This window comes from Sesamum indicum, linkage group LG1 (genome assembly GCF_026168435.1).
Source record: "Sesamum indicum cultivar Baizhima isolate 11 linkage group LG1, ASM2616843v1, whole genome shotgun sequence".
Classification (NCBI taxonomy): Eukaryota; Viridiplantae; Streptophyta; class Magnoliopsida; order Lamiales; family Pedaliaceae; genus Sesamum; species Sesamum indicum.
This window is the reverse complement of record NC_142657.1, coordinates 419,016-558,408: the sequence shown is the minus strand read 5'-3', so window position 1 is coordinate 558,408 and position 139,393 is coordinate 419,016. Positions and strand designations below refer to the sequence as shown.

Sequence of the window (139,393 nt, the reverse complement as noted above, 5' to 3'; positions counted from 1 at the left end):
TATTTTAAAGTTCGAACCAATCATCAAGCCAAAAAATTCAGTGAGTTATGGGTCACTGGTTCAATCATTGATCTAACTGTGGTTGAATTAATGATGTCATATATATGTAATCAATAATTATAAAATAAATAAAAAATAACTTTAATAATTAAATAATAAAATATACTTAAAAATTTTGTCTTTTAAATATTTTTCTCTTTGCAATTAATATTTTTAATGATATATGCTTATAATTAAGTAACATAAAATAGATATGTAATAGCCTAATACAACAAATGTAGCATAAAAATTACAAGAAATTCAAATAATAAAAGTCAAGCTATGTTCAAAATACAAATTCCAAAACATTAGAAAACTAATAAGCGTCCAACACTAATTACTTAACACGTTAATTGTTCTAATTATCCAAATCATAAAAAGAAAGAGAAAGAAAATTAGGATTTAAACATATTTTTAAAACAGGCCAAGACCTGGCCGGTTCGCATGACTCAGGACCGGGTTGGCCGGTTCGGTGGTCGGACCATCGGGTCGGCCGATTCTCTCAAAATAACACGGTTTTTGGCTCTACCCGTTTTTGCCTTTTGCCCAACCCATTTTGTAAAACTGATGAAAATGTTACCTAATTGGGCTAAATTGCAGTTAAAGTCTATCTGAAATTCTTAATCTATACTAATACAGAAGACAGCGAATGTCAGTAAAGTACTTAAAGTCACTTACGAATGATCAATGGAAAAGGCTTGCTCAAAATGAGACTGCTACTATGCATGCATGCATGGAATATTGCTAAGTTAGGAGATATATGATATCATATTCAAATCATTCTGAATAAAATGTGTTAAAAGGGTTTTGGACAAAGTTCGATGAAGACTAGGGTGTCATACTTGAATCTGCCACAGTGGTTTCAAGGAAGCAAGAATTCAACAACAATGTAACAAGAACGGAAGCAGCTATCCAGGGCTTCATCTTTCCTTTTTCTTCTCCAAGAAAATGCATAGAAAACTACTCGAAAAATTGTTCTTGAGAAATTAGTTGATGAGTGAGCTAGCCCAAGGAAGTAAAGACGTCTGATACATAGACTGTCAATTGTTGTCCCTTTTTGTGGTTCTTGATTTGGGCTTGAAAGGAAAGGACCCTTACTTTGCAGTTGTGCAGATCAATTCTTGTTTAGGGTTTTGTTTGCTTTTTTTACTTGTTTCTTTGTTTTCTGTTTCTAGGGTTTGTCCATTGAGATGCATGTTTTTCTTGCAAATATGTGTTTGAAAATGCCAAATGATCATGTAAATCATATATAGCATGTGTAATGTAATTATTTAGGTTCTATTACTCATGTATTTCCCGTTCGACCTTGTAATTGAGCCATTCAGACTTGTGTTTTTTAATACAAACGTAATTTCTTGTATTGTTTAATCCCATTTTCGATATTCATTTTTTAAATTAAATTTCATCGAAGATATATATATATATATATCGACCTTTAATCTAATCGTGATTATTACATACTTAATTGCACATTACATATGTAGAAGATTTGGCCCTTGGAATTAAATACATTTTTCTCTAAAAAAAGATATTAAAAAAATAAACGAATACTTAATTTTAGATACTGACATTACGTCCTTCTCATCTTCTAGTGTTAAATATTTGTTTTTTCATTTAGAAAATGTACTTACTGCATTAATCCTCGAAAAATGCAAATTAATGAATGTTTTTACCAAAAATATTTTAGTAATACCAATTGACTAATTCAAAAAATAATTATCGATAAATGCATTTCTTAATACACAAACACGCACTAAATATGATTATGATTCTTTGTAAGATTCGGATCCAAGAAAAATTTAAATTGAAGTAAACGCGAACACTCTAAAAAAATATTACTATTACCTTTATTTTCACTATAAAAAAAGGCGGGATTTGGTACGGTCAGGGCACCCATTCCAAAATCCATTTCATTTTGGAATGAGTTTTGGAACATTTAAGGAACGAATATTGAAATATGACGTCAATTTTTTCTTCAATAGCATTAAATTTGATAAAGTGGTTCAATCGGGGCTGGTGATAACGTTCATATAGATTTGTACTCACATATATTTTTATATATATATATAATATCAAATATTAGACCGCACACAGTAACACCGTCAACTATTGATCAACAACTCATAATTTATATGAATACAAAAAACCCTATGAACAACATGGAATTTTCAACATTTAATATTTTTTTAAGGGATAATTATATTTACACTTCTTGATTTATAATCTGTTTACACAAACAACTCCTATCTTTTGAATAATTACATACACCCACAAAAACGTCAATGTATATAATTTACATAAACCACCCATATTTTTTGAAAAATTACACGTATACCCTCCAAAAACTTCAACATTATTACACAAACTATCCCCACTTTTTAACTATTAAAAATAACTTTTGCAATTATATAAAAAATATAAATAATTTATACAAAAATATATAATAAATTAAGAGGTATAAATATAATTATCCCTTTTTCTTATTAAACAAGATTTTCAACAATTCTTTAGGTTTTAGAGAGCTCACAACATGGGAAGTTGACCAATAAAAAACTGCCAATTGTCGCTGACTTTAGCGGGAGCACAACGCCATAATTAACTCATCAGATTTTAAAAACAGTTGACCAAATAGGAAAGCACCACGTGTGCATTATCAGTTGTTACATATATATATATATAAATAAAAGATTGACATTAGAAAAAAATTAAAAAAAAAATGCTTTGACTGAATTAGAGTTAGTAGCTGAAGAATGAAAGGCCTACTCCACTTACACTCACTCATCCCTATTAATTGCTATTATCAAATATATTAATTGATTCAATTGCGTACCTACGAATCCAAGGATTTGAAAATTTATATATTTTTTTAAATGATTTCGATATTAAATAAATAATGATATAGACTAGCGTTTCATATTACTTGCAAATGATGAGTTTGAGCGATTTATAAACTATAATGTCTCATTCTCTACCGAGACCTTTTCTTCAAGACAATGTTGTGATGTTCATACAAAGTTAAAACGGACAATACTTTGCGCAATGGAGCACTGATCTGTGGGATGTCCGTCCCAGGCCCCTCATTTGGGGGATTGATGATGTAGGCAAATGCCTCACATTGTTTGCATATGAGAAGTTTGAGATACTTATAAGTCCAAAGACCTCCTCTTCCTAGCGAGACGCATTTTCAACATAAAATCGTGAGGCTCAAACGAAGTTAGAGCGGATAAATATCTCGGGCAACGGTGTACAAATTGAGTCGCAAGCAGGATAAATAAATTTAAAATTTATACAAGTAAATTATATTAATACCCCCTAATATTATGTCTCAATGCACAAATACTCCATTCTTTTATTAAAATTGTAAGTGCGCCCCTTAAAATTGTAGTTGTAATTACAAGTAAACTCTTTTATTTAGTGGTAAAATTTTTGTAAAGGACAGGAATAGTTGTGTGTATTTTAACCTAACCTTAAGAACTGTCGTATAAAATTTTGTAAAATTTTATTTCGAAAAAAAATGAGATGTTGTTTAACTGGTACTATAAATAATTAGAATAGACATAAATACTAATACTAATAATAATAATAATAATAGTAATAATAATACTTATATCATATACGATATTCTCATATATAGTTGGAACATACAAAATAAACACTTTGACACGTTTATACTACATTCAAAAAATTCATACCCGAAAGCACGAAAAAACTAAGAAATAATTCAAAATGCCTATATATATAAACGTAATATATGAATCTTTTATTACAAATTGATATTACACCTCGTATTTTATTTACTATATAAAATTCATACGATACATATATCTACAAAAATGATATATACACATATATATTAAATAAAAAATAATACTAATTTATAATTAACAAAATGAAATTGATAATTGCATGCCACGTACAGGTTTTAAAAAAATAAAAATGGTTAGATTGAAAGGTAATTAAGGGCATGGGATGGATGTTGCATGCGCCCACGGATCTGTCTGACTAGGAAAATGAGACAATTATGAAGGGACTGGCAATTAGTTGTACTGAAAACTCTGCTATGACGTGTTTGGATGCATGCATTTATTTGTCTCATAGCTTAATAATTAATTTTCCATTAATTAATATTATTGTTGGGGAAATTAAATATTTAAAGTGGTTGACTTTTTTGGACATTTCTTTTCTTTAGCCTCACATGTTTGTTGCCTTCTTAAAGAGTATCTATCATTTATTTGCCAGCATTTGACCTGTCTTTTTGTCTGCAAATATGCTGTAAGTTACGCACTAATAAAAATTAAAAGTGTTCGAAAATAAAAAAATAAAAAAAATTAATTGGGTATTCGAAGAAACGGCTTATATTTACAATCTTATCAATAAATTGAAGAAATTATGGGAATTGTTGATAGTTTTTTTGTTTAAATCAGTTTAATTTAAACAGTTCAAGAGCAAAAACTGTAAATAAAAAAAACACTATTTTCAGCTTATTTTTAGTAATAAGCTGATAAGCATTTGCAAACAGACATTTGACCCGCCTTTTGTCTGAGTTCGGTTGCAAATAAGCTGTAAGTTACGCATTAATAAAAATTGAAAGCGTTTGAAAATAAAAATTATAAATAAAAAAAATCAATTGGGTATTCGAAGAAACGGCTTATATTTACAATCTTATCAATAAATTGAAGAAATTATGGGAAATGCGGATAGTTTTTTGTTTAAATCAATTTAATTTAAACAGTTTAAGAGCAAAAACTGTAAATAAAAAAAAAAATACTATTTTCAGCTTATTTTCAATAATAAATATGCTGATAAGCATTTGCAGACATCCCCTGGTATGGTGGTTAAATTATTATTAATTATTATTTTTATATAAACACTATTAATTTAAATTTTTTATTCTAAATACATAAAAATTCATTAGATCTAATTTGATCCGATAAAAATCGGGCTTAGTTTCTATGTGCATACTGGTCGAACTCCGATGATCAAATTAGACAATATTTCAATAGATTTTGATATAACGAGCGTTGTAACGACAACTAAGTTCTTATAAGTGGAGATTTAAATAGATTTAACTCCACCTAATTCTTTTATTAGAAAATAATACAAAAAAAAATCCAATGAATAATAATACAATCTAGAAACTTAGGATTAAACATTAAATTATAGAAAAGTGATTGTTGCATGCCAGCTTTTGTGAGTATTAATTAGAGACATATATGATGACTACTGCAAAAATAATAAATTAAAGTATTGTTTAGTGTTGAGATTGTATTGGTCAACTCTTGATTATGTGGGATTAGTTAGCTAAATAAAATAAATACTTTTCGGACAGGTCTTGATGTTTTTGATTAGTTCTATGGTCAGTGTTTTTCTTTTTTTTTTTTTTTTTTTGGAAAAAATACGATTTATCGCATTGTGATATAAAAAATAAGTAAAAAAGTTCCTGTAAAAAATAAAATAGCAAATTACCCCGTGTCTTTAGGAAATAAAACAAAGTACCCCTATCTAAACCATTGATAGGGGATCATTCCCCTCTTTTTTTTTGAAACACATGGAGTAATTTGCTAATTTTTTATTTTACAGGGTGTATTTACATATTTTACATATCATACAGGGGTAAATTGCATTTAATTTTTTTTTTATATATATAGCAACGGTGATTACAGAATCTCATTGATGGAAAATTCTAATTTAGATCGGCTTTTGATCGGATTTGAATTAATACCAAGTATAATAAACTTTAACGTGGTATCGATTTATAGTTTAGAAAAATCAATCAGTCACATGATAATATATCACACTTGTTTTGAAATTGATTTGGTTCGATTAAATTTGATTTAAGTCATTTTTTTATATCAATATTATTAATTAAAAAATATATCAATTCGATCAATAAACTGATATTTACAATATTTATAAACTAAGAAATATATGGATTCGAGCAGTAGCAATTCGTTTAGGATTTAATAATATGAATCCTTTTTGTTTTGATATACTTTTAATTAGTCTTAAATTGAAATATTTAGTTTGTCCGAATATGGATTTTTAAACGAGAGTTGAAAAAGTGAAAAAGAAATTATAATTTATATGATTTTACATTATTGTCCTAAAAAATTAGTAGTTGAAAATTTATATATTTACAACAATTATTATTATTGTTATTATTATTTATATAAAAAAGTTGTATAGGAAATTTAAGAATATACTCACTTGAAGGAAGTTGCTGCTCGGTTCAACTTATTCTTTTATGAATAAATTACAACGAGTTTCGTTATAATTATGATATTTTTTTATATTGTTTGAAAAATTATAAATACTATTTGATATTTGTAAAGATTATGTAATTCTTGAATAGAAGTTTGAAATTATCAACTTTACTCTTATTGTATTTTTTTATTTTTTTAAAAAAATAAAAAAATTACAAAAAAGAAGTTAGACAAGGCTGATGGAATATTGGAAAAATTGTAAAAAAACAATCCACTTTGTCCGGAAAAAAATAAATAAAATTATAACTTATAGTCTACAACGATATTTTGGTGAATTTATCACAAAAAATAGACGAAAACCTAAATAGAGACAGACAAATTAAGTTAGTTGTTAGACGACCGTTAAAATAAAAAAGACATTTATAATTTCTCAAACAACAAGGAGCACTTGTGATTATACAATTGCTTTTAATAAAAGCAATTTCTTACATTAACAACTGAGTAAATTAAATTATGAAAATAAGACAGACAAAAAATATAATAAATTAATCAGATTAGATTTGATTATAATTAATATAAAATTTAAAAAGAAAACGAGTAATCATAGGACAAGTGTTTATACGCAATTGTAATATAATCATTACATAATTTAAAAAAAAATAATGAATAAAATAACAAGTATTATTAGAGATTAATTGGATGGAGGGACGAATTGGGACATGAGTTCAAAACTCTGATTCATTTCCCATTTCTGAATTTTGTCACTTTCAAATGGATAATTAAAATTTAACTCCAAAATTTGATCACTTTTTCCCTTTCGAACAACAAAAATCTGATTGATTGAAACTAACGATAGTGAGACGACAACCGATGGATCCGTAGCTTTTGCTAATTGAGTTGATTTGTCTGGAATTGACCTTTAATTCAAAATCACATTAATTATTCTAAGTACATCCATCAATCAAACTGTTAATAATGTTATAATTTCTTTTTTTTTTCTTACATATATATTTTTTCACTGTCCGATAGTGGTTATTATAATATTAATATATTAATCAAATTAATATTTTATTTAATTATTTAATTTATTAAAATAATGATGATATTATTACTTATATAAAACAAAAGAAAGTAAAAAATTGTGAAGTTTAAATTCACATTATTAATAATAAGCATATATGAACAAAAGGCGCACATAGCCAAGAGGGTTATTAAATTGACGAAGCTCAGACCCTATGATTTTAAGGTCATGATTCGGACCCCTCAATAATACTCTAATTTAATTGTAGGTGTTGTTCTACTTTAATAATAGGTATTGATTAGATATAATTATTTAATATTAACGATATGGTATGATTGTTTAATAATAGGTACGATTTGGTATAATTATTTAATATTGATGATTAGATATATTTTTTTCAGAGCGATAATGTGCTCATTTTCAATATTACAAGGGAATAAATTGCTATTCATCCTATATACATATATATACACACACACTAAGGGAAGCAAGTATTTATCTAAAAAGTCCTTAATCGGCATTTAAAATACCAGAACACTACGTATTCCGCATATTTTTATGTAGATTTTGGCGGACATGACTCGATTCGGGTTCTGATACTTCTAGCTAATTGAGGAACACGTGTCAACAGATAAATGTGACTCATATCGCGCTCACCAACAAACAAATTTATTAATACCCAATTAAAAAATTCAAACAAGATACATATTATCTTTCTTAATTGTCAAACACGCGATCTGAACTATCATCGGCTCAACACCGACCCGGATCATCATTTAAAAGTGAAAGCGCAGAAGAGCAACCAAAAATAAATGAGAAGGGTGAATGAACGACGGGTGTACTCTAAATCATAAATAGAAGAAGGTCCCAAGTCACCTACTCTGTCAACTTATTGAATTTTGAGAAAAGTCAAATTTAGACAAAAGAAAAAAAAAACAAAAAAAAAAGAGAGATGGAAGTGCTGACGTGGTGATGTTACCACACACAAACACATACCAAACATGCGCAGAGTAGATTATAGAGATAGGGAAAGGAATTGAAGTTTTTAGTTGGTATTAGTTGTAGAGACACAATTAATAAATTATCACAACAAAAATGTGTGTGTGTGTGTGTGAGAGAGAGAGAGAGAGAGAGAGAGAGATGATGTGAATGAAGACTTTGACTTAAATTATTAAAGATACATGGACAAAAGTTAAAAGGGAGACAAATTGGTACTTTTTTTATTTTTTTTATTTAATTTTGAAATTATATTTCATCTTATATGTATATATATTATAGATACCTTTTTTTTATTATTATAAATGTCATTACATACACAAAATGTATATTTAGATATACAAATGGGCTGAATCTTAATTGAAATAAAAGATAAAATATCAATTACGTGTCATATTTTTTTGCTCAAGAACCTAAAAAATGGAGAAACTAAAATGGTTCTTGATATATATATATATATATATATATAATAAAATAATCCAACAATTTATTTGCTATTTAGTTAAAACTTAAAAGATAAGTTTAAGCATTTTATTATACCAAAAGGGGCCAATTACAATTTGTAAACAGGATTTGATATGGTTCGACTAATTAATCATATATCGAAATGCAACAATTGAGAAAGAACAATCACTTTCTATATAATTGATACGGATAAAAATGTGCGACTCACTGAACAAAAGTAGGATTACTTGTTCAGAGTGAATGAGTTTTGCATATAAATAAATGCACTTATGTAAATGACCCAACATAAAATGTACATAATGAGGAATACTTATAGCAGATTCATGCTCGATCGCTCCCTTTTTCACATTCTTTAATGGATATATGGATATGTGATCGGAGTTGAATCCAATGAGCTTGATCTGAGTATCATAGTTAGGTCAGTTGGAGCTCCGCTTTGGAAGATCCAACCCAATTCACCAGCTCTTACATTAAGTGATTGTAAAAAGAGAAAATCAGATTCTAAGAGCGTCGAAAAGTTACTTATAATTTTAAGTGAACGTATATATTTATAGTCGACGTTTAGATTAATCAATCACATCAACATGAAATGTTCATATCACAATATTTTTTCGGAGATGGCATCAAAAGTCGCAAGAGCTTGATAACCAGCTGGGGTGATCCATGATGTGCAATCTTTCCTGGTAAGTGTAATTTTTGTGGGATAAATAGTCAGTTCAACTCCATTCAATCATCTACCCCATGTAACTTTGTGGACAAAATAGTCCATTCTCTCCATGTGAATATTATCAACGAATCTTTCATGTATAGGTCAAGAAGATCATAAATAGTATGCGTAAATAATGTTGATATTTCTGATGGATATATATATATATATGTAATTATTCAAAAAAATATAGGAATATAAATGTAATTATCTCTAATTCTAATAATATTTACGATAGTGCAGTATATAATATAAGAAGTCGGAGATGTATAGGCACGTGGAAGAGATTGTTATTAGTTGCCTTGCGGACTTTGTACAGGTGGAAAAAACAACAAAATTAAGTAGACAAAAAAAAGAAAAAAAGAATTTCACCAACCTATATATACTATTTATTACAGGAGTCCTATTTGTATGTTTCTTGAGTTTCTCATCTTAGTATGCATCAAAAATTCTAACTTCAGATATGCTTCAACGTCCTTTTGCACTCTCATCTAACTGGAAACTCTTTATGTACACTTGGGCTTTTTCCCTTACACCAGAAATCAGTCTTGCGAGTTTGTAAGAAATTTTCTATCTTTTGAGGGAGAGATTGATGGGCAGGCCGTTCTGTGGAAGAGCAAAGGGTGCGTACTGAATACCATTTTGTGGACCCATCACAGACCACCTGCGTGAACAGCAGAAAGAAAGAAAGAAAGAAAGAACTTTAGACAAACTTTGATCAGGAGATGAGAAGTTACAAGAAAACATCATCATTTCGGACAAACCTGTACTTTGTGGTCAGATGGTGTAAAAGAACCAGGATCTCCAGCTTCGCCAACTCATTCCCTGGACATGAATGCGTCCCGTTCCCGAATGGCATGAATGTATTGGGCTTTGGAGCAACCTGTCACAAAATACAAGCGATTTCGTCTTAAATACCATGGAAACGAAACTATAAGATAATTGATATTCCTAGCAGTCGTGTTTTATGTTACAAATTCGCTTCTGATTGATTGTTTTTACGACGTGAGTGTACTATGATTTTGTAGTAACGAAGGATTTTCTTGAATTCTGTCTGAATCTCGGGGAGTGTCGGTGTAATTATTTCTATTATTTACTGAAACGAATCGAACTTGCACGTGTAACAATATTCACCTCAAACCTTGAAGGATCAAACTTCTCAGGGTCAGGGAAATTATCTGGGCTGTGGTGAATGTTTCTGAAAAGAGGCAATACTTTCCATCCTTTTGGAATGAGATACCCTGTTTAACAATTATGAACACAAGCAAAAAGTATAATCTTAGTATTAGAAAAGAAAGATCTACGACAAAGGGACATCATTAATCAATCATCAGATCATGATGAGTTTGAAGTTTCCAACTCACCGTTAAACTCGACATCCTCAACAGCTTCCCTGAATGTAAAAGAAAGAACAGAAGCAACTCTCAGAGTTTCTTGAATAACCCTTGTTGTAATAGGCATTTTCTTGGTGTCTTCCCACTTCAGCCCCTCCTCTACTTTCGACTTCATTATACTCTCCTGTTCTTCCTGCACGTACAGTCCCATGAAACATTCTTAGTCATTGATCAATAAGGTTAACTTTCCTTTCCTGGATGCTAAGGATTTTCACAATCTTAATTACCGTGACGGCTTTGAGGACGGTTGGATTTTCGGCGAGGTACTTGAGAATCCATGTCAGTACACTAGCTGTGGTGTCGCGGGCCGCGAATATGACGCCGATGATGTTGTCTGCGATTTGTTCGTCAGTTAGGCCTTCGACATCCCCCATGAATGACCCGAGCAAGTCGGTTTGGTTCTTCTTCATCTGTCGTCTGAGTGACAGAATTTTAGCTAAGATCTGTGCTAGTTCTTTCCTGGCTTTCATGGCTTTGTTGAAGAGCGTTCCGGGCAGGTTTATTGGCATCGAGTTGTACCCCTTTTCGAGAATGTAATAACACCTCTTGAGATCTTCCCTGTACAATACCTCGTCCTTCCCGAATATAGACAGTAATGCCACATTGAACGCGTACTGCAAGAATCAAATTTGATTGTCAGGATGAGTATGAAAAACAGGGGCGCTCTGCTTTGACACTTCAAGAAGAGTAACCAATCACACAACAATCACTAAAGCAAACACATCGCACCGTTTTCATTTCTTGGAAAGTGGTGATCAATTTTCCCTCCCATGATTCCAGGGAGCCAACAGCCAACGATTCGATGTCGGAAACGATGTTCTTGATGGATTCGGGCATGAAGGCGCGAAGAACAAGCTTCCTGAGCTTGGCATGGTAGTCGCCTTGGTGGAAGAAGATGGCTTGTTTGCCCAACATTCTCTCTTTGCTAGCAGGGAATGTGGGCTTGAAGAGATGAGCTTTGGAGACGAGGACAAGCTTAGCAGCCTCAGGGCTGGAAGTCATGACGCAAGGGCATCCCAATATGTGAGTCTTGAATATGGAACCATACCTGTCCGAAAGAAAGGCCATAAAAACCAGACGTTATAACTAACAAACTATGCAATTTCATTACAACATATGATATCATGAGTAGAAACAAGAAAGGGGGACTCACTTCTTGACTTTGGAGGAGAAGAAAGTGTTTGGGTTTTGGGAGTAGAGTTGGAAGGTTTCACCAATATAAGGCCAGCCCATGGTGCCTGGTGGAAGTGGGAGTTTGGGTTTGGCGAAGGACAGGAATTTAAGGAGGAAGAGTGAGGAAAGTAGTACTAAGGAGGCAGCAAGTGCAAGAAAGAAGAAGATGATGAGTTCCATGATTGTTGCAATGATGGGGAGAATAATGTAATGTTGTACTGCTCCCAATGTTGTCTGTCACAATTAGTAGCTTTTCTCTTTTCTTGTTCAAAGGGACCAAATGATGGTGTTGTGTGTTTGGATCTAAGAGGGTATATATAGGTAACAAGAGGAGGGGGGGGGGGTTGTAAAAGAAGAATGGCCCGTTTCAATTTACAGCTTGAAATTGAATCCCCCACACACGGAATCATCTCTCTCCAGCTCATGTGAAGAGAGAGAGAGAAAGGGGTGTGTACGTATATGTGTATGCATATGACGAGAGAGAGAGGGGAGAAGGACACGTGTCAGTGGAGATGAGCGGGGGAGAGTATTGGTTGACCGTTGACCAAGACCGGTCTAGTTGAGAATGAGGGATGGTGACTCACGGAACAGGTGCGAGGAAACAGCTCCTTTTGGGTACGACAACAGAGATGAAAGTTGGAAAAGGGCAAAGTGGGAATGAATTTTGCGCATCCGCACCCCCCCCCCCCCCCACTACACTGCTTTTTTATTCATTCAAACTTACATACCTCTTTATGGGCATTTGTCACTTCCATGTTTATTTTGTTGTTTTATTTCTTTCTAATGTTGTATTATTGATTTTCTTTATTTCATTTTAATATATGTATTATAGATATAAAATTTATATTAATTGTATATTTTTAAAAATAAAATTTAATTTTAAAATATAGAATTCGAGTGAGAGTTTAGTGGAAGTTCTAAGTAGGTATAATGATCATTACAAAAAAATTAAATTTTTGCTACACTATAAATGACCACGGTTTAAAAATCATGATAAATCAATATTATTAATAACAGTAAAATAACAACTTAAATTTTTACCACGATTAATCAATATTTTCCATAAGTTTTACCCATAGTCAAAACATTTGCGATGGTTTTGGCCACACATGCAGAAGTAACTGCTAATGATATGCGAAGTCATGGTTGATTCATATTTGCTACGATTTTCTTCTTTTGACTAAGTAATTAACTGTGGCGAAAAATTATATTTTTTCTAGTGGATTAATGATAGTAAAAATAATCGGAGGGTAAACATGCTTCTTACATAATTTTTTTTAAAAAAAATAAGTATGTTTTATTACATCATTTGTTACGTTTAAATATTAAAAACTGATCGAATATATTAATAATTTTGAATCAGATACATCAACAATACATGCTTTTTATATGATTAACTACTGTATATTGATAAAGATTAGACGGTTCTAAATATATAAAAGTGATGCGTCCTGTGATCCAATCAGTAAATTATTGCATGAGGTATTATCTGTTCTGATTTCGTATGAATCTTACAGTTTCGAGGTTTTGGGGTTTATAAGTTGCTCAAACTCCTCGTCTGTCATCTATGTAATTAATTCACTTGCTTACATTAAAAAAAATAATAATAATAATAACGCTAGCATTACAAAAACACACGTGGCTGCATAAATATTGATTGAAAATTATATTTTATGAATTTCTTGTATATTTCGTGAAGAACTAGCAATTGTTCCCAGTTGACATTGAGATGGATTGAAATTTGACTCGATTTTTCTTTTTCTAATACTATTACTTTAATTCCGACTCTCCGTTAAGATTTCATTCATTTTTGCAATAAACGGACGGAAATGCCCTTGTGGATTAAGAATTATAATTTTGTTTACTTTTTAAAATATATATATATATATATATACATTTTTATGGACTAAGTAGATAATTTTTTTTATAATTTTTTAAAATTATCCATCCATCTCGTTAGATTTTTTTTATAAATTTTTTATTTTTTTTAAAAATACAGTAACGACAAAGTCGATAATTTCATATCTCCATCCAAAGATTACATAATTCTATCAAACATCAGAGAAAATATTTATAATTTTTCAAACAACTAAAAAATATTTATAATTATATCAAATCTTATCAAAGCAGTCCTAACTTCCCAAATTGTTAAAACTAAAAACAGAAGTAGAAACATTTGCGAGGTAGAGTTTTCAGTGGAGAAGGGACAATAAAGATAACCTTAATGAAATGTAATGCAACAAATGTTTGAACTTTGACACATTCAAATCATGTGAAGAAGGCAAATTTCTCTACACATCAACAACAAAGATATAAATGAATTTTGAGGGAAAATTAATAATTAATTTTTTATATTAAAAAATTCCATCGATGAACAATCATTTTGAAATCACGACTGTCGTTTTAGTTTCTCATGCCAGATCAATACGGCGAGTATTTGTTAGAAAACGTTATCGTCTTAAGTAACATTTTATGCCGCCACATGTAATTTTAAACTGTACACCTCAACTATTAAGACTTTTGAATGTTTTGTACTTGTCGAATTTGTTTACGAAACTCCTGCCGAAAATAAAATATTTTTCAAGTTCAAGAATTCAATAATTGAAGTTTATCACATCTTATATATATTAATTATATAATTGTCACACAACATTTAATCTAATTATATATATATATATCTTAAACCATATGTGCTGGCAATTTCATTAATAAACAACATATATTTGCTCAAGCAAATCATGAAAATCACTCCACCAATTTTTATTTCTCTATTTTTTTTTTACAATTTCCTATTTGAACTATATAATATATATATATATATACATATATATATATATATATATATATATATATATATATTCTGGGGCAACCCTAAATGACTTTCTTGTAGCTACTTTAGAAATTAATTTTAGGTGAAGGGATGAATAAATAATGTTAGGCCAAAAAAATACCCCTAAATTCAAATTTAGGAATAGTCATATGTTGAATTTTATTGTCACGAGTTGAATATTTCAATCATGGTATTAAATTTCCTTTGATATTTATCTCGAGAATTCGACCAAAAATTACGAGTAATTTGAGATTTTCGAGCGAAGTTCAACTTTTATTTTATGTTTTGTAGGATTTTTTTAAATTTAATTTCCTAATATTTCAATTTCTGTTAAGGTATATATTATTTTAATTTTTTTCGTGTATTTTTTTCTCTCGCCAACGTCATATCATTATGTTTTTTCATTAATATTATTATTTTTATTTAATAAAAATTGAATATCTAACCCTACATATTAAGGAAAAGTACTTTATTGGTGTTTCTCTTTTTTTTTTCTTTTGGTATGTTTTTTAAGTATTTGATTTATTTTTTATTTATTCATCTAATTTTTCATTCCCCTGCTATATTTTGATAATTTCTTTTTTAATTTTCATGCATCTTTTTGTCACAAATTTTTCATAAAATTTAATATTAACTTATTATTTTTTATATATATTATTTTGCACACATATAAAATATGACACAGATTACGAGTTTAATTATATCTATATATTCTCGTATAAAATATGAACATCGAACCCATAATCTCGAATTTATTTATAAAATATTTATTTTAATTACTAAATTAAGATATCATTAATAGCTGATGAGATGTCAGTGATCATAATACAAACTAATTAAGCCATAATCACTCAACTTATAAATTAATCCAGCTGTTGCATTCCTTTTTGAGGTCAAAAGTGGTGTTGTGGTGGGAAAAAAAGCCTATTTTTCTTTGGAATCCATTCAAAATAAATGAAGTCAAAGGATACTATACGTAATGCTTGTAATAAAATTAATCTTTAGACTTATGGTGCACAAAAAGGGACACATTATCTCAAATCAAACATATATATATACCATTTCTTTACTATAGAAAAAATATCTGTAGTGAAAGTATTAATACGGTAAATTACAACGACTTCTATTAGAATTTGGGAAAATTATGATTATTTTCTTATTATTTTAAGAATTGCAAATATTTCTTTAATATTTGATGAAATTATGTTATTTTTGGTTGAAGGTTTGGACTTGTTAACTTTGTAATTGTTGTATATTTTTTCTTTTTTAATTTGTTAAAAAAAAATTGGATGATTTACGTAGATGGAAAATTTTGAATAACTAAAAAAATTATCCACTCAGTAAAAAAAAAATTCAAATTTTTTTAAAAATTAAGTAAAAATTATAATTCATAATCCACAAGCATTACAAAAAACTGACTCAATAGCAGCGAAAAATATTAGCATTGAGCTAATTAACAAGTAAAATTCTCGCTGCTAAATTTACATTATCTAATACAAAAAATTTACATGCTAATAAATTTAGCAATGAAAATGTACTTGCTAAAGAATTTAGTAACGGATTGTTTAAAGTATATATTAAATAGTAGTGTAAAATTAGCAACGAATATTCTACTTATCTAATTAGCTCGACGCTGATTTTAATTAGGATTACTTTGTTTGTAGCTATCGAGGCATTTTTTTGTTTGGTTAGTTCAGTATGAAAAATAAATGAAAACGTAACGGACACTAACGAATTGGACTAGTTGTTAGACGATCATTAAATTTAGAAGAGGATTCATAATTTCTCAAATACTTGGGGGATATTTGTAATTTATACTATTTTTAATTAAAAAAACTATTCTATTTTTCAATGTATAATATATATATATATATATTGTTTGTACAGTACTTGGAATTTATCCGGTTTCTAAAGGTGGGTGAAGAATTTAAAAAAGTGAGTATAGAATCAACAACTATTAAAAAAGTTGGGGACATGCTTAATTAAGAGCATCCATTTGTTAGGATTTGTTTGGGTGTACTAATTATATAATTTTTAGTGTAAATTATGTCGTTGTTATGACCTCAAATGTAACTACAAATTAATATTATCTTGTATACGGTACCGTGTGTCGTTGTGATTTGTCCTAATCTTGAAAGGTGGAGGGGTATATGTGTTATTTCCATTTCGTAACGGATGTGTCTATTTGTGCTAAGGGTTTGTTTGGTTGAGTCAAAAAGTAGATGTATAAGAGAAGCGAAAATAAAAATAGATGTATAAAAATAAATTTTCTGTTTGATTAGGGAGAACGTTTAGATGAAAAGTAAAAATAGATGTATATCAAACTCCTCTGGAGAATAATTTTGTTTCTGTCCAAATTAAACAGAAATGTGGAAGTATAAAACTAAAAAGATAAATACATATTTTATTTTTTGTCCCATATTTTAGGATCTTTTTTTCACTTTTAATCCCATTGATTATGGGATTCTCACTTTTAATTCAGTAATTTGGAAAAAAAGTAGCAATTTTGGTCCCATGATACCTTCCCGTCACATGTTTAACTGAAAAGACCATGTGGCCGTTATGTGCGTGGGATCAAAAGTGCTACTTTTTGAAAGTTATGGGACCAAAAATTAAAATTCTGTAACATATTGGATCAAAAGTGCAAAAGCTCTAACTATTACATGCGAAGCACGTGACATTTTCTGTTAAAATATATGATGAAAACGTTTTATGGGACCAAAAGTGCTATTTTTTGGAAGTTTCAGGACCAAAAGTAAGAATTTCGTAACTAATGAGTAAAAATTGAAAAGACCCTGAGTTACGGTACATAAGTGTCATTTCCAGTCAATCGAATTTTGGACACATGAGTACATACTTAATGGGGTTAGAATGGTAGCAGCCTAGGAAAGCAGATTTAACCTTCCAAAAAGCTCGAACTACTTAATAGGATAAAAATTCACTCTTTTTTCATTAGGTTGGGTTGTGACCGACCACTCTGATGACCTGACGATCCATTATTACAATTGTCGGTCATGTCATTTGGCGGCGCTCCAAATCGTCCGCGTGATTCCATATACCTGAATGGAATCCTCTATAAATAGCGTTTTTTATAATAAAATATATGTGATTTAAAGACTATATTGAGATCTAGCTCTACGACCTAGTTCCCCTTATCGTGCATATATATATGCCTAGTTTGACTTATAAAGATTTAGAATGTTATTGTTGAGGGTATCCCAACGAGCTTAACAATTGCTGATCGAGATTAACTAGTCAACATATAAGCCCATAAAATTGTCTTCTTAGGACTAATCAAATATACTATAATGTGTTTTTCTATCTAGAGAAATGCATAAGATGGTGTATATCATCATATATATACATCTTTGAATAAAAAAGATAATGGAAAGAAATTAATCTAAAACTCAAAGAAGTTCAAATACAGAAACCGAAAGGGGAAGCGTCAGCAAAAAAGTGTAGAAATGGTAAGAAAATGTCAAGAAAAGTTGAACGCAGATTCTGAATTCGGACATTAATAAAAGTGTTTTGCAACAACCTTCGAGATCCAAACACAGATGAGAACATCATCACACTCCAAAAACAAACAACTTGTCTACTTTTAGCAGCAACATGCACACCATCAACACATCAGGGTTTTTGGGGAATTGGAATTTCGCAATCTATATATATATATATGTGTGTGTGTGGCTTACTCTCTCTCTCTCTCTCTCTCTCTCTGTCTCTCTCTCATAAATGTAGATGACGTTTTTGTACTGGATATACTCAAAGTTTGGAGGGTTTTTTCCATATTGAATTCAAAGTCTGGTAAGGTTCAATTATGTCTAGTAACGATGAGTGACGAATGATCAGTTCAAAGTTTACGGTGGGATGCATGCATGCTACGTATATATATATATATATATATATATATATATTTGTCTTAATTAATATTGTAAGGAAATTACATTCATGAAGATATATAAGTGATACTTTTTGTAACCAGATACATGAAACTTCTTACTCATTTTTTTGATAAGTTGAATCAGGAATTTTGTCCTATATATATATATATATATATCAAGTAAGCTGTGATTAAACTTTGATATGTGTGATTAATTATGACATAATTATGTGTCGAGCTGTGAGAGAAAATTATAATTTTAATCCTATAAATATGGACGAATGACAATATTATTCTGTAATTTTAAATAATTCGCATAAAGAGGATATATAAAAATGTTGAGAATTTGCTAGAATGATTGAAAAATACTGCACACATGATCAACTTAATAGGGCACACTTTTTTAGTTATTTTTATGTGCGATTTTTTAAAATTATAAGATAAAATATTAAATGACTTTCATACATAAATAAAATACCACTCCACTATATGTATGGGCCTAAAATTGCCATTTTTTCCCAATTCCAATTAACAACAGTTATTATCTTTTTCTGGTTAACTGATTACAAATATCATTATTTTATAAATTTAAATTATTAATGGCTACAATAACTAATAATATATCAATATCAACATTAATTTAATTATAAGGGGTAATTAAATTTTCATTTTCTGTGGTTTGAAAAATTACATTTTTGTCTAACAAATAAATTCCTTTGTTAGTGAAAATTAATCGAATTTGCTGATATTAACAAAAGAAAAACAGAAGAAAAATCTATATTAATCGTCTATTGACTTTCTAATGACTTATTGTAGGTCAAATAAATCTTTTTATAACCAAATTACCTTCGTACGTCTTCATGCATTAATACATGTGAAGAGATATATCTTCATCGTTATAAGGGTAATTTAGTTCGAAAAAATTTGTTTAACATGCAAAAAGTTAGTAATCAGTAAATTAAGGTAAATATCCATTTTTATTCAATTTTTTTGTGTTAATATCAGTAAATTCAGTGAATTTTGACTAACACATGGACTTATGTATTAGACGAAAGCAAATCTTAGGGGTGCTAGATATAATTTCTCAAATCACAGAAGATCTATATGTAAATACACCAAACATCAATGGAGGAAAGTGTAATTATTCTTAATTATAATTTATAATTACTATTTATGTAGTAAAAAATCGATATGCTAGTGGATTTACCCATTAGTTTTTGGTCGTGGGATCTCAACTTTGTTGTTTAAATTGAACATCGTTGATTACAATGGACAACTTATATATATAAGAAGTTAAAATATGTAAATATTAATCAAGAACGATCATATTCATATATAATTAGCATCTTTTCAAGGCTATATTTCTAATTAATCTAGAAAATAATTAAGACTTTAGACCTTATAATTACCTCAAGAGTACCTAGATTTGGGTTTTCGGTTTGTTAATTAATGATCATACATTAATCTTGATACATCTAAATCACGTCAATTAATAAGTAAATTGATGAATTAATTACAATGGGCTCTTCTGATATTTTTTATAATTATAAATATCTCTTCATTTTTAAAAAAACTACAAATTACCCCCTAAAATTAATGATAATCTTATAAAAACCCTTCGTGACAATCAATTACGAGGGTATTTATTAGACCATCGTTATTTTTCGAAAAAATACTTTGTAATTCTTTAAATAATAAAAAATATATTATAAATATGACAAATCTTTGAAAAACTCGCTCTAATTTACCCTAAATTAATTTGAGGTTTGAAGGATGTGAATGGGAATTCCAAAGATACCTCATGAAAAACAAAAAGTACCTGATGATGTAATAATATATATATATATATGCTATTAAATACAAACTACAATTTATTTTATTTTATTTTATTTTATTTTTCATCAATTTTCATCTTTTGCTAAAAGGTGGGAAATGGAGTCCATTTAAGAAATTGTAGATTATAAGATAACTGTGTAAACCACGTAGGTTTTATGTCTTATAAATTATATTTCCTTTTAGATTTAATAAGTATTATTTCATTTATTATATAATTTTGTTATTAATTTATAAATAAATTAATTACGTGATAAATATAATCGAGATAACATATCATGATATATTTGCACTTTCCAATAGCTGTTTTTCCTGCTGATAAGACGGGAATTGACAATTCAGAGGGTCTACCCGCCGCATAATGCCACGGAAATTAGGGTGTCCATCAGTTCGGAGGGGTTTCATTTTTTATTGTAAACTCTATTTTATATTTTATGTCATATAATATATGCATTATGCGTATAAGTTTGATATTATTTATTTGAATTTGATTTTTTTTTATAGACGTGAAAAATATATATATATATATATGTGAATGGAATAAAAAATATAATAAATTTTACTATAAAAAACTCAATTCGAATTACGGATTAAATTTTCTATTGTAAACTCTATTCCATCTTCTACTCCATTCAACGTATACACAACACGTATACAAAAACAACGTTATATAATTTATATTGAGAAAAATTTTATATACGTAACGCGTGTATATACTAAATAGGATTCAATTTACAATACACGTACACTATTCTCATCCATCAAAGTATGTATATATACAATTACACGTGTCGCGTTTGATTGATCTATATACGTATATTCTATGTATTTTATACACAATTCTAAATTACAAAGAATCTAGATGTGTAGGGGAAGGGGCTAGCTTCATGCACCGTATCTGATCAAATATGGCTACTCAATTAATTGTTATATCTATATATATATTGCAACATAATTAATTACGTGTGAGAAGATGTAGGTGAACATATAAAAATAGTGTTATTTTATATTCGTAACATATTAAAGTCAAGATTTCAAATTTTATTATAGATGAGTAGTAGTTCACAACTTATAAAAATCTAGCTTATTATATTATTTCTTTTATTTATTTTTATATTGAGATTGAGTTCTAATAATGCAACGTCCAATTATAATTACCTCTAAGTTAAAGAAGCCACAAATTTTATTAATTTATTAAAAAATATTTAAAACTTATAACTCATATATATATATATATAGATAGAGAATTGGTCTCCTCCAATACATCCTAATTAACTATCAAGAAAAAAATAAGACCTAAATATATATATAAGTTCTTCATAATTTAATTTTGTTTTGATTCGAAATTCGATGGAAATTTATAAGTATAAGGCGAAGAAAATAAAGAGGATATAATATGTAGATAAAATTTAATTTAATTATTGAAAGAGACCATTTTTACTATGATATGTTGGCATCTAAAAAGTATTTTTATTTTTATTCTTATTTGAGGTGTATCTTAAATTATTTTAGTATCATTTTATTTTCTAGTACATAATAAAGATAAATAAGAAATGTACTTCCCTTTTGATTGTATTAAATAATATGAAAAAATACAATTCTTTCTCATTCCTACACACTCGAAGAAATATAATATTTAATAATAGTTAATTATTATGGTTAAAAATAAATAATTATACACTAAAAAATATAATATTTAACCATGACCAATTACTATGGTTAAAAATAAAATAGTCATAGCAAATAGTCATTGATCACAGTCATGCAACAATTATTTGATTGTAATATTTGTAAGGATATATATATATATATATATATATATATATACTTAAATTAAGGTTCATCTTCTTGACAGGTACCTAACTAATACTTCCAAAATTGTTGAAACCACTTGTCACAGCCAGATTCTGTCACCACCCGCTTTTTAATTAATCAATCTTGCTGTCATTTTGTGCCTAAATTTATGATTTCTCCATCCATTAATTCTTCTTTACCTAAGATCAAATGGGACCCATTCCACGTATTCAATTATTTTCTACGCTCAAAATTATAATCACTTGAAAATTATTACCTACCCAAAACTTCTAATTCAAATTTGATTTCATTGAATCCGAATTAATTATATAGCAAGTGTAATATATTTGTCATATGATTAATATACAGTTCACAGAATATATTTAATTATATGGCAAGTATTTTACATTTGTTTTATTGATTGTTTTGGTTCGACTAAATCTGTTTCGAACAAGAATTTTTCATATAAAATTGATACAAAAACTTTAATTTTGACAACTGTTAATCAATATTTTTACCGTAATTTTACTAATGGTCAATAGCTAATGATTTGGGCTCGCTTGCAAAAACAACGATTAATAGCTGTTGTGCGGCGTGGCTGACTAGTGTTCGTCATAATATTTTATTTTTAATTATAGTAATTTCTTCTACTGTTTGAAATTTGTGTTGTAAATCATTAAAAATACCATAATTCTGAATAAAAAAAATTATACAGTTTTCGAGATCACTCAACAATAGATTGGATGCATGTGTTGTTTTCAATCCTCCACAATTTTATTTTATTTTATTTTTTGTACATGGTATTCTCATCTCATATTGAAGATAATGAGATTAATCATGCATAAAAAGAGCGCGAAAGAGCTATATTCCTCCCAACAAGTACGACTCTAAGATTTTGAACCTTCACTCATCGACGAAAACCCGTCTTAAAATTCTCAACACGTTTAGCACTGGACTGATAAACAACGTGTTTTAATGGTCTATTTTTAATTGATAAGGGACGAATTAGTAATTTAACTTTGTGAATATTTGTGAATGACAATTTTGAGTAGGATTCTCCATCCCATACTTGGTTACAGCTATTAGCCGCATGAAACGGACACTGAAAATGGACTTTAGCGACTTTCCGCCATCAATTTGCCGGGATGGGACTTCCCATATATGCGCTTTTAAAACAAAAGGGACAGTTATCAGATACTACTCCCTTTTTCGGCAAAGCGTTATCGGATCCACAAACGCGTAAATCCCCACAGCAACTTTTTCGTGAAACTGACAGTCACACGCTTTTTGTTGCCTCATAAGAAGTGAATTACACCACAAATACATGCATTAATTTATTCTTATAATAGTGTTAATTAAAATTAATTATATTTAATTTTTTTATCGAATTGTAAATCTTGGTAATTATTAAAGAAATCACGCTAATTAGTAAAACACATTATTTTTTGTTTTTTAAATAAAAAAATAAAATAATATGTTTAATTAATTTAACTCGTTAATTCTGTTATATGTACACAGATATACTATCTTTAAAGAGAATCATATTCATGTCGGATTCTTGATATTTTAAAAATATTTTTAAAATAAAAATATCGTATCTAGACTTTCTATATCCATTGATAGGAGAATACAATAAATAGGTTTCAAAGAACGAAATTGTCCTCCAAAAATATGAAAATTCCAAAACACTTGAAGAATCTATATTTGTTTGGGCGGCCCGACCCGTCCGAACCAATGACACGCATTTTCATCCATTGATCCCCAATTCATTTAATACCTATTTGAAGAATACGTGGTCTTCATAGATTCAGACATATAAGCTTCTATAGATACATTGTGGATCTATTTTACAGATATGCATTCATTAATATCAGATTGTACTCTGTGATCCCTATAACCTCGAGCTCAACCTGATTTATTAACTAAAAGCCATATTTGCAAGCCTAACATTTTATGTGCAAACTAACCTCATATTATCTGGATCAAGCTGACCAATAAGCAGAAAGTCGCTTGATTGGTCAATGCCAGATTGTTGAGTACCTCGACTCGAATAATTGATATTGTTGCGAGACAAGTTAACTATTTCATTAATAATGAATAAGCCGTCGGTGGTAACATGGGAATAAGAAGTAGCAAGCAGAGAGGAAATTAAGAGAAAAGGAATCAAAGGCATTTCTGTTTTGAAAAATGAATGATGGCGTTGGCGGCTCTTCGACATTGTACTAAGATGAAATCACTACTTTCCCAGTTTTAGCTTTGGATGTTTGCACATTTATGGGACTCCATCAATTCTATGTGCCCCTCAAAACCACTTCCCGTCGCCAGTTTCACAAAACCACTTCATCACCATTATAACAAGACTTGTTTTTTTTTCTTTTTCCCTAAATATTTTTTTTTGGTGTTTGAATTGCCATTTTTTTTTAAACGATTAAAAAGAAAACGGTTTTACACTTAAAGTTAGAAGCACCTTAGAGAGTGCGTCGAGCTACATACCTTGACTTTGTGGTAAATAAATTTAATTTATTTTTAACTACTTTACCTTTATTATAATAGTCTTAATTCAACTTTTTCGGTAATTTATTTTTAAAATTTTATAATAAAAATTGAAATTGGAGTTTTCAAATAATTTGACGATAATCAGATTTACACTTTCACATATTAAATATTTTTTAGAAATTTTAAATTTGCTATGCCATCTAGTTATATTATTTCATTCAAATATTATTATTTGATTAATTAGCAAAATAATTTTTTTTTCAATCATACAAATTTAATTATTGTGCATGAATTATCAATTGCAATTATATTACATAGTGGGAACATGATAAAGTTATTAAACACGTTTTTTTTAAATATTTTTTGAAGCACTCTCATATTGAATTATTATTCTAATTAAAGTACACTTTTGCAATTTTAATTCTTATTTTCATCATTATTACTGATTTGAGTATCAGTGTGATAACATGTCTTTTTGCAGGTCTCATCTTCTTGCAAAAAGCTAGGTCCAATCACCTCAAATTGGAAAAACCCATACAAACAACTTTTTGATGGTATTAATAATTATGCAGAATATAAAAATCAAATAAATTAATTAATATATTTATAATTTTTTAAATAATTAAATATATTTATAATTTTTTAAATAATAAAAAAATACTTATAATTATACCCAACCTTAAATCTGAATTTTATTTTTTAAATTTTATTATTTAACTTAATTATGGTACATTTACTATTTATTTCTCAACATTTATCATAAACTTATGATTTAGTAACTTAATATTCAGTTCTGATCGCTAAGCCAAAATCCACATCTATTGTTTTTTTTTTCCTTTTGGTGAATTGCTAATAAATTTGAATTTTATTATAAATTTTTATTACCAACATTAATCAACCACTACAAGAAACATAATATTTACTAATGATTAAAAATAAATACCAGCAACAAGTAGTTAATGACCACGGCTATGTAATGGTTGTTGGCCGTGATATTTGTGAGGGTGCTGAAACATTTCGGCCATGTCACATATTTTTACTATGGCTCTTAGCTGTAGCAAATAAAAAAATTAATTTATTTTTATTGATTTTATTTAACCGTGATCAATAATAATTATTTACCATAATTTTTAACCATGCTCATTAATATTGTAGCCAATAGTAACTTTTTCCCCACTAACGGCAGTGACTTATTAATCATTCGATCTGGAGAAGAAAGAATGGAATATCCATACACCAGACAAACACACCCTTGATGCTTGGTGCTTTTAGTATTGGCTTTTAGGTGCTTTTATAGATAAGACGAACAAAAAATGACGCCAACTTTTCCTCCATCGCAGCAAGACTATTTACTCAACCAAGGAAATCGGATTTGACCACTGCCTTTGCCTTTCAAGATCAAAAGTGCTACGTTTTTTCATCTTACAGTACCTATTTTGTTAATTCCATAAAGTATGGGATTAAACTTGCAATATATCGATCCTATGGGACAGTAACTGCAATCCGGCCAACATGGCCGTTTTTCTTCGAGACTGGAACTGCCACACTTTTTAATTTCACGGGCCCTTGTTTGTTAATGCTGTAAAATACGGGACTAAAAGTAAAACTTTGTCAATAAAATATATATGAACCATACAAAAAAAAGACAAATAGAAATATAAATATAAATTCTCATACCCCACAAATTTAAATAAAATAAAATTCCCATACCTCACATATTAATCATAGGAATTATTTTTACCTAATTTGTACAATTTGCTTTACCCCATGTGATATGTGAAAAGATCAAATACCCTCCGATGGAAAAAGAATTAGCAAATTACTTCCCATGTTTCAAAAAATAGAGCAAAATACACCTTATCAGTGGTTTAAATAGGGGATAATTTGCTTTATTTTTTAAATTCAATACGTGTTTGATATATACGGAATCTTTTATTATTTTTCTATATTAAAAGACTTCTGACTATAATCCTAATGGGATTTTTTTTTATAATATGCAATTTATTACATCATTCAATATATTTAAATTTAAAAACTGATTCAATACATCAATAATTCAAAGGGACAATTACATTTACACTCCCGACCTATGATCTGTGTACACAATCCACCCATATCTTTTGCATAATTACATAAACTACCCCTGATAGAAAAAAAATAGGAGTAGTTTGTATAATGATGCTAAAGTTTTAAAGTGCATGTGTGTAATTTTTTAAAAAATTAAAAAATGGTATGTGTAAGTAATATTATTATTTTGACGGGTATATATGTAATTATCTAAAATATAGGGGTGATTTGCATAAACAGACTATACGTCAAGTAATGTAAAAATAACTCTCCCTAATTCAAATCAACAAATTCGTTCAAATAATATAAGTAAACAATAAATTATTATAAAAGTAAACATACATCCAAATTCATGATATCAGAATCGAAAAATACCCATTAAATAATTTTCCTAACATAAACATCGAATAAGCATTGTTAAGACAACAAAACCCAACTACCCCTTAACTGTATGCTACCGACACAGAGTTTTAAATCGTAATTAAACTCAAATACAATCTCAACCTCCCCCCCCCCCCACCCCAAAAAAAAAAAAAAACTTAAAAGACCAAGAAATTTAGGTTAAAGAAAATGAAAGAAGGTGGGAATATTGAAAATTGTGAACATATATGCGTTGAAACCAATCACTTTCATTCCAAGTCATTGTTGGACTTTACAGATAAGGTTGTAAAAGTAGCTGTTATTATGTTACTAAACATCACTACTCTCTCTCTCTCTCTCTCTCTCTCATAAATTTACCTCAAAATCTGTATACTTTTCTTTCTGTGATTAAACAGTCACCCACACACACACACACAGTGCCTCAAAGTTGACGAGAATTTGTGCCTTTTTTATTACATTACAATTAATAATAATTTACCTTAATTATTAGCTCAGCTGTCATCACGTACGTCTTTTCACAAATCTGTGTAATAAAAATATGGAGTTGACATGCATGCTGCAGAATCCCATGCAGACTTCACCCACACGTGCTTCGCTAATTACCTATCATTTCAACGTACGTGTGCATGTCTATTACGTACGTATATACCAACGTCACTTATGCTTAAATATTAATTATTTAATTTTAATTAATTCTGTCTGGTCAAAGTTTATTTATTACTCTTTTATTTTTCTTCTAAAATTGTTCAAGATAAGGTTGAATTGAAATTTCTGTGGTCTAATCTATGCACCGCGACTATGACCTTCATTCAATAAATTATTTCGTGTTGATTTTTATGCATTATTCTTAGATATAATGGTATGGAAATATATGTATATATATATATATATATATATTTGCTTTTTGAAATGTAATTTTGAATTTTGTGAAGAGTACTATGGATAATAGAAATTCCCCCACCTACACCAAGAAATACATAAATAGTTTTATTGGACTCATGAAGGCTCCAAATCAACCACGTGGATTAAGAATTTATAAATATATATTTCAGTCTTATTTATTGATACGTTATTTATTATTCATACCAACATTCTTTATCTCTCATTTTTTTTATCTAATAAACTTATTTAGGCATCGAAAAGTTTTTGCTACCATCCAACAAGTCTTACGTGCTTCTTTCTTTTCAGGTCCTAAACTACCTGATTCGGATGCTCAGAGCGAACTCGATTTGCGCCCCGATCAAGATATTTGTATTATAGGAGTATAAAATTAAAGGGTAGGTGTAGCTAGAAAAAAAAAGAACATTATCATTATAGTTTAATGAATATTAACAACGTAAATAAAAGTCGATTTCTTGGCCATATTAATTCGAGTTACACCATTATATGAGTATTAATTTATTTTAATAATAATTATTGATTAATTATATAGATATGATATGGGTAAAAGTCTAAATTATCACAAAATGATAATTTTGCTCCCAAGAGGGCACAAAATTACAAATTTATCAGCAGGATCCGCGCCTTTTTATCGGATCGGGCCCGAGGACCCGAGCCACGTGGCAAATGCGCATTGGATCAACCAGACCCCCAACTCCACTCTATAAATACCCCTAGTCAGTATATTAATGATACGTTGTCTTGACCATATTTTACTTTTAGGTCGATTCAGCTTGCTAATTTGTTAAGCGACCCACTTTTACGACCTCAAAACCAAACACTAACTTAAGCATCGGAAGGTCTTAGTTGGGGGTCACCCCAATAAGCCTAATGATCTGCTTCTTTTCTCAGGGTCCAATCACTTACCTGGGAGAGGTAGCGATCTCGAACCACTTGGAGGACCAGCTCGTCCGATCAAGAAGGTCTCGTGGATTCGACCCGAATCATATAATTTATTGTACATGAGACACTTTTATTATTATTTTGTAAAGTTCAAGTAATTAGTATTATTATTAGTTACGTGAGGGAAGGGGTCGATGGAAAAGGGCAACAAGAGAAATAAAATGAAAATTGTATATCAAAATCATCAACTAATGGAAGACAGTTGGCTTCATTAATTTGTGACTCGACAAATATTAATACTACTTAATTAAGTCATTAAGTCAAACAATCACTCCTTCTTTATTTAATATATTTTTTTTTCTTTTTTTAATGTTTTCTAGTCTTAAATTTTCTTACATTCATGCTTAGACTTTCATGGTTGATAATGTAGTGGAAAATAACTTCATCATAAAGTCAAAGTACTCAAATTTTCAACTCATTGTATTATGTCAATTTAAATTAACATTATTGTAAAATGATTAGTCGGTCACAGTTGAGATTTTATAAACGAGTTTGAGGGCATGGGCTCGAATCCCATCAGACGTAATTTTATGTGAGTTTATTATAATTTATTTTATTAATTATTCTTAGGTCATGTATTTTTTTTAATGGAAGCGATAATTATATACATTAATGAACATATCAATATGATTAATACATTAATAAATTAATAAAAAATAAAAAATTATATACATACATACTTATTTATTGTAAATAGATCATTTTTTGACACTAAAAGAAAAATGCTCCATGTATGTGTGAAATTATAACCTTTTAAAACTACAGTGTATTTATTGATTTTCAACTGGTATTTAGTTAAATTACAATCAATAAAAAGAAGAAAAATTTAAAATAAAGTGAGATAATATGGCTAGAAAACAAAAAAATCAATTAGGAAAAAAGTATTGGAAATAAACCACAAATGAGGAAACAGATGAGAGAAGGAAGAAAACTTGGGTAAAATGTTATAAAATGATTTTTTTTTTTTTACATAATTTCTTTTCAAACGAAACCAATTTAGCCATAATTTTCATTTAGACAAACAACTAAAGGCAATATCATTTCATAGAAAAACACATCAAAGACAATTATGCTAAAAGTAAATTACAATGGATTTTGCTAATGTTTGCATAATTATATTATACTCCCCTTTTATAAGCTTTGTGTATAACTACACGTAAATTTCTTATAGTTTAGAAAATTAAATCTAGCATCTCGAAAGGTTTGTTTTCGTCTAATAAATAAGTTTTCCTATTAGTTAAAATGTAATGAATTTGCAGATATTAACAAAAAAATTGAATGAAAATTGATATTTATAATAAATTGACTTTTTACTGATTATTGCAGGTCAAACAATTTTTTTCCAACTAACTGCTATTATAATGGTGAAAATATACCTTCACACATGTATTGATGCGTGAAGACGTATGAGAGTAATTTTATCATAAAAAGATTATTTGACCTAACTACAATAACTCAGTAATAAGTCAGTGGGGGGTAAATAAAGATTTTTTTTTGTTAATATCAACAAATTCAGTGAATTTTAACTAATGAAATGACTTATTTGTTAGACAAAAGCATACTCAGCGAAGTTAGATATAATTTTCCAAATTACAAGAGGTATGCGTCTAATTGTACCAAATCTCAGGGGAGGAGAGTATAACTATCTTATAAATACTTTATCGTTGTTTAAAAAATTACAAATATCTTCATAAAATTAACGATTTGTTACACAACTATTAGGCCCATAAAAATATTTATAATTTTTTAAATAATAATAAAATATTTATAAATATAAAAATCTCTAAAAAAAAATCCCCCTCTTATAATTTATCTTTATTCTAAATCACTCAGCTTATGAAAAGGTAAAGGTCAAGTTTTTATAACAATACCCCTTTCAAAAATATGTGGCGATGAGTTCAAACCCAAAAACTTTAGATAAAATTTGGAATAATAGTTTTGAAAACCCCCAAAAGTGCCAACATTAATAAGTGGACAATTGCAGCAACCTCTCTTCAAATTTGGTATACAAAGTTAAGTGGATCAAATCTCAGAAGGTGATAATGTAATTTTTTTTTTTTAAATGATCAAAATTGGCTCTCCAGCTTCCTTTCAGGGCCCTAAACCCATGACCTATTTTTCACGTGGAACAAGATTCAACGACTAGATCACTTGATCATTCCCGAGACAACTAAAATCATTCCTTAAGGGGTCGCTTACTTTTGTAGATGAAAAAAGTGGTGGATTAGGCCCACTTAGATAAAAGTATTGCAAGTGATGTCGCTAAAAAGCGAGATCGATTAGATTTGTATTACAGTAGTACGACTTAACACACATCACACTAGAATTCTTCCCCCTAAACTATGATCTTGGGCTCTGCTTCAGGTCTGACCTATATTAGGATATCAACAATGAGGATACATCGTAGTTGGGGGGGGGGGGGCAGTCTCATTGCTGGATGAGGGTGACGCTGCTGTGAGTCTGGGCATCCCGCCTCGACCTGGGTCTGGTTGAGGTAAGTTGTCACGTCGTATCGCACTTTGTTTTGTTGGGTGTAGGACTGGCCCCTTCAATCCTTTGTTAGGCCTTTTGTTTTTGAACTTTGGTGGAAACTCAATCAATAATGTATCGTTATTTAAACTGCTCCCATCCTATTTGGCTAAAAATTCTGTGACGACCATTGTTTAGATTCTTCTACAAAATATTATTATTAGTAATGGAATATAAATACATAAAAACGTAAAAGCAAGTCAAACCCTCCAATTTAATTGAGTAGTTAAAAATAATAGAATTCAATGCCCATAAACAATCAAAGAAGAGGTTCGTATGTGCATACTTTCGTGTTTAACTACTCAATATAATATATTGACCATCAATCATAAAATGTGATTTCGTTGAATTTTTTTAATATATATATATATATATATGTGTGTGTGTGTGTGTATTTGTTTGAGGCAAAGGAATGCAAATCACATTACCAATATATATTAACTCATCGATCATGAAATGTGATTTGAATTAAAAACTTTTAACCACCTCCGAAAACTAATACATAAAACCATATATAGCTTCATGCGTAAAAGCTTCATCCTATCCTATTTCTCTTACCGCTACATTATAGATGGCCTGTTGGAGATTGCCAGAAGATATAGACATCTATATATACAAAAGAAACTATAATCAGCAAAACCTCAAAGCAGCTTCAAGCTCTGTCTCATCTTTGCAATTATATCCAAGGAGGTAAGCACGCGCTGATACATAAATGCAAGTAAAGATCAACACAAGTACGTAGCAGAACCTTTTTCAATAATGTGACAAGGAGTAGTTCATACCAAAACGGCCGCATCCCATGAAAGGCTCTGCTTCATCTGTACCACCACCTTGATGCTGGTCCTCGATTTTCAACACAGGTAGAATTCAGCAACCAAATGATTCAGATATATATATAAATAAAAAATTTTAAACATTATAATTTAAGTCATATAAGAACAATATGAAACATTATAATGTAATTATGAGTAGACATTATAAAACAGCATGGTCAACTCATTTATTTTATTTTTAAACTCACAATCCTTCCATTTTTATTGATTGGATATATATTTTAATCGATATTCAGAGGAACTCGACAAATATTTTAAATGGCTTTTAATTTAATTCGAAACCAAATTTTTACAAGTATCATAAAGCACGCCGCTAAGTCCGAATTTGAATACCAGCCACCTGAAACCGCAACCCCATTTTCACACCTCATTTTTGCAAATATGGCCTAAAGATTACAAGTCAGGAGGAACAATGTCTTACAGCATCATGTTCCATTTCAGCTGGTGACAGTAATATATCAAAACAGCGTCCTGAGATGGTACAGACCGAGAGTTCATTGGTAGGATCCATAATAACTTCCTTGCATGTATCATCACATACTACACAAAGGAGAGGAAAAACCAACAATCTGTAAGTATCCTGCTCAAGTATTAAAGAATTCTCTTAAATGATTCTATTCAACAAAATCTATCACTGCTCTGCTCAAAACGAGGTTCTTCTTACCATGAACATTTCCAGTCTTCTCACACACAAATACATCCCCAATTTGATAGTATGTGCAACTTTCTCCAGAGCATGCATGATTCGGAACCACTGTGTCAGCCAGGCCTCTGCTAGTCTTCCACATGGAGACTTGATCAGCGAGTGTTTTGTCAAGAATTATACGGTCATCATTCACCTTAACATAGGAAAACCCTGAATCATCTATAGTCAATAGAAATACCTATTCACTAATTGGGTTTGGGGGGCCGACTTAAACGATCAGATACTTTCATAAAAGTCACTGTCTCTGTTATTTGAAACCAAAAAGAGGTAAGGGACAAGGTGTTCCACCATATTGCGGCTCGCCGGCTCCAATGCATAAAAATGGTAAATGGACTATAAAAGATAAAATGGCAAGTACAAGAAAAATAGACAACCATATAGCTAAAATAATCACTTGACCAAGTAGTATTTTGGACATAGCAATCAAAATAAGCTCTAACGTGAAACCAAGAAAATCAAGTGTTTATATATGCTGCTATCTTAACATGATTAATCAAATATATCAACAATTACCATGAATTTTCAATGAAAAATCAAATGTAATTAACAAAATAATACTAGCAGATTACCTGATATAGTTGAACAAAGAAGAAACTGAAATGAAGATAAAAGAATCTGTGTTCTTCTAATTTGTTTTTCCCCCCTTCCCCAAATTCCAGGGCCCATGTTCTACAGATACAACTTGTGTCAACAGGACACTGTCCTTTCACCACACTTGGAGGAAGAGGGATGCAACTGGAGGTGTATATATATGTATGTCAACATGTACCATTCGAGAATAAAGCAATACTTATAACTAGATGTCAATTAATTCTCAATGTTGCCATGAGTCAAGATTATACATTCGTCAGTGAAGCACATTTGCAGACGAAAAACTTATTTGTTCACCTGAGAGGGATTGGGTGCTTGACTTCTCTTGGCCACCTGCATTTGGATATAATATTCTTTGAATTCAGAAGGGCAGCTCCGCACGAACTCAGCCATATCTTCTTCATCACGCTGCAAAGAAAATGTTAAATCTTAAAATGACATCATTTAAAGCACCCAATGGAAGTTGATAAATACTCATAACATGGTGTCAACATTAAGCTAGATCTTCATGGAAAGTAAGAAAGACAGATATACACACGCACAGAGAGGGGAGAGAGAGACAGTTCATTGATGCAAGACATTAATTCAACGACAAGAGTGTGACTTTCAATCCACCCATTACAAATTATTGAAACATTGGTTAACCATAATTCCAAATGTAAATTGCTTCTGCAAAAAATGACAGAAGTTAAAAGTTAAAATCCAAAACTACCTGGATGTAAAGTTTCTTCCAAGCACATTCTCGCAGCTTTTTTGGAGGCAGAAGACCCCAACGCATACAATATCTACAAAAAAGCACCAATCAAACTTCTTTCCTTATAACAGTAAATGAACGAAAATATGCAAGCTGATGATATTTCTGGCAGTAATAGAACGCAGTAAGCTTCTTCTGATCCAGTCATTAAATTTCCATAATCCCATTGGCGCTGAAGTTGCTGAGAGATCCCACTTTCTTTGGTCCAAACAGAACAAAGGAATCCTTTTCAGAAAAACAACAGAAACTTTTCTTATTTTTTGCAGATCTAAAATATGATTAATTATACATGACGAAAAAGCAGAATGTGTGCTTCTAATCAGAGTTTCAATAATATTGAAGTTCTCATCAAGATAAAAGGTCAAAACAACAAATAATTGAAGATAATGATCAGGAATATCAGATGTTACATCACAACAAACTGTGTCCAACCAAATATGAAGTAAAAGTATTAAGTCCCTGTATAGGGACGGCAGCTAGATGGTCACGTTGTTCATGTTGTGAGGGGGGACTGGAGATACGGGAAAGAATACTAACAGGCGGCGCCACAATGACTCATCTGAAGAAGCAAAATTTAGGAATCTACAAACCAATGAGCATGAAACAAGATCCTGCAGTTCAATTATCAGAAAACTAGCTAGTCAATAACAAGGAACTAATAGAAATGCAATTATAGGACAAATCTCCTAACCTCAGAAGAGAGAAATTTGAGGATGTGATACAACAATTCAGCAGGGATCTGACTGAAAATCCCAGTATCAATCCTTCTGGGGATTGGTCTCCTTTCAGTAGTAAGCCTCCCGTCATTGCTATGGTTGCCAAAGACGGTATCACTTTTTTTTAAAGGCGACAATGAAGTTTCAACTTCAGCTTCCGCCTCAACAGATGACAGTGAAGGCAAGGACGATCTCAATACTCTAGACAATCCCTCATCACTAATTACACGATCCTCAATTCTAATTTTCTTTGCTTGTCGTTCCTTCTCTTCCTGCTCGCTTAGTTCACCCTCCTCATCACGTGATCTCTTTGCATCTCTCTCTTCCTCTTCCACTCTCTCCGAATTTTCCTGCACCGCATGTCCAACAGACCCAAGTAATGCTTGCATGGACATAGATAAAATTTTGTATTCAAGAACGTCGCAATTTTCTCACTAGTTTAGGTTGTAGATGATGCTGACAAACACAGATATTCACAAGCACAATTTACTAAGTAGAAGAACAATTTGGAAAGGATATGAATCTTTTCTTGAGAAAATTTAAAACATGGCAACATATTGCATTTTGTGTATAATGTAAAGCTGAAGACTCATGCGCTCTGGCAGAGGGTCATAACTACTTTTGGTACAATACATACATTTTGAGTACATCTATTTCCAATGCGTTCTTTTATCAACCTTAAAATATGATAAAAAAGAAACATTAATCATAAGGACTTAGCAAAAAATACCTCCGACTACCATGAAGAACAAATGCTCATCAAACAATTTTAAATATAAGGGCACATAAATAAGGACACATTTAAATGCTAAAAGAAAATGAAGCATCCATATTTGATGTTTGGCTTTAGTACATCAAAGTTCAAACTGAGGCACATTGAAAACTACAGACGTCTTTTTCCTGAAAAGTTATACAACTTATACTGGAACAGCTAAATCCAACACCATCCAACCGAACTCAAACTATAGCAAACATCTCCATAGTCCCCAAATAGACCACCTTCATATGTGAAATTCAATACAAGGAAAAACAATACAAAAAGAAAATTCAGAAAAGATCACACGACATGTATACCTGATCGGAGAGTTCAGCGAATACTTCAGATTCGAGGAAATAAGCGAGGCTTTCATCTTCGTCATCAGAAGCCATAACAACTACGGAAATTTAATAACTTCCAAAGAGAACAAGGTAAATCAAAGCATATGATACAAGAATTCTGTATTCATAAATGAATTTTGAGTGGTGGCCGGCGATGATCGCCGGCGAATTAAGGTAGGGTGCGTCGGTGAATCAGCACCGTTGATTAGATTGCGGAGAAGATCCGGGAAAGGAGAGAAGGTGCGGGATAGGATTTAAGGATGGGTCGCGTGATAAGTGCTTTCGGGTCGGGTTATCCGTTATGAACTTACTATGCAACTTGTCGGGTTACCCGGAAAAACGGGTCCCGAAAAGTAACTATAAAAATTATTTTATATTACTATTATATAAAAATATTATTTTATCGTATTAATTTTGCATATTTAAATTTATTCTATTGAATGAATTAAAAGAAATTCAAAAATATAACAATAATTTTAATATTTTTAATAAATTTATTGAAAAACCCCACAACCTTACACACCTCAACTTTTGGCACACTTTATGTTTTGAAACCAATATTAATAAAAAAATTAATTTTTAGATATTTTTACACACGAATCGAATGTGTTGTACATCTATAGTACTATTATAAAAGACAACAATGATGTCATATCAATTTTTAAAATATTCAAATTAATCTTTTAATTCAATTTTTCTCTTCAAAAATTTGATCATAATAATAATTTAAATATTCTTTAATAAACTCACATTCACATTTTTTTTCTTTTAATCTCAAATTACAATTTTTCAATATGTTCATAGGGATCACGTGCAATGAAGGCTAGTAACAGCAAAATGATAGTTAAGTTAGTTGTAATTGTCAATTGTGTGACGAGTAGTTGTACAAGAAGGCATTAACAAGGGTTCAATAGTAATTTTCACCTCATCGTTCATTATATTCTATTTGAGAAGAATATTTGTAATATTTCAAACAATAAGAAAGTATTCATAATTATACAAAATCTCAAGAAATGTAATTATAAGTCACGCTTGTATTTACCTAAATAGTTAAAAGGTACATGAAATATCATCGTACAAGAATATCCACCATAGAAATTGAAGAATTGAAGTGATCACACACAATTCCCATCTTCAGTTCATTTCTGGCCAAATGGGGAAAGCAGGGGCTATATCCACTGGAACCTGCATTTCATAGCAATTAGCGTTCTGGATGTAAAATGCTGACGCTAGCAACAATATAAGTGAACTTTCAATTTTGTTCCACACGGGACGGTTGTTATATTTTAATTTTATGTATAGTTAAAAGAGGGATAAATGTAATAAAATAGTATTATTTGTCCTTTTTTAATGATGTTTTAATGACTTAGGAAAAATACATACATGCTTGAGGTTGTTACCTGAAGCATTTCCAGTTTCTTCAGTGCCCCCCTCAGTGGTTGAGAGATGACGCTGTATTTGTCAAGCAGTGACTTGGCTGCTGCTTTGTCTCCTCTTCCCTGTACTGTCAGAATTTCTCGACTCAAGCTCTCGACGCCATTCTCGACCTTGGGATCAGTTAACACAAACTCTGAATTAGTCATCTGAACACAACTACAAGTCCAGACACAGGAGGTATTGGTAATGCAAACCTTGTCGAAATCGACATAGAATGTTTCATCAGGGAGTAAAACAATGCCACCTTTCTCAGACAAATAGTTGAACAGGAGAGCCTGTGCTTGTCTGGTTTATCATTTTTAGCACAACAGAAGTTGTTAGTGAGGTCAACAAATGTGAATTAGAAAGCTTTTGGGTGAACTTATAAGGAAATCAGATCTAAAATGAGCTACAAGATCTTTGAAATAAGTTCAACCAAACACCTTCTTTGTTGATTCGTACGTTAACTAGATAGCTTACATATGAGCCTTCTTTAATCCGAAACGTAGTGAATGGAAGCAGCCCGTGAGGAACGACACGTACATTGGCTTGATTAGTTTCTCGGGAAGCAAATCCTGTTCAATGTAATAGTTGCATCAGACTAGAGAAAGATCAGTTTCCTTAATCCTGTGCTAACAGAATTACTGGACTATTGCACGAGTGTAGCGACATCGCCGTGCAGACAATGCTGGAGGAAGATGGTAATGAAGCTGGCTACTTACCTTGTCAGTCAGAAATCTTATGGCCCAAAGGCCAACAATGCTGGCCTTTGCCTCTTCCAGGGCTGAATGAAGTTCTTGCATCTCCTGTATCACAGAACAGAAGGAAAACTCAATGTTGTCTCAAACAGAAACTGTAGACTCCACATTAGGATAAAGGTAATCAAGTGAGTGGGATAAGCAACTAACCATTCTGACAGAAGATTTCTGCCCGTTGCCGAGGGTTATGGCGTGAGGTCCAAGAGCACGACAGTACTCACGGCAAATTACATGCGTGTATAAGGACTCGAAATCTAGGAGTCCCCTCTGTTCCTCTGAGACACAAACATTGGTTATAGGCTGAAAAAGAAGCTTGAACCTGTTCAGTATAAGCACTTCGTTCAGAGCTCCTGGCAACAATAAGCCGACAAAATAGAACTTGTCTGTTGAAAAAGGAAGCAGGAGAGAAAAAGTGATGGAAAGAGAAGACTCTTACTTTGCCTTGGCAACATTCTTGAGCAACAATGTTAATCGTTGATCGTTTGGGAGATCAAATGAAACAGATGTTGTTCCTTTGAGATCCTGGCAGAAGAGTGAAGTCACATGCTTTTTCGGAGTCTTGACATGGATATGTTCGGTAGGTTCCGACTCCGAAGTTTAGATGAGAGTTGGTCAACATTTAACGGTGTCAAATCAATACTTAAGTAAAAGGATACTTTTACAAATGAACTTTCCATTTTAAGAAATGATCTTATTTTAGGACATTCCGAAAGGGAAATAAGAGCTCACCCCTGCTCTGTAAACAAGGTTGACAACTCGGATGGTAGCAGCATTGGTAACATTGGACTTGTAAGCTTCATCAATCGGAAGGTTCTTGTCCAAAACCTAAACCATTACTCAATCTCAACAAATAATAGTGACAAGGGACAAAATCAAGAAACGAGAATAAAGCATCTAACCTGAAAATTGTCAGCAAAGAGTTTAACTTTACATGCTGCTTCATCGTCACGAATTCCAATAATTGCCTTGAATGTTGCCTGCAAATGTAGAGCTAAAAATTTTCACTCGTACAACCTCCAAACAGACAGCAAGGAAGATGAGTAGCAGGCTGATAGTGTAAGCTTAGGATATGAAGAGTTGGTGAAAGAGGAAGTTTCACATTTAAGCAATACCTTGTACTGAGGAGGTGTGTCTCTGTGAGTCTCGTATGGCCCAATGGTAATGTCCAACTTAGAATCCTTATGAAGAAAACATCATCAGTAGACATGAAAAGATTATCGCACTGATGAAGAAAAATACTTCAAAACTGTGATAACATGGTGATACCACCAATCCATGATCATAGATGTCAAAGTGACATATACTGACCAACTCCGTCCAGGCAATATGGGATTCGTGGTAATCATTTGACTCAAAGGCATCAGCGTTGCTATGTAGGAATCTTGTCAAGCTAAAATTTAAAACAGGAATCTTGAGTACAAATTTTTTAGGTGGTCTGTGATTTCACTGCAGGTCAGAATATACATACCTAGGAGAGCTGCTCAAATTTCCTGCCTTGTACAATAAATCAGCGGCTTCAGCAAGCAAAGATTGGTATTCTTGAGAGTAAGGATTGCTGTAAAGATCATGAACATAACTATTGGTAATGTCGTTGCTTAGGAAGACAGCATCATCCAACATGCCCTCACTTTGCCTTCTTACAGTGTGGAAAGAGCCAGTTGCTTGCATCTTCTGATCATCTGATAGGCTGTCATTCCACAATTCAAATTCCTACAGGGAACAACATGCAGCCATCAATCAGATATGTTAACATCAAAAAATGTTCCAGTTCAGCCTGGGATGAGTCTTGTCTTGTACCCTTTTCTCCATGTCTCTTGGGTAGAAATTAGCACCATGTGGTCTTGAAAGAGGAAATGCTGCTCTGTATTCAAGACCCTTCCACCCATTTACGGGCTTTGTTGCGTCGGGGAGGAGCTTGATAGCTGAATCTGCAGTGGATAAGAATGGCTCGTTTTCATCAAGAGCCGACCTGACAATCCAAATTAGAAATATAGGTAAGCATACTGCGCATGAAACTATTGTCCCCAATAACAGATATTTGGAAGATACTAATGTTGGAGTGATAGAAAAACTATGTTTAGACATTGGTACATTGTTTTCTTTTTTATTTGGAGTACGGAGAAGTTGAGGTTTATCCAGTGAAAGAAAGAGAGGTGCTAAAAGGAAAGATGCAAGAAACCATTGCTGAAAGAAGTACCATGGAGTTCCATTTATTTGATAATACATCCACTTCAACTTGTCTAGTCGAGATTCATCAGCATGCTCCCTTAACCAATCTCTCAAACATGGATTGCTGCACCAGACCTGTTATTACAGTGAAAAAAACATTAAAATTCGGACAGAAATATGACTAAGAATAAGTTTAACCAGTCAGCAGCTTTTTGTTTTGTGCATAGACAGCAATAGTTCAACCACATTTCAAGCATAAACTGACAAAAATTCCTGAGATAAAAACTAAATCGAACAGATGGGTAACCAGCAGCAAGTTGCCGAGAAAAGTGAAGAAATTGATAAGAAAAGATTGAGCTCTATTTCTGAATTTCGGTCAGTTACTGTAATATATCTAATTATCAGAGGTCTCTATGACAACCTATTTTCTGTTGTTTCAGGAAATATAAATAAAAAGGCGGTGCAGCTGCTGAAAGAACGAATCTGATTAGTATAAATGACTGGGAACAAATAAAAAAGAAAGACTTTGATACTACCTGCTGTGAAAAAATTTCATCCATGATTTTTGCGGTTTTGATGAGAAGTCCTAGAGCTTCTTTGTCTGCATCAGCGAGCCCTGTCAACTACATCACAAATTCACAAGGTCCTCTCATTTCTAAAGCAGGTCATGAATTCTTTATGTTCTCTTGACTTCATTAAAAACATCATAAAATAACCCAAATTTATGTTAAGGTACAAGGAATTATGTAAAAGAAGTAACTGGAGGACCTCAGCGCTGAGAGAGACATGACAATAACGATTGAGCTGCTTTTCTAGCACCATGGCCCGTTCTTCCACGTTTCCTTTGTACCTATAACAACCAGAAATTTCATGAGGAAAGCTTTGAGGAACATGGCATCCATGCAAATCATACCAAGATTAGCAATGAGCAATAGTAGGTATTTGTAATTTTGTTACTTCTTAAATACATTATTCCTTGATGTCTTGCTACGTGAAAATCTTTCTTTTGGCCATGTTTTAATTTGATACATAAGTTCTATGAAAATGTAGTAAATAATAGTGCTGATTTTGTCTGAACATACCTCTCTGAAATAATCTCAAAGAGTGTGCCATACTGACCATTTACGTCATATGGCACAAAGCCAGGATCGCCTTCAGCAAGTAAGCGTCTATAATCCTCCCAGAAGAGGTATTTCATTCCTGAAACCTCTGATTCCTGCATAAAGAGCAAGCCAATTAAGACAAGCTTTCTGATTTTTCCTTTCTATTACAAAGTGCAGATGTAGATGTAATGGAAAAGCAGAATGGAAGAGAGAGCACTGCTGACCTGAAGAGTAAAGGCATCCAAAGGAATCGGATCTAATGTGGTTATGAGATAGACATCATTGTACTCATTATTAACGTACTTTCCGTCATTCGTGACACTGCAACGATATGCATGAAAACCTGATCATTCTTTCTGAAAAACGGACCAGAAACAAAACACATAATGCACACTCAAGAAATTTGATTTTTGAACCTCTGTTCAAGGTAAGAAAACATGAACTCAAATGCATCACTGGGTAGTTTTATGCCAATTTCTTCATGAAGCTCCCTCCTACAAACAACAAAGATCTTATTACCACAGTATAAGCATAAGTTAAAATCTGCAAGCAATGAGTTTACATGGCCACACCAATATATTGCAGAATACAGACAATGGCCCTAATTTATTACAACTTCCAAGAAATTTCTGATAATAAGTTTGATAAGATGTTTGAAAAGTATCATTAAAGCATCGGACAAAAACCTGTCCTCATGGCAGAGGCCAAGGTTGTCAGCCGAGTTATGACGCCCGCTGGTGGACATAAAATTTGAGTTGCACATTGGTATTAGCAATAACCTTTGGCACTGGGATGGATGCTCGCATCTATTCTTCAACATTTTTCTTTATTATGGAAAAATGGAAATTTAGAGCATCTCTACTTAATCTGGAAGCTTTCACCGCATGGATCAGTCATCAGGAGAAACTTATTACAGGAGAAAAAGAGGCAGGGGATGTCAGAATGACAAGAATTTGTCATACAAGACTACCTGGCGGTTGCAAGAGACGAACTGCCAGCTGATATGTGGCCAGAAGTAGATATATCCCACAATCCGGCCCATGCTTCCTTGCAGTCAGTACGTTTTTGGAGAAGCATTTGTTGTGTATTCTCAGCAAATATCAACACACGAACAGCACGATGGTAATCACCATCTCTATGGACATCTCCTCTACGCATATATGGGAAGAAGAGAACAGGAGAAAATCACAAGTATAAGCCATTAATCAAAGCGAAATAGACAAAGGAAGAGAGGTTACTATGGAAGCCAACATTCTATGAAGTCAACTAACTAATCCCACAAAAGCAATGAAATTGCAGGTCTGTTCTTGATCCTTAGTTCATGAAGGCAAAGAACGTACTCAGCTCGTGCCAAATTAAGTACCCCTGATCATTCGATGCCCTGAATATAATTTCCTGGTTCATAGATAGATTCTTGGAAGAAATTTTTTTAAAATGGAACATGGCAAACATTTGACAGTCTTACAACAGAAAAAAACTGACTTGTGGCAACATACTTAATCTACAACACCTCAAATTGTAGATGTCCGAACAAGAATTTAACTGAGCTGCAATGAGAACTAAAAACTAAAGATGATGTTCTAACCTGGGCTTAGAGATGCCAGTTTTCTGACCATCTTTGCTTAGGACATCAAGAAGCTCGGGTGAAGCCGCCATCACCTGGGATTTTTGTACTTGATGCATAAAGACTGGTGAATGCTATGGCTAGAATCAGCTCCCAAGTATAAGAAGACCAATGCAAGGTTGACAAATGTAGTCAATGTTCAATTAATATTCAAGAACAGGAATCTTGGCGGAAAGAGAGGATATTATACATAAAGAATGCTGAGGTTTGAACTGTACTAGAATGCAAGATACCTTTTCTCCGTCTCTTCCATAATAGTCAGTAATAGTTTATGCACCATTGAGAAAAACAAGCCGCCACTGGAATAAAGAATGATCATTTCCCCACCTGCCAAAATTGCTGCAGAGAACACCCAACGGCAAATGGTTCTTTCATAGCTATTTAAATACATCACTATGAATTTAAGTTGGTAGGGAATGTTTATTTTGTGAAATTTACAATACAAAGAAACAGCAGCATATGGTGCTGCATGGTCAACTTCTCTTTTGTTTGTATAACTATAGGAAAGTATGAGGAAATAGTACTCTGCAAAGTTGGAAATTTAGAGACGGAAACGATCTCTGTCTCAAATTTGTTATTAGATGGATTGTTTTTTAACTTAATTAAATTAGGGATAATTGCAATTTTGGTCCTCAAACATAGCCACATATATATATATGTTATATACCACATATATATATATATAGTACAAATCTGCATTTTGAATATTTCCCTGAACCGCATAAAACAATTTCCGATACAAACGTGTAATTCTCTACATTATGTGAAGTGGATTAAAGAGAACCACTGCCTGTATTTATTTTGTCAGAACTTGAAATAATTTGCTCCATCCTGTGAATTTTTATTACAACAACAGAATCAGAGAGATTGGCTCAAGAAGCAGTTCTAAGGCTTAAAACAGACAAATAGTTTCCCTTCGTCATCGTTGTCTTCTCCTCCTCCTTCAATCAACATCTAAGTCCTATACACGACCCTGTCGTCAGACGCTCTTGCGCAAAATTTCATCAGCAATCGGGAAATCAGGCAATATGTCCACCGGAACCTAGAGTGAGAAACCAGAAACTGAATCATAACTAAATCCACTTAAATAGTGAAGGATTTGTGTATATATCAAGCAAAGCCAGACTGATATCTGAAATGACATTGAATCATCATATGAAAAGGCATGTTCTTGATTCACCTATGAAATGGGATATAGTGGTAGTCCTAGTATTCTTACATTTACAGAATTTCAACATATGAAGACAGCAAACACGTGATGTGATGATACTGTAAGTATTATGTCAGCAAAAAGTGGATTACCTTAACAGCCTCCAGTTTTTCAAGCGCAGATTTCAGTGGTTGTGACATCACAGAATGGTTCGACAGAAGCGCCTTTGCAGCGTCTTTGTCGCCTCTTCCTTGTATTGTAAGAATCTCTCTACTTAAGCTCTCAACAGCATTTTCAACCTTCAGTGAGGGAAGGTAGGATGCAGAATTAGATCATTTAAAAGCAAGTCCAAGTGGAGTCGAGTGGATCATACCTTATCAAAGTCGACAGAAACTGTCTCATCAGGATGCAAAACGAAGGCGCCTTTCTGGAATAAATAGTTAAACTGTAAAGCTTGTCCCTTCCTACACATGTTTGACAAAAATACCAAGATCAGAACTTGGTGTCTCTGATTGTTGACGTAAATTATAGAGGTAAGCTGAAAAGGCATACCCGTGAGCTTCCTCTAAGCCAAAACGTACAGAACGGAAGCAACCAGCAAGGAAAGAAACGTACATGGATTTGATCAAGGTGTTTGGAAGTAAATTCTGTCCACATATGAGAAAATGCAGTTTTAAAACGTCTGCATGTAATCTCACTTGGGAAAAATACGCATTCTTGCTAATAAACACAGTACATTAATCCAAAACTGGAGCAAACAGCTGAAGCAGAGTCCCAAGGATAGTAAGCCAAAATGATCCAAATACAAATACATGTAAATGCAGTCCCTGTGTGTGTGTTTGTGCTTATGAACTAAAAAGAAAAGGTATGACATCTAGAGTATTATGTACTAAACCAAAAGATGCACATAGTGAACCAATGCTACTTGGCATGATAGACCAGAGAATGATGGGCAGGCAATTAAGATAGGAATAGTGGATCCGCAGTCAAATCTTTGAATTCTAGCGAAGATGAACGAGACTGTAGCATGTTCAGGAATTTATTGTTTTCATAAGGGAATCGGTCCCATATTCCAAAAATTAAGTAGTAACAACATGAGGTTGCTACTGGATGATAATCCGAATCATTGATACTATCTTTCAGGTTCGGATAACAGATTAAAGAAATTCTATCAGCAAAAGTTCAAAACGAAACAACAAATTCTCCAATGTATTAGCACAAATTCCCAATGGAGAAGTATCTCCAACACATAGGACCATCAGAAATATCATGAACAAAGTGCAAGGTAAAAGGATAATACAAGTCGGTTACCTTGTTAACAAGAAATCTTAGAGCCCAAAGGCCAACAATATCAGCTTTAGCTTCTTCCAGAGCTGAGTGAAGTTCTTGCAACTCCTGTTTCATAGAGATTCTTCGAACTGTCAGCAAAACGGGTAGTAAAAAAGACAAACTCTTACAAGGAAAATATTAAAGTATATCATTGGCTTTTTTAGTATATGACCCATTCCGCCACCCAAATTAATCTTTTAGCAGATGATTTTGACCATTTGCTTTCCAGAGCTGTAGAGCAAGGACGACAAGAAGTTCATACATATGATAACATAACTTGACAAAATGAATATGCATGCTCCAGTTTCACAGGTTCTTAAAGATTTTACATATTTTCTCTAATATAGTTAGTGCATGTGGTGAGCGCTCCCTTGTTACAAAGTGGAAGGTGAACAAGGGATTTAAGAATTCAATGGAGTTGCTCCCTGGTTTAGAAAAAAGTAAATGAACTCTTTATTTTAGTGCATATTGCTTCACAATCTAGTCACTCTTTTACCCGAAACCACAGATGTTTTCCTTTTAAGATGCTAAGGTAATAACACCACATTACGGTAAAAGCACCTATAAACAACCGAAGTATGCCTGGAGCCCATCTTAATAAAGCATGACATCCCTGATAACCATGTTGACAGTTAAACATGTTGAACTTGAAAAAACTAATGAAATTTTAAACTGTGGACAAACTAAATTAGTTGTAACATCGTTATCATCACACAAATGTACCAGTGATATACCATTAATAATTTCAGTAAATAGAGAACATATTTCTATATAAACAATTATAAGTGCATAGATTGAAAATTAGCAAATTCATGTCATCATGATCCACGACCTCCTTAACAAAAGAGAGAATTGATGGAATAGCACATGAAAGAGGACAGCAAAGAGTGATATTGTAACAATGAAACATACCAATCTCACAGTAGACTTTTGACCGTTCGGAAGGGTTATAGTATGAGGTCCAATACCATGGCAGCACTCATGACAAATTATGTGAGTGAAGAAAGAATCAAAGTCCACATATTTGCGTTGTTCCTCTCTTATGCATACAGCAGCTATAGGCTGAAGAATAAGTTTGAACCTGGTCAAGAGAAGCCGACAGAGAAATTAACAGCTGACCAAAAAGGCATAAATAAAGACATCTAATAACTTTAAGGGCCAACACTGGGATTTTGGTTCAAATTGTAAATATTCAACATCTCGAGGGAGGAAAAATATACTTTGCTTCTGAAACATTCTTGAGCATGACCATAGAGGTTCCTCTGTCCTTTACTATGCGTTCATCATTTGGAAGATTAAATGCCGCAGTTTGTGGACCCTTCACATCCTGCCAAAAAGATTCACCAATAATACTCAATTCTACCAAACATTAGTTAAAGTTCAGCTATGCAACAAAGATGTGTGTAACTTCTTTGGAGCGAACGCATGAAAAAAAAAAGTAAAAAAAAAAAAAAAAAACTCAAAAAGTTCAAGATTATAATTTTGTATTGAAGTATATTCAGATAACCAAAAAAGATTCCAGTTTGAGAAACTTGTGACCAGTTAGGAACCTGTTATGTTTATCAAAAACCTCCATTGATCGGCATCTGTTTTTATCATCATAACATCCGAGGCAATTCAACAAGCAAGAGTTAATTGGGCAGTAACGGAAGAACTCATAGAGCTTGTCAGAGGAATAGCAAATGTAAGGGTTACAGCCAGTGAATGGAATAACAATAATTGCTTCCAGTTACATGAAAACACGTAGAAAATACAGTAGAAATGGAATATTGAAGTTGAAAGTTGGACTAGAATGTACTAAATTTGGATGATGGCATGGGCTCAGAGATATACACATTCAATAAGCTTGGTTTCCTGGGTGCATGTTAAGTTACAGAAAATTGGGATAGAAAATGAGCAGTCATTTGACATCCCTTCTTGATTCATGTGCACAGCTTGCTCTGACAAGGTAGTGAAGCAATGAGGACATTTCATGGGAGGGAGGGGGTCTGGAGAGACGGTGAAATAATTTTATGTGTTTCCCTTATGTGGCTAGGGGGAGAGCAAAACTGATCAATCCGCATAAACAGAAGTAAAAACTAAAATTTTGGCTTAAAACTGATGCATGTAAAACAAAGGCACCCGTATGGGGTTGGTTAATAAAATTCATCATACTTTAAGAACTAGATTCAAATTAGAAACAATTGCATGCAAAATGGTAGACATATTATGAACTGGAAAGCCACAATGAGAAAATAACTCTTTCCTCTTTAATTTCATACTAAATTGGTATAAGACTTAGCAAAGTATACATCAGCGCTCTTTTAACTAATAGATTTTGTTTCCAAGATATTTGTATAAACAAATACTCACCCCGGCATTATAAATAAGCCGGACGACCCGAATTGGGGCTGCAATCACATCTTCTGACTTATAAACATTGTCCATTGGGAGATTCTTCTCCAAGACCTAGCAGAGCAACCCTTTGATAAGAATGAAGGAATTACAAAATGACTAGCAACAAAAAGAACTTAATACAGCACCTGTAAATTGTCACCAAATAATTTAACTTGAGCTGTTGCCTCATCGTCCCGAACTCCAATGAATGCCTCAAAAGTGGCCTAGGGTGCAAATTATACACAAGGTAAAAAAATAAATAACAACAGAATCAATTTCATTTTGGTGTCTAAGCAATTTAATCATATTGCGTCGTCCACAAGCCATTCACAACCCCACAGTCGCATTGCCAAGCTGCAATTTTTGCATGTCCACTTTGAACCACAGTTTTTAAACAGTTTGCTTGCTTTCACTCACTTCAACATAAGTTTGTATGCAACCAAAACCAAAAGGCTAATTTGAATATCATAAAATGAAGCGAAAAAACGACGTATAAGTACCTTGTATCCAAAAATTGTGTCTTCGTAAGTCTCATATGGGCCGATAGTGATATCCAGCTTCGAATCCTTTGAAGAGAAACAAAAGATATATACAATTATTCAGCACATGAGCTTAAAATAATATTTCGATTTCCATACAATTAAGCACATCTATGGCAACTATATCAATAAAATAAGCAAAAATAAACAAGTAGTCCACAATGATGAGAGTCAACTTGCTCCATCTCTCCCCTTCTCAGCTCCTCAAATTGCAAGTTTTTGTTTCTTACTTTGTCACGAAAAGAACGAAATTATTGAACAGTCAGAATAGCAAACAGCAATTTTTACTACATTAAATAATTTTACACTCCTTTTGTCCTATTATCAAGTATCCACTTCCTTGGACTAAGTTTTGGATCAGAGTTGAAAAAGGGAAAAAAAATATGTATGTTCAAAATAATTATCTTCCAGAGTAGCGGCTTCACATCATTGCTTTAAATGAGAGGGTATTTTAAGGAAAAGGATGCATTTTAAGAATGGTTATCAAATGCCCCAAAAAGGAAACTGGTTTGATAGATTTTGTAGAAAGGAGGTTCATGTTAATGGTATAAAAGAAACCGTCTTAAAAGAAAGTAGGACATCACTTTTTGGTAAACTGAAACATCCTTCCAAACTCATTCGTCGCGACATAAGCCACATAATAAAATGTCCAAATGAAAATATCAAAATCTAGATTCCAAAGCGTTGTTGCCAACATAACTGTCAAAAACCCTAAACCATACACCATGGGACTTGTCTTTATCTCTACTGAAATCATTAGCAATTTTCACAAAGTGGGCAACTGCTTGCCTACTATTTGTAACTGGTCTTGAGTATTGAACAAATACAAGTCACGTCTTTGCATTGTTGTTAGAGCAGCTAATACGACAATTAGTGATTGGTACTCGCAAAAATAAGTAATTGGAAACATGCATACATAAGATAAAAGCAGAGTAAACTGAGTACGAATATCTAAAAGAAAACTGACTGCTACTAGCAACTTCAATTAGAGAAATAGGAGTATTGAGAATTGTGTGAACTAACCAGTTCCATCCAGGCAATATCTGAATCATAGTATTCATTTGATAGGAAGGCCGCAGCTTTGCTATGTAAAAGCTTCTTCAGACTGCACCAGTAAGATTCATGTACAGAATCAAAATCAGCTAATAATTCCCTTACTGGAAACTAAGTTTCTTCAGGCTGCTGTTTTTCACCCACTTAAATTTTGTGAAAAAGAAAATTTTACCTTGGAGAGCTGGTTAAGTCCCCAGCTTTGTGCAGTAGATCAGAAGCTTTTGTGAGGAAAGCCTTGTATTCTTCAGAGTAAGGGACAATATATAGATCATGAGCATCACTATTACCACTTTGTTGGGCAGGTGACAGTAACTCGTCCAATATTCTTTCACTTTTCCTTTTGATAACATTGAAAAAGCCTGTTGCTTCTTTCTTCTTATCTTCTGGAAGACTATTTTTCCATAATTCAAATTCCTAAGAAGAATAGAATTTAAATGCCCAGATGTAAACAATTAAGTTGGAGATTTCATTGAAGAGAGTAGGCAAAAGGTATATTCAGAAGATGGCAAGCAGGAGTCTTTTTTAAAATATAAGACAGGACAATATTCCATACCAATTTGTCCATGTCTGGGGGATAAAAATTTGCACCAGGTGGTTTCATAACAGGAAATGCTTTCTTATACTCAACTCCCTTCCACCCAGCAACTGGCTTTGTAGCTTCAGGAAGCAGCATGACGGCCGAGTCTGCAGTTGTCAAAAATGCCTCATTTTCATCCAAAGAGGACCTTCCAAGGGAAAAAGACAGAGTGAAACTTAGAGGCACTAAAATGCACACACAAAGAACAAAAGTTAACAGACGATATCCTAAAAAATTCAAGATCTTAACTGCTGAGTTTAACCTCCTAATAAAGGTAGGTTCCATGAGAAGTTTCAACAATGTCACAGCAGTAAAAACTGTAAATGATTATATCTTGTCAAATTCTTTACATGCTTTATATCAATAGAATGAGGAGGAAAGCAAACAAACAAAAACTACAGCATGCAGTTACATGCTCTGTACTTTTACCCATGTCTAGCAACTTGGATGTAAATCTTGACAGAAAATGCTTTAGAAGTCTACTAAGACACCAAATTTAAACCAATAGGTGGATGACTACCAAGTGAGAGAAAGCATATGGAAATGAGCATTGAGCTAAGCAAATATACCATGGACTTTTGTTGACTAGATAATATATCCATTTTAACTTGTTTAATTGGGATTCATCAGCATGCAGCTCCAGCCAATCTCTTAAAGATGGATTGCTGTACCAGACCTATTTATAAGAAGTAAAAATGAGAAAACACAAAAAGAAACTTATGAAGAATCATCCATCAAAAGAACAATAAGGAAGAATATTATTTTTAATCAAGCAGCACAGATGAAGAAGATTAAATTAGAACTCAGCTAAGGTAAAGGGTTTTGGAAGCTAAATTAGAAATCGGTCGTGGGCTCAACCAAAAATGTTAAAGCTATAGGCTTTGCAAGTGCTAGTATAGGAATTTTGATTGAAAGCAAAACCAAAAAGTTACAGAATACACATATGAAAGCCAAAACAGAAATTGGAAGTAAATAGTTAACATTTGATAGTATAACCTTACCATTTCCCATTATAAATAAATCAACACCAAAAAATGTATTTCTTAAGATATCCTGTAAAAATGGCAGGAAAACAACCTGCAGGAAGAAAATTTGGTCCATTATTCTTGCAGCTTTGACAACTAAAGTCAGAGCTTCCTTGTCTGCACTGCTGAACCCTGTTAACTGTGAGGCACGAGGGGAATGAAAAGTATTAAATAGCACATGGCATGCAATCCATGAGGTAGATACTTTCTCCACAGAAATAAATTCTATTGTCATGGATGTCAGTTGTTTGGACTGCACAGCCAAATTCCAAGGTGCTGGTGTACACACAACCAGAGAACAAGCAGTCAACTTAATGAATAATCATAATGGGGACAAGACCTCAGAGATGTTCCTTAGACCATCACGGAGGCAACAGAAGCAACTATAAGCAGATATACCATCACTAACCCTTTTGTACCGTCTACTCTCATAAACAAATAAAGACCTTCCAGATATATTTTATTTTCTGCCTACAAACAAGCAGTCATGGATTACACGATTTCTTTTCTGCCTCATGCCAAATCTTTTCTAAGTAACTAGGAAGTGGAGACTTGATGAACAAAGTTGGCATTCACCAAGATTCGACAGCGTGCTGACTTTGTTGCCGTGCACACTGAAATATGGTGCTCATTTGAATTTGGAACATATTTCCTCAGCAAGGCAATCATAGTAAGGGGAAAAAGTAAAGTAGAAAGACTTAAAACCTCCGCTTCAAGGGAAACACGAGCATAACGGTTCAGCTGTTTTTGTAGAGTCAAAGCGCGCACTTCATCATATTGTTTGTACCTAGAGATATAGAAGTCTAGCACATTAGCATGAATCATTATCCATGAACTTTTATGGGAAAACACACAAAAAGCAGGCTAATGCACAATTAAGGAATTAGCCGAATTCAATCCGGGCTATAGTAACAAGCAATAACCTGTAATCCACGAACATAAGAGGAAACAAGCCTCACAAATCCTAAATGTCTTGAAACTACTCTTCTCACGTCTATACTCTTACAATATGTACACAAACTGATTTTCAGTTCCTAAAACGTACCATAGGGATATACATGATAAAAGGAGAGATATTTTAATTAACAAACTGTTCGAGCAGGGAAGAAGAAAAGGTGAACTACTCAGCAGAGAAAATATAAGAAGAGAAATGGGGAATCAAAGCACTTCACGCCCTACCTTTTTGACAAAATTTCGAAGATCTGACCGTATTTCCCATTTACATCATAAGTCACATACTGAGGATCTTCTTTCGCAAGCAAGCATCTATACTCCTTTACAGATATGTACTTAACAGCTGAAACTTCAGATTCCTTCAAACAACAAAAACTCAATCTGAGATTTCAGCAAGTTCATGTCAGCTAGAACACATTATCAGAGATGAAGCTTAAGAAGGATGATGAGAAAATAACAGGGATAGCATTTTCACTGAAAAATGGATTCTCAGTTAAATTATAGCAAACGCTGTTTCTAATAACAAACTTGCTCATAACAAACGTCTATGAGATTTCCTTACAGAGTTGTTCTGCAACAACTCCAAATATAAATGATTTGAGAGAAAATTTTAAAGACACAAGTTGGAAAGAATAACTGCTTGTAGCAGTCTTCAAGAGGTTATCTTACCAGATTCAGCGAAATATTATGATGCAGTGCTGCGAGCAGATATTTTCTTAGCAGCTAAAGGAATTGTAAGCAAAATACAGGTGATCTAAGATCTGGTATGCTTATAATTAGTATGACAATAACTGTCAAAATGCTTGCACAGGGATAGCGACTCGTTATTAGAACGAACTGGAACTCACTTATAATGATAAAGTGCAGTTTGCAAGTGGAATAGGAAGAGTTTAGGAGAAGCTATCATGAGAGAAGTTTAATGTGAAATTGTCAACAGAATATCTACATTATAATCTATACTTTCAATAAAATGAACTAAAGGGCTCCTCAATAAAATATCTTATGGAAGTGGGTTTGATTTTTGTGAAAGGAGTAACATGAGACGTAACATGGCCTAGAATACGTTGTAAAATAATCCTTGATGGATGCTTCTAAGATCATATTACAAATTCAGGCCTACAGGTCAACTACCAGAACGAGCTCAGTCCTTCCCATTTCATAGTAAATATACCAGTAACAAGGAAAAAGATACAACAAGAAATTACTTTGTCGCAGCATGACAGCAAAAACATCAAAATTTTATTGAACAAGACCACATTTGTTAACAAAATAGAAGGCATTATTAGATAACTTAGAGTAAAGTGTAAAAAGTTCTTTTACTGATTACATAAACCTTCGTACCTGAAGAGTGAAGGCCTCCAATGGAATTGGATCTACTACCGTGACAAGATAGACATCATTGAATTCGTTATTAATGAATTTTCCATCATTTAAGACACTACAAGAAAAAGTATAAATTTATCATACATCAAAGACAGCTCTGGATGCAAAATACATGTCTCAAATTCGAATAAATAATTTGACCAGTGTAACAAGAACAAAATTACTTCAGAAAATTTGTTAATTCAAGGAGGTAATTTTGGCATGAAATTATGAAGCGATGATTCAACAAGGGACATGAACTTATTAGTTCCATAACCTGCAGAGATGAGAATCCATAAGTTAATTTATCTCTATCAAGTACAATACTTCAGTGATTGTTAAAGTCAACAAATTGAATGTGGCATACAAACATCATGTGCTAGAATCAAATAAGATATCAGAGGTCTAAAATCCTGGGGGAAATACTTAAATAAACTGCCTCATCCAAACTAAAGAGAAGCACCAGATAACGAACACGTACCAAAACACAGGACAAAGAACTCATGTGACTTTAGTAATCTAATGGGTTGTGAAAAATACTCAGACTGCTGTAAAAGATGAGTGTTACTCTTTTCTTCTCTTGAACTTTAGTGTTCCATCCTCTACCTCCTCCTACCACCATCTAAGTAGCTTCGTAAACCATATGCCTATGCTGTGCACGTATAACTTCACTACTCAAGTTCAGGGCTTCAATCCATTTCACAATATAGCTCTCCCACTTTAATCTAATTCGATAATTTCAATAATTGAGAGATGTTAAAGATTGAATGTCACTCAAGCGTGTAGGAAGGAGAAAATATGTTGTGCAACTCCTAGAGCTAAATCACAAGTAAAGAGGTCTGATTTATTTGGTAAACTACCATCAAACAAAATTTGCTTACAATTTTCATCTATGCTCCGAACAAACATTCTTTCATCAATTTCTTTTAATGTTCTCTCAGACTCTCTTCTGAATGAGATTTCCTGCTTAACTATTCGAGATATATTGGATAAATCAACTTTAGATTAAGTACAACAACCATGACTGCAGCAGGAAATGAAAATTATACTAACTTCTGGAAGTTTAAATTCTAATGACTATAATGAAAGAAAGACAAGCAAACTTCTGAAAGCAAAAATGTGTAGAGGTCCAGAGAAGGTCCCACTTCTTGAAGGCTGGTAATAACAACTGAACGCAAACAGGATGAAAAGTACAACCGAAAACTCAAATTGCAATTCTTTCACAAACCTCTCTTGAAGGAAAACAAATAGCAGTTCAAATGCATCCTTCGGAAGTAAAATACCAAGCTCTTCATGAAGCTCCCTCCTGTATGCATGAAAGTTTTCCTTCAAATATAAGTGGTCTTAACTCACGAAACAACTGGATCATCAAGAGTACTTGAATCGAGTTAAAAGACATTAAACAGCCCAGGAAATGCTAATTCTACTGTTAAAGACAAAGAGGAGATTTGATTTACTCATGCATCTAAAAAAGAGATAGAAATGCACCATCCCGATAATATTAAGATTGTCCAAGTACAAACATATAATAATTCCAGTATGCAATACATATTTCACGTTCAACCTTACAACATTATATGGTAATTTCAGGTAGAGTTCATGCGGAGTAGCATCCTTTTTTAAGGGAAGTATGCACGATATTTTACCATCCTTATGGTCGGGCTTTTCTTCAAAAGACAATTATGTAATATATCGAGAGCAAAGAAGGAAACGATTAACAAAATGAAAGAATGTTCAAACATATTTTAACATCTTACCTATCTACTACTGATGTGTGAACACAAAACAGAAGCTGCTCAAAGAAAAATTAATCAGCACCATTGAATTTGAACTTGTTATGTCTTCAAGTCAAGTATTAGAGTGCCAATCCAGTAACTTATAAATGGATTACATGCATTCTGATGTACGATTTCAAGACATGGCATCTCCATTATAGCTTCATGTCTATTCCAACAAGCAATATTTATATTTCACTTCATTTCTTGGCCAACCTTACACTGAATCTTTTTAATTCAATTAGCATAAGACATTTTACTATGAAGCAAGTAGGAATTTACTACAAGAAGAGAGAGAGAAAGAAAAAGAAGAATTGGGTTCCCTGTAAGATATTTCCAGTTTGAAATTTTCTATCTAAAAACCGTGTTTTAAGTATTGGACTACTTACTCAGACTGAGCTTCTCGAATTCTGAAATTTCAGTTAATAGTGTCGGTAGATTAGTCAGGAGTATTGTCATTTTAGACAGATAATGCGCACACTTGGCAATATTAACATTCATTCCTGATGCTTAGCTCATAGTTCAAAAAATCAAGGACGTGTTAGATGCCCATGCTTGCCACTATGATCAGCTAGTATCCATGAAACAATGCATGATGAAGATAGATGGCCTCTTCAATCAGTAGAGAGAGAATATGGACGAGAAATGTATAAGAATTTCCTGACACTGTAATAAGAAAGATGCTCATGGGTCAGGACCAAGAGGTTCCAAGCAGTAGAGATATGATGAAAAGCACAAGATTCAAAAGTCACAAACATTTGCACTGGCACATTTCATCTAAAACATTTCAATCAGTTAACCTATACAAATGTATGCACACCAGTACCTCGCTGAGACAAGAGATGAATCGCCAGCAGAGATATGACCAGCACTAGAAATGTCCCAAAACCCAGGCCAGGAATCTTTGCAGTCAGAACGTCTTTGAAGCAGGACTTCTTGTGTGCTCTCAACAAATAACCACACATGAACAGCTCGATGGTAATCACCATCTCTATGGACGTCTCTCCTATAAAAACAAAAGCACAGATAACTACCACCGAAACAAATTAATTATCATACCTTGGTGGTTCCACAAAACAAAGGCAGAACAAAAAGAATAAGGATAAAGTTTGAAACTACAAACAACCGATGATTAAGAAAGCATCCAACATATTGATAAACTTGTTCACTTTTCAAACATAGTAAAAAGTTGAGATAAAAATCAAGCATGGTTCAGATAAATCTAACAAAGTTCGCTAATAAAATGAATAAGCAGTCATTGTTTAACATTCTCAAGTTAGCAATACTTGCTGTTCTATAACACCATACCACCATCAAAAAGAAAAGAAAAGGTGGGCTGGAATAAACCATTCCAATTTCTGAAGCAAAATGCATCACAGTATGTGCTTTCCAATAACTCATTCATAAACTTCCAGTTCAAATTTTCTACTCCAAGAATCAATACAACCCTTTACGTCAAGGAATCATTAATCCAAATAACCAAAATCAGTAAAAACAGTTACTTTCACAACTCTGTTCAATTTCCAAGGAAACCAAGAAAAGGGAGAAAGAGAGAGAGATAAAACAAAAACAAAACTGATGTACGCTAAATCATCATCCCCAAGAAAAAAAGAAAAAAGCAAAACCACTAAGCCCATATACATAAGAGCAGAAGTGGACATCAATGAATCAAAACGATGATAAAAACCAGGACGCAAACTCATTCTCTTGTTCTTCTTGGTGTTCTTGTTTCTTCCTATGTTCAAGAACAAAGGTCTTACCTGGGCTTCGTCATACCAGTTCTCTCTCCAGTTTTCGTGAGAACATCAAAATACTCTTCTTGGATTGCTTGCCCATTCATGTGATCAGCCATTGCCTTGCCCTGTTTGCGAGCTACAGAGTACTGTAACAATTTCAAATTTTTTAGAATAGGGGAATAATATATAAAGGATGGTGAGAGGGTGTGTCTCCACTTCCATAATCCATTTAGAAAATCAACCGAAAAAACATTTGGCTTGGTGACGTCACACATAGCCGGAGTCTTTCTTTTTTATATTAACTAACGGACGCGTTCATCCTCAGTATATAATAAATAAGTTTTTATATTTTTTATAAATATATTATAAATAAAAAATATATATATTTTTTTTTAAACAAATTAATTGACGTGTCGTGTTTGTTATAGAAATATAATTATTAGTAATTGAATGTAGCACATTCAGTACATATGCACAAATTACAATAATTAAATATTATTTTTGAGCATTGGCGTGAGCTGCTAAGCTAAGGTCGGAAAGGAAGAATGGGTGGGCTTACAGGCTACCTATTTCCTCAGCCAATAAGAGATTATATCTTCAGCACAGAGCGAGGCTTGGAATATCTAAGGGCCACAACTCCACCCGTAACAAAAAGAGAATCCAGATATGGACGACCACAATCCCAACCTTACCAGCACCAGAGGTGTACTAATCAACGAACCCTAAAACCCTACTTTCTTTTCTGACAAAATCAACTGTGGCCACGACATCTTGTTAATATTGATTGAGTTTGATGGACTTTCATCCATAAACTTAGACCTCGGTAACCTTTGTTACCAAAGCGTCACGACAGCATCCAAAGGCCACCTTTGGATTCTTAAGTAGAGGGGAAAGGAGGTTAAAAAAATTTATTGTAGAAAAAATAATAATATAAAAATAATCATGACAAAAAAATAAATTATTATTTAAAAAATAATTTTTATCACTTGTAGATAATGGGAGATATGTGGAAATTTGTGAAAAAAAAAATATCAAAAATAACGGAGACACCAAAGAGGTGTTCCCCTTAATATATACTAGTATTTGTGGCACACATGTTTGTGCAAATTTTACAATACTAATTAAACGACCTCTAATTGGCTGAAGAAAACAAAGTTGGAATAATGGAAATATTATTATTTATTAGTTACGTATTATTACCATTTTTCTATTTTGAGTATTATTATTTTTTATATTATTTAAATATGATTCAAACAAATACACGTGGAATTATTAATTTGATAATTAGATAACTTTGTATTTTATTATATTTTTATTTTAATGCACCACCATATATTTAAATATTTTCTCAACAAATCATGTGAAGTTATTCGTTAACTGATAAGAACATCAATCATTGATCTTATAATATTATTAATATTTTTATTTTAATAGATTACAATCTATTTAAATTTTTACTCAAATAAATAACATGATTTACTATTATATATAAAACATTGACGACGTTGTTTATTTATTTATTCATTCGTTTATCAACGGGAATGATTAAATTAAATTTCTTCCGACAGATAGATCTAATTTTAAAATTTCAAACTCTTATTTATTAATACCCCAAATTTGTTTTAAAATTTAATTCATTTATCATTGGATCAACAATTTATTAGTCAGAAAGATTGCTAGGCATATTATCACATTGTTTTTATTTATTTTTTTCGAGTGCACGTGTCACACTGACACTCATGTTTTAGAATCTGAATTATAACTATCAAGAACCAAAATAAATTACACATTAGCAAAAAAAAATTACTATCTACAACTTTCATAGTTATGAATTAAAAATCATGGTAAATAATTTTTATTGATCACGATTAAAGAAAATTGATGCAAAAATATAGACTTTCCACCAAGAAAATGTTATTTGCCATGGTTAAGAGTCGTGGTAAAAATATTTGCAATGATTTTTAGCCACCTTCGCAGATATCATGGCTAACAACCGTTACCTAACCATGGTCAGTGAATATTTTGTTTTTAACCATAGCAATTAGGCATGGTTAAAGTTGTATTTTTTATAGTGAGAAAACTATACCCACAAATTCTTTCGTTTATAAATTTCATAATACTGGAATAAAATGTTGTCTTAGAGTTATGATTGTCAGGTTTAACGGTTGGTCATGACTCCATGATAAAAATTTTAATAGCTTTCAACAGTGTTCCATCGCATGTGTACGACCACGAAAAAACTAAGAATCAGGCCACAATTACGCTATCAAAACTCTAAAATACTTGCGAAAGTATCTCAACTCATAAAAAAAATCTATTAAATGTGCCAAATGAAAAGGATGATCGTCCTTTAAATAGTTTAAAGAATGACTATATTGAAAACTTAAGTGACGTATTAAATTCTAATAATCATCATAATAAAATTGATATTAGTTACGCCACATAAATATAAATTATAATGACCAAATTCTTAGTAAATCTCATAAAGTTATAATTAAATTATTATAATAATGAGGTCATAAATATTAAATTAAACCAACACATTAAGTTAAAATAAAGCGTTGAAAATCATTTAACAATTTGAAAAAATTTAAAATTTATTTCCAACAATCATAATTTCATGTATAATAATTTTTACAATACATATAGTTATATATAAAAAAAAAAAACTATATAAACTCAAATCACCCAATATCCAGTATGAATCTTTAATTTTAAAATAACTAAATAATCTTCGTATGATATTGCAAACGAATAAATTATCTTCTTATAAAAGAAAAATAACAATTTAGCTCTCTGTATTTTTTATATATCTTTTTTGTGTTTTTAAAATAATATAATTTACCTTCCTGCATTGCATCATTTTAAAAAATACAGCAAGTAAATTATTATTTTTTTATAAAAGAATAATTTACTTATTTGTAATATCATTACATTAAATCCTTTATTAATAGTATAGATTGTTGTACAAGTAGCCCACCATATCACCATTGATCTATAGCTAGAACCTCCCTCGTGAAGTACTCTTGGGTGCTGGTCCCTTTAGTTGAGTTCTCGACGACAACACCGAATGGGCGTGTGCCATTTCTTACAGCACTATGCTTTAGTACTGCTAATTATCATACAAGCTCTTGCATTATAATCCATTTAATAAATTTTTTTAGTAAAAATGAATAAGACAAATTTTATGTTTATCAATATAATATACATATATCTTATATAATGGTTGACATCTATAAAAAGTTTATATTTACTATTCATTGATGTATATGTTGACATCAAAATATTTTTGAAATAAATTTATCAATTAAAATCGAAATAAATTGTCTGATAATTTACCAAAAGCTTTCGCAATCATAAGATCTTGATACAACATTTCAAGGCAGCATGCTATAGCTTTCCACAAATCAAAAGGAGATTGCACATCTGATTCAAGAGCAAACTCCAAATTGGAATCTATATCCGTAGAGAAGAATTTTGAATTCAGATATTTTTAACTACGTATATTTAAATCAATAGATCACATTTGGTTCATATTATTTCTTGTCTTGTAATTATTGTTTGTAGGCATGAAGTTTGTGTGAACAAATTTTTGGCACTCTCAGTGGGATAATCTCTGCCCATCATCCCTTCCTTCTACATCAGAATTCAAGATATTCCTCCCAAGCGCTCAATGGCACCAAAGAGGATCCAAGTGTTGTAATTTGAATTAAAATTAAATGTGAAATCCATATATTTAAAAGGAAGGAATTGGAATAAGATCATATCCCATATAGAAATATGATGGGAATAAAGTGGCATTCATGTTATATAAGGTGAATGTGGGGGAAAGTGTTTTTAAACTCAAATGTATCCCACATGGAAAGTTTATTAAAAAAATAAACTCCTTAAATTAAGTTCAAGTCCAAATTGTATTTGAAATGTTATGTAGACTTGAATGAACATGGGGTTACTCCACGTGTGTGCATTGCCTTTGTTGCTCGCCTATTCAAGCGTTGTTGCAAGTGTTAGGGTGAATGTCTCAATCTCAAGATATACATCTTTTTGTAGCAAAAGCATTTGCATTTAACCGAATATGGACGAAAAAAGATATTTTTAGTCAAAATGGCTTTGAAATTGCATTTAAATACTTTGACCTACCGTTTCTTATTCGCCCGGTCGTTTCTAGCAGTTGCTGGAGGTTTTTGGCCATTTTCTGACTGTTTCAATTGGTGATTTAATGTCTGCTTTAAATGTGTGTTGATTGCCACTGTTTGGAGTGCCTATAAAAAGCTGAGCCTCCCTCATTTTACAAACACACCTCTAAAAAACTGAGCCAACTGAACTCGATCCCAAAACTGCGAAGATCGCGCAATGGACTGAGCGGGGTCAAATAGGCAGAGGAGTTATTTTGTCAGCATTGTCAAATACGCTTCTCGATATCTATTGTTCTGACACGTACACTGCAAAATCTCTATGGGGTGAGTTGGATAAGAAATATAATACTAAATATAGGCTCAAAAAGTATTCTGTTTCCAGTTCATGAGGTATCAGATAGTGGCGGGAAAGTATGTAGCTGAACAAAAGCATTTGCATTTAACCGGATATGGACATTTGCATTTAACCGAATATGGACGAAAAAAGATATTTTTAGTCAAAATGGCTTTGAAATTGCATTTAAATACTTTGACCTACCGTTTCTTATTCGCCCGGTCGTTTCTAGCAGTTGCTGGAGGTTTTTGGCCATTTTCTGACTGTTTCAATTGGTGATTTAATGTCTGCTTTAAATGTGTGTTGATTGCCACTGTTTGGAGTGCCTATAAAAAGCTGAGCCTCCCTCATTTTACAAACACACCTCTAAAAAACTGAGCCAACTGAACTCGATCCCAAAACTGCGAAGATCGCGCAATGGACTGAGCGGGGTCAAATAGGCAGAGGAGTTATTTTGTCAGCATTGTCAAATACGCTTCTCGATATCTATTGTTCTGACACGTACACTGCAAAATCTCTATGGGGTGAGTTGGATAAGAAATATAATACTAAATATAGGCTCAAAAAGTATTTAGTTTCCAGTTCATGAGGTATCAGATAGTGGCGGGAAAGTATGTAGCTGAACAAACTCATGAGATTATCAACCTTGAGCATGCTTTGTCTGATGCCGAGATGAAGCTTCTTGAGAAGTTTCTGGTCATGTCCATAGTGGATAAGTTTTCCAAATCTTGGGAAAGTTTTGGCATGACGCTCAAACATCAAGAAAGGGAAACTGTCTCTGGATGATCTCATGATCGCGATCAATATTGAGGAAGAACACAAAAATCAGACCCATAAGATGCTTGTTGAGCATCAACCTAGGGCAAATTTAATAATGAGAAATAAGAAAGTGAATAAAATGAACCCCAACTCAAAAACCATCAATAAAGACATAGCCGTCAAAAAGAAAAAATCAAAGGCAAACAAACCCTACTGGAACTGTGGGCAGGTTGGGTATTGGGCCAAGAATTGTCCTACTAAAAAGGTCAAGACTGCAGACAACCGTCAATATGGTTGTGTCTCACGAGGCGTCTTCCGCAATGCAGGGAGAGGGGCACCTTGTGGCTAGCAGTTCACAGCAAACGACTACTTCCGCCAATAGCAACACAACAACAAAACTCCAGCGACACTAGCACAGCACGTCGATAGGAATAGAAACAAAGATTGCAACGGCAACAATAACGATAAGTAATGTGCAATAAGAAAGTAGATAATTGAGCACGAGATTCAGAATGTGGATTTCATTAGATAGCAAATTGCATTACATTATACAAACGATGCTAGCGCAAGGGGATCGCCTTGAGGACTAGCACGCAACACTACACCAAGCTTTGAGAACTCATTTCCCCCTATAATAGGCTTAAAATGATTTTTCCTATTGACAGCAGTAGATACAAAAAAGGTTGAACATCACACCTCAGGAGGCATAACGTCCCACTGAGCAAACAAAAGCATTTACAAGCATACAAGATAAAAGACCTAAACCTAAAACTCTAAGACTGCGAAAGTCCAACGTTTGTCGGTGAAGGTTGTTGGTCGATCGGGTTGAGCGGCTGCTTGGTCGAATGTGCGTCAAGATTTCCGAGTGCGTGGGCAGCCCTTGGCATTCTCCCCTACCTGTGATAGATCCAACTAACCGGCAACACTTACCGGATTCGGAGAGAAAACAGGAGTTGTAGCAATGAAAATAGGAGAGAAAAATGAAATGGATTCGGAGTTGTTGCAAGTACAAAGCTCCGGTAATCCAAGAATAAGTTTGGTGTCGGCTCAACTGACCGGCAGCACTTACCTAGCGTGGAGTCTTTCTATTAAAATCGCACTTGGTCTGGAAATGAAACTAAAGTTCATTAATGGCAAAAGTGTTAAGCCGAGTGCTGATGCAAAGAAATTCGAGCAGTGGCAGAGAGCTAACTACCTAGTTACATCATGGATACTTAACTCAATTTCCAAGGAGATTGTCGAAGCCTTCTTGTACACGACTTCCGCTCAAGAATTGCTGTTAGAACTCGAAGCTTGCTTCGGAGAGTGTAATCGACTGCAGATATACCAACTGCAGCGTGAGATTTCATCTATGAAGTAAGGTGAGCTTTCACTAACATTGTATTACACTAAGTTGAAACGGCTTTGGGATGAGTTAGCTTGTGTAACTCCGATTTCTGAGTGCACGTGGTGCGGGAAAAACTATTGCTGATCTGAAATTTCGAATAGCATCTCTTCAATTTTTTTACATGGTCCACGCAAACTTTAAATATTTTTGCAAGAATACCTAGAAAGTTGCATTATTTTAAAAGTCCTCTAACTCTACACACCACCACCTCGGCATTCTCCATCGATCCTTTCTTCCGCGAGATCCATTGCCCCCTTCAGAACCCCCATTCCTCTCCCCACCATCACCACTTCCTCCGCCATGCCTGGCCTCTTTCCCCGCCCCCACATAAGTCCAAGCCCAGTTCTTCCTCCCCTGAACTGATTGTCGCCACCATCGCCTCCGTTATTGCTGCGGTTGCGGTTGTCTTCCTCTAACTCCTTAACTCTAGAACTTATTCAATTGATTTCAAGGATAATTGCAATCACATTCATATATCCAACAAATTGTCCCGCTGAGTAAACATAACACTACATCACATTTATCTATCTGTCATTTAACTAAAGAAAGTAAGCATTTGATCACGTTCAGACTCATTTATTAAAGCTTAACAAAAGCATTTGAAAATTGTTGGAATTATTTTATATTTATATACATACATATATATATAATATTCCAATTTGTCTTGCGAGTAATTTGATGTTTCATAATGTTATCTCAAATGAACGCCTTGTTAGTAAGCATAAGATAAAACTATCAGAAAATATTCAATACTTAATACACTAAAATAATCACATACAAAATCCTATCGCTACATCCCAAATTTTATCATGCCTTATCTTACCTTAATCAGCGTCACACAAAATAAATAAGGCCTTATTATCCTACAAATAATTCATTTGGGACATATCCACACATTATCGAATACCACAAAGTAAACAACCCATCAAGAACAAGCAGCAGCAGTACCTATGGTCCCCTGGAGGCTATGTCAATTGTCTAAAGAACCATAAAAACAGAACAGATTTCCACCAATGGATTTCTGCATCAAGAAACAAACTTGTACAGTAGCAAGAATTTGGCAATTCAGCATCATTTGGACACAGGCTTCAAATCATGCATCTTTAGCACCGAACTCAAATGCCTATCATCAAAAAACTTCAAGTTGAACCCCAACATTTGCAAACAAACATAGATGAGTACCAAAAATTTGACTCGACAACTAATCAATAATGATAGCTTAAAAATATCTGCCAACTGAAGCATCCAACCATAGGACCACCCGTTCACATCTCCCTTACCATTGTGAAATTAGTTGCCCGCAGAGATTCTATACGTGCACCACACTTGCATGTAGAAACCCAAAAAGAAATGCCAATGGCCGGAAGAGGCATAAAACACAAGAAACAGGGACAAAATGCTTCAATACAGAATATCATCAAGCTAGATCTATTGTACTAGGAAGCCTAGCTAAGCATATTTCACGTAGTCTTTGGGAAGTGGTTGGACAACAGTTTCGCTACACCCTGAAAATTAACCTTGTCGTTGCCATCAAAAATGGCCTTCAACTTGTCATCACAAAATATCTCCTTCTTGTTGGATGGGTTCTGCAAGACAACATAGAAATTATGACTGCCCTTAAATATACTTAGTATAGAAAGAAGAGATCCTCCCATGGCAACAACAAATGGATACACAATGTAATTGGTAATTTAAAATTTTGTGCAACCCAAACCTCCTTTCAAATATGTAAGACAGCTTAAGCAAATTCTTCTGGATTTCTATATTCCTTGTCATGGAAGCTCCCTTAATGATTACACATCGTGTATAAGACATTTTGACTAGCATTTATGACATTGTATGCAGTAACATATCAAACTCAAGGAAGTAGGGTCTTGTAGAAGCTACGTCTGATAGTTAGATGGTTGGGACATACCCCACTTTTTAGAAATAAGGAGCAAATGACAATCATCCATGCACTGGGTGTAGCATGAATTTAACCCAAAAGTAGTGACAAGCATCCAAGGCTCGTATTGCGACCTATATCAGTCTGTAGTATGCAACCATGAGTACAATGCAACATATAAGTAAACCCGGAAACTCTCAGACACAGTACATGGTTCATAAACAAATACAATATTAATGAAATGGAAAACAAGTAACAGCCTACTTCGTCATAAGCTAAATTATCCAATAGAGGGTAAATGCAGTTGTAAAAACTCATCTATTGACCCAAAAGGCTGAGACATCAAACAGTAGTAACGTTACAATGCGAAATCGGGCCTGCTTATCAGCTCAACTACTAACACTGCATGAGCCTCATTACATTGGGGTAAAATAAAGGACTGGGCCACAAAACATATACAACAAGAATTAAAAGTACAACCCCCATATTCATTCACTAAGCAGCGCCATGACGCTTACATACAGTCTAAAGGGAATTTTTTTTATATAAAAACATAAACGCAGCACAAAGAAAGATAAAGGAAGTATTAAGTGTATTATAGGATGAAGATTCGGACCTGAACAAGAATTAAAAGTACAACCCCCATATTCATTCACTAAGCAGCGCCATGACGCTTACATACAGTCTAAAGGGAATTTTTTTTATATAAAAACATAAACGCAGCACAAAGAAAGATAAAGGAAGTATTAAGTGTATTATAGGATGAAGATTCGGACCTGAAGATTGTGTGATTTGACGTACTCCCAGATTTTCTTTACGGCGCCAGATCGAGATGCTTCAGGAGACCCCAGAAACTTCGCCAGAGCAGGGGACACGGGCTGCACCTTCAGTATGCCGGTGACACGACCTGCGGTCTTGGGCTTCGCTGCGGCGGCCGTGGAGGCGGCGGACGACTTGGCTGCGGCCATCAGATTTCGGCAGCTGTGGCCAAAAACCCTAGCTGATGACGCCATTATTTGTTCGATTTTTCTTCTTTCTTGGAGAAAGCGAGGTTTACTTCCAAAAACCCTAGAGAGAGAAAATGCGGAGAACAGAAGAAAGGGTGCAAGGGTTTATGAGTTGTCCAACTCCGCAGGGTCGTCTGGGTTTAAAATATGGAATAGTGTCGAAATGTCGATTCGACTATTTAACGTATGATTTACAGAGCGTAAGGTACAACTTTTGTTAGACTGTAGCCATTGCTTGCAGGGTTAGAGATGTAAAATCAAATAAGGCGTACTTTATTTTCCCTCCTTCGAATATTTTTTTTTTCTTTTTCCTTTTGGGTTCCATCATGCTAACAAGAGGAAAAAAGAGAAGTATAGAGACAACAATGAAATAAAAACGAAAAATGACAAGAGAAGGAAAAAAAAAAAAAAAAAAAAAAGAGAGAGAGAGAGAATTACATTTACACCCTCTAATTTATACTTTGTTTACAGAAACTACCCCAATCTTTTGAATAATTATACATGGATCCACTAAAAACATCAATATTATTAATGCAAACAACCTTTATTTTATAAAAAGTTACAAATACACCCCTAATACGTCACCATCATTGCACAAATTATTCCTACTCTTTCACTGAGAATGATTTGTGAAAAGAGAACATAAATTAAGGCCGTAAATATAATTATCAAGAAAAAATAAACAATTGAAATAATCATACTCATCGTAATGAGGTTGCAAGAGATTTTGTTATTTTGACACTAAAGTACAGAATTTTGACAAATAGACTTTCCAAAAAAATCAGTTCTTATATTGGCATGAGAGTCAACATACATGATTTCACAAAGAGCTCCTCCGCAGCACCTAAAAACATGTGCACTTTGCTGATTTCTACTTCGCTGTAAAAGGTTGCTTAAATCAATCTGATGAAGAACCAGAACCAGGACGATGGTTATGGTGCCGGTGCTGATCCCTGTGCCTATGGGAATGTCGATGGCGACGATTGTGTCTACTTCTATGCAGATCATCAGAATCTGAAGCGTCAGAGGAACTTGAATGCCGATGCTTGTGTCTGTTTCTCCTCTTCTTGTGCCTGTTGTCGTCTGAGCTCTCGGATGAACTTGTTTCGGAATGCTTTCGCTTCTTTCTCTTGTGTCTCTTCTTTGACTTTGATTTTCTCCTATCATCACCTGAAGATGACCCACTTCCTTGATCATCTCTTCTCTCATCGCCTGCTGGAGAAGATTGTCTCCTCCTATGCTTGCTCTTACTAGACTTCTTCTTGGTCTTGCTTGAAGAAAAGTTGATTAGCAACTCTGGTATGTTGGCTTCACCAAGAAACCCTGCACGTTGTGGGCATTAGAATTTCACATTTTCAATAGGTACTTTCACACTGATTTTTAAACTGGTGATAAACGGTTTACCTCCATACTCATCAAATATGTCCTCGGCAACTATCTGTTGATTGGGGTCATCAGGGTCGAACCCTCCACGAGGAGGGCTCATTCCAGGCTTCTGTTTCAGCTCCCACTTCAAAGGCTGAACACGATGCCAGATACTCAGAAAACGGTAGAAGGTACAACCAGGATAAATCTCATTTGCATAAAGACAATTGCATTAGCATACTTGAAAATTTCCGAATTTCCAGCAGCTAAACATCATAAGAGAAAGGACAAGGCTATAATAAATACTGTAGGAGGCATTTCTTTTCATCATGAATTATCTACCTCACCATGTCTTTATCATGATTTACAATAAAAAGTTATTTTGCGTTTGTGAATAGGGATGTAAATGCTCTCAAACATAATTTTCTATCATTTCACTACTCTTCTTACAATTTGAGTGTATTCTCCTTTGAAATTAAAGAAGAAGACAGTTTCTCAATAGCTCGAACTCAAAAAAAAAAAAATCGTTATCCTCTAACTGCTTTACACCATCGACCGTTCTGTCAAATAGCATACCAATGTAGCATCTATGTTTAAGCAAATACTTAGCTTTGTTACTATGCATCCAACTCACTATTTTACATTACTACTAGACGCCTAACCACATAATTCAAGCCTTACACTACGAAGGGCTAAAGTAAAAAGAAACTAAGTATTCAATTACGAGAGAGAAACAAAGTAAAGCATGAAGGATATTCAACTCATTACCTCACTACCATCAGTTTGAGCTTGGATGGCTGTTAAAGGGTCATCCCGTTTCAATCGACTCTCCTCATTAGGCATAATAGCATCTTTTAATGGACATTCACGATCACCACTTTGGTGACCGTAGTTACCACATCGAAGACATTTCACATTACGAATCTCAATTCCAAATGGTTTTACCCTGCCAGGAACACCAGTCTCTAACCTGGAAAAAGAATGTCATTACTTTGCCAATTTTAAACTTATGATTATGAACCAGCATCAAATAATCTAACAGAATGGCATAAGTGAAGATTCTATTCCAACAGAATGGCACAAGTGAGAATTTTATTCAATAACTGAACATATTATTGGAAACTTAACTGCCAGAAACTTCTCTCATTCCCCTCAAGACCCCAACCCCATGGAAAGCTAAAACATCAAGAAGAAAATAGCCCCTTTCTTCCCCTCAAAAGGAGCATAAATTCTTCAGACAATGAACAAAATTTGGGATTGTGTCACTCACATAGCAATGCTCACCAAGAGAAACATTTGCTTACCTTGGAGCATTTTTTAGGACTTCAAATTGTTCTTCTGTCGGTAAAGGACGACCAAAAACATCTTTTGGCACTGGTTTCCTTTTCTCCGCTGTGGAGGTCATAGTTTCTTTCTTCCTAGAAAAACAGGAAGACAACTTGTAAGTGTGAAAAGATATATCAACTAAGAAATAGCTTGCTTCTAACAAGAACAAAAATTGCACACTAACTACATCTAATAAAATAGTTAACTGCACCATAGGCTACAAAATAAATGCTTCAGGTAAAAATTATTACATTGAAGATGAGGCCCCATCTACAGACGGCTCCTTCAAAATTTTCTCATCCTCTTGCTTTTTTTTCTCATCAGCCATCTCAGCAGCTTTAGCACTTTCCGCATTGTAACCAGGGGGTTTCACATACATAAAGCTTATAGCTTTCATCATCTCTAACTGAGCATCACAAGAAAAATGAAAAGTCCAGTCAAATTCACAAAATTGCGTGGTTCGACACATAAATGTAAGTCAGGTACTGGAATATAAGATTAGCAATCCTTCTCGGGCGAGCTACATGTCGCATTTCAGGCTCAAAACGCGACTCTTATTACTGACCCTACGATCAAGCGGACTTATCAGGGCCATTCGATCAAGGGCAAAATTGAATTTGGGGGAAATCTTAAAGAAGTCGAGCGGGACGACGTCGTTTTGGAGGGGCTAGGGCGCGATCAATTTGGGGAAAGAATTGGGGGTTTCTCACGCACTCCAGCTGCCTTATTTGATAAGACAGAAGGACACATGGACAGCCAGGAGAGCTCGACCTGAGCTGCAGGATGGTGGCTGTCCTCTACGTCTGAGGTTTTGTGCAGAAACAGTTCCACCAATGGCGAGCTTAGGGGAAGGACAAAGTTCCTTTTTTTGTCAGAAATTTTAATGTAATTCAGCTTTTTATTTTTGTTGTCTTTTGCTGCAATCTCATGTAAAAGGGGAAGACAATGTACACGGGGTATTTTCATGGATGAAATGAATTAGCAATTTCCCTTTCTCATCTAGCTTTCTTCTTCTTCTTCCCATCCTCTGCTTCTCTGTTATTTAATTTCAGCAGCAATTCATCTGTGTTCACTACACTACAACCACAAAAGAATAAGAGAATCATAAAGGTAACTTAGCACGTGATATGCCAAATTATACACTATGCTTCAGTTGTGTATCTCTGCACTACTGTATTCATCAAAACCACTTCTATATTAGCCTATGGGACCTTCCATGAATTTGTTTTCTGTTTCCATCATAAGTCATATAATTTAGGAAATCCCTACATAATTAGAGAATTACCTTTTCTTTCTCTTTCTTGGAAATAAGTGCAGTCTGCCTAAGAAACTCCTGCTCCTGGGCATACTGTAAAGAACAACAAATGAAAAGAATAATAAACAAAAAGTTCTAACTATTGCTGAAACAAAGATCAAAATCCGATACCATATGAATAAAGAGGTACAACTACAATATGTAACAACTGCAAAATCCCAATTGCCAAATCGTCTCCAATTCGAAAACCCCAATTTCATACGCAATCCAACACAATGAATGACAAAGAAACCCAAATGGGGAGTCAACAAATAACGAATTACTGCGCACCTCCCGAGCAACCTCCTCAGCACGACGTTGCTTCTGAGAGTGGGTCTGCTCAGCGATCCACTTGCGGCGCTGGTTCGGGTAGGAGAGTGGATGCCACGGCTTCTGGTTCAAGAAAGAATGCGACCACGCGGTGCCGGCCTTCGTTTTGTAATCGACTTCGCCGGCTTTGTCCGACGACTTCTTGCTGAGTCTAAACCCTCCACCTTCCTCCTCCATGATCATGATTACAGTATGACGAGCTCACAGTTAATCCTATCCTCCTCTTTCCCTAGGGCAGGAGTTGTCGCTGAAGAATGCCGCTAGAAATTTACGTGTTTCTTATTTTCATTTTTAATTATCAGAAAATTCAGAATAAAATGGAGTGATTAAATCAAAATAGTTATTGGTTTTCGTCTTGTTATTTTATAGTATTTAATCTTATAAATAATATATACTATTATCTATACTTTTATTTAAAAAAATATATATTTTATCGTACTAATACTCAAATTTACCCCTTAATTCATTTATTATTTTCAAACAAAAATCGATTAGAATAGTAATTTTAATATTTTTTAATAAATATTACAATTATAATTTGTTTAATATCACAATTATATTTATTTCCTCTTCCCACTATTCCATATTTATCTCATTTAACTTTTTCATATCTTTTTACAAACTTCTATATATATTTAATAAATTTATAATTATAATTTAGGGATAATTACACTCCCTCTCATGAGGTTTGGTGGAATTAGACGTAAATTCCTTGAAGTTTGATAAATAATATATAGCACTCATGATGTTGGCTTTCACCCCTATTAGTCAAAACCTCTCCTCAGGAGGATAGATGGGGCGATTCGGGTGAGATCCAATGTAGATCCAAGTCTTGGTTTTGATTTTCCAGATGTATCAGAACTTTTTTTTGATTTATTACGTACAATAAAATAGTGAAAATTCATCAAATTTGATGATAATAACAAAAAAATTAAAAAAATATATATTTACCTCCTATTGACGTATTACTATTTTATTACAGATTAAATAAATATTTTTATAACCAAATTATCCCCATACGTCTTCACAAGTTAATGCACGTGATGATGTATATTTTTACCACTACAGGGGTAGTTTAGTCAAAATAAGTCAATCGACGATAAATATCAATTTTCATTCAATATTTTTGTTAATATCAGCAAATTTAGTGAATTTTGACTAATAAATTGACTTATTTGTTAGACGAAACAAACCTCAGGGGTGTTAAGTATAATTTTTCAAAATCACAAAAAATTTATATATAATTAAACCAAATTTCAAGAAAGAGGAGTGTAATAATCCCTATAATTTATTTTTTCTCTATCACCTCACCTAACGTTTCTTTCTTCTCACGAATTTTATCCTCATTCCCATACCACAATTGTTTCTTTTCACAAAATATTTTTCTCTTTATCTTACACATCAGTTCTTTTTGTATAGTCTTGAACAACGTGTGCAGTGCAACTGGTTAAAAAAAAAATGAGTCATACCAATTTTTAAATACCAAATTTTATCTTTTAATTCATTTTTTCCTTAAAATTTTTTTGGTTAGAACAGCAATTTAAATATTTTGTTAATAATTTTATAATTATATGTTCTTTTTGTCTAGTTTCTCTCATTTCTTGATATTTCTTTCCCTACAAACTTCATATTTTTAATAATTTATACTTATAATTTATTTTTTTTGGCACGTTACCTACGTTTCTTTATTCTTTTTTAATCTTTTTTTTTTTCATCCTTGACACCAATAATTGTATTTTTTTTCTTCTCTATTTCACGTTATATTTATTTTTTATATACATGCATGGATGACTAATATTAATAAATTAAAATAGCGATATATGCATATTTTTACGTTTTTTTAATATATTTGTTTTTGTACTTTATATTAGCATAAAATAAATAAATATAATTTACAACATACTCATTTATTTATACATGCAAAATTATATTTATACCTCGTCTAAAATGTGAAATTATATTTTTTTTTCTTAAAAATTTTGAAATATTCTTATACTCTTTTTGAGGATTATTATTTTATAATTATTCCCATTTTAGGGTTTGAACGAAAAATACCAACAAAAAAATATTTGTATAAATTTGTAATTTTACCTATGTGATACCCCTCAATCATTTTTTTTTAAAGTCCGAAGCAAAGGCACTGGGCGCCACTAAGTAGGGGTGTTCAATTCAATCAATAGACCGAAATGTTTAGTCCCGTTAATTAATTGAAAATTGCACACCCTTACCACTAAGCAATCCATTAGGCCTGATCCTACTGACCCATGAATAAGATACCCAACCAATTATTTTTATACTAGTTCTAAATATTTGTTTGACTAATTTTCTTGTAAAAAGCTTATAAAATCTCAAAATAAAATATTTGAATCTTATAAGCTTTCTGAAAAAATTTATTTTTTTTAAAATTTTTTAATAAAATCTATAAGTTATATAATTTTAACAAAAGCTCAGCCAAATACCCTCTTAACACTAATTTGGCAGACCCAAAAACAAGTTGAACATAATAAGATGACTCATCAAATTAGGGATATTCCTAACATCTCGGAACACGTCATACTAAAAATCTCGATCCGCAATAGCTAATCTGTCAATAGCAAGTAAAACAAGTTCAACATAACTTTCAAATTCCGTTCCCCATCAGCTTATAAATGGGGATCATAATGCAACCATAATCGTAACTTGTATTACTCACTCCCACACACATTTTACTCTCAGTTAAACAACGAGCTCTTTGCTCGTTTTTGCACGCCACATACTTATTTTTTACTCAAATTTCAATATTTTTTTATTATCCTACGTCAATTATCACACCATTATTATTACGTTGCTTTAAGTTTTTAAAATTATTTATTCAGTTAATGAATTCTTGATTTAAGAATCAGAATGTTATTCTTGTTTACAAGTTAGAGGTATTTGGCTAAGCTTATAAGCTCCTCAAAATATTTTATAAGATGTTTGAGAGGTTATAAGATCTAAGTATTTGTTTAGCTATTTTTTTAAAGAGCTTATAAGATTTCAAAATAAAATATTTTTTGGATCTTATAATTCTTTAAAAAAAAAATTAGAAAATCTAACTTTTTTTATAACATCTAATAAGCTTAGTTAAATAAAAATGAAATTAGTATTGATATTATATTTATTGAAAAGTATAATTTAAAATATTATAAATTATACAACTAAATAATCATTGCATTAACAAAGAAAATATCAATTATATCTATATTAATATTTGACTAGCATGAATATATATATATATTATTTTTGTTCAAAACTTTAGGTAATAATTCATTATTATTTTATTGTAAAAAGATTATCTATTAATTTTGAAACTAAACTAATATGTACTATTTATAAAAGTATTTAAAAAATATTTAAAAAAAATATATCAAGAAATAACAACTTATTTGATTCGAATGGTATCATATCCATTCTAGTCATTTTACCAACAGAGGACCTTATTATGTCAAACACCCTAACATCTTATTAATCCAAACGTTTTAGAAACTTATTTTTAAACTAAAATCCAACATCTTATAAGTTCCTTAAAAAAATTTACCAAATACCCTCTTAGCCCTCTTTTGATTTTAGAATTTATGTGAAGATAGTTCGATCATTGTGGTGCTATTAAATTCCAATAAGTATTATTATTCAATATTTCGTATAATTTATTAATAAAATATATCTTAATATATTTTTTATATTTGTAAGAAATATAAAGAGTCAAAACGGTGTATTTTAAATTATTGTCTTCAATTAAAAAAGATGTTAATGAAAAATGATATAAAATCTTGATGAGGCGTAAAATAAAAAGATTACATATATATATATATATATATTTTTTTTTTTTTTCTTTTCTAACACCACTATTCTCTCATGCAAACCGCAAGGAAATGACAGAATTGTCAACGAGGGTGAAGAGTGCATTTGTAATTTTAATTTTGATTAAAATGCATTTAACTCCCTGCATTTTAAAAATCGGTTAAAAATTGTTATTTATTTTAAAAATAGTTTAAACCTCCTCTTGTATTTTTTTTAAATGTAGCTCTATATTCGTTAAATATTACTAACGACGCTAACCTTTTTACAAAATAACCGTTATATATTTATTTAGTATATATTATTTTTTATTTTAATAAGTGTTAGATTTGTATTGATCATATCAAAATCATTAGACTTAATTAATCTTAATCATTGAATTACAAATTTAAAAAAATCATATTTTACTAATTTTTAAATATAAATTATAAAAATTATTGAAAAAATAAATTAAATAAAATTAACCAATACCCACAACCTCCTGCCCTGCTCATAGTCCACCCCCAAATCCATCGCCACCCTCCCCACACCGCTCAACCCCCGCCACCTTCCCAGCCCCCATCCCCAATCGTCGTCCCCGAACCTGAGCTATGACAAGTCGCCCAAATTGGAGGTTCCGTCGCTGTCGTCGTTGCCTCCAATCGATCGCCTAGAACAACAGTTTTGGAAACGGTCTTCTTTTGAGCGACAACGGACGCTGTGGTCGTCCGCGTCCCCATTTCTTTATATATATATATTTTCTATTTGAAATTTAAATTAATTAAAAAAATTTATTAATTAAATTAAAAATAATTATTTTTTAAATCAAGTTTTAATTTTCAGTTTTAATAACTATCAAAATTATTTAAAATTAAATATAATTTATTTAAATATGTTTACCTAACGAATAATTTAAATTATTAATATTATATAATATTTAAAATTATTAACATTTATATTAATTAAGATATTTAAACTTAAAAATAAATTTACTATATTAATTTTTATATTGTAATGTTAATTTAAATTATAAAACTTAAAAAATTTATTTTTATATTTTTAGTTAAATATATTTAAAAAATATTTTATTTTTTAGATAGATGAAAATATAAAAAAGATCACTCAAAATAAAGTAAAAAATGTACATATGAAATATTTTAGTTATTTCAACAAAATACAGGGGTACAATGCATTTTAGACTTTAAATATTAGAAAAAAAAGTATAATTTTATATTTTTAAAATGGATAAATATCAATTTATCCCCATCTGATATTAAAAATAAGCAATTATCCTATTTTCTTTTATATATAAGGACTAAATTATTATATTTTAAAAAATATAAAAATAAATTACTATTTATTTTTTTATAAGGTGGTAAGCTTGCATTTTTTCCTTTTTAGAAGTGTTTAAAGCTTGTGTCAAAAAAAAAAAAAAAAGAGGGTTTTAAGTTGATTAAGCCTTTAGCACAATATGCAGGATGCTTTTGATTGTTTTCCAGATAATGAACACATGAAAACAATTTCAGAATTGATCCCCAGCCCCATGGGATCAAATCGAGCATTAGAATTGGGTGGTGGATTGCAGGTTGCAGGGTGAGGTCAAAGATGTTAATTAAATCAAACACTTCCGTGGCGCGAGAATGATTTGTCTGGTACAGTCGCCAGCCTATGCTCATTCTATGTAAATTCTGTTTTCACGATGTATTTTCCAGCTCTGGTTCGCATGTCATGGCTGCTGCTCTCTACTCTAGGCTGATGCATATGCATATTCGTGTGAAAGGAGCTCTCCGAGCAGGTCATTAGTTTCCAGAATTGATTTCGCCTGTTTATACGTTGTTCATTTGCGAATCGGTTTGTTTGTAGAGGGAAAACTTGTCTATGATGAGTTCCTATGCGACCGTCTTGTGAAATATAGCCGCCTGAAGAGATTAAAACAAGGATGAAAGAAGTTTGATTAAGATTAAGAAGCCTTTCGGTTTTATTTTCCTAGTAGAAATTGTTAGTGAATCAAAATTTAGTTTGAAAAAGATTGAGGGATGGCTTTTTGAACTTTTTTTTTTTTTCTTTTTTTTGTGGGGGTTTTGGTGGTGGAGGGGGGAGGATTCATCAACCATTAGCAAATAAAGTGTGCTTGATGAGATCATTGTTTAATGAACTGTACTGCAGCTTCCTGATTTGGTTGTCATTTCTGTTCAATAATTTCCTTTATCAGAATGGATATATCTAGAATCTGCATTGATGAGATGATAATACTAGGCGATATTTTCTTCTGTGATTGCACTAAATGGAAGTTCATGGCAGATATTTGTCATACAAGAGGCGAAAAGGATTTTCCTGATGCAGGTGTTGAAGTTGATGTGTAAAGCAGAGAACATATTCTTAAGTGTGTTCATGTCTCCTTGGTTTCCGATAATTCCTTTAAGATTGCCATAAAATATTGTTAGGCATTACTATTATAATGGTAGAACCAGCTCAATATTTGTCAAAACCTATATGTTGTTTGCTATGGCTTCCTTCTTGGCTCACAATCAGACTGTTCTGAACCAGCTCCACTAAAAGCTTCATTTAGAGGCTACTGGAAACTTGCTATGTTTCTGTCCTAAAAGTATATGGCTCGTACCCTGATACAAGAGCCGAATCCAAAGTTCTCAGAAAAACCATATTTGTGTGCTGCACACATGCTAGTCAATGAATGGAGGCAAACTTTGGTATTCCTTCAGAGGACCTGCTAATATAGGCATGCAGCTATCTGCAATTTCTGTCTTACAACATTCCAGGAACTATCCAGGACAATTTTTTCATCAGTTTGCCGCATCACGTCACTACTTGTAACTTATGAGAAGTCGAGATGGAGTGGACTTACTTTGCACTTGGATGCTGCACTTCGTGAATTAGCTTGCTCTGTTTCAGTTGATTTATGAAATCCATACTCGGCAATAAGTTCAGTCACAGAGCAGTAAAGTGGTTAGTGCTTTTGCAACAGAAATGAATGGGTTCAATTGTTTGCAGAAATTCATTGGGTCCAGAAAATGCACTTGAAACAGTATTATTTGTGGATTCAGGATTGATTACCAAATTGAATTTCGCCATTGCTTTTGCTACTTTCATGTTGGGCATGCTAGCCAGCATACTGTATCCAAGAGATCCTCTTGTTGTTCTTTCTTTCTGTTTCCTTTGTTAGGGGAAGAATAGTTCTTTACGCCATTGCTTTTGCTACTTTCATGTTGGGCATGCTAGCCAGCATACTGTATCCAAGAGATCCTCTTGTTGTTCTTTCTTTCTGTTTCCTTTGTTAGGGGAAGAATAGTTCTTTAGCTATTGCCTTCTTCCAGGGATCTTAGGATTCCGGTGGATTTAATTTTGTTTTGTCTTGGCTTTGTTTCATTTTATTTTGCTTTTGGTCCTTGGTCTATTAGCTTAATTTGTCTTTGTGCAGTAGCCCACTAACCATAAAGAAGTCCACTATCCTATGTTCTGGGGCCATGTAAAACAATATAAAAATAAATTAACCTGATAGGATATTAATTAATCCTGTATTTATTTATAGTAATTTAGGAATATGTTCTCTTTATGTCTACTGACTGCTAGGACTTGTATATATTTTGTTCTCAGAGCAAATTTGAGATGATTGTTCCTCAATCTTGATTAATGAACGAATTACAAGTATACTGTATACGTATGATCTCTCCTCTTATAGTAAATTGAGTTGAGATAAGACTGTGTTGCTTTGATGTTCACTCTATTAGTGCATTATGTCGTTGTGGAAATGATAAGGATCACTCCACGTTCTTTTTCTGGACTCTGGATCATCAAATTCAAGAGGAAGCTCTTCATGTATATACACAACTATTTATGCATGTGCATGCTATACAGAACTTTCCAAACAACCCAAAGCTTTAGATTTTGCTACTTTTTTCATAAAGAATCTTAAGATCTCCTGTTGCTGCTTCTCAAGCTGCAATATTCATACAGTTCTCTTTCAATCTGGACCTCACTCATAAATTTACTGTTCACTATCATGATCTGTCAACATTGTAACTTGTAGGAGATTGTGTACATGCCTTTTGTGAAGCTCACATTACAAACGGAAAGTTTCTTAATTGACCACGGTCTGAGAAGGTTACGGCTATCAAATACAAAGTTCAAGGATCTTTTTGGTATAAAAGTAATATATTTTGCATTGGATTGCTGAAATGATCAACATGACCATCCCTCCCTAGCTCAAGACCCAAATGATTTTCTTTTGATTCTAGCCATTTTTCACAAACTTATACTTTTTTCCGGCCATCCATTTTGTTTAACTATACTGAAACAGGTTCATCAATCTGCATCCACTGTTCAAACTAAGCTGAACCAGAATCCTGAGATTTGGTTCATGGCCTATTTCAAAGTAAAAATGCTACAGTTTAAAGCAAGGAATGTGCTTTCTTGAGTTAACCACCTCAATTCGGTTGTTGTTTTTTTTGTCCAGGTCCCACTGTGCAAAGATACAGCCAACTGAAGCACCCATTACTTTTTCCATCAATCAGATACCACAAGCCATCAGAAGCATGAAGGGACATTACTGCATGTGCTTGTCCTTTTCTACTGTTTCAGAAAGTGAGTGGCTTACACTGCACTATAAGAAGTAGAAAATGACAAGGATTTTGGATGTCACTACCCTTCTCATTCATGAGCCCTCCACTGACAGATGTACCACTATATGTTAAGGATCTTCTTCTGTTTGCTTCAGTTGGACAAATCCTTGCCATCTGAATATAAATTTTATTAAAAATGATATGAGATATCTGGACTTTTCTTGCTTAAGTTGGTACGCTTGTGTTAAGACTTCAGTTTCTCTTAAGCTTCAACATTTCTTCCTTTTCTTTTAATGAATTTTGCATTGAAGATTCCGTCACAGAAAACTACTTCTATTGCTAGTTATAATCTAATTTGATCTTTACATATATAGCAACAGTTGACTGAAATTTGTTCTTTGATTATTACCTCTAGAGTTCTGCCATTTTGTGGATCACGTGAGGACGAGATGATCTTTTGGTGGATGCTCATCTTTGTTCTCTGGAGGCCACAAGCTCCAAGCTGTTGATTAGAAGGTGGAACTCTTATCTTAAATTCAACTTTTAATGTTTCTTATGAAAAAATTTAACGCCAAGAACACAATGAGAAGCCGAAATCATAGGGAGGGAAGAAAATAATAGAGTGTAATTCTTGGATGGACCGTTTGAAGAGAATTTGATGTGCTCACTTGCTTCATCCAATAGCCATGATCAAGAGGAATCTGGTGATAAAACACCTTTGCCACCTCTGATCCAAGAGTTGCTAGTGGACCAGGAGCAATCCACTAGAGAATGACCCATAAATTTGGTACTGGATTATACAAATCTATACAAAATAGAATGTAGTGATTACTTTTCTCATATCACTATCATTTGCCTTCAAGATCCTTCGGTTTCATAAATCGTGCTCTCTTTTGTGGTCAATGCATTTGCAGGAGTCAGCTAATCAAAATTTTGTGGATTCAATGCCCCACATGGGCTGATAATCCTGTTCTGTAGAACGCGATTTTGCTTTAAGGTTTAGTCGCTTATTTACTCTTATTCTTATCATAACATGCGCACTTCTTGATGGATGTTCAAGTTTATTCCACAAGTATGAAAACCTGTCATGAATCAGATTTATACAAACCATCGCCAGAGGGTACAACGCTAATTTTATAGTTGTCTATGATCAAAACCTGGCAATGGGTGTTTGCCTAAACTATCATTATTTCTCGGTCGAAGAAATAAAAACTGTTGAACTTCTATAGGTCTTCCACTAAGCATCCTTCACCGTACCCGGTGTAAAGCTATGTATGCAATAAACCGATAGCCCACCAGCATCAGCACCATGATGGACATATCCATCCACAAATGGCTTAAACCTACTGACTTGATGGCAGGATAATCTGAAACTCGGCAATAGACTTCCTTTGCACATTCATAGTAGTCATCCTCGTTGTAGTGAACCCCAAGAAGGAGCTTGTAACAATAGTAGCTGTAACTCAGATATTTTAGCCAGACTATGAATGGGGGAATTTGTCGGACATAATATCCTCCGGCAATAAGGAAGACCAAAGTAGTTACTGAGGCTAAAGTTGCAGCTTGTTTGACGTCCATGAGTATGGCACCAAATGCCAAGCCAAGACTTTGGGAAACAAGGACGCTAAAAAGGACAACCAAAAGTGAGAGGACAAAGCTCGAAGGGTCAGGTTTAAGGCCACCCATCCAATAAAAAATGAATGTAAATGCTGTTGGCAGTGCAAGCTCCATGGGAAGATCTCCCACTGTTCTGGCTAGAAAGTAGGCAGAGAGGCGGTACATACCAGACGACCTTTCCTTGATTAGCATGTTTCTTTCTTGGGGAAAGGTGAAAACAGCATTGTACAGTGGGTAGAAGCCCCAAAACACTGAGAAAAAGAATAACATGGCAATCTGCAATTGGAAGTAACTCTTATTAGCATCTATTATAATTTAAATGTTAGCAACAGACAGTATTTTGGCTTATTTGTTGGCTTATGATTCATGGAATATTTGAAAAGCTGATCATAAGTGCGGTGTTTAACACTTGTCAGATAGTGTAACAGCAGCATTTGTTTGCTATGATGTCTGTTTGAGGGGAAGTATTATTCTGGTTGTGGAAAAGCTTACACGGTCATCAATGTGAGATGAAGGAGTGCGCCACCATAAAAGCCCGCCTAGTATTGCCACGCTTAAGACTTGGAAGATTCTTAACCTGTTGAAGGCTTCGAATCTTCGTTCCCGGAGTCCCCGTAAAAGCAGGATCTTGAATTGATGCCACCAAGTTGTGCACCATTTCTCAGATTTCACATCATTTCCTGCATTACCAGATTATGATCAGTCGCGAATTAGCAGAAGTGAAGGTATAGACATTAGAGCATGTGGGAATGGTTGTCTTCCTACTCAAGATTGGAAGAAACATAATGAGTTATCTTAATATAAGGAAGACAAGTGCAGACACTTACCTGTGGATGCTTCTTTGTAATTGTAGCTGCCGACATCTGAACTGCATAGCTCAATTTTCAGTCTTGTAGAAATGTTCTTGTCATAAGCAGAGATGAGAAATTCTCGCACAGATGTTGAGTCTTGTTGCGAGCTGTCACTCTGGTCAGTAGCATGCTGGAAATCAGGTCCAATTCCTGGAATTACATACGACATTCATATCTCTACAAATGATAACTAACAATTTGACGACTCTACTTTTTAACATTATCACTTTCTACCTATTCTCGGAGGGGGTTTCTATTAGCAACTGTTAAATTCCATTACTAAAAGGGATTACCATAAGCTGGAGTGATCCATATATTGCTGAATGTGAACATTATGAGGTGGGTCCATTTAATCTCCATTAAAGTTTTAATCATGATCACATGCTAAGTGGTATTAAGTGACATTCTATGTTGTGTGAGAAGGACATTTGAATTTGGAAAATGTTAAGATAGCCTTGACTTTCAAAACTATCAAATATGAAGCTCGTATAAAGTACATTGTACAGAAGGTAAGAAATTTTAATTACCATTAGCAAGATCAAGCAAGAGATCAGCAGGATTGACAGTGAGCGATGTTGAAAATCCAATGGAAGAGAAATACTCCAACGCAGATGATGCAAGGCCATAGTAGATTGGCGAACCTTCTGATAGCAAGACTACCTTGTCGAACATATAGTAAAGACGGCTAGAAGGCTGATGAATGGTGGTTATAATAGTTCGACCTCCACTAGCAAGCCCTTTGAGAGTCTTCAAGATCCGCTGAGCTGCCGTTGAATCAAGACCTGAAGTAGGCTCATCCAGCAGTAGCAAACTTGGGTTGATCAGCATTTCTTGACCTATGCTAACCCTCTTCTTCTCTCCACCTGATATTCCTCTGAACAGTGGCCCTCCTATCATGCTGTTCTGACACCTTGTTAACCCCAGCTCTGTTATAACATGCTCCACATGCTGTACTTTCTCTTCTTTGGTCAGGCTGTTGGGTAGCCTTAGTAGTGCAGTAAATACAAGAGTTTCAAATACCGTGAGATGTGGATATAGAACATCATCCTGTGCAACAAATCCAGTTCGACGTTTGATAGAACCTGAAAATGGCTGGCCGTTGTAAGTGATCTTTCCAGACAACCTCCCAGAAAGGCGGCCTCCAAGGGCTGTGAGGAGGGTTGTTTTTCCGCTGCCTGATGGACCAAGCATTGCCAGTATCTCTCCGGGACAAACCATGCCTGTTATCCCATTGAGTATTGTTTTCTCTTTAGTGCTTGATGTTCCTCCACAACATGTTCCTTTTCTTTCAGAATTTACCTTGTAAACAATCTCCTCAAACTGAAAGGTAAAAAGAATGTTCAGTAGGTTTGCATTGTAGTAACTGACGGATGTTACTGAAAACTATTTGAGTCTTGGTGTGGAAAAGCTTGTACTAATCATAGTCTTCATTTATACGAATCACTAGTTTTGTAGGTAAAACATATTTGTGTTTATCTGGAAACTGTATCTATTCTCTAGCATCTTTGAACATTTAAGCAGTCTGGTGACGATTGAAGGTCGGTGTCAGTAAGCATGCTTGTGTGCTTCTTTTTGAGTTGTGTGTGCGTGTGTATGTGTATGTATGTGTGCGTGTGAGAGAGAGAGAGAGAGAGAGAGAGAGACCTTTAAAGTTATGGGATATAAAATCCGTTGTAGAAAGGACTGTGAATTCCTCTGTATGGGGTAAGCCAGATAAGCGGTGTTACACGCCTCCGGCCTGTTCGGCAGACCTGTAACCAGTTCAGTGCCATTTTCCAGTTTTGGAGCCACGGAACAGACTGGCATGGTGAACTGATACTAGAACTGTTTATATGTCGTAGTATGCTGGTGAAAGGGGAAGTTAAAGAGCTGCTTTTAACTTTGGTTCGAAACTGAACTAGTTGCTACAAATATATAAGCAGAGACTTAGAAACAAGAATCTATTGCGTATTAAAGTGTCTCTGATGTAGGCCTCCCCTATCTTGTGGGATCCCACCTTTTTCTCTTAAAAAATTTCTATACTAGTCTAGATCAGTTATTTATACTAATTTCCCTCTGAGTACTATTTCTTTTATCAACTTGACATCCCATCTCTCTCTTATCATCTGATGCTTTGCTTTTCTAGCAATCTTTTTTTGGTGTTATCCTTCTTATGACCTACTCTGCTTGGATCTTCCTGCAGCTTGAACTTAGTTGGTGGGATATGAGAACCACCACTGAGCAGTGGACAATATAGTTTCATAAGCGTTTTGTGCTTGCAAGAAACTTGTTTATATTTTTACCTGTATAAAATTGGAGAACATAGGAAATACCAAATATAGTAGTATCCTAGAACAAAGGCCTTAAGCCTTGGTGGTGCTTAAAGCATTTCTTATATTTATATTTGTTGGTCATGTAAACATGAAGACTTGGAAGTGATTTTTTCGTCTACTTGGTAGACAATGATAGTGCTTCCCACCTTTCGCCTTATCTCTATTAATTAGTTCTGATTTGTTTATGGTTTTTCTGCAAATGGATTCTTACATTATATGCATGTCAGTTCTTGCCCTGAAGCACCACTTCCATATTTTCTTTTTTGTTTACTGTCGTATTTCATTTTCTTAGGGCTAATAGCGGTTTTTATTTGAGATGTCACTGTGAATATTGGAATGATGCATTATGCATAAATAAAGTATTGTACATCTTTTATGCTCCTTGACATCATTTAGCCATTGAATTCTCATAAATGTTTGACTGAATTTCTGCACTTTGCAGGAATCATTTACTGAAACTAAAAGAACAAATTGTGTATTAATTGGGATGATTAAGAAACTCGACCTATCTCGTCCTCCCGTCTCTTGAGAGGTAATTTTGCTGTCTGCATCCCTTTTCTTTCCTGTTGTTAAGAGAAGTAACTATGACGTCAGTGGTTGTTCGACCTTGATAATTTTTGCTATAGACTTTCCAAAATTTTGTACAATTAATACGACTGTGTAAAAGGTCTGAAAAAATGTACACATATTTTTCAGAGCTAGAGAATCCAAAGGTATATCTTCCGAATTGTGAGTTGGTAGTCCGTGAATGATAGTATTTTATTTCATTTCATCAAAGACAGTCAAACTAACATAGAAAAATTGAAGTCATCTGCAATAGTCTTGTATCTGTTAAAAGCTCATAGGATATCCATTTTCTCCAGTGGAAGCATTGATGCTCTTTATCAGTCCTCCACAAACAGAAGCTCAGGCATAAACTTATGACAGAGACCAAACTTCCAAAATCAACTGTACGAGATCAAGATCAGCAAATATAAAAGTTGAAAAGAAATGGTTCTTTTACTTGTAAAGCCCACTGATTCTCATTTCCCTTGTAAAATTCCTTCCTCTCCCAATTTCTTTAGCTACAGTTTTTCAACATTCGTATCGACAGAAATCATATCTGCCCTTGTGTCATTGAATGCCTAAGTTGTCTTTATTCATCAGAAAAGGTGTAGAAAATGTGAGATGAATGAAATTTGATGCTAGACAAAAAGCACCCCCCCCTCCCTCACCCGAGACACATAATATTCTCTCTGTTTACTTCCCATTCCTTCATTGTTTTCACTGGATGAGAAAAGAGAAATGATTAAAGGAGGAAGCAATCAATCTGATTCCAATTCCTGCCCATAGAAATTGTTTGTTTTTTTTTTCACAGAGCACTGAGATTTGAGGAATGGGGTCATGGTGGAGCCATTCTTCAATGTATTTTAGTCTCTTTTTTTAACTATCCTTGACACTGGATGCGCATTTATTATACATTATATATGATATGATGATGTGCACAATCACAATCCCTCCTTGAGGTTGAATTGAAGTCTTGCTTTTTGCTAATCCTCGTAATACCAACTTGTTTATTTAAGCTTCTTTGGAGCCACTTTCTTCCACTACTACCCTCACCTTTCCCACCTATTTACTTTTTACACAGATTCCTTTTCCTTGTCTTAGATCTTTCTTTAAATTTATAGCCTCATGTTGCATGCAGGATTGGATTCCCACCCTCGCATGTAGCTTGTAGCATCGGCTACCGATGTTGATTTAACAAAATTATGTTGTTATATCGTTGTGTGTGTAGGGTATATTTATCTGCTTTTTACGTATAATAGTTAATGATTCGAGCTTGAGTCGAGATTTTGAAAAATTTCAAACTTCACCTCACTTACAAAGAAAATATTTAAATTACTTTATAATCAGTTTAAATAATATCTTTACTTATTTGTCCTACTTATTATTGTTATTCTTCCAGTTTATCAATAAAAATAACATATGACTTGATAAAACGTTTGATTTTATGATAATACGTACTCATTATTATAAGTATTATTGTTATTTTATTTTAATATATATGCAAAGTTTTCAATAAATTCCAATTTGTGTTAATGAAAGCCCATGTGTTCTTTTCTTTACTCAATCCCCACCATCCAAACAGAACACTGTCCCAGCTATGGAAGTTCATGCAAGCGAATCGATTTATCTTCATTTGAATTTGTCTTTATTGTGATTTCTCCTCAAAATTAGGAATTATGCATGCAGCAAAATGCCAGTGAATCTGAGACCTCCTCTCAAATTCTCATCTAAACTATTATGCTTTGAATAACCACTGCCGCCTTCTTATCCACTCTCAGATTTTTTTGTTTGTTTAGTCAATTGATCAAAGATTCTTGCAACCTAATAAGTCAGCTTTTGATGTCGATACCCATTGTTAGTGAAACTTAACCGTTTACAAAACCCTAAATTGTAGTCGGGATATCAATACGTTTGAGTCTAACTCGTACCAAGACTTACATGTTTTGAACCTACATAGCAAGGGTCATCTTGAATTCGACTTTTGAATGACTATTGATACGAACTTATGTGTATATATATATACATAAATATGTATAAGTAGGAATATCAATGGGTATGAGTCGAGGTCGTAGTTGTAGATAGAGGTGGATCTGGTTTCCACTATGGAGACTTTCCCCTTGAGATTTAGGTTGAGGCAATCACTTTCAAGGAAAGGGAAATAACTTTCACCCCCATATTCATATAACAACAACAACTACTACTACCCTTTTATTTTCATTATCTTTGCATTATTCTTTCCAAACCACCATCCATTGTCTTTCCCCATTATTCTCCACTTACCTTTGCTCTTCTATATTTTCTTTTCAATCCAATAATTGCTTTCAATAACATCTCAAAACTTTTCCTTCTGCATACATTTAAAAATGTTTGTGATTTATTATTATTTTATTTCGATGGGCTGTTATATTCACATTATATGATTTTTACACTCATTGAAAATGATTTACCTAAATAATTACATACGATAATTTTAAATAAAAATATTTATAGAAGATGGAACAAGAAGAAATGTTTGTACATTTCTCTAATATTTTATTAAATAAAAAAGATTTTGATATTTTGATCTTGCCGATTAGCTGATATATATATATATATTTGAGAGAGAAAAACTTAAGAATTGTGATTAGGGAGATGGGTTAATAGAGAGTAAAGAGGAAAACAAAATCATGCATGTTTATGATATATATTCCAAGTCCAAGAAGATAATGAGGGCAATATGTATAATACGAAAAGAATGATGTCGTTTCTTGAGTTTATGTAATGGAGTTAGGAAGTCGACACGTGGCAAGCACTCCTAGTTTCTAGTGGGGGGTAAATGGTGAGATTTTTTATTTTTATTCTTTTTCCATTTTAAATATTATTATTCTAATAATCATGGTTTGAAAAACACGATTCTTGGTGGATTGTGGGCTGTCCCTACTCTCTACTCATTATTAAAATATTGAGTTATGAGATTTTGCACCTTTCTGGTACAATTTGTTTTAAAGTCGTCTTTGGCCTTTGAGCGTTCTCACTCTCACTGTCAGTTTTGGCCTAATTATTTGTCACTTAATTAACAACCTAATTAATGCACCTTCTTTAAAAGGAGATAAGATTTGGTGGGATGTTTTGGACATTAAATATAACCAAAAATTATTTAAGCTGCTGAGGTTATAGTGTTAGTTCCTTCTTTGCCATCTGATGCTACCTTACACTTTTCGACTTCTCATTGCTGTATTTTTTTTTTTTCTTTACCTTACACATGACATTATTTAGTGTTTTCTCTTTTTATTTTTGTTTTCAGATAGGTGATGTCGCTTTCAACTTGATCGGTGTCTCATTGTGTGAGGTATTATTCATTTTGGCTTTAGAGTTCATTTGCATTCTCAATTGGAATTGTGATTCTCATAGACATCGCTAAGTGATGTGGCTTGCGACTCGATCGGTATCCCATTGTGTGAGGTATTATTCATTTTCGCTTTAGAGTTCATTTGCATTCTCAATACTGGAACTGTGATTCCCACAGATATCGCTAAGTGATGTCTAACTTTGTATGAACCCCACGATTTTATCCTGAAAAGGTATATCACTAAAAGGATGAGGCTTTGAGGTCTATAAGTCACCCAAGTTCCTCGTCAGCAACCAACGTGGGACTTGCCAAATGATGTGTTTGCGACTTGATTAGGGTTCCGTTGCACAAGATATTGTCCGCTTTAGTTTTTGTATAGACCTCAGGATTTTGTCCTGAAAATACAACTTGCTAAAAAGATGAGTTGTTGATGTTTGTAAGTCGAGCAAGCTTCTCGTCTGCAACAAATATGGGATTTACCAAATAATATGGTTTGCGATTTGATCGGGTTTTATTTTGCAAGATATTATCCACTCTAATTTTATATGAACTCTACGATTTCTTAAAAGACGCCTTGCTAAGAAGAGAAGTCATTGGGACTTATAAACCTCTTAAATTCCTCCTTTGCAATCAACGTGAGACTTGCCAAATGATATGGTTACAATCAACATCTTTATATGTTTTATTGCGTGAGTTATTATCCGTTCTTATTTTATAAGAAGCCCAGAATTTTTTGAATGGATTTCAACCGTTGATTGTTGTGACTTGATCCCACGTAAAAAGAGGTCATAGAAAAGGAGGTATCCCACTAACAGTTAGTGCTTGTACTTGAAATATTTTTAAAATTAAAGAATGGAGGAAAATAAATCTACTCTTGTTCTTGCTTAAACAAAATGCAGTAGCAATTGGACTTGGAACTTATAGCGTGCATGCATGTGCATGCTAACTCCTCATTACTCCTTTCATCGATTATCGATCGTGTGGCTGCTATTTGTTTATTATATCATAATCATATTATATATTTCTAGATTTAAAATATTTATTTAATTTTAATACATATATATATTGACCTTTGGAGAAAAGGTAGTATATATATATATATATATATATATATATATATTTCTCTTTGGTATCACAAAGGTCATGTCTTTGCAATTACTAGCCAAAAAATATAATTAAAGTCTCCTATATATATATATATACTTTATTTAAAAGCTTTTTTGTCTCTCTCCTTACATATATAAATGGTAAATATATTATCTGATATAGATATCAAAAGGCTGATCGAATATATCAACAATTTTATATTAAAGCATATATCAAATTAAAGACAACAAATTTGAAATTATTATAAAAGAAAATAAATGTCCGGAAAATTGAAACCCGCACAAAGTTTTTAAAAAAGTTTTAACTTGAACAAGGCCGGTCTTAGGGACGGATTTTGAGATGGGTTGTGAATAAAATACACTCGGATTTACTGGCAAAAAAGTATTCAAAATGCTTGCTTCTTAGAGTTGGAATCATGGAGTGAATATTTACAGAATCAGAGACGGAAAGTTTTCGTCTCGAATATACCATTGAGCCTTCAACTACAAACGGAGCATTGGAATTTTCAGTATTTTAATCAAATATCTGCGATGAAAATGTTGCTTTTAGAGACGGAAAATCCGTCTCTAGAAACACAAAACTATATCCATTAAGCACCTGTTTTATGTAATTAGGATCCCAAAGCACAAAATTAACCTTCATATCTCCAGTGATTAGTTCATAATATTCTTCTGGGTATATCATATTAAAACCCCCTGAGTTTAGGTTCAAATACACAATCACCCAATGTCTTTTACAAAATTATAAGTACAGTACTTGAAGTTAATTGTAATTACAAATAATCTCTCTATTCGATAGAAAAGGTTTGCACAAACACCCTCTCAGAGGATTATACCTGTAATTTTTAAAAAATATGGGGTGTTTGTGTATTTAAATATAAATTAAAGGTGTCAATGTAATTCAAGCTATTCATTCAATACATTAATATGACTAAAAACAAAACAAATTACGATAATTCAATAACCCACATAAAGTTTATAAATATACAAACGTTTGGTGGGACTGAAATACATGATCTGGAACTTATCCGTGCGACTTTAACCTTAGCCTTAACACTAGGCTACAACATCATTGGTGATATTAATATTAAGGGATAATTACACTCTCCTCCCCTGAGGTTTGGTGTAATTACACATAGACCTCCTGTGGTTTGTTTCCATCTAACAAATAAGTCCATCCATTAGATAAAGTTAACCGAATTTGCTGATGTTAACAAAAAATTTGAAAAAAATCTATATTTACACCCGATTGACTTATTACTGACTTATACAGGTCAAAATAAATCTTTTTATAATCAAATTACCTTCATACGTCTTCACGCGTTAATGCATGTGAGAAGGTATATTTCACCGTTATAAGGATAGTTTAGTCCGAAAAAATTATTTGACCTATAATAAATCAGTAATAAGCCAATCGAGAGTAAATATCAATTTTTATTTAGTGTTTCTATTAATATCAGTAAATTTAGTGAATTTTGACTAACAATAGACTTATTTGTTAGACGGAAGCAAACCTTAAGATGCTAAATATAATTTTTCAAATCACAGAGGGTCTTACGTGTAATTACACCAAACCTCAAGGGAGGGGAGTGTACGTAGTATTGATAATTAAAATTGATGATATATTTATAACTAATTCACTTAAAAAAAACAATATTCAAGAACAGTGCAAACCAACTAATTTATGTTGATTTGAGAGAGGATTATGCTTCTAACTGACATTAGTTAAGTTATCTTTTCAACAATTAATGCCATCGTTTTTAGACAAAAGTAAGCATGATTAGTTAATTAAGTAGTCCTCATGATTGAGATTAGTAGTTGTTGTTTTATTTTGTATTTTAATTTAAATATATATTAATTTCTTTTTAATATAAAATAATATATAATTATTCTATTTGCCATCACCTATTTTTTTTTTTTAGTAAAAACGATGAATTTCATCATACCATACATGAAAATATTCAAAATCTTTCCAAGAAAAGGGAGATTAAATATTATATCAATATCAATAAACTGACAAAATACATCAATTCGATCACAGTACATACAAAAAATTTATATTAAGTGAGATAAATACCCATTACAATAAACTCATATTAAGTGAGACAAACGGTCATAAATTTAATAGAAATCGAACCATTACCTCAAACTTATTTAAAGAAGTCAACCTTAACTATTAGACTAAGACATTGTTGATCGGAAGTGCTACCTTTACCCACTCACTTACTGCACCAACCTTAAAGACTGCAAAGATCAATTTTTGGAGCATGATTAGGGTCCCGTTGCAACAAAATATAATATTACACATAAAATATTAAATGATAATCTTAAAATTTCAGCGTAAATATGTATTAAATGAATGATAATGATTTTAATTTTATCACAATTTAATTATTGTTATACTAAAATTTGTTTTAAATAATCCCACAAACAAATACATACTTGAAGGGAAAAATTTGAAGGAAAAAAAAACTTGAAAAAATATTATTTTTGGTAATGGTTAATTATTAAAATTAAAAGTGAAAAATCTGGTAATTAAGTACTAATTAACTACAACTACTAACCGTTGCTTCTACAACCATTAATTAAATCATAGCAAATATTTTGATAAATTACAATTAAAATCATGTTATATATTTATTACTTGTGATCAAACATATTTTTTTGTATTAATTTTTGTTTGACTGTGCGACTAATATTAATTTATTATAATTTTTGAACAAGGTAAAAAATAATTGAGTTTTTTGTAATGATTTATATCCAAACAATTACATGGAAAATATTTTGAGGTGCAGTGCAGACAAAATCTGGATATATATTATATGAGATGATTAGACAGCATTCAGAAAGAAGCAAATGCGATGCATATCCATCAAAGTGATTGCATTGATTTTGTACCATATCCCATGTGTTTTTCACTTCATTATTATTATTATTTTCCCATCTCTAGACCAAAAGAAATTTCATGCCACCCCCAAAAATCCTTACTTAAATGGAGAAATTATATTTTTAGTTTTATAAGATCTTTTTCATTTTTCATTTCACGAAATTCTGAAACTATTTTAAAAAAGTTCATAAAATAAAAGAGTAAACGGTTCGAAAATTGGGACACATTTAGTCCTTTGCTTTACAAACTCTCTTAAAATGGTCCAAAAATTGAGAAATCCGACACATTGCTTTACGGAATTTATCGGACTAATGTATTGATTTTTTTCGAAATTTTCGTAAAATTTTATCGGACAAATTTTATTGGTTTTAGAAAATCTATAAAAATACTGAACTCACGTCTTGTTTGACTAAAATATAATTTCACCCTTGTACTCATGTAGATATTTGAGTTGGATGTAATATTAGATCAGATTCCAAAAAAGAGAATGAGGTGGTTGGAGAAAGTGGAGGAAGAAGGGTAGCTAGGGTTTAAGATGTTGTGGACAAAGAAAATCTACACAATCACGCGTGTGTGCCTTGTCTGCTCCTAATATTCTTTTTTGGCTTCTACTACTCTATATATATATATATATTAGTTGTTATTGTACGCAATTTTTGTGAATATAAAAAATTATAATGTAAAATAAAGAGAAAAAAATTATAAAAAGACACAAAAAGTAATGAGGTAATAAAAAAGAAAGAAATGTGGAGTGAAGGAAGAAAGAAAAAAAATAATATAATTATGGGTTTATAAAATATAAAGTTTTACATGTCAAATTTAATCATCTATATTTTTAGTCAATTTTATTAAATAATATACAAAAATAGAAAATTTTATCCGGAGCCCATATCCATTCCTTAAAAATCGATTATTAAAGAAAAAAAATTTGATATCGATCATACTGCATACGACGATCCAACAACCCTCCTATCTTTCCGTAACTATTATCAATTCACACATACGTATCCTAATTGCGCAATGTCTACAACGTCGAGCTGGTCATACTTTAGACAGTACTATTTATATACTCAATTGCGTATTTTAAATATTAATAAAATTTTACTATGATCGACTCGGACAGTGGGCTTATATTTCATGGTGAGAAAATCAATTATTAAGGAGAAATAATACCATAGATTATGTAATAAGGGGATAATATTGGAGGTAGGGTGAGATTGGATAGTTATGATTGTTGCAATGATAAAAAAGATGAAAAATGAAAATATATAGAGGGAATAATGGTAAGAATGATGGGTGTAATGATGATAATTTATTGTAAAAAGGGGAGGGGGAAAATAAAAGCTAAAATGCAGCTCTTAGGTTGTTGGAAGTGGAGGAAATTAAATATAATAATTGGGATGAGAATGATTGTTGGTGTAGAATATCATAAGTGTATCTTCCAATTTTAATATGCTTAGAGAGCACGCGCACACCATATCTCTTTCTCTTTTACCCTACATATATATTCCACCTCCTCTTTCTTCCCCTACATATCCTTTTTTTTTTTTTTTTTTTCCTACTCAATTTTGATCCAAATTCAATTATTGGGAGAGATGATGGGGTTTACGATTCAATTGGTGTTCCGATGCACGAGGGTGTTGTCCGATCTGATTTTGTAAGAACGTTAAGGTTTTGTTTTGAAAAAGACATTTTGCTATGGAGAAGATGGTCTCAGAGCTTATATATAAGTGGCTCAAACTCTTCGTCTGCAACCAATGTGGAAATATTTATCTGTATCAATCGTATAATGTTGAAAGTCTGATTTCAACACTTTATCGAGAGAATTTCACAATCGGGTTTAAAAATATACGTAGTTTCGATTAATGCTTTTCTCCTCTATAAATGTATCATCAAATAAAAATATATAAATCGTATTTCTTGATATTTTCTGTATACATGTGAATGTGCTCGACCGCTAGTATAAATTATGAGCGGGGTTCAGTTGCAGACCTGTCATAGACGAACAATACTCAGACCCGAATGTATTAAAATAGCTAATACTCAGTTTCGAATGCATGACTTCATATATATTAGATCCAGACTTTGATCCATACTCATTGAGATAAGTATTTTAGTATGAGTAGGGTTAAACACTAACATAGTGTTTGGTTTCATTTTTGGCCCATCTCATGGTAAATATTTGCCGTGATTTGTTTTGATAGTTTTGGTGGTGTTTTGAAATAATTCCTCATTTGTTTTGGGTTAAAATAAGTCAACATTAATTATAGGCCTTACAATTAAAAAAAATATGTACATACTCATACATATATATAAAAAAAATATAATTTGATAATGGACAATAGTTTCTATCTTCCACTAAACAACATCAAACATACCATACTTATTTTATGTTATCTCCAAAAACAAATTCAAACATACACACTATCTCTAAAACATACTTATATATCTTTATTTTTTTCTCTCTGTCTCCACAAAACACACCAAAATAAGTTAAAAATCAAACCAAATATAGTGTAAATACCTGTGGGTATAATAAATACGGATCAAAATTCAATATTTGAAAATACATATTTATTTATAAATTTAAAATTATTAAATTCGTAAACTTTTGATCGAATTGTAAGCAATCTAGGCCTACAACACCTTGAAATTTGGGCCAAACCATCTTCAGAAAAGACATATCCATATAAATGATCCGGACATGTATATTGATTTAGTGGGCCTGACTCTTTCACATTTGGGCTTCACAAGTGTAAAAACAGACAGCAATATTGGGCTAGAATTTCTACATCAAGAATGTATGTATATATGACCAATGGCACGGGCCGTATATCAATACTAGCGTTCTAACATGCTCGATGTGTGTGTTTAATTTTTTATTTTTTAAAAAAATTAAAATATAAAATATTATTATAATTTTTTTTCTAAGAATTTGTAATGAGCAAACAACAAATAATATAACGAAAAGAAAGAAAAATAAATAGGAGAGAGAAGAAAAAATAAAAATCTTAAATAATAATGAATAAAACTTACTTGACATAAGTTTTTTCGAATGGGGTCAATTTAGTCATTATATTGAAAACGCGCGAGAAGTAGTTATTTAGGGTGCTCACAGTTTATTAATAATACGAATAGCATCGACGCACTTAATGTGTGTGCTTAATTTTATTTTATGTAATATTTAAAATAGCTAAGTGTTTTAATTTCTTTCTATGCTAAAAATGCTTTTCTCATTAATTATATAAAAAAGAAATGATTAAAGAAGTTTGAATGATAAAGTTGGAGAGAAGGAAAATAATTTGTTTTTTTGAGAAAAGTATGAAAATGTAAAAAAAAAAAATGATAAAAACTTCATTGTAATTTTTCTTTAGGAATGGGGTTAATTTAGTCAATACCAAGAGTAGTTATTTTACCCCATCCCCTTTAATTAATAGTATAGATAGATAAAATGTATACAGAAAAAGAAAATTAATTATTGGCAATAATTTTATCAGGTATGAACTAAAATTATGGTAAATAATTATTATTAAATAAAATCGACGCTTAAATTTGGATTATTTACCTTGAAAAGTATCTTTGCTATGCCCATGGACCATAACAGATATTTTTGTCATGACTTTTAGCCATGATAAATGTACATTCACAAAAATCTGGTCGACAATCGCTGCATGTTCGTGGTCCATGACTATTTATATCATTATTTATTTTTAATCATGAAAATTATTTATAGTTAAATGTTAAATTTTTTTCTGTATTTTTATATTTGATTCATATGAGAAAAAAAAGAATTTAATTTTTAAAGGATTGGTAATTATAAACTTTATATATAAAAAAATCAAATTAAGCTTGAAAAGGAATCAAATCCTGATTTATTAAGAATATAAAAGAAATGAATAATATATATAAATGTGTCTGTATTTATGGCCTCACAAACATTATCAACAATAAATTTGAATTACCTTAAAAGAATCAAAACTAACCTAAATAATCAAACTCTACATTTGGAATAAAGTATTTGGATTTAAAATAAGGATTTCAAATGACTAATGTTAAGGGAGTATTTGTGAAAATTTCGATTTTTAAAGAAGTAATTTTTTGTAGAAAAAATTGAAAGTTGCAGCATAATAAGTAATAATATAGGAATAATATAAATATAGCAAATAAAATATAAAAAATTTAAAATATTAAATATATAAAAATCCCAATTTCAATTTTAAATAAATAAAAAACAATAAAATTGAATTAGAATTGTCATAATTAATGAGGGTAACATGGTAAAAAAATAAAATAAAATATATTTATACAACAAAAGTCAAAGTAGCTTTCTAATCCAAGTTGGCCTAAAATCACTTTTCTTAACATTTTTATAAATTTATAACACCTCAAAGTAATTTTTTAAAATCAAAAGTCAGAAAAGTATTTTGTTCAGAGCTGTTACAAACAATCACTAAATAGATTTAAAGTTGATGACAGTGTTAGAAAACAAAGTTTCAGAGGTTTCAAATTATTTGTTCTATGAAATCTTTACACAAATTTAATACAAATGAATCATTAATAACAAAATCCATTTAATTTGAAAATGAATAGTAACTAATAATTAATGTGTGTGTATACAAATATATATGTATATATATATGGATGGATGGGGTGGTCGGGATTGTATTTTTAAACAATCTTAATTTCATCTCTTTAACAGCAAGCTTTCGAACAACCACTGCCACAATCACACCAACCATTCCTCAATCTAAGTAAATATTTATTTGGACGCTGGGTGGGTGATTATGTTGGGGGAGTTGTAGTGGGGTGAGATTTCTTCTGTTTTGATCAAGAACACGGCGGATGCGATGTCAGCGGCGAGCGCAAATGAGGTTGATGTGTGGCGGGCCCACATGGGGATGGCGGCGGTGCAGCTGTTCTACGGCGGTTACCATGTTATCACCAAAGTCGCACTCAACGTCGGCGTTAACCAGCTCGTCTTCTGCGTTTTCCGGGACCTTATTGCGCTCTTGATTCTCGCCCCCGTCGCCTATTTTCGGGAAAAGTCTGTAATGCCCATCTCTCTTTGTTCTCCTCTGTTCTGGATTTTACTTGTCGGTATTGAGATAGATTACTTGGTTGATTTTCTTACTGGATATATGTGCGTGTGTGTGTATGAATAATGTGATTTAGTGTGAGTTGCATTGTGTTTCAAATGCGGGAACTGTGTGAGGAAGGTGGAAGAACTGAGCCGTTGTTCCTCCCAAAATGCTCACAGATCACGTGGTGAATTATGATCAAGAATTGTGTTTGACTTGCCATTTTGTGGTCCTAATTAAAGACGTGTAGTGACGGATTAAGATTTAAGATTATTAGCGGTCTGTTCATTGCAATATAGAGCCCTTAATATTTGCAACCTATGCAAACCATCCGAGTATAATAGTAGGGTGAATCCCATATCATGGAACTGAAATTGACTTGGACAATTAGTAAATACAGCCGAAAGTTTGCTGATTTGCACCTTCGTGTTTCTTGGCCGTTCAAGCCACGATCCAGCTGAATAGTGATAACATCTCTGTGATTAGTGTTTTCATGTTCTGTTTTTGCTGTTTCTGAAGTCTAGATTGTACTTGGAACCAGGATAAACATGTAATGATGAGAAATCTATTCTCCTTTGTGATAGAATCTTTTCTGTGGAGTTAAATCTTTTTATGTTTGCAGCTTCTGATGTGTAAGTGAAGTCAGCTGTCAAATGAAATTTTATGTATGGTCTACGGTATTTGTAAGTGCATGAAATTTCAAATTAATATCTTTAGTAAGTGAATCATCATATAATGTTACTGTTCAAATGTTTTCTTTAAGTTATTTTGTAGTGAATATGAATGGTGCAGCAGTTAATAATGGTTTACTTCCTGTTTTCCAGAGGGCAAAGGTTACCGATAAATAGACATTTGCTAATGACATTTTTCTTTCTTGGTTTAACTGGGTAAGTTGGAATCTCCGCATTTTCTGGCTTTTCCTCTGCTTAATGCTATGGTATTGACTCTCTCTCTCTCTCACACTCTCGGTTCTTGCTATTGGATTAGGGTCTTTGGAAACCAACTTTTGTTTCTCCTTGGTCTTGGTTACACAAGTCCAACTTATGCTGCAGCAATACAGCCTGCTATTCCAGTTTTTACATTCATATTGGCTGTGATGATGGGGTCAGTCTAATCTCTCCAAGCTGTTACTTTTGTAATCTCTCTCTCTCTTTCTGTCTCTCTCTCTCTCTCTCACACACACAACAGGCACAGAAACACAACATGCACAGAAACACAAACTAGGTTGTGTTTGCTTTGCCTCTATGTTGACTGGTTTTCATGTATGAGAATCAGATATCAGAATTGCATCAATTTCCACTGTTTTCTACTATGCCATATTGCTTTTCTATTTGCAGTACAGAAACAGTGGATTTACAGATTTAGGTTGTGCATGCTTTGCCTCTATGTTGACTGGTTTTCATGCATGAGATTCAGATATCAGAATTGAATCAGTTTCCACTGTGTTGTCTAATTTGCCGTGTCAATGGAGTTGTTTTTTAAATTCGGCTTTTCTATCTGCAGTACAGAAACAGTGAATTTACAAAAAACTGAAGGTCAAACTAAGTTGGGAGGTACCCTTGTTTGTGTTTCTGGTGCCATTCTTATGGCCATGTTCCGTGGTCCAGCTGTCTTTGGAAACAAGGAATCAGGTTTTGCCTTAAGCAGAGAGATTAGAGCTGAGGGTCAACCAGAGCCTGCTGCTTGGTTACTATCCAGTTTTCTGCAGTTAGGGATTGATAATTGGCACATTGGAGTTTTATGCTTAATTGGGAATTGCATGTGCATGGCAGCTTATCTGGTCATTCAGGTAATTATTTCATGATGCAAAGTTATTTTGTTGCTTGTTGAGATGATACAAATGATGAAAATACAGTTGAATCTATGCAATTTACAACAGCACTGTGGTTGCCCTGATTTCAGCAAATATGAGAGGTTATCCCAACAACATGTTACTCTTACCGGATATTTGTTAGCCAACTCTTGTCAGGAGAGCAAAACCGCAATTTGCCTCTTTCGTCTTCTGTAATGTGAATAGGATTTCGTGTGTCCATTTGCCGTTACTATTAGCATGACTTTGATAGCGCCCATGAGATTCTTATTGAGCTTTAATTATGCTTCTATATTGTGTTTCAGGCTCCACTTTTAGCCAAGTATCCTGCAAGTATCTCAGTGACCGCCTATTCATACTTTTTTGGAGCTCTGTGTATGGTAGTCACTGCATTCTTTATGACAAATGAGTCGACAGACTGGGATCTCAGACAGTCTGAGGTTTTTGCAGTATGCTATGCAGTGAGTTCTCTTTCTCTTTCTGGTTTTCTGTTTAGGCAAAGAATAATGAGGGACTTCATTAGAATATAAACATCTTATTCTAATTGTTCCACACCTGGTTCGTGTGTAATACAAAAATTTTCAAAAGCATCTGGCATCATGATGATGAGTTCAAATGATATATCATTCTCTTTTATCTGAGTTTCCTTCATCCTATAATCACTCTTCTCGTCTTTTGTCTATGTAGGGAGTGGTAGCATCCGCTTTGAACTATGGAATCGTGACATGGTCAAATAAGATCCTTGGCCCTGCCTTGGTTGCTTTGTATAATCCACTTCAACCTGCTGCCTCGGCTTTCCTGTCGAAAGTTTTCCTTGGAAGCCCGATTTACTTGGGAAGGTTATATATTATGTCTATTTCATACTTCCACTTTCAAGTTTCGGTTCAAAGATCCTTTTTGTTTAAGCACTATTTACATGCACTTTTACGGTCTCGCTGTTCTCATCTTGAACAATCCTAATTCTGTGTTGCCAACATACCTTACTAACAACCAATGAAATTTATGCATGTTACCCAAAAAAATCCGAAACTTTACCATATCTCATGCAGGCTTGTTTCATATTATAGATTTTTCTCCAGATGGCGAGAATCTGTAATGTGACGCATATCCATGTGGGGTTTCACATGATTCTCAAAGATGAAAGATCTCTTTTTTTCAATATGACGCAACATGAAAGTGTGTATATTCATTCCTTCATTTTGGAAGCTGAAGATCTACCCTGTCTCTACTATTACTTTGTAACAGCATTGTGGGAGGACTACTCATAATAGCCGGGCTTTATATGGTCACTTGGGCATCCTACAGAGAAAGACAGGCGAGCATAGGAATCCATCATGCCTCTCTGCAATCAGAACCGCTCATGAGCAGAGATCCGTCCATCGACAAGATTTCATAACAGATAGGGCCGATTCTCACTGGCCCTTCAAACTCAACAACGAAGATTGCTGGCTTAACTCAAAGCTGTAGCTAAGAGTTTACTTCCACAACTCATTTTGGTGGGATCTCGGATATCGAAAATTTGCAGTATTTTCTGGATTTCCTCATTATAATGTTCAGAATATAATGTATGTGCAATGTTGAACCTTCTTTTGAAATCAATGCAAATTACTTTATGGTCTCTCCACCTCTCCTTGATAGGAAATTACAGTTTCATATGGTATGTAGAGGCAATAGCCTGGAAAGTGTTTAAAGCCGGTCACCCTACAATCAGGTTATAGGCCAAGGACATATCCACTACTAGGAAGCAAACCATCCTAGTCTTCTTGGTAGGTTCCATACCTAGAGAAAGGGAGTGAGATTTGTCCTCGCAGCTGTATAACTTCTCCTACCAAGCCATATAACGACGTATCCACAGGGTCTAAGGGGATATCTCCTAAATCCATATGGTGATATACTCTATATAATAGGACATCCGCAGAGCTATCTAAATCCACAAAAATGCATTAAACAGTATAATTAGCCACTGTGGGAAAAATGATTAGAGGATCATTATGAGGTAAATGTACTCCTTGGGCATCAACAGGATCAAAATGGATCATTGGCCCTCCTAATGACGCTTTCTCATCTATTTCCATGATGGATCTGGCAGCCCTAGCGCGGGCACATCTAGCTTGTCCCGAGTCTCCATCAGTGGGCCCTCTTATTATCATATGAATTACTCCTTTAGCAGGAACATTCTATGGGCTTATCTCTCCATCTAGGGTTTCCTTCCTTTTAGGTACCTTTTTATGTGAATACTCATCATTAGGGGTGGGCGTCGGGTCGGGTACCCGACGCGTCGGGTAGTGTATAACACTACCCGACCCCGAACCCGAGTAGGGCGGGTACCCGGCTAGTCGGGTACCCGACAGTCGGGTTCGGGTAGTTTTGCCCGAGTTTAATTTTTTTTTTTAATTATGAAGTAATCAAATTTTATTCATAAAATAAATTGCAATGGCAAAGAGTCACAAGAGACATTCAATTTTTGCAAATATCAACATGAACAAAATAATCCATCAAGTCATTACATTCTAATAATCAATTTACAATAATGTGAATTGTGAAGTACCACATCCAAAATATTCCAAAGTCCAAACTCCAAAGTCCAAAGTAGTCCAGTCAAATATCAATTATGGTTGAATCGACTCCCAATTTTGTCAACTCTACAAGAAAACAAAAAAAAAAAAAAGAATTGAGATTAATATAAATAAAAGTATATATAATTTAATATAAAACAAAGCAAAAGAGAAAATAAAAAGTACCTTACTCAAACATTTTAATTTCACTTAAATCTTCTTCTATGCTTATTGGCTTGGAATCTTTACGGATCCAATCTTGAGCACAAATAATAACTTGAACAATTTTAGGAGATAGTGAGCTCCTAAATGCATCAAGAACACGTCTACCAGTGCTAAATGCGGCCTCTGAAGCAACAGTCGAGACAGGAACTGCCAATATATCTCGAGCCATCTTTGAGAGAATCGGAAACCTCTGAGTGTTCGCTTTCCACCATTTTAATATATCAAACTTTTCCCTATACTCTTCAACATCCTCACCGAGATACTTCTCTAACTCTGATTTCACGTGATCTTTTCCTCCTGTCATGTACATCATGTACTCTTGTTGTAAAGAAAACCTGCGAGTCTCGCTCTCTTCATCATGCATAAACATTTCTTTCGATGAGGAAGAAGATGAAGAAACACGACTAGACGATAAACCCGGGCTTTCTAAAGTTCCTTGAAGAGCGTGTCCATATCTTAACTTGTAATCATTGAACAACTCATGAAGACCATCTCGTACCCTCTCTTTCATTACATCACTTTGTCCAATACCACCATATAATTTATCAAAGGAAAATTCTACAAACCCCAATTTGTGACGTGGATCAAGTATCACACCATAATACAAAATCATATTCATCTTTTCAATTGATCCTCAATACTTGTCAAATTTTTCTTTCATTTTTCTTGCCATATCACTTAATTCAATATCATCACTATGCAACCATCGTCGGAGAAGCAAATCAACTTCACATATTTCATGAAACACAATATTAGATGTGACATATGAAGAACCGGAAATGCATAATGTGAGATTGTAAAAATGCTTCAAAAACTTCAATAGCATCTTTGCCCTATCCCAATCAGATTCAATAGGAACCCCATCAAATGGTTTCTTTGAAAGATCATTCTTATAAGCAAGATCAATATCTTCATAAGCATCAAATGCCCTTTTAAGACATGTCGCAGCTTCTAACATCAAATAGGTGGAATTCCATCTGGTAGGTACATCAAGAGACAATAACTTCTTTGTTTCCATAAATTCAGCGCATTCTTGAAATTTTTTGTACCTAGCCGGAGAGTTTCTCACGTACCTAACTGCCCCTCTAATACGAGATATTGCCTCATGCTCATTCTTCCCTTTCAAACCATCCTGAACCACAAGGTTGATTATATGTGCTATACACCTCATGTGCACATATTTTCCACCTAAAATATTTTGACCCCAGTTTTCAAGTTTCTTTTTCAAATAAACCATAGCTCCATCATTAGAAGATGCATTATCAACAGTAATCGTAAAAATCCTATCAATACCCCATTCAAGCAAACATTTCTCAACACCTCTACTAACTTCTTCACTTTTGTGTCCGATAATTGGACAAAAATTCAAAATTCTCTTATGTAAATTCCAATCATCATCAATAAAATGAGCAGTGAGACACATGTAATTGACTTTCTGAATAGATGTCCAAGTGTCTGTTGTAATGCAAACCCTTTGAGCATGATTTTTAATAAATGACTTCAATTTTGCTCTTTCATTGACATACATATAGAAAATATCTTTTGTTATTGTCCTTCTTGATGGAATAGCAAACATTGGACAAGCCACCGATATGAAATGTCTAAATCCAGAATTCTCAACTGTTTTAAATGGGAGCTCATCTACAACCAACATATAAGACAAAGCCTCTCTAATTTTCTCTTGATCAAATCTCCAATTGACAAGAGGGGCCTCTTTTTCGCCTAAACGAATTGATTGAAAAGACAATCTCGTCTGATTGGTGGAAACATCACGAGGTTTATTCTTGCAAGATTCAAAGTGGTTCTTTAGAGGCCTAGTTCCATGTACTTTTGGATCGGCTTTGATTTTCCTAGTACAATATTTGCATCTAGCCTTTTGCACTTTATCTTTTTCACAGTAAAATTTATGAAAATGGTCCCACCAAGGTAATCTAGAAGTCACTACCCTCTTTTTTCTTTTCTTAGAATCAAGTGGAATATCGTCCTCATCCTCTGACATATCCATACCCTTATCAACATCAAAGTCAACATGATCACCACTGACCTGATTATGAACCATGTTCATATTTATGCCTTGATCTTGAGCATCTGATAAGTCTACAGTAGGTGAAGATTGAGATTGAGAATTTGACATCTGCAAGATTAAAATATCCACATGTAAGATAGATAAGATCCCGTAATCAATGGACGAAAAGTATATTAAGGTAATATTTAAGGTAAAACATCCACAGCAATAATAATATTAAGGTAATATTTCAAATTAAAATACATTTACATAATCATTAAAAATAGAAAACAAATTGAGGACAAAAAACAATAGAAAACAAATTGAGGACAAAAAACAATAGAAAACAAATTGAGGACATTAACCCTAACAATTCATGAGAATCAATTTTAATATGAAGCACATTGATTATGCATGAGTTTTCACTGTTCAAATTATGAAACAAATTTTTAGGGCAAAAAGCTTATATGAAGGGAAATTTGATGTGATTAAATGTGAGAGCTCATGTTTATTAAATGTGATTAAATTTGATGTGATTAAATGTGAAGGGGGGTCATTTCCTTGAAGCTCCAGTATCAGGTAGCAAAAACAATTTCACTTAAACATTCATTCCCTTGAGCTAACTAGGCAGTGTCTGTAAAGTCCTATTACATTGAGATAGGAGATGAAAACAATTTCAGAGTCTATCGTCAAGTTATATGCCAGTTAAGCCATATTTAAATCGCAAGAATGGGCATCAACAGTGGAGTTGAAAAAATAGTAAGAAGCGCTTGTTTAAATAATAACAATATGAGGCGTTCTAAAATATACCCGAGACATTTTCAATATGATACACGGAGCACAAACCCTACAATTTGTTTCAGCGACTTCAATCAGGTAGAGTGATACTTCTTAGTTCGACCCTTTGGCACGGCAAGCTCGTGCCATAACACCATCCACACTAGTGGATAAACTGCTTATAAGAAAGCATTCCAAAAATACAGTCACCCCCAACAAATGTGTTGTCTTTCCTCAATCTCCTACTTCAATCTAGACACCTCAATCTCCTATTTTTTTCCTCAACAACGCAGCAGCTGCTCACTCAACCCCCAACCAAACATATTCATATCAGCTTGTTGCAGTTAAATATAAGAAACTCCTATCAGAATTACTTAACAATTTCAGCAGTAATCTAAAGGTTAAACGGAAAAAATAAAGGTTGGAATCAGCAGTCATTCCACGAAACAATTTCAGCAGTCATACGTGTAGAAGCAATTGAAAGAGAAGCAACTGTACATACAGATTACAGAGAAGCAATTGTACATACAGAGAAACAAACAGAGAAGCAAAAAGAGAAACAAAAAGAGAAGCAACTTCAGCAAACAGAGAAGCGAGGTAAGGAAGAAGAGGTTTACACCAAAATTGCAGAAATAGATGCCATTACCGTGTGTAGGGGTGGGCCGACGACAACAGGCAGGCGGCGGCGACGGCGACGGTGAGAGAGAGTCTCGTGCGACGGCGACGGTGAGAGAGAGGAAGAAATGAAATGAAACGCAGGAGTAGAGAGGAAGAAATGAACCGAAATGCAGAAGACATGAACCCTATTAATTTCCCCCCTTTTGACGTCGGGTACCCGATCGGGTAATCGGGTTGGGTTTTAAAACCCGAACCCGATCCGACTAACAATAGGCGGGTTTTGGATTATCCGAACCCGCCATAAAAATTCGAACAAACCGCCTTATTCTACCCGAACCCGATCGGGTCGGGTCGGGACCCGATGAACCCGACCCGATTGCCCACCCCTACTGATCATGCAGTTGGGGCCTGCGAGAGTTGTGATGCCGAGGGTGCTCTTCCTTCTGCTCCGTTTCTTCTCCTTATCCACGTAGTTTCTAAGATAGCTGGTTTGGATAAATCTTTCTATTTCTTGTCTTAGCTGACGATAACGGTTGGTGTCATGTCCATATTCTCTATGGTGCCTGCAAAAATACTTAGACTTTGGAAGTTGAGGACTTTCTTCGGAGCCCTTGGGCCACTACAGGGTAGGGAGTCGATCAATTGCCATAAGCATCCTAGCCGGACTAGTTATGGGAGGTGTGTAGTGATCATTTTTTAGGTCAGGGGGATTGAAACATCCTCGTAATTGTGATGCCCCAAAAATTATAATATATAATTGGGGGATTAATTAGTAAATTTTTATAAAACTTAGTTAATTAGTAAATAAATTATGTTCCCTAATTGGAATATAATAAAACTTGAACGAATTAAATTCAAGTTTGTTATAAAATTTGGGAGCAACTTATATTAATTAAGGAAATTCAGGAGGGACGTAATGGGTATTTTAAGAAAAGTCTAATTAAATAAATAATAATAATATTATTATTATTATTTATATATATGTATTAGTAAATAATATATATATATATTAATGAATAATATATATATACATATGAAAAGAGAGAGGGGATTGAGAGTGGGAGGTGGGCCATCCCCCACCGCCTCACTCTCCTCTCTTTACTCTCTCCTCTCTTTACTCATACACACATACATAATACACACACATGCACGGCGCGCACACACGTGAAATTGAGGGTTTCTCTCGCGGAAGAAAAACCAGAGGTACGAGAATTACAATTTTAATTTTTATTAATTTATATAATTATATTATTTAATTGGTTCATTTATTAAATGTTGTTTATACTAAGCGATGTACTATTTAATCGGAATATTTTACGAGTTTGGCTATTTAAAATAGTATCAGATTAAATATCAAATCGGATATAAAAATGATATCGTTGGTTAGTTAGATTATTAAATTTATTAGATTTGAATATTACTATAGCTTATTTATACAATTCCATCGGAATTGTCAACCAAATACACAATTCTACATATTGTATGTAATTAAAGTGTATAACAGCGAGAAATTGATAGAAAATTCATAGAAATATTTCGAGAATTATTTAATAAATGGTATGTTAATAAAGGGAAAAAACGAAAATTTGTACTTTGATAGAAATGGAATATTGAAAAATTATTACAAATTGTACGAATAATATTTAATATTGTATTTAAAAGAAATTATGATATTCTCGATATATTAACTGTATGTGGTATAACTCAATACGGGGTAGAGTGAAAAGACCGAACCACTACTTATTGGATAGATAAAAGCGTTGTAAAGTCGAGGTAAGTAAATGATTAGTATTATCTATATATGACCCTTTTATTTGTGGCTTTACTGTTATATAAATTTGTGGTTCATGCTAACATTGATTTACCTGAAGTATATGAGTGATGGATGATTTGATTTGATTAACGATATTGTGTACGTAGAATGAGGAAATGCGTTGAAATATTATGTTTGTTGTTTGATGTATTGTGGATGTTTGGAATGAGAATATGTTAATATATTGTTTTACGTTACTAGTTGCTTACAAGAATGGTGATATGTGGAAATGAGGGAGTGGTGGAAATTGAATATAATTGTGGTGTGAATATTCCTTGATGTGTTGAAAAGCTTATAAGGCAAAAATATGATATGAAAGAGCTATGTGCGAAATGAAAGAGTTATGTGCGATATGAAAGAGCTATGTGCGAAATAAGATTGATGAGCCGGCTGTCAAGGGGATTCACTTGAATTTATATAACGGTGAGATTGAGTTGATGGGAAAAACACAATATCACCTTCTAGTAAGCAAACTAGGAAAAATGGAGTTTGATTGATTGTCTTATTATGAGATAGTCATGTGGTGTAATAAAGCTGATTATGTTGGAATTAAATTGACTGTATATGATGTTGTGGGTTGATTATGTTGTTATGACGTTGGGCTTACGTATGCAAATTGATTAGATGATTATGTATAAATTTATATATATGAACACAAGAATTACTATAAATATGACGTTTAGGGTAGATATAGCCCTTGTAGCGAAGGAGGTGCTACAGTAGTTCTCCCCGTAGCCTGCGGTAGTATGCTTGGTTAGTGAAGAAGAATAGACAAGACCAGAGGAAGGAATGAGAGACACAACCTACCCATAGTTTGTCATAATTTTCATAATTTTATTATTTTATAATTAATTACTAACTTGATTATTGGAATGCTAATATTTTTTGCAGGTCATTCATTTTTTTAGACTTGCAAAAGATCCTATCCAAAGATTTTAAATTCCAAGACCCTGACGAGCACTTTTTGCTTGGATCATAACTAGTGACTAATTTATCAATAATCAGATCTGTATACTTTTCTGATTAAAACATTCTCTCTTTCCTTTTTTCGCCCCCATAGTAAAAATTATATTTAATAAACTCACTGATTATATAACATAAATAAATGAATTAACTAATAATTTGAATTAATAGCATGCACCTGTTTCTCCTCCGTGAGAGAAAAAGGGCTCCATTTAGAAAAGCATGAATTTCAGTGTTATGCACCCATTAATTAAATTCCATACGCACATATATATTTACATATTATATATATATATATATATATTATAACATATTAAATCTTGTGGGAATAATAAAAATAAGTTTAGAGTCTTGCATGGATGGCTGGTGGGACACGTGCCACCACAAATTTCAACTTCATCCATATTTATATTGTTTTTGGTTTTCTAATAACTTTGTTAAAAATATGTTTTGGCCCCTAATCTTCTAAATGTATATAATTAAACCTCAAGAACTTTATAAAGTTTCAATCATATGTCTAAAAATTATAATATATATGCAAATTTCGTTCTATATTTTATTTATTAATTAATTTATATATTTTTAATAATTATTAATTTATTCCACAATTATATATAAAAATTTATGAATGTTACATCGAGTCCGCACTCTTGCAGCAGAGAAAATCATGCATTGGTCCAGGTAAATCCATTTGATTTTATAGAAAAAATAAATCGAAATATTTCATGCCTTTGTTGACCTGACCAGGAAAGAAGTTATCCTGAAAAACAAGATAATTCTTAATTGAATGAAATTTGAATGGGGGTGGTGTGGATTGATGTAGATACAGTTAGTGGGCTACTCTTATTTTCGAAAGCAGAGGTTGAAACTATATATTTTGAAATCATTATTCGAATAGAAATCGATTTTCAATGAAAATGAAGCCACGATTCTCGCCAACGACCATTCCATCCACACTCAACTGGACAAAAAATTGAAAAATTTCAACTTGATAATTCATTTTACTTTTTAATAAAACGACTACATGACTATATCCCAACTTCAACATAGAAATTGGGTAAACTACATCCACCTTAGTTGAGATTTGATATAATTATATACGCGTTTTTGTTGTTTGAAAAATTACAAATAATCCTCCTGATGTTAACGCATGTTCAATAACGAGCTAATTCTATTAGTTTCATTGGATTTTTGTTCAATTTTTATGATCAGTGACCAAAATAATTTTAAATTATCAATTATAATATTATATACCTTTTAGAATTTCTTAAAATATCTTTATATATAGACTAATATTCTTTAAGGATTACTTAATTATATTTTTATTTTTAATACTTTTTGTTTTAAATTTCAGCATTAGTGAATGAGTAATGTCCATTTTATTGTTATAAATTACACAATTATTTTTTATTAAAAAGTATTTATAATTTTTAAAAATAATAAAATATTATTCGTAATTATATCCAATTTTTTTTAAAAAAAAAAATCAGAAACACGATTTGATTTTGCTTATCATCATATAATGCTTGCATGCGGGAGGTTTTAAGCACACACTTCAAGGGAAGATATTCGGACAAACGCAAATAATAAATTATTATTACTTATGATCAATCCTAGAAATAGAGCAAGAATTTAATTCTGTCGCCGATCTGCTGAGTATTAAAGGCAAACTTACAACCACACTGACAACACTTTAATGACTCTCCATCACAGTTACATCTCCCCTCCGAATTCTATATAGGGAAATTTTACTTCCGATTCGATTATATAGGGAATTTTCCAATTACAATGTATATCCCAATTTAAAAAGTCACATACTTGGTATGTGATTTTTTTTGGCAAATGACTCAATTTTCCAACTAAATTTTCGACTAAATTTGTACTCAACATTTTTTTTCTTGGACAATATTTTTCTGTAGCTTGCTCTCATGCTCAGAGCGATGGAAGCCCTGTCTTCCTCTTTCCTTGCAACTCCATTAATAATGTTTCCTCCTCGTCGCTCATCTCTTGATTATGATGTTTCCTCATCATTTAGGTTTAGTGCAAAGAGCTCTCATCATCACCCTAACTATTTCACTCCCAACTCCTCTAATAAGCTGATAATTCACACTGCTCAAACACTTGATCAAACTCTCAAGAACAAACCACGGCCTGTAGGCCGCAAGATCAAGAGAAAGCACTCCTCCTCACTTGCCATTATCTTCAAAACATTAGATGATCTCATATGCAACTTTCTTGACTTACCCCTTCGACATTCTATCGATCCCAAGCGTGTTCTCTCGGGCACGTTTGCACCGGTGGATGAACTCCCCCCGACCCCCTGTGAGGTGGTGGAGGGCTCCCTCCCTAGTTGCTTAGACGGTGCATACATTCGCAATGGCCCCAACCCTCACTTCATCCCTCGAGGTCCTTACCATCTCCTTGATGGTGATGGGATGCTTCACATGATTAGAATCTCCCGAGGTGAAGCCACGTTTTGCAGCCGCTATGTCCAGACTCACAAGTACATGATAGAGCAAGAGATCGGGTACCCAATTTTCCCCAGTGTTTTCTCATCCTTCAATGGTTTCGGAGCTTCCATCGCTCGTTCTTTCTTAACCCTCGCAAAAATGCTTACTGGGCAGTTCGATCCAATAAGACATGGCTTTGGCGTGGCGAATACTAGCCTTGCTCTCTTTGCTGGCCACCTTTTTGCTCTCTGCGAATCCGATATTCCCTATGCAATAAAAGTTACACCAGATGGAGATATAGTCACCATCGGCCGCCACGATTTCCAGAGAAGCAGCAGTGAGTGGTTCTTCAGGATGACGGCACATCCCAAAATCGACCGGGAGACGGGGGAAGCCTTTGCCTACCGGTTCCACCCTTTATGGCCGTTCCTGACGTTTTTCAGATTCGACTCAGAGGGAAAGAAACACAAGGATGTCCCAATGTACTCCGCGGATGGACCGACACTTACTCATGACTTTGCAGTTACCAAAAGCTACGCCATATTTCCTGATGTACAGATAGTCATGAACCTGTTGTGGATTCTGAGGGGAAGATCACCAGTCGGAGTTGATCCCTGTAAGGTGCCACGACTCGGAATTATCCCGAGATATGCAGAGGACGACAGCGAAATGCAGTGGATTAATGCGCCGGGATTCAACATGTTGCATTGTTTCAGTGCATGGGAAGAGGATGGGGGCGATATAATTGTGATAGTGGCTTCAAATGCTGTCAAAGTTGAGCAGGTCTTGGAGAGGATTGAACTGGCGCAATTGACGATAGAGAAGCTGACGATAAATGTGAAGAGCAAGAGCTTGCAGAGGCATCCCTTGTGCACCAGAGTTCTTGATTTTGCAGTCATAAATCCAGCTTATGCTGCAAGGAAGACCAGGTAGCATGATTTTATACGTATCTCATTTTCATCACATTTTGATATTTATAATTTTGCTATTGATGTCATGTACTATTTATGGAAGATGTTTATATTATAAATTCTTACTCAAATTAGATTCGCTCCAACTAAATCAATTAAAAAATAAGTGTAAATATACACATGTCAATATGATTGGTTTTTTTCTTAAAATATAGGGATAATTATACTCCCTGCCCCTAAGATTTGATGTAATTATATATAGAGCCCATGTAGTTTAGGATATCACATCTATCACTTATAAAGTTTGCTTTTATCTAATAAATAAATCCCTCGTTAGTCAAAATTAACTGAATTTATTGATCTTAAAAAAAATGTGAATAAAATTGATATTTACCATCGATTGACTTATTGCAGGTCAAATAAATTTTTTCGGACTACCCTTATAACAGTGAAGATATACTTCTTCATATGCATTAAAGCGTGAAGACATATGGGGATAATTTGGTTATAAAAAATTTATTTGACCTCCTATAAGTCAGTAATAAGTTAATCGTGGATAAATATATATTTTTTTTATTAATATCAGCAAATTCTGTGAATTTTAACTAATATATGGACTTATTTGTTAGACAGAAGTAAACCTCAAGAGTGCTAGATATAATTTTCTAAAACATAAGGGATCTACGTGATATTACATCAAATTTCAAAAGCAGAGAGTGTAAAATATACATATAATTATATCACACTTATCATATAATTGGTTCAAATTTGATGAAACCCAATTTAAATTAATTTTGTTTTCATGTAAATATATTGTATTTTATGCCCTTAAATATTCAAGAGTTGTTACATAGTTGATGTAGTGTTAGTGTAATTGTGCCAATACATAGTTAAAACTTTTCATGGTCATATATAGCTAGGTACATATATGACAAGTTTAATACATTTATCGTGTGATTGGTGTACTGTTTAAAGAAAATGACCAAGCACATAGTGTGATACACTTACTTTGTGACAGATTTAGTTGAACCAAACCTAATTCGGATAAGAATTTTCAATGATTAGATCTCATTTTCATCAGATTTTGGTATTTATAATTTTGCTGTTGATTTCATGTTCTATTTATGGTAGATATCATGAAAAACATTATTTATACTAAAATTTTTTGCGTCCAACCAAATCATTCACAGAGCAAGTATAATACATTTGTCATGTGATTAATTCTTTTTATTAACTATACACCAATCATATTGTAATTATATTGCATTTATCGTATAATTAATTCAAATTTGATCAAATCCAATTTAAATCACAAATTTTTCATTTATACCCTCTGTATAAGAGCTGTTATTTTGAGGAACTAAATTATAGGGGTGGCAATCTAAAGAAATCATAAAGGATGGGGCTTCCCTCCAAGTCATTATCCCATGTGTAGTTGTTGAGAAAATGCATAGTCAACAAAATACCCAATCCAAAATTTACCTACTCTACTTATAACATTTCTTACAATTGCCATAGACCATAGTTGAGGTAGTTTTAGTGTAACAGGTACATATATGCAAGTATAATCGAGTCAAAGTCGTTGGTTGGTGTGGTGAAACTAGACTTATCACTAACCATGGTTGATGGTGGCGACTGCACGGTGGCTAGCCGCTTCTATGAGCCAGGCTGGTGTGGTGGCGAACCGTTTTTCGTGGCCGGGGATCCGAACAATCCGACAGCCGAGGAGGATGATGGTTATTTATTAACTTATGTACACAATGAGAATGTTGGGGAGTCCAAGTTCCTGGTAATGGATGCTAAATCCCCTAAGCTTGACATAGTTGCCGTTGTTAAGCTGCCATGTTGGATTCCTAGTGGCTTCCATGGCATCTTTCTGTCTGAATCTGATCTCAACAAACTTTAAGAATTTATCGCATGTATTATTAAATAAGGATGTTTTGATAATTAGTAAGAGTGCATATCTTTCTTTATTTAGTTTACTTGAAGTTAAGGTAAGTAGTGGACCTGATCGGTTCAGGATGGCATGATCATCCTAGAAAAGTCCGTCTCAAAATCGTCCATTATTGTTCGTTGTTGGTCTTAGGGTGTTAAATGGACTGCAATTGAGCCCATTTTTTTTTACGTAGACCAAGCATATGGACAACCGATTATTGATGCTCAAACCAAACTCGATTTGGCTAAACAAATAAAATTATGATATTTTTTTAAATAATGATTATGAATATAGATAAATAATATATTAAAACAAACAAAATTTATATTTTATAACTAGAGAAAAGGTAGTTAAAATTACATTAAACTTAAATAATAATTTGACTAATTTAGAAGAATAAAAATAAACATTATAATATCTCTTTCATTATTAAAAAAAGATTGACCTAATTGGACTGATCCATTAGTTTTGATCGGCACGCCTGACCTAAGCCCTACCCACGCGGTCCTCTCCTATTGGTCTGGGCCAAATTGGCCTGTTTTCAATTAGGTCAATTCGGTCATCAGTCGGACCAGCCCAACTCAAGTCAGTATCTATCTTGAACTTGAACTTGACCTTGTTTAGTTGGGATTTAAAGTGAATGTATTTTTAAAATAAAAAGTAATAAAGAATATATAACAAACGTTCTTATACTTCACTTTAAATAATAAATAAAGTGAAAGTAAAATAAGATTTTCATATTAAAACTTATCTTGAGTTGATTTTGTTTTTCTTTCATTTAAGAAGAAACGAAAAAAACTGAAGTATAAAGATCAAACGACAGAATAGCTTATTTTAATTCTTATTTATTATATCATTCACATAAGCGATTTCGTGCAACTGTTTTCTTTTTTCTTTTTTCTTTTTCATTCGCATTCCTTTCTCCTGCTATTTTTGTGGAAAATAGAGCTTTTAATGAGAGGGATGTCTTTCTCGTGAAATCCCTATAAGAAGGCACATGTTAACATGTGAAGGGGATAAAATAATTCTCCGAAATTATGAAATTAAAATATGAAAAATACTGCTTTAGGGAAGCTGGTATGTGAATATTTATTCGTTGAGGGGCAAAGCTTATTCCGTGAGGGATGCTTGCTTGCGAGCAAGACTTATTTTCTGACAGGGATGCCCCTTTGCGGGTAGAGCTTATTTTAAGAAGGTGTCTAGGTGGAGTAGGTCCTCGTCCTCTTGTTCCTTGCGTTTTTTACCAATACAATATTTTTGTATTCTCTAGCCTCCTCCAAGTTAATGTATTCTTCAGCTGATGCTAGGAGGTTGTAAAAATTGAGAGGGGGCTTCTTAGTTAAGGACTTGAAGAAATCTCCATCTTGTAATCCCTGCATGAAAGCACAAATTAGTGTATTTGATGTTGCAGTAGAGATCTCTAGGGCCGCTAAATTAAAACATCGAAGGTACTCCCTCAGTGATTCTCATTCTCTTTGTTTTAAAGAGAAAAGGCTCATGATTTTTTTTTGATATCGTTTACTGCTGGCAAATTGATGGACAAATAGTGAGAGAAATTCTCCGAATGATTGGGCCGATCGTGTCAAAGTGGTGACAAAGACATGACACTTAACCCCAACGGTGTAATGGTGGAGGGACAACATTTTCAAAGTAGGAGCGGTGCTCCTGGGGATCCGTTGGTTCCGTCATACTTCGACGGGTTGGGCTTCTTCAATTTGAGGGGGAGTTCGTCTGTCATGATTTTTTCACTGAAGGGGATAGCCTATTGCTCCTTTGAGGGTGTTCCCATGATTTGGTACTGGACATCTTGGAGGCCTTTCTGCAGGCATTCCAAAAGTGCGAGCCACTGAGGAGGGATGTCCCGCTGGAAATGCGGGGGGGTCCTTGGTCTCTTGCAACCGGCAATGCAGGGGCAGGGGATACCCTTTGATTTTCTTCTTTAGGGGCATCCATGTCTAATAGAGTTACTGTGTGGCGTGGGACTAGTGTCGCCATTTGCTCCCGTATCGTTGCCGTGATCATCTGTTGTATGGTCCATAGGAGTTTTGCGGGGAGCCCTCCTAAGGAGGTGTTGGAGGAGGAATTGTGGTGTGGAGGCTCTGTTAGCGGGTCAGCAGGTCTGGGGGATCCTGGGACCATCACTCCATTGATAGGGGTTGCCCCACTGATAGGGGATACCCTACTGGTGCAGGCCAGGGGTGTTCTTGCAATAATTTGCAAAGCCTGGACATTGCCAGGTGTCTCCATAACTTTTTGCTTGTTTGGGAGTTACTGAAAATCTTCATTGTAATGCACGCCTTCAACTCTATGTTTCTACAGACGATGCCAATGATGCGATACACTTACTTTTTAATTAGTTCAATTGAATCAAATTTAACCTGAATAAACATTATCCGTCAAATGCCTCTTTATGGTGTACAAGATTTAGAAAGTGTGCCATTAACCTTAACTTAGAATGTAACAGTGGACACACAAGTGTATATCCAATGATCAATGCATCTGATCATAGGCCTTTTCTAGATCACTTTTGATTTTCATATGATATTGTTTATAGATTTTCGATTTCGTAATATGTAGCATCTCATGGACTATAAGTATATTCTCGGAAATAAGACGTTGCGGGGTGAATGCCTTTTGATATGGAGAAATTAATTGGTTAATAAATGGTTTCAAATTACATTACTAAAATGTTGATTTTATAAAGGTATAATTACACTACCTCTCCCTCAAATTTGATGTATTTACACATAATTTTTATATAGTTTAAAAATTTACATCTAATACTCCTGAAATTTACTTTCATATAATAACTAAATCCCTCCACTGGTCAAAGTTTATTGAATTTATTATCATTAACCAAAAAAATAAATAAAATTTGATATTTACCCTCGATTGTCTTATTCTGAATTATTACAGGTTAAATATTTTCTTTTACAAAATTGCTCTTATAGCAATGAAAACATACTCCCTCATGTGCATTAACATGTGAAGATGTATAAAGGTAATTTGGTCATAAAAAAAAATTATTTGACGTATAATAAATTAATTGGGGTAGATATGAATTTTTTTGTTAGCATCAACAAATTTGGTGAATTTTTTGACTTGTTAGACAAAGCAAACCCACAAATACTAAATCCACATACTACATAAAATTTACGTATAATTACATAAAATCTTATAGGAAGAATATGTAATTATATAAAAGGCATTACGCAAACTAATGGGCCAGTGTTGTGAAAGGTGCGAAGCATTGGGCCTTTTTGCAATAAGAAAAATAATTGTATGATTAAGAAAAGGTGGGAAACTACTCGTTTGAAAGTTTTTTAAGCAATGGCCACTAAGGGCTCATTTACACGTGGTTATTAAGCTTGATATCATAACTTATCATGCCCAATTTGATGTTTACTTTTAATTTGAGTGGCTCGTTACAAGATGCAAGGATCCGACACTAACCTAGATTCTGTTGCGATTTTACTCTCGAATATAGGGTTGGTATTGAATTAAGTTTTGTCGTCGAGTTATTTTTGTTGGTTCGAATTATTCTCGTCAACTTAATTATAGTCCCAAAAATACTCCATTATGTCAATTTATTTGCCCGACATCCTTGTCAGTTGAATTATATCAAAACAGACACTTTTTTGACCTTTTTTTCTTCTTTTTCACAGTATTGATATAACTCATCTACTATAGGCAAAAAATCTTACTCTAAACTCTCTCTGTTTCTCCACACACAGTTCAGAAAAATAGTGTGATGGAGTTTCTCTTCCGGAGTGGGCCGTAAGAATTCAAGTTTCTAGGCGTCAGGAAGGGAGGATAAGGGGCTATGAAAAACACAAGGAAGAAAGAAAGTCTACGTAAAAGTTGTGCATCAAAATACTGGAAATAATTCTTCAAGACAGATGCAATTTGATTAGTGTAATGTATCAATGTATTATTAGAATCTTTAGTACCATCATCAAAATTTAGGATAAGTGTTTCAGAAATTTTCGTGTGTTAAATAAATAGACAAAAATTTTCTGTGATTTTTTTCAAAATAATGCATACTCTCTCCTTTCATTAATTTTGATTAACGGCGTTAAAAGTTTTACTGAATTGCCTGTTATACCTTTTTTTATAATAGTCAATGATTTTCAATAGTTAAAAAGTAAATAGTCCGGATCTCAAATAATTTATAAATATTTTTTTGTTATATATATGTATAATTATATATACACCATATATTTTATATGTGATGCGAACAAAAAATATGGTGCTCCAGTGATATAAGTGCTAGAAAATGAAAACGTGAAAATGAGAGTGTTATTGTTTAATTTTTGTATACGAGGGAGATTGATATTGGATCAAAGCTCTGATTGCTAAATTACAATGTTGTTTTAAGTTAAAGTAGTAGAATAAAGTTGAAAATTATAGTAGGGAGGTTCAAAATGAAGAGCATATCAAAATATATAAACTTGTCTCTCCGCCGTTGGGCTAGCTCTCTATTTTTAGGCAACCACAAGTTGGTTGGAGTAGACCATGAACTTAAAGGAGCACGACTTCAAAGTTGTTATATAATGTTGAATCCCCCTCAAATTTGGTGGATAGTCCCCAGCAATTGGAGGATCACCCTCAGATTGGAGGAGGATCCCCCTCAGATTCGAGGGACTATTGGAGTCTGATGTGTATTTTTTGGTGGATAAGAATGTCTTCTCTTATTTTTTAGGACAAAATGCATAAAAACCTCTCTGTGTTTTAAAAAGTTTGCAAAAAAAAAAAAAACCCTCATGTTATGAGAATAAGTTAAAAACCTCCCTGTATTTTGTAAAACTCAGCAACAAACACCCATTTCATTAGTAATTAACGGAATGTGCATTACACGCGCTCTTTGTGCATGTGGGGATATTTTTAACTGCTTTTTTACCTTTTTCTTAGGTGTTTTTGTTTTATTTTTGTATTTTTTATAATTTAAATTAAAATATTAAATTATATTTGATTTATTTAATATCAAATTTTAAATTAAATTATATTTAAATTCAAATAATTTTAAAATTATTAATTATTAAATCTAAAATTAGTTTAAATTAATCTAAAATTAGTTTTAATTAATTAAAATATATATTTAATTACAATAATTATTATTATAATACAACCAGGATCATCATCAGGCAGGGATTGGATAATTTTACAAGATAATGAATAACTGACAACCTTTCATAAAATTTATATTCAAATATAATAATCCAAACTGCCCCTAAAAACGCCTTTAACACGGCTATGACCGGGGTCTTACCAGGAGCCATATATTTAGAACATAATTTTTATGTCAAGGCCAGTTATTATTATCCAACCTATAAATTTGATGAGTCATAATTATTAATGATGCCGAATTCATGCTAGTGTAATTAACAGTTAGGAATCAACACATGAATTGGTTAACCTATAAGGCTATCCATGAACAAAAAATAAGATTATAAATAAAATACAAAAATTAAAATAAAGCGAGTAAAACTTACAGTAGTCCTTATGTAGTTGCAAACTTCTTTTATTTCAATATATAGATTTACAATGAGAAGGGATTGCTCAACACATGAGCAAGAGAGAAAGAGAGAAAACAAAAGAGAGGTTTCTTCTAAGGTTCTGCCCTTAACGCCCTAAACATCTGCATTTATAGAATGCAGAGGAGCCTATTCTACAGGGTCTATCCCTACTTAGTACAGTAGAAACCGTGTATTACACAGTATAAGACCGATATTTCGGGAAAAAGTGCTACATTTACAATAATAATTGAACTAAAAGTCAAAAAATGAATAGTAGAAAAGCCAAGATTCCCGTCCTTCTGTCTGTTTTGACGTCATTGATTACGTTATCTTATTAATGACTTATTAATGCGTCATTTGACTGCTGATAATCATGCATTGATGCCTTCTTTAATCAAACTTTCTCCCAGTTCTTGCCTGGTTTGAGGAAGATTCTTCCATATTTTTTTTATGAATCTTTTCTACCAAGGTCTCCTTGATAGCTTCAAAAATATCCTCGAATTCAACGTCATTAGGATCTTGATCATCTTGCATGAATTCAGATGCCATAGTTGAGTCTGATTTGGTGGATTTATTATCCTCACCAAAATGTGCCATCAGGTCCTTTTTCATTTCTTCCACATATGCAGCAACCATCTGCTCTTTAGTCAGAAATTCTGACTTCATTTTGAATTTCCTTGAGATATGATCGAAAGGAGATGGGGTAGCAATATCTTCCTTCTGATTTTCATAGACGCTTATTTTCGTTTGAAGGAGATCCATTGTCTCTTTTCCAAATATTTTCTTTGTATTAGGATCAGTCTTCATCATTTTATCCCAAAATTTAATATGGGATATTCTGTATAAGCAAGGAATTCCAGCATCTGTCTGACCAATTTCTGGCGTCCATTTTCAGATCCAGGTTATTGAAAATTCAATGAAGAAGAAACATGAGGCTATTCCCTCTATGAATAGTTTAGCTTCTTGTTTCTTTATCAATTGTGGTGAAATATCCACCCATTTATCAAAAAAGAATTTTATTTTCTCAGGTAAAATATTTGGAGTGGGACCAAAATAGTAAAACCAGTGTATAAACCAGTGTGGGATATCAGTGTTATAAACATTGGCACAAACCTTTATAAACCATGAATGTTTGTGCTTATCATTTTCATAATCTAATACCTTCATAAAGGCATCGCAGTAATCCCAGTAATTATACTTTACCGCTGATTTATTAATCAAAATTTCTTTATCTTTCATAGGAGAAATTCCCCAATCTTCCAAAGGTATATCCTTTTTTATAATCATTTTGCTGAAATTATAAATTTCTTTATTGGTGCTCGTAAAATGTGATATTTCACATGAGCCATTTTGAACAAGTATTTGTTCATAAAAGAATCTAGACTTATAAGTCCTTGCTGGTAAGGATGAATTATCAAAATACCTTTGCATTAAAACCCATGGATCATTTTTCCATTTTAAATCTTTTTCTTCCAAAAGAAATATAATTTCTTTATGTTGGGTTTTTGAAAATCCAATATTATTGGATTTAGATTCTTCATCACCAATTATTTTGGCATATGAAGGACTATCATTCCCTTCAGTTTGAGATTGCTGACCTTTTTTATATTCCAAGAATGCCTGATATTCAGGATCTTGTGTTAAATCCATAGCTATAAGCTTTTGTTTTCCATTTTGAGATATAATCTCAGGTGCTTTGCCTCGACCACCTCTTCCTCTATAAGAGGAAGATCCCCGACCTCGGGAGTTCATGCCTGTCATTTATTAAAATATTCCCGAGTTATGAAATCTGGAAGACTATTATCTTCTCCCTTTTTATAAAGTATTTCAAAATCAAATGGGGCTAATTGAGCCTGCCATCTTGCAAACATTTGTTTAGAAACACCATGTTTAAAATCTTTTTGAAACATAAATTTGGCTGCTTTGCAGTCTGTCATAATAAAAAAATTTTGATCATATAAATCATCTTGAAATTTCAAAACACACTTGACTATAGCTAGGATCTCTTTTGCTATAGTTGCATAATTTTTTTGAGAATCATTCCATTTTCCTGAATGGAATCTAACAAGATATACTTGTTTTGTTTCAGGATTTATCTGGGTTAATATTCCTCCAAACCCTATATCAGATGCATTAGTTTCTATGATCTTTTTCCAATCTGGATTACTTAACATTAAACAAGGAAGTGTTTTAACTTTAAATTTTATTCTTTTAACAGCTTCTGTATGGGCAATTGTCCACGGCTTAGGATTCTTTTTCAGCCTATCATATAAGATAGCCGTATCTTCTATTAAATTTTTGTAATAGGGAGCAATATAATTTAGACTTCCTAAAAATCTTTGTAACTGAGTTTTTTCAGTTATTTCATTTGAAAATTTATCTGCAAAATCAATACTTCTATTAATAGGAATAATATTTCTTTTTTCAATGATATGACCTAGAAATCTTATTCTTGTCTAAAATAATTCCATTTTTGACTTAGAGATTACTAAACCATTTTGTATAATTAAACGTTTAAATATATTTAAATGTTTAAAATGCATTTCAGTAGTTTTTGAATAGACTAATATGTCATCAATATATACTATTATAAAAGTACTATAAGGAGTAAAAATATCATTCATAATTTTCTGGAATTCAGAAGGAGCATTTTTCAAACCAAATGGCATAATATTCCATTCGTAATGTCCAATAGGAACATTAAATGCAGTTTTATATCTATCAGATTTATTAATTTGTATTTGCCAATATCCTGATTTTAGGTTAAATTTAGAAGATACTAAACTATCATAAAGTCTATCAAGTAGATCTTTTTAATTAGGAATAGGATGCCTAATCCATTTTAATGCCTTATTAAGAGGTTTATAATTTATAACTAATCTTGGAATATCTCTTTCAATTTCAGAATGTTTATTAACATAAAAAGCAGTACATGACCATGAAGATTGAGAAGGACTTATTAATCCTTTTTGTAAAAGGGATTCAATTTCTTTTTTACATAATTCTAAGTATTCAGAATTCATTTGACAAGGCCTCGCCTTAGTAGTTATATTCTTTTCATCAAAAGAATCTTTATAAGGTAAAGAAACTATATGTTTCTTTCTATCCCAAAAAGCATTAGGATGATCATTACAAATTTCTAAAGAGAATTGATTTTTTAATAGACTAATTTTATCCTGTAATTTAGGATTCTTCAATTGCTCTTCAATTGTTATAATGTTTATTTCTTGTTTTAAGAAATTAATTTGATTCTGTTTTGCTTTAATATTATCATAAATATTATGCAACATTTTAACAAATGGTTCAATAATAAATTCAAGAAATATATCATCATTCTGGAAAGTTCCTATAATTCCTTTACTATCAATCTTTTTTATTGGATAAATATTATGTAAGAATGGAGTCCCAAGTATTACTTGGTTAGTAATATTACTTGATTTAATCAATCTTTTGTTTAAATCCGTCTCTAAAATAGTAATGATTAATAATTTATCATAATAAGGATTTCCATCTCTAAATCCGTCTCTGATAAAGACGGATTTTGTTCCGTCTCTAAATTTTGGTCTCTGATACCCTGTTTTCTTGGCATGCATGCCTATGAAAGGCCAAGGCATTTCTCACTTTACATACACCTCTCACAATTATCTTCTCTCTCTCTCGAGCTCTCTTTTTCTCGGCCCTCACTCATTTTCAAGATTTGTGCTCTTAAATTTTGTAACAAGCTATTGAGTGTTTGGTAAAGATATTTTTCAGTATAATCTTAAAATAGAAAAAAATACAACCGTCTTATCCTAAAAAAAGTTACGTTGTACCCCGTGCATTATTGATACAGGACGTATATTTTTTTAGGCCAAGCAGTAAATTCTGTAATTCGGTTGAATTCATGATTTCTATTGGATTGAGAATTGTTATGATACAACTCTCGTTGTAAGTTTACTATTTAATTTTCTCATCGTAAATAGCGCTTTTAATTGATATATTTTATTTGTTCCAATATAGCTCTAATTGCTTTTAATTTCTAAATTCAATTGTTATTTTCAAAATATTGTTTCAATTATACTCGAAACTTAAAATTTTTCAACAATCTTGACTAAAATATACCGATTTTGAAAAATCGAATTTTTGTTGGAACGTTAAATACTTTTGTCAAACCCTGTTTTTGGAAACTCGAACCTTTTCCTGAAAAATATTTGAACTCTACTTTCAGTTTGCTAAGTTATTAAAATGACTGAGCTTATTTCTATTGTTATTCCGATCGCACCCAAGGTCGACTTGACCGGTTTGCTGGACAATTTTTAGGGGCCAGTTTTTCAAATGCTAGAAACAACAAATGAAAATTTGGTTAATAATGAAAGGACTCTTGACAGTGATTCAGGTGACCAGATTTGAACTCACTGATATCGATCCTAAAATTGCTAAGATAACGCAGTGGATAGAGAAGGATCAAATAGGCCGAGGAGCGATTTTGTCAAATACGCTCTTCGACATCTATTGTTCCGACTCTTGTACTACTAAGTCTCTGTGGGATGAGTTGGACCAGGCATATAATACTAAAGAGCAAGTGCTCGAAAAGTATTCTGTTTCTAAGCTCATGCGGAATCAGATGGTTGAGGACAGATCTGTAGCTGAACAGACTCATGAGATTATCAACCTTGAGCATGCTCTGAATGATGTTGAGATGAAGCTTTCTGAAAAGTTCTAGTCATGTCCATAGTGGACAAATTTCCTAAATTCTGGGAAAGTTTTGGCATGACACTCAAAAATAAAAAAGGGAGACTGTCTCTGGATGATCTTATGATTGCTATCAACATTGAGGAAGAGTATAGAAATAAACTGAAACCTGACCGATCTGTCGATAAGTTTAAAGTTAGATTGGTGGCCAAGGGTTTTAAACAAAAGGAGGGAATAGATAATTTCGATACCTATTCTCCAGTAGCTCGATTGACAACCCGGGTGTTTATAACGCTTGCTTTGGTATACTCCCAATTCACCAGATGGATGTGAAAATAGCCTTCTTCTATGGTGAACTCGAGAAGGAAATATACATGGCTCAGCCTGAGGGATTTGTAGCTCATGGTAGCGAGCGCCAAGTTTGTAAACTTGTTAAGTTTCTTTATGGACTTAAACAAGCAGCCAAACAGTGTCATGAAAAATCTGATAAAACTATTCTTGCGTTTGGCTTCACCTTGAATGAGAATGACATGATCATGTAGATATTTTATTAATAGGATCATGTGTAGATATTATTACCTAAACTAAGTTATTTTTAAAGAATAAGTTTGAAATGAAAGATATGGATGAGGCTGATGCAATTCTTGGTATCAAGTTTATTCGTTCAACTGATAGCATAGTCACTTCTCAATCTCACTATGTTAAAAAGATAATTGAGAAATTTGGTTATCAAAACAGTAGAATTGTTAAGACACCATATGATTCTTCTGTAGCTCTATTTAAAAATGAAAGTGGTGATTCGATTGCACAATTAAGGTATTCCCAAATTATTGGGAGCTTACAGTATCTAGTAAATAACTCGAGACCATATAATCTTTTTCTGTCTCAAAACTGCCTAGATACACTAGTTGTCCTGATAGAATCCATTGGGGTGCTTTAGATAGGGTACTAAAGTACCTGAAGGGCACGTGTCAGTGACCATACATTATAGCAAATTTCCTATTGTACTTAAGGGATATAGTGATGCTAGTTGGATAGTCAAAAACTCCAGGAGTAATGGGTGTTCAGATATGTCTTTACCTTAGGTGGGAGCGAGTCTTCTAGAAGTCTGCAAAACAAATTTTGATAACCCGATTTACTTTTGAAGCCGAATTATGTGTGTTGGATATGCTTGGTACGAGGCAGAATAACTATTTGGATTATTATCACAACTTCTCATTGTAAGCCAGCCTCTTTCACCTATTGTTGTACATTGTGATAACCAAACCATAATTGCAAAGGTGAGGGAGTTGTAAATATAACCAAAAGAGCAAACGATACATCCAAGTTAGACTGAAGTCTATTAAAGGCATTAGTGTCAGACAGAGTAATTGGCATTGACTTTGTGGGAACAAAGGACAATGTGACTGATTCTTTGACGAAAGGATTGGATATGTCACAATTAAACAAATCTAGATTGGGGATGGGATTGAAAATCCATTAGTGATGTATCTATGATGACAACCCAACCTTATAAGTGGAGATCCCATAAAGAAGGTTCAATGTGGTATTAACAAGTCGTAGGGTCTGTCATAGCACTAAAATAAATTGATATTTTGTATCTGGAGTCTGTTCCCTGTAATTTTAGAAGGTGCTGGTACTGCAAGTATAGTAAGAGTTAAACTCTAAACGGGGTCAAGTCTTTTAGACGAGATGCTAGCAGTACATCCCTGGAGATGCCAACTAAGTAATACAGTTGTTTGGCTGCAAATAAGGAATTGAGTTATTCCTAAAAGCATTCATGAATAGGATCAAGATACATGGTTTATAGTGCCAACTCTAAAGATCAACACAAAGTCGGTGGCTTGTTGTTACTGACAGATGCTGTCACACTCACAGGCTCAAATTCAAGGCTTAATTCCATTTGACTTGCTGATGACTGATGTTAGATAACTTAGGCAGTGGTTCAAACCGGAAGGTACCATTGTTGAAAGCAAGTCACAGAAACTTGAGTTTAAATCTATGGATTTGTGGGGAATTGTTGTAGTTTTAATAAAAAATTACATGAAGAAATCCATTGATTAAGTTGAGAAAAAGAGGAGGGATATATCTTTTGCAGCAAAAATATTTGAATTTAATAACAATTGAAAATTTTGTTTTTAAAACAAATAGTTTTTTTTTTTTTTAAATCAAATTTGATTTTCTTAGAAGTTTCAGATTTCAATTTCAATGCCTGAAATTGAAGTCTGCTGTTTCATTTGTTAGTAGCCGTTAGTGGCTATTTCATTTGAGAATTCAAATGTCATTATGGCCACATGTAATTGCTGCATTAAGAGTGTGAGATCTGGCCATGCTTAGAAAGGCCAAGCATTTCTCACTTTACAATCACCTCTCACAATTATCTTCCCTCTCTCATTTTCAGGATTTGAGCTCTTAAGCTCTATAACGAGCTATTAAGTGTTATATCGATCTGTTTTTTGATACAGTGTTAAAATCGAAAAAATTGTAATCATTTTATTTTGAGAGAAATTACGTTGTATCAGATGCACTATTGATACGGGACGTATATTTTTTTCAAGGCAGATAGTGAATTCTGCGATACGGTTAAATTCACAATTTCTATTGGATAGAGATTGTTACGATATAATTCTCGTTGCAAGTTTACTATTTAATTTTCTCATTGTAAATAACGTTTATAACTGTTATATTTTAATATTTGTTCCGACGTGGCTCTAATTACTTTTGATTTCTAAAGTCGATTGTTATATTTCAAAATTTCGTTTCAATTACTCAAAATTGAAAATTTTCCAACACCTTAAACATAAATGAACTGTTGTTAATTGATGTAGATTTCTTCTTTTTTTGAAGAATTAATTGATGTAGATTTTTTTTAGACCACTTTTGTAAGAAATCTTAAATTATATAAATATCCATCTTCACATATTTAATTGAAATGGGAGTGGAAAACATATCCTACATTGGAATCTGTAATTAATGAAAATTTTAATAAAGTTCATTATGTCTCTTTAAAAAAATGCAACTAGTATTCATAAAAATTGTTTTATATCTATATTTTATTATTAAGTGAAGATATTGTCTTAATGTTTTATTTTTTTTTGTGGTCTATCAAATTTTATTTTTTAATACTACTTTATTATTTTTTTTCTCTCTCTTATCAACTTCCATATCCTTTTTTTTTCTATTATTTTTTTCAATGATTTCTCATAATATTTTTATATTTTTTATTTATCTAATTAATTATTTTTAAAGAATAATTGGTTTCCTAAATTTATAATTAATAGTGCACACATAATTGAGTATCCCACATATTCAATTTTTTTAAATTGTAAAAAAAAGTTGAAAGAAATCTAATGTTGTGCAGTGTCTCATCTAATGTGTGTATATTTTTTTTAAAAAAAAGTCATTTTAATCCTTAAAAATATTTTAAGAAATATACAAAAAATTATAATTCTAAATGTAAAAGCACATTTCAAACAATTCAATACAAAACTTGTTGTAACCCTAACAAAAGCTAAAATAATTGTCGAGTTTCGGACCAAAATCGATTTAGGAAAATCTCAATAATTTTTCAAACAAAATAGAATATCTATAATTATATCAAACATAATTTACGCTTTATACTTATTTAATTTTTCCAAAAAACTCCACCAATAATAAATAAATAAACCCCAACACCTCATCCAAAAGACAAAAGATAAAAAACACACACACTAATAATAGCAAAATACAAATGCATGTGAGAGCACGTCAAATGTGCATGTGCACATGTTACTGTACTTCTGGACCAACTTCTGATTAAACATGAACGATCATACTATTGCCTGCTTCAGATTTTTTATTTTTATTTTCTTAATCATAATTCAATTTTATATATTACCATAAGACAAAAAGTTGAATACAAAATCTTGGCCTAAAAGGGCTTCTCATTTATGGCATGTGGTGATGCACATGCTTTCTGATTTATGCCAATACAAAGCACCTGCTTTGGTCTATGCTTCTCACAGTATATTAAAGTGTCCAATTATTTCTTGTTCATGGATGAAATTATTACACCAAAAAGTTCTTGAAGCCCGGCACAACTGTCTGAATATCATGTCTTAATTAAATGTTGATGAAAAGTTTAGCTTAATTAGTTGATAAAATTGAAACTTCACGACGACAAGATCATGGGTTTGTGAATGAGTTTAATTCAGTTGGCGAGATTGAGATCTAATGATTTTAAAGGTTATTAGGATGTTGTTTTACTGTAATAGTATGTATTTCTTATATTTTAGTTATTCGATATTGTTGATAATGTGGTATGATTTTTGTAACTGTGTTTGTTAGGTATTGATATTTTACAATGTAATCGAATTATTTCAATTAATATAGTTTGTTACTTTAAATATATATATATATATACATATATATATATAAAAGGATCCTGGGATCGAATTTCGCAAATATGTTGGTTGTTCTTTTATTCTAGCTAGGCAAAATCATATTTTTAGCCCTGAAATTTATGTTGGTAGCACTTTAGGTCCCGTAACTTATTCTATTAGTACTTTTGATTTTGAACATCACACATTTGATCATTTTTTTTTTTTTTTTTGGGTAGATGTCCGTCCTGTGCTGATAATTTTGATGCCAACAACCTATTATTACAAGAAAAAAATAAAATCTACTCTAATGTGAAAGAAATTAAAATTATCAATACAAGAATAAATTTACTGAAAAAAGACCAAAGATGAAATATTCATGAAATGACTAAACGTAGAAATGAAGTAAAGATTAGATCTCACTAGCAATCAAAGACATAGCTATTGGGGTTGGATAGAGCAGTCATCCTTCCCATTTTTTTCTGTAAATCCAATTCTTTTATTTTTTTTATTTAATAAAATTTAATTTATTATATTCAAATTCAAATATTAATTTCAATATAAATAAATATATTCAAAGTAAATAAAAAATAAAATAGTATTATAAAAAGTAGATTATAGAACTACAGTATTCATAAAACCCGAACCTATAACCTCCTGATAATTCCAATTCTTACATCGTCCAAAGTTTTTCTCCTTGATAATTTTAAATTTCTTTTATATGTGAATCAATATATATATATATATATATTTCCATGGATTATATATATAACTTCAGTCCTCATTGCCACACTTCATCAGATATATGTCAGTAAATCCATCAGAATTCTGTTGTATTATGATTTTATTTAATTATTTACTTCAATCTATTTACTTGTTACTTTCAGTGAGCTATGAGAGCACAAAATATTATAATTAATTACAAAAAAAATGATGAATGAGGTGTAATTCAATTAACGAAGTTGAGGTTCATAATTATAAGATTATGGATTTGAACCTCACTAATGCTTGTGATGTTATTATACTTTAATAGTATCTGTCGATCCACTTTAATTAAGAGTAGCTGTTGATTAGATATAATTGTTCGATATTGATGATTAGTATATTGGCAAGGACGTAAGGTTGGGCCTTGAGTTGGAGTTACACGAATGTGGATGTATGTCTATTTTTATAGTAGATTGTTGTTTTTTGCCTCGTTTGAACGTACTATTCCTTTGAATTATAAATATCTTGAATTAATTTTTTTATTTGAATGTATTAAATGATGTAATGCATCGTATATAATAATAATAATAATAAAAAGATTATAATATATAAAGGAAAATAAAAATGAAAAAATTCATTTTCAATGACAAAAAACTAATTGTAATTATATTTTAAAGAATCAAAATTAATTATATATACTATGGTTCTTTTGGTTCAAGTTAGAGGGAAATAAAGGTGAAAGTGTGAGGGACAGGGAAGTGATAATAGTTTTTCTTCAAGTCATTTAGTATGATTTATAGTGGAGTAAATTTCAAATAGTTCTACTTGTTTGGTACGAGAAAATAAATTGAGAAAAAAAAATATTTTTTATAATTTTACTAAATAACTATTCTGTTCATTTTGTATTAGAATATAAACAAATTAATTTTATACTAATGTAATTTTAGTATATCCAAAATTTCAAAATCTTATTAATAAAAATACTTATCAAACAAGAATAAGAATATGTTTTATTAATAAAATATTCGTCATTGACTTCAATGGAGTAGGTTTTCAGCGATTCTGTTATATCTTTTTGCTGGCGACTATAGACGACGGGAAGAAAAAAAGAATTAGAGGAAAACTTTATATATATAGGCAATAGAATATATAAAACTAAAATATATACTTTTTGTCTTTTTGACCTCATACTTTGATTTTTTTTCCAATTTTGTAAGGAAATAAAATTAGGGAATTTCATAATTTTACTTCCCCTTAACTAAACACCAAAGTATGTATTACACATTTATTCTTCCTTATACTTTTGTTATACTCTCATTTACCCTCCAACCAAATATACTGTCATATTATTTAATATGGCGAGTGGCCAAAGAAATGCAGTAACATTCCTCATCACATAATTAATCACACCATCACAAATCTCTCCTGTACAAAAATTTTCTTTAAATTCAAACGACAAATTTCCCAAAGTCCACCGACCGATTTTTCAAAATTTTCTTATTCCATTATTATTCAATACTCTCTCTCCCTCTCTCCCTCTCTCTCTCTCCACTCTATAAAATGGCCATCGTTTGCAGAATTGCTCTTCACTATCCAAACGAACCATGCAAAAAATGGCTTTTCCAGGTCGCCATGCATTGCACGAGCCATCCCACAGTCACATCCCATCTTCCTACGCTCCATTGCTCGACCCCGCCACCACCTCCGCCTTTGAAGCTCCCGATAGGCAATGCCGGCGCCGCCGCTCCTCCGTCGTGGCCCTCCCCCTGATGGCAGTCCTTTTGGTCGTCGCCCTGTTCTCGGTGGTGGCTTTGGTCACAAATGGCAACAAACCTAATCCAATGGTCTCCACACCGCCGGAGTCACAGCAGCCGGAGAACATGATACCGTCCCGACGTGGCGAGACGGAGGGAGTGTCGTTGAAATCGTTCCGTCCGCTGCTCGGAGCTCCTAAGTACTCATGGACCAAGAAATTGTTGGCTTGGCAGAAAACTGGATTCCATTTCCAGCCCAAAAAGAATTGGATGAACGGTCAGTTCTAACTTTTTTTTCACATAAATCACATTATTATATAAATATTTCAATAATATAATAATTCATTAATTCGATCAATACATTAATATAATTAAAAATTATAAAATAAGTTAATACAATTATTATGTTTTCTTGCATGATTTCAATCATGTTCCAAGGCTAACGCATGTTTCTTTGCTCGTTTGATTGGGAAATTTGGCGCTCTTGACGTTTTCAGATCCTAATGGTAAGTCCTCGGATTCTGTTCCCTTCATTTTCCTCTTTTTTTTTTTTCTTTTAAATATTAAATTGCTCATGGGATTGAATGCACAATGTTCAATGCTGTTCTTGCTGTAAAATACTATTGCATTGGCTGATTTCACCTGTCTGCAGCTGTTATTTTATTTTGAAATTGTGGGTTGGGGGGGGGGGGGGGGTGGGGAATTTAGACAAACGATTACTGGGCACTTATAAAAGGACAGCTGCAAATGGACTCAATCAATCTAGTGATTAGTCACAACTGTAATAATAAAATGATTTCATCCCTCAATTAATGCACTGCCACAGAAAATGTGGCTGGCAAGATATGAACTACTATCAATCTTAAAATTAATGTATTCGGCACATATTTGTACCATCGCTGCAACAAAATGGTTTAATAGTTATGAAAAAAAATATATTAAAATTAACATAGTGCTAACTAATAAATAAAATTTTTATTGGTAATCTACATTTTTAATAATTTATTATTAATTTCGTTAGCAAGTAAATTTCTTATATTACTAATTAGCTTGATCTTGATTTTTTATTTCGTAATTATTGAGTCACTTTCTCTTAGTATATTTTATTAATTGTGAGGGGTTAATTAATTTATTTTTATTGATAAATTATATGTTACTTAAATATACTTAATTATTATTATACAAAATGACAATCTCTTTAAATTATTTTAACAATACCCTGTTTATTATTATTCTACATTTAAAATATTTAAGATGTCATCAGTTTTTCTATTTTCTTTCATATAATTAAATAAGTATAGTGAAAATTTAAATTGCTGCATATAATTTGAGTATGTTCCAGTTAATTCTCATCTTATCGGATAATATAAAGAAAAAAAAAAAAAGTTATTGCTATTTATTAATGTGAACTGAATAGCATATTGTTAACATGTAACTTAATATTCCCGGACTGCTCTTGAATAACCTTCTCGTAGAAATTTTCCAACGTACATAACTGTTATTTATTCGTACATGTATTAATTTTAGCAATGGAATTTTATATGGTTTCCAAATTATCTAACTCATATACACATTTGAAACATCATAGGTCCAGTATTTTACAAGGGATGGTACCACTTTTTCTACCAATACAATCCATATGGTGCAGTATGGGGCAACATTGCTTGGGGACATGCAGTTTCAAGAGACCTCATCCACTGGCGCCACCTCCCCATGGCCATGGTTCCCGATGATTGGTACGATATCAACGGTGTCTGGACTGGTTCCGCCACCATCCTTGAGGATGGTCGACTTGTCATGCTCTACACAGGATCCACCAATGAGTCCGTGCAGGTTCAAAATCTTGCATACCCTGCCGACCCATTGGATCCTCTCCTTGTTGATTGGGTCAAGTACCCTGGTAACCCGGTATTGGTCCCACCACCAGGCATCGGGTCTAAAGACTTTCGTGATCCCACCACGGCTTGGTTGACTCCACAAGGCAAGTGGCGCTTCATCATTGGCTCCAAACTTAACAAGACTGGCATTTCATTGGTGTACGACACCAAGGACTTTAAAACTTACGAGCTTCTTAATGGATTGCTGCATAGTGTCCCGGGCACGGGCATGTGGGAGTGTGTCGATATCTTCCCCGTTTCCAAGATTGTGGAAAATGGGTTGGACACGGGAGAAAACGGGCCTGGAGTGAAACATGTCGTCAAGACTAGTCTTGATGATGACAGAAATGACTATTATGCTCTCGGAACTTATGATGGTGAGACAGGAAAATGGATCCCTGATGATCCAATAAATGATGTTGGTATCGGATTGAGATATGATTATGGTATTTTCTATGCATCAAAGACATTCTATGATCAAGAAAAGAAGAGGAGAGTCTTGTGGGGATGGATCAAGGAGACCGACAGTGAAAATGCTGATATACAAAAGGGTTGGGCATCAGTTCAGGTACGCAAGAGTCTCATACTAGGTTGTAATCATCAATGTACATTATCTCCACTAATATTACAACTTGTGACCATTCTCTTGCAAAATAGGCTATTCCAAGAACAATATTGTTCGACAAGAAAACCGGTACGAATATCCTGCAATGGCCGGTAGAGGAGGTGGAGAGATTGAGAATGAGCAAGAAGGTTTTCGACAAAGTGGAGGCTAAACCTGGCTCAATTGTGCCCCTTCATGTCGGCTTTGCGACTTCTCAGGTTTGCACCTTATATGCTTAGGTCTCTAAAAAATCAACGAAAAATGTATCCTTATCGAACGATTCACGTGAAATTCCACAGCTTGATATTGTGGCTGAGTTTGAAGTAGATAAAGTGGCATTGGAGAGCATAAATGATACAGATCACACGACCTATAGTTGCCCGACTAGCCATGGTGCTGCTCAGAGAGGGGCGTTGGGACCTTTCGGTCTATTGGTTCACACAGATAACCACCAAACCGAGCAGACCCCAGTTTACTTCTACATTTCCAAGGACACAGAAGGAAATTTCAAGACATTCTTCTGTGCTGATCACTCAAGGTGAAATTTCTTTCTAGCCACACATATCTACTATTTCAATGAATAATTCACTCCCTCAGCATTAATTTTTCCTGTTAAAATGCTGTGTGTTTAGGTCATCTGAAGCAATTGATGTCGACAAAGCGATCTACGGTAGCACAGTGCCAGTACTAGAAGGCGAAAAACTATCCATGAGAATACTAGTAAGTCTCAAGTCCTTTGTGATTATACTGATTGAACGTCCACATTGGAAATAAAATCCCGAAAAAGCTAATCATAACAATAATACTTGTACTCGAATCCAGGTGGATCACTCGATCATCGAGAGCTTTGCTCAGGGCGGGAGGACGTGCATAACGTCGCGTATATATCCGATGAGAGCAGTCTATGAAAATGCAGGAATTTTCTTGTTCAACAATGCTACTGATGCAACCATCACTGCCTCGCTGCACATATGGCAAATGAGTTCTGCCTATGCACACTCGTAATGTTAGATGTTTGATCAATGAAGCCCTTTATATAGTTGGAAGATGTGTTCTTACATTCTTTGTCCGTGTTGTAATCTTGATACCGGACACTGATTTGTTTTTAGTTTGGTTCCTATTCATGTATTTTTATCCTTGTTGTATGTACTCTATTGATTGTCGATAACGAGTTATATTCAATTTTGTTTTGATTTTTGTCTTCCATCATTGAATTGAGAAGATTTATATCTGTCTAATTTTAATGTAGGTCTCATCTATGTATAATAAAATATAAAATTGAGATTTGTCAAGTGATAAGTGTATACTTAGATGCCTTCTATACATTATATTTTGCCACATAATTAAGAAATCAAGCTTATTTTTCTAATTTACTTTAGATGAATTAATGTAAAATGTTTAACTTTAACCAAAATAAAATTAGGGTAGATTAGGACGAGGCCCCCTAAAATTTGATAAAATTACAATAGTGATCCTTTTATTATTTAGGAAATTATCAATACCCCTGATTTTAAGGATTGTCCAACAAATAGCTCAATCCGTTTGTCTTCGTTAAGTTTACAACTCCGAATTGAGATTGGGTGCAACCGTTCCACAATGCTGCTCGGCAGCATGCACTACATCATGAAACCGATCTGCCAGCTCAGATACATATTCATGGGGCCCCCACCGTAATATGAATTAGGCCCTGCATCAGTAGGACACGACCTCGTACCATCATTAGACACATCATCCTAGTTATAATTAGAAGACTAGACAACCTACTCGGCGGCATAAAAAACCATCCTTTGCGTCAAATCCATCTGCGCCGTATCACCTCAAGGCGTACTGGTACCCTCCATAATATGAAAAATACGAGTTTACTCCTCCTGCAATAGGGCCGCGGTGACAACCTCAAAATACTCTTGTACCCTCTCATCACCTCAATGTGTACTCGTACCCTCCAAAACATGGGAAACGCGAGTTTGCTCTTCCTGCAACGGGGCCACGGTGATGGCCTCAAAGTAGCCGTTGTATTTGATTTGGAACGGTCTTAGTAATACTAAAGAAATAACAAAAAGACCGTTCCAATGTGTACTGGGTTTTGCAACGGTTTTGGAAACATTGACTTCTTAAATAAAACTAACAGTATGGGACTATTTTTTGCATAATTGATTAAGGTGTTCCAAAATCTCTAATTGTGCCTAATTTTGGAATATATTTTCAAACTGTCATTCTTTGGACATCCATTGCAACACATATAGGAACAATTGGCTCAAGACCGTTCCTAAATTCTACTATAGTATTCTAAACAGAGTTTCAATCATTTATCGTTATGACTTTGGAACGGTATTTGGAGCGGATTCAGTAACTGTTCATTTGGAACTCATTTTGGAACGGTGCAGCCGTTCCAAAATTATAACCCAAAAAAAAGTTTACATGACGTCATATTTCAATATCCGTTCCTGATGTGCTCTAAAGACCGTTTCAAGATGGAACGGGTTTTGGAACGGTTGCCCTGACTATACCAAATCTCGTCTTTTTTTGTAGTGTATTCCGATTTTTTAAATCTTTTAGAAAGAAAAAATTTATAGCCAGTGCAAAGTTAAAAATCTAGAGCTCTACCCAAAAATTATATAATTTCATCAAATATCAGATGATATTGATTAATTTTCAAATAATAAGAGGATATTTGTAATTTGGTCAAATTTCAGGGAAGCTTGCTATAATTTACCCAAAAATTTATCATTCTTTTATTTTTATTTTAATAGATAAGCATATAATATAGTTAATTATCTTTATTTAAAAAATAATTACATATAGGAAAAAGACAACTAAAATCTTTTGTATTTTAGTGACTTAGTCATAAATATAACATGCCTAAAACTGTGCAACTTTATTTTGATTAATTTTTGTATTTATACCAACTTTTATATTATTGAAATATGGTTTACGTAAGAGCAATCGTATTTTCTTAATAGGGATGACTATTTTCACGACTGCTGAGGTTAATTTTTCGGTCAAAACTTTTTATTGACACTAACATTTGCTCTTAGTTAATTAGTGATAATTTAAATGTTGTCACCATTTTAAAATGTAATAGTGACAACTAACTTCATCACTAGTATTATTTACCTTTTAGTCACAACTTGTTGACAGTAAACGTTTTTCTTAGTGATTAGTGATAATTGGACTATTGTCACTATTTCATTTAGTAATTGTGACTACCCTTTTTCCCGCCAAATTTGAAAAATGGCAGTAAACTATCGTGACAAGAATTAGTGACAATAATAAAAGTTATCACTTTCGACATTTAGTGATATTCACAAAAGTTGACACTAAATCATAGTTTCTAGTGATTATTTTATCACTGTCACTAAAACTTTTGCCGCAAAAATGGTTATTTGTAGTGCAATAAGTTCCATATAAATACAAAATTCATCTGAATTTACTTTGTAAATTATGTGATGCTTCTTTTGGTTCAATTCTTTGGTTGACTCTATCAATTCCTTCGATTTTGAATCCATCGTATAGGCTGAGATTAGAGTCTTGGTACATGATTCTTTAAATAGATTTGTTTGACATTGCCGTTCATGAAAAGAATCATGACAGGCTTTCAGTAGCTTGAAGCCTATCTCCTTTGTTGCAGTTATTTTCACTCGGTTGAAGATCCATCCAAATAAGTCTCTATTTCTTCCTCATAGACGCTTTCATTTGAAGGAAGGTCTTTGAATTGGTATATAGGTCCTAAATCGCCATAGTAAATTGTATCTAGGATGTCGTCCATAGCTTCGAATTTTTCGTAATTCACCATGCTTTTGCAGACAGTTTCGAGATATATGTCCTTAACTCCCGCATGCGCAAAGTTGTAATCCTTAAAACTTTATTTATTAGCCCTGGTATGTGCTCATCTGAAAGTTTTTTTTGTAGGGATTGTTCCCGTGGATCTTGTATCTGTTTGTCTAGATTCTTAAGATGGTTAGTCCTATTTTTTATCTAGATTTGTATGATCTTGCCTTTGATTTAGACCACCATATTCTCCTTCGGAAAGAGGATTTTTTGGAACTCCTAGGGTAGGAGTCACTGCTCTACTTCTTCCTCTTCCTTGGCTCGTTTGTTTCTCCTATAATTGTGAAAAATTATTATTATCGCAACAGAGAGGAGTTCTTTTAATCTTATGTCTCAGTCTTTTCATATTCTATTGGATTGATGCTTGGTAACTCCAATCTTTTAGTTTGTTTTTTAGAAAAGACATTCTCCTTGCTACAGAATTCAGTTGTCCTTGGGTACTTCGTATAATTAGATAATATTTTCCTCCATGGACTGCAGATTTTTGCAAAGAACATGGGAGCTACTACTTCTGTTGCTAGTTCACTTTAGAACAATTATTTGCGAAACTAATAGATATATTTATCTACTGTAAAAATACTTCTTAATTCAAGGCCAAAGAGAGCTTGTGTATGTTCTCTAGCCTTTTAAGTTATACCTTCTTCAAAGTATCTATCTCCAATTAAATGTATCTTGATAAGTCTTCCCAACCTTTCGGCCATTGGCTTTATATCCTTTGGGATATTATCCTATCCGATCTTCACAGAACCCTCCAAGCTTAACTCCAATAGTCTTAATTATAAAATTTTCTTTGTCAAGTTTTGGGGTAGTTGTTGCTATCTTCATATAATATCCAGATTAAGTATAGTGTCGTATGGATGCAAGGGCTGGAGTATTGTCCTTGCCCAATATGTATTTTCAAGCACTCTTCTTGGTTTCAATCTCAGATTCTCTCCAAGTTTGGTTTCCACAAATGTTGGTGCCGTGTTGGTGTGGAAATCTGCACTTTCCTTCATCCTGTGGAGAATAATTTGAATCTGTACTTTTCTTTCGGTGGTAGTGCTGGAGTGATTTTATTGGTTTAGATGTTGATTAAATACACAATCTCAAGTTGGGAATAAATTCAACCAATTCCTATAAATCTGATAAATCTGCCTTCGTAACCTCCATTATCTTATGGATATGATGGCTTCAAGGATTATATCATCTCTAGTCTTAGGCTTTGAAATCTTCATCGTCTTTCTCTTCTGATGTAGAAGCGGCATTGGTCCAAAGGCATTCCTAATTCATTCTTATCGAGATTTGGATGTTTTAGAGGTATTTCTCTAGTTTTTCTTTAGATTTGTGACTTTAGTCTTCAAATCTACGAGATCTTCGTATAGTTCCGAGAAGATCTTAAGGATCTCGTTCATCTCCTGGCACAAGATTTATATTTTCATAGGTATATGAATTAACTTATATCCATAGTTTTGAACGATTTTTTGGATCTTTTTTAAATTTTTAAAAAATTTTATAGGTATCTAACTCGAATTCTTTTTAATAAATTTCTTTAATTATAATTTTTAGAATTGTAATGGTGAAGCAACAATTATATTTGTTTCATCAGATATAATAATGATATCATTTATATTTCAATATGGCCTGCTTCATACAAATATATATTTTAAATTTGGTTATTTCTTGTAATTAGTATACACTCTTTTTCAACATCTCACTTTTGGGCCGGGCTTTCATTTATACTATGTCACTTTTTTCCTTTCAGTTTCAGATTTGTATTTCATATTTTAATTTTCACGATATAAGAAAAAAATGCAAAACATATATGAAAAAAAAAATGCCTAATATTAAAATACAGTCGATTTCTTAGAAATCCTACTTTTTCAATTTTTTTTCAAATTTAATAAGATTGACGACGTTCATTTTTAATTTAATAATATTTTTATTTTTTTTAGAATAAAATACACTTTGCCCCTAACTATTTGTCAGGTAATATTTACCCCCTAAACTAACAAATGTAATATTTACCCACTTAGTTAGACAAAAATGTCCTTCATGCCTTGAACAATTATATTATTTTTAATATATTTTAAAATTTTCCACAGTAAATTATCACCAAATTATTTTTAATTAATTTTTTTTATAAGTGAAGAATTTAACTAACTCATATATACTTTTTAAAAGAATTTGACAAATATATATATATATATGCTTATAAATGTTTTTAGAAAAAAAATGAATAAATATATTTTAACATATTTTTTAAACAAAATTTGTGAAAAAAAACATCGATATTTAATTACACATTTTTATCTAAAAGAATAAATAGTTAGTAACTTAATTTTATCACCAAATTAACATAATCTTTTCATGAATTTTTTTTGTGGATTTATTTTACTCACTTATTAGTTAACCTTGAGTCTGTTAAAAAATAAGATTTGAACTATTTAACTCACTAATTATATTTTACTTTATTATAAATAAAATATATTTTTTATAATTAAGAAAATTTTAATTAAACTTAAAATGCAAAGTTACTAAAAAAAGAAATTCTTTTGAATTAAATATATATAATATAAGAGCAATATTGTCAAAAAATTTAATTGTGGTGAGTAAATATTACATTTGTTAGTTTAAGGGGATAATTGTTACATGACGAATAGTTCACTGGCCAAAGCGTATATCACCCCTTTTTTTTTGTTTTTTTATCTAGGTCATTTAATTTTAATATGTTTATATCCAGGTAATTTGGAGAATTGAAACTATATTTGGATAGTTTCCCTCTCTCAATAAACCTTTTCTCTTTCTTAACTAATTCTTTTTTA

At 32.9% G+C, this 139,393-nt stretch overlaps 10 protein-coding genes, 1 long non-coding RNA gene and 1 pseudogene across 15 annotated transcripts; 4 read left to right on the top strand and 8 right to left on the bottom strand.

Annotated features, from left to right (window-relative positions):
- Positions 1-9,698: 9,698 nt before the first annotated feature.
- CYP707A1 (cytochrome P450, family 707, subfamily A, polypeptide 1) lies at positions 9,699-12,294 on the bottom strand. 2 transcript variants are annotated; one of them, XM_020697170.2, is made up of 7 exons: positions 11,978-12,294; positions 11,554-11,872; positions 11,052-11,438; positions 10,795-10,957; positions 10,572-10,671; positions 10,195-10,313; positions 9,699-10,094 (listed from the first exon to the last, which is right to left on the bottom strand). In XM_020697170.2, the coding sequence occupies exons 1-6, from the start codon at positions 12,175-12,177 to the stop codon at positions 10,208-10,210; spliced, it is 1,275 nt and encodes a 424-aa protein (XP_020552829.1). In that variant the 5' UTR covers positions 12,178-12,294; the 3' UTR covers positions 9,699-10,094; positions 10,195-10,207. The 2 variants fall into 2 exon arrangements, with proteins under 2 accessions (XP_020552829.1, XP_011072199.1); XM_011073897.3 differs by having other exon boundaries at positions 10,565-10,671; positions 11,978-12,293.
- Positions 12,295-32,065: 19,771 nt separating this feature from the next.
- On the bottom strand, positions 32,066-36,602 carry LOC105157360 (F-box protein SKIP31). Its single transcript, XM_011073806.3, has 9 exons — positions 36,327-36,602; positions 35,228-35,602; positions 35,074-35,147; positions 34,495-34,567; positions 34,080-34,190; positions 33,150-33,324; positions 32,907-33,025; positions 32,435-32,489; positions 32,066-32,353 (listed from the first exon to the last, which is right to left on the bottom strand). Exons 1-9 carry the CDS (start codon positions 36,399-36,401, stop codon positions 32,283-32,285), a joined length of 1,128 nt encoding a protein of 375 aa, XP_011072108.1. The 5' UTR covers positions 36,402-36,602; the 3' UTR covers positions 32,066-32,282.
- Positions 36,603-37,300: 698 nt separating this feature from the next.
- On the bottom strand, positions 37,301-43,508 carry LOC105155894 (nudix hydrolase 3). Of its 2 annotated transcripts, XM_011071881.3 has the most exons (21): positions 43,382-43,508; positions 42,767-42,946; positions 42,213-42,290; positions 42,021-42,117; positions 41,776-41,909; positions 41,462-41,543; positions 41,230-41,316; positions 40,722-40,828; positions 40,322-40,493; positions 39,993-40,234; positions 39,833-39,914; positions 39,637-39,702; positions 39,424-39,501; positions 39,254-39,349; positions 38,961-39,046; positions 38,675-38,843; positions 38,489-38,572; positions 38,247-38,341; positions 37,982-38,072; positions 37,751-37,897; positions 37,301-37,535 (listed from the first exon to the last, which is right to left on the bottom strand). In XM_011071881.3, exons 1-21 carry the CDS (start codon positions 43,477-43,479, stop codon positions 37,485-37,487), a joined length of 2,322 nt encoding a protein of 773 aa, XP_011070183.2. In that variant the 5' UTR covers positions 43,480-43,508; the 3' UTR covers positions 37,301-37,484. The 2 variants fall into 2 exon arrangements, with proteins under 2 accessions (XP_011070183.2, XP_088740183.1); XM_088884057.1 differs by having other exon boundaries at positions 37,751-38,072.
- Positions 43,509-44,117: 609 nt separating this feature from the next.
- LOC105155888 (nudix hydrolase 3) lies at positions 44,118-57,561 on the bottom strand. The gene is made up of 21 exons (XM_088881920.1): positions 57,321-57,561; positions 56,387-56,566; positions 55,014-55,091; positions 53,765-53,861; positions 52,649-52,782; positions 52,175-52,256; positions 51,522-51,608; positions 51,014-51,120; positions 50,421-50,592; positions 50,040-50,281; positions 49,838-49,919; positions 48,776-48,841; positions 48,422-48,499; positions 48,252-48,347; positions 47,120-47,226; positions 46,812-46,980; positions 45,882-45,965; positions 45,123-45,217; positions 44,944-45,034; positions 44,723-44,869; positions 44,118-44,462 (listed from the first exon to the last, which is right to left on the bottom strand). Exons 1-21 carry the CDS (start codon positions 57,410-57,412, stop codon positions 44,400-44,402), a joined length of 2,349 nt encoding a protein of 782 aa, XP_088738046.1. The 5' UTR covers positions 57,413-57,561; the 3' UTR covers positions 44,118-44,399.
- A 7,453-nt stretch (positions 57,562-65,014) lies between these two features.
- Positions 65,015-66,936, bottom strand: LOC105157279 (upstream activation factor subunit spp27). Its single transcript, XM_011073692.3, has 2 exons — positions 66,574-66,936; positions 65,015-65,498 (listed from the first exon to the last, which is right to left on the bottom strand). Exons 1-2 carry the CDS (start codon positions 66,808-66,810, stop codon positions 65,373-65,375), a joined length of 363 nt encoding a protein of 120 aa, XP_011071994.1. The 5' UTR covers positions 66,811-66,936; the 3' UTR covers positions 65,015-65,372.
- Positions 66,937-67,490: 554 nt separating this feature from the next.
- LOC105157201 (zinc knuckle (CCHC-type) family protein) lies at positions 67,491-71,410 on the bottom strand. Its single transcript, XM_011073572.3, has 7 exons — positions 71,081-71,410; positions 70,781-70,843; positions 69,747-69,901; positions 69,474-69,587; positions 68,938-69,139; positions 68,209-68,323; positions 67,491-68,127 (listed from the first exon to the last, which is right to left on the bottom strand). Exons 1-7 carry the CDS (start codon positions 71,300-71,302, stop codon positions 67,703-67,705), a joined length of 1,296 nt encoding a protein of 431 aa, XP_011071874.1. The 5' UTR covers positions 71,303-71,410; the 3' UTR covers positions 67,491-67,702.
- A 4,897-nt stretch (positions 71,411-76,307) lies between these two features.
- Positions 76,308-88,669, top strand: LOC110012736 (uncharacterized). 3 transcript variants are annotated; one of them, XR_016066199.1, is made up of 6 exons: positions 76,308-79,304; positions 79,386-79,513; positions 79,907-80,007; positions 84,714-84,803; positions 88,101-88,258; positions 88,378-88,669. It is a non-coding gene; the product is annotated as an uncharacterized LOC110012736 (long non-coding RNA). The 3 variants fall into 3 exon arrangements; XR_016066201.1 differs by having other exon boundaries at positions 76,309-77,878; XR_016066200.1 differs by lacking the exons at positions 88,101-88,258; positions 88,378-88,669 and adding an exon at positions 85,135-85,891.
- Positions 80,533-83,845, bottom strand: LOC105157072 (ABC transporter G family member 14). Its single transcript, XM_011073397.3, has 5 exons — positions 83,604-83,845; positions 82,487-83,279; positions 81,936-82,109; positions 81,601-81,788; positions 80,533-81,384 (listed from the first exon to the last, which is right to left on the bottom strand). The coding sequence occupies exons 1-5, from the start codon at positions 83,763-83,765 to the stop codon at positions 80,740-80,742; spliced, it is 1,962 nt and encodes a 653-aa protein (XP_011071699.1). The 5' UTR covers positions 83,766-83,845; the 3' UTR covers positions 80,533-80,739.
- Positions 88,670-96,792: 8,123 nt separating the features above from the next.
- Positions 96,793-100,644, top strand: LOC105156985 (WAT1-related protein At4g19185). The gene is made up of 7 exons (XM_011073307.3): positions 96,793-97,182; positions 98,041-98,103; positions 98,204-98,320; positions 98,720-99,005; positions 99,332-99,487; positions 99,714-99,865; positions 100,272-100,644. Exons 1-7 carry the CDS (start codon positions 96,986-96,988, stop codon positions 100,420-100,422), a joined length of 1,122 nt encoding a protein of 373 aa, XP_011071609.1. The 5' UTR covers positions 96,793-96,985; the 3' UTR covers positions 100,423-100,644.
- A 1,124-nt stretch (positions 100,645-101,768) lies between these two features.
- Positions 101,769-102,977, bottom strand: LOC148789300 (zinc finger BED domain-containing protein RICESLEEPER 2-like; annotated as a pseudogene).
- A 6,551-nt stretch (positions 102,978-109,528) lies between these two features.
- LOC105156900 (putative carotenoid cleavage dioxygenase 4, chloroplastic) lies at positions 109,529-113,320 on the top strand. Its single transcript, XM_011073195.3, has 2 exons — positions 109,529-111,361; positions 112,892-113,320. Exons 1-2 carry the CDS (start codon positions 109,911-109,913, stop codon positions 113,247-113,249), a joined length of 1,809 nt encoding a protein of 602 aa, XP_011071497.2. The 5' UTR covers positions 109,529-109,910; the 3' UTR covers positions 113,250-113,320.
- Positions 113,321-130,028: 16,708 nt separating this feature from the next.
- LOC105155876 (acid beta-fructofuranosidase 2, vacuolar-like) lies at positions 130,029-133,968 on the top strand. Its single transcript, XM_011071860.3, has 7 exons — positions 130,029-130,560; positions 130,781-130,789; positions 131,872-132,728; positions 132,818-132,982; positions 133,064-133,302; positions 133,397-133,484; positions 133,587-133,968. The coding sequence occupies exons 1-7, from the start codon at positions 130,134-130,136 to the stop codon at positions 133,767-133,769; spliced, it is 1,968 nt and encodes a 655-aa protein (XP_011070162.2). The 5' UTR covers positions 130,029-130,133; the 3' UTR covers positions 133,770-133,968.
- The last annotated feature ends 5,425 nt before the right edge of the window (positions 133,969-139,393 follow it).

Coding starts and splice junctions, on each gene's coding strand:
- LOC105157279 (XM_011073692.3), bottom strand. CDS start 66,810: ATGGCGTCATCAGCTAGGGTTTTTGGCCACAGCTGCCGAAATCTGATG. Junction 65,499..66,573: donor TCAAATCACACAATCTTCAG/GTCCGAATCTTC, acceptor GTTGTCTTGCAG/AACCCATCCAACAAGAAGGA.
- LOC105157360 (XM_011073806.3), bottom strand. CDS start 36,401: ATGGCTTCTGATGACGAAGATGAAAGCCTCGCTTATTTCCTCGAATCT. Junction 33,026..33,149: donor GAAGACTGGAAATGTTCATG/GTAAGAAGAACC, acceptor TCCTTTGTGTAG/TATGTGATGATACATGCAAG. Junction 32,490..32,906: donor CTGAAATGGAACATGATGCT/GTAAGACATTGT, acceptor ATCGAGGACCAG/CATCAAGGTGGTGGTACAGA.
- LOC105157201 (XM_011073572.3), bottom strand. CDS start 71,302: ATGATCATGGAGGAGGAAGGTGGAGGGTTTAGACTCAGCAAGAAGTCG. Junction 69,902..70,780: donor CCAAGAAAGAGAAAGAAAAG/GTAATTCTCTAA, acceptor TGTGATGCTCAG/TTAGAGATGATGAAAGCTAT. Junction 68,128..68,208: donor CATATTTGATGAGTATGGAG/GTAAACCGTTTA, acceptor CACAACGTGCAG/GGTTTCTTGGTGAAGCCAAC.
- LOC105156900 (XM_011073195.3), top strand. CDS start 109,911: ATGCTCAGAGCGATGGAAGCCCTGTCTTCCTCTTTCCTTGCAACTCCA. Junction 111,362..112,891: donor TATGCTGCAAGGAAGACCAG/GTAGCATGATTT, acceptor TTAGTGTAACAG/GTACATATATGCAAGTATAA.
- LOC105156985 (XM_011073307.3), top strand. CDS start 96,986: ATGTCAGCGGCGAGCGCAAATGAGGTTGATGTGTGGCGGGCCCACATG. Junction 99,006..99,331: donor CAGCTTATCTGGTCATTCAG/GTAATTATTTCA, acceptor ATTGTGTTTCAG/GCTCCACTTTTAGCCAAGTA. Junction 99,488..99,713: donor TTTTTGCAGTATGCTATGCA/GTGAGTTCTCTT, acceptor TTGTCTATGTAG/GGAGTGGTAGCATCCGCTTT.
- CYP707A1 (XM_011073897.3), bottom strand. CDS start 12,177: ATGGAACTCATCATCTTCTTCTTTCTTGCACTTGCTGCCTCCTTAGTA. Junction 10,672..10,794: donor TGAGGATGTCGAGTTTAACG/GTGAGTTGGAAA, acceptor ATTGTTAAACAG/GGTATCTCATTCCAAAAGGA. Junction 10,314..10,564: donor TTGATCCTTCAAGGTTTGAG/GTGAATATTGTT, acceptor ATTTTGTGACAG/GTTGCTCCAAAGCCCAATAC.
- LOC105157072 (XM_011073397.3), bottom strand. CDS start 83,765: ATGCCAGTCTGTTCCGTGGCTCCAAAACTGGAAAATGGCACTGAACTG. Junction 83,280..83,603: donor TATATCCCATAACTTTAAAG/GTCTCTCTCTCT, acceptor TTTACCTTTCAG/TTTGAGGAGATTGTTTACAA. Junction 81,385..81,600: donor CATCTCACATTGATGACCGT/GTAAGCTTTTCC, acceptor TTCCAATTGCAG/ATTGCCATGTTATTCTTTTT.
- LOC105155894 (XM_088884057.1), bottom strand. CDS start 43,479: ATGCATCAAGTACAAAAATCCCAGGTGATGGCGGCTTCACCCGAGCTT. Junction 39,350..39,423: donor TCTTTGCTGACAATTTTCAG/GTTAGATGCTTT, acceptor GTAATGGTTTAG/GTTTTGGACAAGAACCTTCC. Junction 37,536..37,750: donor AGAAACTGGAAATGCTTCAG/GTAACAACCTCA, acceptor TATGAAATGCAG/GTTCCAGTGGATATAGCCCC.
- LOC105155876 (XM_011071860.3), top strand. CDS start 130,134: ATGCAAAAAATGGCTTTTCCAGGTCGCCATGCATTGCACGAGCCATCC. Junction 132,729..132,817: donor AGGGTTGGGCATCAGTTCAG/GTACGCAAGAGT, acceptor CTTGCAAAATAG/GCTATTCCAAGAACAATATT. Junction 132,983..133,063: donor TCGGCTTTGCGACTTCTCAG/GTTTGCACCTTA, acceptor GAAATTCCACAG/CTTGATATTGTGGCTGAGTT.
- LOC105155888 (XM_088881920.1), bottom strand. CDS start 57,412: ATGGCTGATCACATGAATGGGCAAGCAATCCAAGAAGAGTATTTTGAT. Junction 51,121..51,521: donor ACCAAATTTTCTTCCTGCAG/GTTGTTTTCCTG, acceptor TCTTATAAATAG/GTCTGGTACAGCAATCCATC. Junction 45,035..45,122: donor GGCTTAGAGGAAGCTCACGG/GTATGCCTTTTC, acceptor AAACATGTGTAG/GAAGGGACAAGCTTTACAGT.